Source organism: Crinia signifera, chromosome 4 (assembly GCF_055691185.1).
Source record: "Crinia signifera chromosome 4, ASM5569118v1, whole genome shotgun sequence".
In the NCBI taxonomy this organism is placed as follows: Eukaryota; Metazoa; Chordata; class Amphibia; order Anura; family Myobatrachidae; genus Crinia; species Crinia signifera.
Genome location: NC_139220.1, coordinates 283,367,442 through 283,511,319, shown reverse-complemented (window position 1 = coordinate 283,511,319; position 143,878 = coordinate 283,367,442). Strand labels below are relative to the sequence as shown.

General features: G+C 46.2%; 3 protein-coding genes, 1 long non-coding RNA gene and 13 other non-coding genes across 21 annotated transcripts; 14 read left to right on the top strand and 3 right to left on the bottom strand.

The window, feature by feature from the left end:
- Window positions 1–35,582: 35,582 nt before the first annotated feature.
- Window positions 35,583–76,889, top strand: SLC18A1 (solute carrier family 18 member A1). The gene is made up of 15 exons (XM_083184797.1): window positions 35,583–35,750; window positions 53,580–53,712; window positions 61,190–61,505; window positions 61,610–61,668; window positions 65,216–65,299; window positions 67,693–67,785; window positions 67,937–68,026; window positions 69,295–69,338; window positions 69,422–69,482; window positions 71,773–71,868; window positions 73,764–73,842; window positions 73,938–73,989; window positions 74,962–75,145; window positions 76,002–76,135; window positions 76,297–76,889. The coding sequence occupies exons 2-15, from the start codon at window positions 53,601–53,603 to the stop codon at window positions 76,435–76,437; spliced, it is 1,545 nt and encodes a 514-aa protein (XP_083040923.1). The 5' UTR covers window positions 35,583–35,750; window positions 53,580–53,600; the 3' UTR covers window positions 76,438–76,889.
- LOC146075502 (uncharacterized) lies at window positions 53,148–85,355 on the bottom strand. 5 transcript variants are annotated; one of them, XR_014473585.1, is made up of 7 exons: window positions 84,930–85,355; window positions 82,552–82,598; window positions 67,868–68,016; window positions 63,277–63,369; window positions 61,126–61,388; window positions 54,659–54,777; window positions 53,148–53,760 (listed from the first exon to the last, which is right to left on the bottom strand). It is a non-coding gene; the product is annotated as an uncharacterized LOC146075502 (long non-coding RNA). The 5 variants fall into 5 exon arrangements; XR_014473584.1 differs by lacking the exon at window positions 61,126–61,388 and having other exon boundaries at window positions 63,296–63,369; XR_014473583.1 differs by lacking the exon at window positions 61,126–61,388 and having other exon boundaries at window positions 67,873–68,016.
- On the top strand, window positions 84,905–101,466 carry TTI2 (TELO2 interacting protein 2). The gene is made up of 7 exons (XM_083184796.1): window positions 84,905–85,694; window positions 86,805–86,991; window positions 87,787–87,879; window positions 92,066–92,256; window positions 100,002–100,145; window positions 100,893–101,055; window positions 101,353–101,466. The coding sequence occupies exons 1-7, from the start codon at window positions 84,988–84,990 to the stop codon at window positions 101,431–101,433; spliced, it is 1,566 nt and encodes a 521-aa protein (XP_083040922.1). The 5' UTR covers window positions 84,905–84,987; the 3' UTR covers window positions 101,434–101,466.
- A 99-nt stretch (window positions 101,467–101,565) lies between these two features.
- On the bottom strand, window positions 101,566–111,221 carry MAK16 (MAK16 homolog). Its single transcript, XM_083184798.1, has 10 exons — window positions 111,073–111,221; window positions 109,366–109,415; window positions 106,130–106,239; window positions 105,973–106,037; window positions 105,743–105,894; window positions 104,458–104,512; window positions 103,140–103,214; window positions 102,922–103,035; window positions 102,773–102,832; window positions 101,566–102,134 (listed from the first exon to the last, which is right to left on the bottom strand). The coding sequence occupies exons 1-10, from the start codon at window positions 111,085–111,087 to the stop codon at window positions 101,925–101,927; spliced, it is 906 nt and encodes a 301-aa protein (XP_083040924.1). The 5' UTR covers window positions 111,088–111,221; the 3' UTR covers window positions 101,566–101,924.
- LOC146076856 (small nucleolar RNA SNORA50) lies at window positions 105,531–105,668 on the bottom strand. Its single transcript, XR_014474248.1, has one exon. It is a non-coding gene; the product is annotated as a small nucleolar RNA SNORA50 (small nucleolar RNA).
- Window positions 111,222–111,510: 289 nt separating the features above from the next.
- On the top strand, window positions 111,511–111,606 carry LOC146076886 (small nucleolar RNA U13). The gene has a single exon (XR_014474276.1). It is a non-coding gene; the product is annotated as a small nucleolar RNA U13 (small nucleolar RNA).
- Window positions 111,607–119,417: 7,811 nt separating this feature from the next.
- Window positions 119,418–119,514, top strand: LOC146076887 (small nucleolar RNA U13). Its single transcript, XR_014474277.1, has one exon. It is a non-coding gene; the product is annotated as a small nucleolar RNA U13 (small nucleolar RNA).
- Window positions 119,515–120,786: 1,272 nt separating this feature from the next.
- On the top strand, window positions 120,787–120,883 carry LOC146076885 (small nucleolar RNA U13). Its single transcript, XR_014474275.1, has one exon. It is a non-coding gene; the product is annotated as a small nucleolar RNA U13 (small nucleolar RNA).
- A 565-nt stretch (window positions 120,884–121,448) lies between these two features.
- Window positions 121,449–121,545, top strand: LOC146076877 (small nucleolar RNA U13). Its single transcript, XR_014474267.1, has one exon. It is a non-coding gene; the product is annotated as a small nucleolar RNA U13 (small nucleolar RNA).
- A 1,468-nt stretch (window positions 121,546–123,013) lies between these two features.
- On the top strand, window positions 123,014–123,110 carry LOC146076884 (small nucleolar RNA U13). Its single transcript, XR_014474274.1, has one exon. It is a non-coding gene; the product is annotated as a small nucleolar RNA U13 (small nucleolar RNA).
- A 478-nt stretch (window positions 123,111–123,588) lies between these two features.
- Window positions 123,589–123,685, top strand: LOC146076882 (small nucleolar RNA U13). The gene has a single exon (XR_014474272.1). It is a non-coding gene; the product is annotated as a small nucleolar RNA U13 (small nucleolar RNA).
- Window positions 123,686–125,011: 1,326 nt separating this feature from the next.
- On the top strand, window positions 125,012–125,108 carry LOC146076880 (small nucleolar RNA U13). The gene has a single exon (XR_014474270.1). It is a non-coding gene; the product is annotated as a small nucleolar RNA U13 (small nucleolar RNA).
- Window positions 125,109–126,888: 1,780 nt separating this feature from the next.
- LOC146076883 (small nucleolar RNA U13) lies at window positions 126,889–126,985 on the top strand. Its single transcript, XR_014474273.1, has one exon. It is a non-coding gene; the product is annotated as a small nucleolar RNA U13 (small nucleolar RNA).
- A 478-nt stretch (window positions 126,986–127,463) lies between these two features.
- Window positions 127,464–127,560, top strand: LOC146076879 (small nucleolar RNA U13). Its single transcript, XR_014474269.1, has one exon. It is a non-coding gene; the product is annotated as a small nucleolar RNA U13 (small nucleolar RNA).
- Window positions 127,561–128,886: 1,326 nt separating this feature from the next.
- LOC146076878 (small nucleolar RNA U13) lies at window positions 128,887–128,983 on the top strand. The gene has a single exon (XR_014474268.1). It is a non-coding gene; the product is annotated as a small nucleolar RNA U13 (small nucleolar RNA).
- Window positions 128,984–130,310: 1,327 nt separating this feature from the next.
- Window positions 130,311–130,405, top strand: LOC146076888 (small nucleolar RNA U13). The gene has a single exon (XR_014474278.1). It is a non-coding gene; the product is annotated as a small nucleolar RNA U13 (small nucleolar RNA).
- Window positions 130,406–130,938: 533 nt separating this feature from the next.
- Window positions 130,939–131,035, top strand: LOC146076876 (small nucleolar RNA U13). Its single transcript, XR_014474266.1, has one exon. It is a non-coding gene; the product is annotated as a small nucleolar RNA U13 (small nucleolar RNA).
- Window positions 131,036–143,878: the final 12,843 nt, after the last annotated feature.

Below are 143,878 nucleotides of genomic sequence, written 5' to 3'. Positions count from 1 at the left end.
AGCAGCAGGTGATTAAATTCCTACAGGATATGTCCAGTCGGTTGGACACCCTGCAACAGTCCCTGTCAACTTCTGTGTCAACCTCTCCCGTAGGTTCAGCAACACCAGCTCTACCTTCTCGTCTCCACCTGCCAGCACCCACCAAATACGATGGTGACCCCAAGACCTGCAGAGGGTTTATCAACCAGTGCCAAATTCAGTTCGAATTGATCCCTCATAACTTTCCTACGGCCAGAATCAAAATTGCATACATGGTGTCGTTATTGACTGGTTCTGCCCTGAAGTGGGTATCTCCCTTATGGGAAAGAGCAGATCCTCTGCTGGCAGACTATGACCAATTCATCCAGACCTTCCGCCGCATATTCGACTTGCCAGGTCGACCCGTGTCAGCAGCTACCGACATCCTCCAGATTAAGCAAGGGTCCCGCCCCATGGGGCAGTATGTAATCCACTTTCAAACTCTCGCGTCTGAATTACAGTGGAACAATGAAGCCCTGACAGCTGCCTTCTGGTTAGGAGTCTCTGACCGGATTAAAGATGAGTTGGCATCTCGCGATCTTCCTGACCAATTGGAAGATCTTATCTCTCTCTGTGTCAAGATTGATCTACGTCTTCGTGAGAGAGGACTAGAAAAACACAAGAAGTTAATTCCCAAAGTTTCCCCCAAGATTCGTTCTGAGTCGCCTACACGTGAAGAACCAATGCAAGTGGGTAGATCATGACTGACTCCCGAAGAACGTACCCGCAGGCAGCGCAATCGTCTGTGCATATATTGTGCTGCTCCTAGCCATTTCATTAACAATTGTCCCGAGCGTTCGGGAAACGACCGAGCCTAACCTGTAAGGGAGGAGTCAGGTTGGGTCAAGTGGCGAAATCTCCTCCAGAATATGACTTTGTTTTGCCCGTATCTTTGGATACCCCTGCCGGTGCCCATTCCAGCACCGCCTTGGCAGATTCCGGTTCAGCCGGGAACTTCATCTCTCAAGACCTGGTTACTAAACTGAGGATTCCAATGGAACCATTAGTTCCACATCTGGCTGTTACAGCAGTTGACGGCAGCAGAATCCCAGGCAGTGAGGTTCGTTTCTGTACCAGCCTCCTCACCCTTAGAGTCGGCATGCTGCATCAGGAGCAGATCAAATTTCTCGTCATTCCCAAATCTTCTTATGAAATCGTCCTCGGTCTTCCCTGGTTTCGTCTTCATAACCCCAACATCAATTGGAAGACGCTACAGATCGAGCAATGGAGTTCTCATTGCCAACAGCAATGTATCAAGTCAGTGGTACCCACTCGTTCAGCCAATGTAAAAATTCTTCCTGGGCTCCCTGAAGTCTACAGTGAATTCACTGATGTGTTCTGCGAGCAGTTTGCTGATACTCTTCCTCCTCATCGTAATTGGGACTGTAAAATTGATCTCCTCCCAGGGAAATTCCCTCCTAAAGGTCGAACTTATCCATTGTCCGTTCCTGAGACCCAAGCCATGTCCACATACATACAGGAGAATCTTCAGAAAGGCTTCATCCGGCGCTCAAGTTCCCCAGCAGGCGCAGGTTTCTTTTTCGTAAAGAAAAAAGATGGAGGCCTTCGCCCGTGCATCGATTACCGAGGGTTAAACAATATCACAGTCAAGAACAGTTACCCGCTTCCGTTGATTACCGAACTTTTTGACCGAGTGAGAGGTGCCCGAATCTTCACCAAATTGGATCTCCGTGGGGCATACAACTTGATAAGAATTCGTGAAGGTGACGAGTGGAAGACCGCATTTAACACCCGGGATGGTCATTACGAGTACCTGGTAATGCCTTTCGGCCTTTGTAATGCTCCAGCAGTATTCCAGCAATTTGTAAATGAGGTCTTCAGGGACATGCTCTACGTTTGTCTTGTGGTATACCTCGATGACATCCTCATTTTTTCAAAAGACTTATCCTCTCATCGAACTCAGGTCAAGGAAGTATTGTCTCGTCTTCGCCGAAACAAACTGTATGGCAAGATTTCCAAATGTACCTTCGAAGTTCCTTCCGTGCCCTTCCTGGGTTACATCATTTCTGGTTTTGACTTACGTATGGATCCAGAGAAGTTGGAGGCTATTAATGGGTGGTCACAACCCACTTCCCTCAAAGCAGTCCAACGCTTTATAGGGTTTTTCAACTATTACAGGAAATTCATTCAAGGCTTCTCCACGCTGATTGCACCCATCACCGCACTCACCAAGAAGGGGGCTAATCCAGCCAGCTGGCCTCCAGAAGCCATCGCAGCCTTCCAGTTTTTAAAACAAGCCTTTGTCACTGCTCCTATCCTGTCCCAACCTGACGTCGACAAACCCTTTTTTCTTGAGGTAGATGCCTCTCACATAGGAGTCGGTGCTGTACTATCCCAAAAGAACAGTGATGAAAAACTCCACCCCTGTGGGTTCTTCTCTCGCAAGTTTCTTCCAGCAGAAAGAAATTACTCCATTGGAGACCAAGAATTACTGGCCATCAAATTGTCCCTCGAAGAATGGAGATATCTTTTAGAAGGTGCCAAGTTCCCCGTGACGATCTTCACAGATCATAAAAACCTGTTATACCTCCAGTCTGCCCAGTGTATGAATCCTCGACAGGCTCGTTGGTCCTTGTTTTTCTCTCGTTTCTCTTTCAAGTTATTATACCGCCCAGGCACTCAGAATGTGAAAGATGATGCTTTATCTCGTTCCATGCAAGACGATTCTGACCTGCAGGAGAATCGGCCCATTCTGGACCCCATCGCCTTTGCTCCCACGCAAGTGTCGCCTGTGCCTCCTCCTGGTAAAATCTTCGTCCCCACTGAACTGCGTCAGAAGCTGCTCTCCTGGGCACACAAGTCGTTATTCTCTGGGCATCCTGGCGCCCAGGGGACATTAAAAATTCTTCAGAGATCCTATTGGTGGCCGCAGATTGGCAAGGAAGTGAAGGAGTTTGTGGCCTCATGTCCAGAGTGTGCGCAGCACAAAGTGTCCCGACAAGCCCCAGCCGGCCAGCTCCATCCTCTGTCCATTCCATCTCGTCCCTGGACTCACATTTCAATGGACTTTATCTGCGACTTACCCAAATCTCAAGAGTATAACACCATATGGGTAATAGTTGACAGATTTTCCAAGATGGCCCGATTCATCCCATTACCCGGGCTACCTTCCGCTCCCACTCTGGCTCAGCTGTTTGTACAACATATCTTCAAAAGTCATGGCTTGCCTAATGAAATTGTGTCCGATCGTGGGGTACAATTTGTAGCACGATTTTGGAGAGCCCTGTCTGATGCATTCCAAATTAAATTAAAGTTTTCCTCAGGCTATCATCCCCAGTCCAACGGTCAGACAGAAAGAGTGAACCAGGATCTGGAGACCTTCCTACGTCTTTATATATCATCCTCTCAAGATGACTGGTCGAGACTCCTCCCGTGGGCAGAATTTGCTCATAACTTCAGGTACCACACTACCAGTGGTCATTCCCCTTTCTTTATAGTCTATGGACAAAATCCCCGGGCCCCCAATTTTGAAGCTTTGCCTGCGATAGATGTACCTGCAGCCGCAGCAGCCGTTAACCATTTCTCTCAAATCTGGCGAGAGGTTCATTCCAACATCAAGAAAGCTTCAACAAGGTACAAAGTCTTTGCAGATCGCAAGAGAAGAGCTGTCCCTGAGTTGCGTCCAGGGGATAGAGTTTGGCTTTCTACGCGAAATCTCAGACTAAGAGTCCCCTCTATGAAATTTGCTCCCAGATTTATCGGTCCTTACACTGTTTTACAAAGGATCAACCCTGTGGCATATAAATTGAAGTTACCCAAATCTTTACGCATTCCCAACTCATTCCACATCTCTTTGTTACGTCCTCTCATCCTGAATCGCTTCCATACTTCCTCACCATCACTACCCAAAGTTCGAACCAGCAGGGGAGTTGAATTCGAGATAAATAAGATTGTTGATTCTCGTCGGAGGTATGGGCGTCTCCAGTATCTCATTGATTGGAGAGGATATGGTCCTGAGGAGAGGAGTTGGGCAGATGCAGAAGATGTGCATGCCCCCCGTTTACTCAAAGTGTTCCATGAAGAGAACCCGTCCAAGCCTAAAGGGTGTTCGGTGCCCACCCTAAAAGGGGGGGTACTGTCACAAACCGTGGGTCTCAGCCCCGTCTGAGACCACGTCCATTACCTTCCCGGTGGTCAGCGTTGAGAGTAAGGCCTCTGGTCGCTGTCAGTGTCTGGCGAGATGTCCCATGTTTGGCTGGTGCTGACCCGTGTAATCGGCATGCCGGCACGCTGGACTCCGCGCGTCATGGGCGCCGCCATGACACATGCGCTCAGCTGACCAGAGGGTCCAATCCCGCTGCTCAGCCAGGGTAACCTCTGACCCACACACCTGCATACCTCTCAGGTATGTTCACTCTTTCCCTGTACTGATTGGTGCTGCTGCAGCTAGCCAATCAGTACTCAGCGAGGGGGATATATTCCGGCCTCTAACTCTCAGTCATCGCCTTGAATATGTGTTCATCTGACCTCAGTACCTCCTGTGTTCAGCTGTTTCCAAAGGCTCCTGGTTATCCGGTCTCCCCGTGTACCTCTCGCAGTATCTACAGTTACTACCTGGTTTGTCATCTCCAGAAGACTCCTGCCATTCCACTCTGCAGTCGAGTAACTATTCCTGTTACCATTCTCACCTGGCATACCATCTCCAGAAGCCTCCTGCTAATTACCATCGTGCAGTTGAGTGATCCCATCGACCCTGCTGTCGACATCAGTGTTGACACTTGCCCACTGTGCCTCCCAGAGACTGTTTCACCTACCCGTGTCTCCAGTGACATTACTACTCTCAGCCTACGACCAGAGGGCCAGGGCAGAGGGCCGCGACCTGCCTGTCAGACGCAGCGAAGTCCATATCCCCTTGCGGGGGTCCCTGGTGAATACCGCTGGCAGGTTAGACTCCGCGCCTCTGTTTGTGGTCTCCGCCAACACTCTGGTACACAAGGCCTTGCTTCTGTGCATGTCATTCATCAGGCCTCCAGCCTTCCGATACACAGCGCCCTCCACTGGTCCACCACGGTCAGGGTCGGGAACACAACAGACCCCAGACCTGACAACACTTAAGTCATAACTTCAGCAACGTTTCGAGCCTGATGACGAGCAATAAATAGCTCAAAACTTGGTCCTACTTGACCTTTTCTGGGTCCCAACGGAATAAAGCCTACTCTCCCCTTCCCCAGCATGGCACATACAGAAGCCTCCTCCTCTCTTCCATATGGCATATACCCTTGGTAAGCAAACATAGATTTGGGCACCCCAAAACTGTGGCTATTATGGGTTGGGGAGGGGGTCTGGTTAATCAATTGGCAATTTGCCCACTCACATAAATCAAGACACATATACTAGAAAAAGGCATAATGTCGGAATAGGGACACCTGTGCTGCACCAATCAGGATTGTAAAAGTAATGGCAGCAGGAACAGGAGGGATAGGGTGAGTGAAATCCCAGCAGAGTCTATAGGCTCCTCTCCTACAGGCAGCTCTGCCTGTTAAGAGTTAATTGGTGAGCTGCAGCCTCTCTGCCAGCCATGCAGTGAGGGGAGGAGGGGACAAGTGGCCCATTAGCAGCCAGCACTCAGAGCCTGGAGGAGGTGACAGTGACACACAAGAGAGCAGCACCGCGAGGTTGGAGAGGAAGAGGGAAGTCTGCAGCCCAAGTCCTGCTAGCAATAAATCCCCTTACATTACACAGCCAAGCAGCCTGCTAAATGGACCACGCACCCCTCTAACCTCTACTTCCTGCCCTGGTCTGCTCCATCCTCACTGTCACACCTCCCTGGTTTTGGCCCCCAATGCTGGTTTCAGTTCCTCGTGCTCTGTCCTCACACCAGCCGCAGCGCTGTTCCCCTGCTGAGCAGCTGCTTCTGGTGTTGGCTCTAGCCATCTGTTGTTGAGGCACAGTGCAGGAGCCAGCTTACGCGGCTTCCGTGCACTCCTGCCTATGACTCTGCGGTGACAGGGATCCTTTCATTTTCGTGCCTAGCAGATGTATGAAGCGGACATAAGTCACGCTGTGTTTTCTCCACGGTCGCATCACAACTGAGGGGGAAACAGATCCCTCCGCCTTTGTCACACATATTAACACGGCGTGCACGCCGAAATGGCCGGGTCTCAGGGGACCCAGCCATTCATAATAAATGAGTCCCTGGTGCTCCAAAGTAGGTAAAATACTTGCTATAGTGAGTATTTGCGAACCCTGCTATCTATCTATCTATCTATCTATATCTATATATAGATATATATATATATAGTCCTCCAAATGAAAAGGCACTCCAATACCATTTAAAAGATGTCTTTAGTTATAAGTGGATATCACTGAATACATGCATTTTCGTGGTCAGCGCCCCTTTCTCAAGGTACAATCCACAACTGAAACAACAGTGTAACATATATATATATATAAATATATATATATATATATGGTACATGTGTAGTTTCACGTGCTACTTCCGGTTTTTACGCTCAGCAAACTATCTAAAATAAAGTAACTTAACTCCATGCCAACATAGATAGTTCATACCCCCACTATCCATGTTGGCATGGAGTTGATTTTAGATAGCGTGGCGAGCGTAGCGAGCCACCGAGCCCGCAGCGTGGGCGAGCGAAGCAAGCCTCGCAAGGGGACTCAGATGCACGGCGCCATGCTGGCGCCGTGAAACTACACAAGTACCATATATATATATATATATTCCTTTGTGTGTCATTTGTTTGATTTGCATTAACAATTGCCTAATAAGTGTGATTAATAATAGCAAGCACATTGTGCATTCCTTTACTGTTTACATATTAAACTGCTCTCTAACCATAACATACTGTAGATTGAACAAGATCAGCTCTGTGTATGTAAACAATATTTTAGTTATGCCTGGTAGATACTTGCAGCAGCATTGCACAAACACTGCATTTAGCAATGCTACTCACAATGGTGTACTTTATATACAGTAGTAATAATAGTTCCTAATTCAGTAGATTTGTTCATTTATCACCATACCTCCTGCGTCCCGGCCGGGGTCCGGCAGTGTCCCTCGGCTGGGGGGTGCAGTTGGTAATCCCCCCTGTCACTGCGAATAGACGCTGTGCGCATGCGCACTGTGTCTATTCATGCTGCCACAGTGCCGAAAATGGGCGTGACCTCGCGGGTGTATCGCAAGTATAGACACGTCCATTTTTCAGTAGGTCACGTCCCCAAAATTTTGGGTCGAAACTCCTCCTGAAAGTTGTTAGGTATGTAGGCTCTGATGATCTGAGTCGATCATCTGATCTCAGCCTAATTGAGCATGTGAGCATACAGTTCACTTGCTGAAGATGGACAGCAACTAAAATCTGCAAAGGAGGAACCCCGTCATTTGGCGACGTTGTCCATGGGTTCTAGACTTTAGGCAGTCATTGGCTGCAAAGGATTCTCGACAAAGTATTTGAAAATGTGCATTTTATCTATGATTATGTTAATTTGAGCTGTTACATTTGGGACCCTGAAAAAAAAGGACTGTATAAAAATGGTTGTAATTCCTCAATGTTTTATATAGGATTGTGCACCGGATACTTTTCAGTTTTTTCTGTTTTTGATCTGGATTTCCGTTCGCATTATGGATCTGAATTCATTTTGCCAAAACCACCCTTACTTATATGACAGACTTACATGGCAGCCCGGGCAGCGCTGCTGGACTTATACGGCCAACTTATATGGCAGCACAGGGCAGCACCGCTGTAATTAAAAGGCAGACCTGTACAGCAGCACAGGGCAGCACCACTGGACTTATATGGCACACCGGGTAGCATCCCTGGACTGCTACAGGACTATGGGTAGCACCCCTGGATGTATACAGCACACATGGCGGCACCCCTGAAATTATGCACGACACACGGGGGCACCCCAGGAATTATACAGCACACATGGCGGCACCCCTGGAATTATATAGCATACATGGCAGAACCTTTGAAATTAGACAGCACACATGGCGGCACCCCTGGTATATTACATAACACATGGCACCCCTGGAATTTTATGGCACCCCATGTGCCGAAACCCCTGGACTGATATGGCACACATGGTAGCACACCTGGAATTATACCACACACTTGGCAGCACCTCTGGTTTGATATGGGACATTTAGCAGCATCCTCTGAATTATTTGGCAGTAAAACAAAATATATATATATTTTTTATATATTTTTTATATATTTTCTTGGCCTTTTAGTAGTCGCACATAGAAGCTCCCTTAGTAGTCCCCAATAGTAATATCCCATAGTAGGTCCCCCGTAGTCAGGATAAAATATACAACATATATTGTCCTGGCGCTAAACCCTAAGATGTAGATGACATATTGAACATCATCTTTTGAACTGCTAAGCCTTGTATAACACCCACACTGGAGAAAACCCATCCCTAGACTATATACAGTATCGTGTTTACTTACAGCAGTACACTATGAAGTGCTTATTTATAGCATTTCAAAATATGCATAAGAAAGGGCTGCTGACAACGTCTCCGTATATTTCAAATGCTGTAAATAAACCTTTAACAGATACCGTTTGTTAGCGATACAGAAAACAATTACAGAGACTAATATTTGGTGTGCAGATACAGAGCTGGTTAGAAGACCAGAATAAAGAGGACATTTCCAGATGCCCAAATGCTGAAGTTGGACCAAGGTGGTTTCTGGTCCAGATTTGCAACCAGTCTTAAAGGTGACTTCTCCAGGTGACACATCCAATGTTTGATTTGGAAGAGTTTTCAAAACAAACTCTGCCGCCTTCTTTGTATGAGTGTAAGCAAAACATACAGTTGATTTTGATAAAAACATGATTGTGGTGGATATTACATAATATGCAAAACCATTTACAGTAATTGGACCATCTGCAGCCAGCTCCAAAAACGACTGCAAGCACTTTTGTCATTGTTTGGCATACCTACAGATTCCCCCTGGTTAGCCTGGGCCTTTCACTGAGGGCTGTTTTCCTGCCTGGCCTAGGGTCTGTCCTGGTATGTTTTGGTTTTAATTAAACATTTACCTTAGTGTTTCCTACTTTCTGGCTGCCCCCTCCGGGAGAGGGCAGCAATTTCAGTGAGGCAGGGGGGCTGCTGATGGGGTGAAAGAGGGGTGGCATAGGGGTGGGGCAGCCGGAGGATCATTCGGAGTGGGGGCAAAGTCAGCACGACTGCGTCCTCATGGCCACGTCCCCCAACATACCGGGAGGGGGGCCAGGAGGGGGACCAAAATCATACATTTATTACTTGGATACCTTTCAGAGAGGGACACTTTTATTTCTCAATGGAAGGGGTAGTCATTGATTTAATGAAGGATTTGCTATAGGAAAGCCACACAGATTTTTTACAGTACAACTTTTTGGGGTTTTCATTCACGGAACTTTTGTTCATTGTACGTCAGACCTTACTGACATAGCTAAAAGTGGTTGGCAATGACAGTGTTGGACTGGGGCATGAAGGGCCCATCGGGAAATTAAGTTACAGGGGCCCACTTTAGGGGTGTGACCAGCCTTCAGAGGGGGTGTGGCCAGTTGCCACAGAAGTTTGGCTAATTATTAGAGCGTAAATAGTAAATTATAGTAAATACTGCTAGCGCATGCATGATAATGTACCAGGTTAATAACAGCAATGCACTGTAGAAGATGCACCACAGTCATGTGCAGTATAATGTAACCTATTGTGACAAAGAATCACATACACTGGACACAGGTGCAGTCTACGGGGTAGATGTATGAAGCAGTGATAAGGGAGGAGAAGTGACCCACGGCAACCAATCATGCTCCTTGCCAGAGGTTTCTTGTTCATTGCCATGGGTAACATATTGCTACAAGGGGTTCTATGCTCCTTTCCAGGGGTTACATTCTATTTTTTGACAGGGGTTTCATGCCCATTGCCAGGGGTTTCATGCCCGTTGCCAGGGATTTCATGCTACTTGCCCAAGGGTTATATTCTCATTGCCAGAAGTTGCATGGCTTCTTGCCAGGGGTGATATGCTCATTGCCTGGGGATTACATGCTCATAGCCAGGGTGAAACCAGATTCTGTGCACCTGCGCCCCTGGAATCTGGCACTTCCAGGTAGCGCTGGACATAGACGCTGCACCCTTGCGGCACCGAAGCTTGAGCTGGTGGTATGGGGTACCAGCAACATATTTCTTAATGGTACGTAGTACCACCACATTTATACCACTTATAAGATCTACTGTACTTGTTGAAGAAATTACACTGATACGTGTCAAGGCTTATTCATGTATTGTGTTTTACAAGTGGTTCTACATAACTGCATACCTCCCAACTTTCTGATTACCCATTTTGGGACCTGCTACGCCAAAGGTGAGGCCGGCCTGAAAGGGGCAGAGCCATGGCACAGGTGGGTGTGTTCTTGGATAAAGGAGCATGGCCTCGCATCATAACATTTTTTTTTTGGGGGGGGGGGGGGTCCAGCACTCATCTAGCGACTGGGCAACCCCTGGCCCCCTCCGTGCCCTCTCACTGAAGAGGTCACCATGATCATCGCAATCACAGACATCACCACACCCCTTTTCCCTGAGGCCCCACCCCTTTTTTGGAGTCACGATTCTCTGGCCCTCGGGACAGTTGGGAGGCATGGGTTAATATTAATACCTAGAGACATGTGTGAGAGCATGGGTCTCTGTATGTATAGCAGTGGAATACCCATCAGTTTGTGTTTCTGTCTGTCGGGGTGCTCCCAGCTGTTTGCTTTCTTATCAGTGTAATCTGTGCAGTAATCTGATTTGGAGCTGTGTGACAGATCAGTAGCTAGCGGGAAGGAATCTGTGTTTGTTTTACAGCTAGTTATCACCTGCTGAACTGTTTACTTCCTTTGCAAGATCAAAACAGAGTTTGCATAATCTTGGCAGTAGGAAAATTCAGTAATACTCTATGGAGGTCATTCTGGTTCACACGCAAAACTGCAAAATTCTCAGCTTTGCATGCGTTTAAATGCCACCCGCCACCTGCACGAACGCCGCCTGCCCCTTGCACGCCGAGTTCTCCCGCACGCATATGAATTGATATTTAGCATAAACATCCATTCTCAGCTTGGGTGCGGGGAGGAAATCATTTGATGGTCGTCGACCATTATATGATTTCTAAGATGCATGGAAATCTAAGACACTCTCTAGGGTCTTAGATCTGCGGCTACCTTGTACTGGAAGAGGGCGGGCAGCTGAAATCCGGTGATGTCAGCTGCCCGCCCCTGGAACCCACATCATCCTTCAATTACCATGGGTATGCCCAACGTTTTCATGGGGATGCTCATGAAATGCTGAGCATTTTCATATGCAGAGCCCCGTGCCTCCAACCCACATCCCCCACTGGCACGGCTAGGTGTGAACGGGATGGTGAATAAACAATTTGCCGTGCCTGATCACACCAAGCAGCTGCACATGCGCATAAATGCTTATGCGCAGAAGCTAAACATCGCTCCCCTGCACCCATACATACTTACCTATAGGGGTCCACCATAGGCCTGTCCACTTCTCCTGTACAATCCATAGGGGTATCTGTGAAAATAAATTATACTCACCAGCTCCTCTGGTGTAGATTGCATCCTCTTCAGTCAAAAAGTAGTCATCCACGAGTGCAAAATAAACAAACAGAGTGTCCTGGCACCATACAAACTGAGAAGCCGCAAGTGATTGGCTGTTTGTGGCTCCATAGACGCCCATGTTAAAGATTAACATGGGTGTCTATGGGAGGTACGTACCGTAGACACCCTTGTTAAATTTTTTAAATGGGCATCTATGGTGGGATCCACCGATAGATGCCCATGTTAATCTTTAACATGGGCGTCTATGGATCCGCAAGCAGCTATTCAGCTGCGGAGCTCCCCCGGAGCCTGTTCCTGATTAGTGTAAACACACTTGTGGCTCCTCACTTGGTGTCGGGAAACTCTTTTTTTCTTCCCTTGTGGATGCCTACTTTGGACCGAAGAGCTTGCAGGTAGTATAATTTATTTTCCCAGGTACCCCTAAGGATTCTACAGGAGAATTGGACAGACAGAGGTGGATCCAGGAGAAAATGACAGGGGGGGGGGGGGGGGCACCATGATAGGAGAGGGTTTGGGAGGGGGAGGGGGGTGTTAGTGGTGCCAGTGTACATGCTAAGAGAGTGGTGAGAGAGAGGAGAGCAGAGAGAGGGCAGGAATGGGATTAAAAATAGGCCCTGGCGTTTAAAGTAAACAGGCCCACCTTGGCCACAAAAGTGAAGGATGTAGTTGTGAGCGCACCGAAGGCATGTTCTGCAAAAGAGGGTGTGGCCACTCAAAAGGGGGCATGTCCTTGAGTGAAGTGTACCACACCATATACAACTTCTACACATTATGCAACAAAATACTAGACCCCATTATACTTGCCCTTACACATGATGCCAAATGGAATGAGACAAAGATCACATAATGCCACATGTATTTGTCACACGCAGCCTCACCCTCACCTCAGTACTCACCCGTCCGCGCCCGCCGCCGGCTAGCGTGTTGCGGGCACCGGCTTCGGGGTAGCAGGCAGCGGCAGCCTAGGGTAGGGACGGCAGCAGGGGAGATCCGGCAACCGATGCTTCCGTCATTGGTGGCGCCGGGAGGCCATCGTCGCCATCTTGCTTTAGGGCAGGGAGCTGATTGGCCTAGATCTGAGGTCTCTGCCTATTCTGCGCTGACAGCCAATGGCAGCCGCCCCCTTGAGATATAGGGGATCTGCCTAGGCTGCTCAGCGTCAGTGCAATGAGTCTTCTGAGTCGTTCACAACTCCCGCTGACTCCCGAATCCTGACTCTTCTCTCTTGACTCTGGTGCCTTGCTCTCTGCGCCCGGCTTCTAGGGAAGTTACCCTCCTGACACCAATGCTACAAGTCCTACCTAGCTCCAGTACCTGCTCCTATCCCTGAGCTACCTGGCACAGCATTCCTCTGGTTCCCTTCATCCAGTGATTCACCTCCATCACCTTCAGTCTTCCGGATCCATTTCTTCTGTCACCAATATTAGCCTCTTTCCGGATCATTATCTTCTCCTATGTACTCTGGCCATTCAAGTGTACGTTCACAGAACTGCCTGCCCCTTTTCCAAGTACCGTGCTGGACTCTATTATGATTTACCCCTAGCTGCCACTTAAAGATGTATTTGAGTGAAGTTTATCATTTATGAAATCTGTTTTTAAACCTGCACTTTTCAACCCTTCTCCTTCTGGTCCGCCTCCGGCTCCTGTGCACCACACAACTTCATCCAGCCCATCAGCCGTGACAGTTTGCACTGACCTGATGGAATCGGGTGAAGCACAGGCTTCCATGACGGACGTTCTTCAAGGCATCATGGCTCGCTTGGAACAAGTAGAGGCTACCCAGCGTCAAGTGGCTCAATTCCTCCAGACCTTGTCACCACCTCAGGCAGCTCCTTCAGTTTCAGCTGCCCCACCAGGGCCAGTCATCATCTATAGCTGTCAACCCCCAGTAAATATGACGGGTCACCGAAGGGATGTCGTGGGTTCCTAAATCAATGTGACGTTCACTTTACCCTCCAGCCTTCCAACTTCCCTTCTCCCAAGGCTCGGGTGGTATATATTGTGTCTCTCCTGGCAGGCCCGGCCCTGGAGTGGGTATCGCCTCTTTGGGAGTGCGCAGATCCCATACTCAACAATTATGAAGAATTTGTTGCCTCCTTCCGTCGCATCTTCGACGAGCCTGGCAGAGTGTCCTCCGCAGCCACGGAGATCTTAAGGATTCGCCAGGGTAGTCGCCCAGTGGGACAATATGTCCTACAGTTCCAAACCCTGGCTTCTGAACTAAGATGGAATGAAGAGGCTCTTGTCTCCGCCTTCTGGAATGGCCTTGCTGGTCGCATCAAGGACGAATTAGTTACTCGTAACTCCCCTTCCACTCTGGCTGAACTTATTTCATTGTGTAACAAAGTCGATCTGCGGCTCCAAGAACGCCAACTTGAGAGGAACTGCTCTGATCGCCTTCGCCCTCGATTTGCCTCCAATGTCGCACCGGTCCCCAAGCCAAATCCGCCTTCTGCTGTGCCACTAGATGAACCCATGCAGATCAACCGCTCCCGGCTCTCCTTTGAAGAGAAGTCCCGAAGACGACGAGAGAATTTCTGCATGTACTGTGGCTCCTCAGCCCACTTACTATCTTCCTGCCCGCTGCGTCCGGGAAACGACCGCTCCTAATCTCCCCGAGGGAGGTCCGATTAGGAGTCTTGCTTCCATCTCCCTCCTCAACTGTTTCCACCATTCCGGTTACCCTTGTGTGTCCCCAAGGGAGAAGTAAAGTTCAGGCCCTATTGGACTCCGGAGCGGCGGGGAACTACCTTTCTTCTTCTTTTGTCACCCAACAAGCCCTGCCTGTGCAATCCTTGGATCATCCGCTGGTTCTCACCACAGTGGACGGGAGTCGAATCCATAGTGGGCAAATCACCCATCAAACCACCCCAGTGACCTTGCTCATAGGAGCTCTACATCAAGAGTCCATGGAATTCTTCGTTCTCCCGCAGTCCTCACACCAGATGGTTCTGGGTCTTCCTTGGCTCTCCAAACATAATCCTCACATCGATTGGACCAACATGGAGGTCAAGGCCTGGGGGGCGAATTGCCAATCTACTTGCATTCCCCAAATCCTTCCGGTCTACCAGACCAATCCACAAAGAGGAGGCACCAGTCCTCCGTCTCCTCTAGCTCCACCCTTGTCCATACCCGCACCATACCGCTCATTCTCAGACGTCTTCAGCAAGGGAGGTGCTGACACCGACCTTGGGACTGTCCGATAGAACTGGTGGCCGGGAAGTTTCCTCCTCGTGGCCGCATCTATCCTTTATCCCTACCCGAGACCGAGGCCATGTCCACGTATATACAAGAAAACCTAAGCAAGGGCTTCATTCGACCATCTCCGGCTGGGGCTGGGTTTTTCTTCGTGAAAAAAAAGGATGGAACTCTGCAGCCATGTATCGATTATAGGGGTCTGAATGACATTACTATTAAAAACCGCTACCCATTACCCCTTATCACTGAACTATTCGACAAGATCAGGTCAATCTTTACAAAATTGGACCTGCGGGGGGCTAACAATTTGATCCGGATCCGTCCCGGTGACGAGTGGAAGATGGCTTTTAACACGCGCGATGGTCACTATGAATACCTGGTGATGCCCTTCGGCCTTTGTAACGCCCCCGCCGTCTTTCAACAGTTTGTAAATGATATTTTCCGGGACTTGCTGTACCACTCCATCGTAGTTTATCTAGACGATATCCTCATCTTCTCCCCAGACCTTCGGCTTCACAGACAGACAGTGTCCGAAGTCCTACGACGTCTTCGCCAAAATCAGTTATTCTGCAAGTTAGAGAAGTGCGTCTTCGAGGTCACCTCTATCCCGTTCCTGGGTCACATCCTTTCCGCAACTGGGATAGAGATGGACCCAGAGAAGGTGAGAGCCATCCAAGACTGGTCAGCACCTACCACGCTCAAGGGAATCCAAAGATTTCTAGGCTTCTCAAACTATTACCGTCGATTTATCCGGAATTTCTCTACCATCGCTGCTCCTCTCACTGCTCTCACTCGCAAGGGGGCAGATCCAAGCCTATGGTCGCCAGAAGCGTCCTCTGCCTTCCAGCAATTGAAAGACGCTTTCGTTACTGCACCAATCCTCCTCCAACCGGATCTCGACAGACCCTTCATTCTCGAGGTGGACACATCCTCGGAGGGGATCGGTGCCATCTTGTCCCAAAGAGGTGAGGATCATGAATTACACCCTTGTGCCTTCCTTTCCAAAAAGTTTCTTCCAGCAGAGAAGAATTACCCCATAGGGGAGCAGGAGTTGCTAGCGGTCAAAACCGCTTTGGAGGAGTGGCGATACCTGCTGGAGGGGGCACGACATAAGATCACCATGTACTCAGACCATAAAAATCTGTCATTTCTCAAACATGTTCAGTGCCTCACTGCCCGCCAAGCCCGCTGGGCCATGTTTTTCGAACGCTTTACCTTTCAAATCAAATTCCGACCTGGAACCATGAATGCTAAGGCGGACGCCTTGTCCCGTTCCTTTGAAACTTCTTCAGATCTAGAGACACCTCCTCGCCCAATCCTCGACCCAGTGGTCTTTGCCCAGGTAACCTTACAGCCTTCTCCTCCTACAGGCAAGACTTTCGTTCCTCTCAAACTCCGCAAGAAGGTATTGTCCTGGGCACACTCTTCCCGCTTCGCAGGGCACGCTGGAGCACAAAATACCTTAATGTTCCTATTACGTTCCTACTGGTGGCCAACCATTCGACACGACGTAACCAGCTTCGTCGCCTCGTGTGTGAGGTGTGCTCAACATAAGACACCCAGAACGTCTCCCGCTGGCCCTCTCCGTCCTCTAGCCGTACCCACTGAACCATGGACCCATGTGTCAATGGATTTTATTTCCAAATTTCCTCCTTCAAAAGGCCATACAGTAATCTGGGTAGTGGTTGACCGGTTCTCTAAGATGGTTCATTTCTTCACACTGAAAAGTCTTCAATCTGCTCCAGTACTGGCTCAACTATTCATCTCGACTATCTTTAAACTTCACGGGCTGCCCAAAGAGATTGTATCCGACCGCGGAGTACAGTTCGTTGCAAAGTTCTGGAGAGCTCTCTGTGCCGCTTTTCACCCCCAGACCAACGGCCAGACAGAACGGGTCAACCAGGACTTGGAGGCCTTCATCCGACTGTTTGTCTGCTCTTCCCAAGATGACTGGGTGGATCTTCTGCCTTGGGCAGAATATGCTCATAACAACTCCTATCACTCCTCCTCCGGCACCACTCCTTTCTTTACTGTATTCGGCAGATCTCCAGATTTCTCAGACTTATCCTCTCCCGAAGTCCCTGCAGCAGCCTCTTCATTACAACGCTTTGCTAAAATCTGGTCGGATGTCCACACCTCTCTCCTTAAATCTTCCGCCCGATACAAAAGGATGGCGGACAGAAAAAGAAGGGCAGCTCCCAGTTTGAAAGTTGGAGACCGGGTATGGCTGTCCACTCGCCACATACGCCTTCGTTTGCCATCTATGAAGCTGGCCCCCGGTTCATTGGGCCATTCCCGATCACCCAAGTCATTAATCCGGTCGCTTATAGACTCCAAAAAATGGTGGAGGATTACTTTGGTGACAGCATCCAAGTAGACATGCCAGACAGTCCTTACCTGTGCTAGCAGGAAAAAAAGGCAGTTTGGAGGCCCTGTACAAATTGGCTCTATATTACCTGAGTTTTCCCCCCTCCAGTGTGTACTCCAAAAGAGTTTTTAGTGCAATGGGAACTTGGTCAGTGAGCGGCATAGGAGGTTACTTCCCCAAAAGGCAGAGAAGATGTTGTTTATCAAAATGAATGATCAATTCTTCAATGAAGCATTTGCCTCCAGAGACACAGAGGGACCTGTAATTGTGGAGTCCAGTGGGGATGAATTGATAATCTGTGAGGATGAAGAAGTACACACTGAAGGGGGCGAGGAATCAGAGGATGAAGATGACATCTTGCCTCTGTAGAGCCAGTTTGTACAAGGAGAGATGAGTTGCTTTTTTTGTGTGGGGGCCCAAACAAACCAATCATTTCAGCTACAGTCGTGTGGCAGACCCTGTCACTGAAATTATTGGTTTGTTAAACCATGCGTGTCCTGGTTACACAACATAAAGGTGAGTGGGAGGGCCCAAGGACAATTCCATCTTGCGCCTCTTTTTTTTGCATTATGTACTCTTTGGGGCCTAGTTTTTCAAACTGCCATCCTGTCTGCCACTGCAGTGCCACTCCTAGATGGGCCACGTGTTTGTGCCGCCCACCTGTGTTGCTTATCATTGTCATCCAGCTACCTCGGTGCAAACTTTTGGCCTAAAAAAAATATTGTGAGGTGTTCAATATAGACTGGAAATGAGTGGAGATAAATGCTATTGAGGTTAATAATAGCGTAGGAGCAAAAAAAAAAAAAAACCCACATTCTGCGGCTTTAGCAGTTTTTATGCTTTTTTTCCAAACAAATCAGGACCCAAAACCCGAAAAGTAACCGGTGCACATCCCTAATAGCAATACTGTATTCTGAACATTCTTACACTGTGAAGCAGAGGTTCCCAAACTAGGGGGGTTATTCAGACCTGCTCATTAGGCTGCACATATTTGCTGCCAAGCTAGCAGTTAAGGGGGAAATTTACTAATATGAATTCGTAAAAAATAGGTGTATTCGTAGGCAGAAATACACCTATTTTTTACATATTTGTATTTTCGGGATTTACTATCCCGAAAATACAGCAATTCGTATTCCTAATGATAACACATTCGTATTTGTATTTATGAAACAGCCACGAAAATACGGCAGGAAAATACACCTTGATTTCCCTGTCATATTTGCTTTAAGCCTGCACGGATCAGTCAGATCCGTGCAGGCTTTAGTGTAAAAAAAAATAGAAAAATAAATAATAATAAAAAAAAAACAGCGTGGGGTCCCCCGCAGCTGTAACCAGCACCAGGCTGACAGAGCCGGGGCCGGTAATTAAAAATCAGGGAACCCGACAAATAGGGGTTCCCCGATTTTTAACAACCAGCCCCAGGCTCCAGGTCCGGGGCTGGTTCCCAAAATACGGGGGACAAAATGACTAGGGGTTCCCCGTATTTTAAGAACCAGCCCCAGGCCAAACCAGCCAGCAGGGTAATGTCACAGCCGGGGGACATTTATTATATGAGGTCCCGCGGCCAAAACATCACTCTACTGACCAGTCAGCCTGGCCAGGGGCCCTGGGGGAGTGGGGACCCCCCCAATAAAGGGGTCCCCCCCTCCAGGACTTACCTGACCAGGCTGAAGCCTGGTGCTGTCCTCGATGCCCCTGGGCGGTGGGCATCGAGCTGATTGAAAATAGATGAAAAACTATTGTTTAAAACTCTGGAATTATGAGTTCCAGCAAGCCTCCCCCGCAAGCTGGGACTTGGAGAACCACAAGTCCCAGCTTGCGGGGCATTAAAGGTCCCACTGGCAATTGTAGTTCCACAGTAATAAAAATAGTACAATAAATACACACTGACACAATGAAAATAAAACTTTAATACATACATTACACACATACTGATACTTACCTATCTTAAGCCCGTAGGTAGCCCTCAGTCCTGGTGTCCTGGTCCTGTGTCGGCATCCGTGTCGCCCTCCAGGTCCATGTCGGTGGTCCGTGTCGTCGTTCAGGTCCATGGCGGTGTCCAGGTCCGAAGTAATCCATGGTGGAGCTGTGGAAGGAAATCCTACTCACCTGGTCCTGTGGTGAAGATGTCTTCTCTTGATGCACCGTAGTCCAGGTATTCTTCAGTTGATTCCGAAAATATAGCTGGTTGTTTAAAGATGGGGGGGGGGGGGGGGGTTTGTTTTCTCTCCCCCTTTTCCAAAAAGTTTCTTCCAGCAGAGAAGAATTACCCCATAGGGGAGCAGGAGTTGCTAGCGGTCAAAACCGCTTTGGAGGAGTGGCGATACCTGCTGGAGGGGGCACGACATAAGATCACCATGTACTCAGACCATAAAAATCTGTCATTTCTCAAACATGTTCAGTGCCTCACTGCCCGCCAAGCCCGCTGGGCCATGTTTTTCGAACGCTTTACCTTTCAAATCAAATTCCGACCTGGAACCATGAATGCTAAGGCGGACGCCTTGTCCCGTTCCTTTGAAACTTCTTCAGATCTAGAGACACCTCCTCGCCCAATCCTCGACCCAGTGGTCTTTGCCCAGGTAACCTTACAGCCTTCTCCTCCTACAGGCAAGACTTTCGTTCCTCTCAAACTCCGCAAGAAGGTATTGTCCTGGGCACACTCTTCTCGCTTCGCAGGGCACGCTGGAGCACAAAATACCTTAATGTTCCTATTACGTTCCTACTGGTGGCCAACCATTCGACACTACATAACCAGCTTCGTCGCCTCGTGTGTGAGGTGTGCTCAACATAAGACACCCAGAACGTCTCCCGCTGGCCCTCTCCGTCCTCTAGCCGTACCCACTGAACCATGGACCCATGTGTCAATGGATTTTATTTCCAAATTTCCTCCTTCAAAAGGCCATACAGTAATCTGGGTAGTGGTTGACCGGTTCTCTAAGATGGTTCATTTCTTCACACTGAAAAGTCTTCAATCTGCTCCAGTACTGGCTCAACTATTCATCTCGACTATCTTTAAACTTCACGGGCTGCCCAAAGAGATTGTATCCGACCGCGGAGTACAGTTCGTTGCAAAGTTCTGGAGAGCTCTCTGTGCCGCTTTTCACCCCCAGACCAACGGCCAGACAGAACGGGTCAACCAGGACTTGGAGGCCTTCATCCGACTGTTTGTCTGCTCTTCCCAAGATGACTGGGTGGATCTTCTGCCTTGGGCAGAATATGCTCATAACAACTCCTATCACTCCTCCTCCGGCACCACTCCTTTCTTTACTGTATTCGGCAGATCTCCAGATTTCTCAGACTTATCCTCTCCCGAAGTCCCTGCAGCAGCCTCTTCATTACAACGCTTTGCTAAAATCTGGTCGGATGTCCACACCTCTCTCCTTAAATCTTCCGCCCGATACAAAAGGATGGCGGACAGAAAAAGAAGGGCAGCTCCCAGTTTGAAAGTTGGAGACCGGGTATGGCTGTCCACTCGCCACATACGCCTTCGTTTGCCATCTATGAAGCTGGCCCCCGGTTCATTGGGCCATTCCCGATCACCCAAGTCATTAATCCGGTCGCTTATAGACTCCAAAAAATGGTGGAGGATTACTTTGGTGACAGCATCCAAGTAGACATGCCAGACAGTCCTTACCTGTGCTAGCAGGAAAAAAAAGGCAGTTTGGAGGCCCTGTACAAATTGGCTCTATATTACCTGAGTTTTCCCCCCTCCAGTGTGTACTCCAAAAGAGTTTTTAGTGCAATGGGAACTTGGTCAGTGAGCGGCATAGGAGGTTACTTCCCCAAAAGGCAGAGAAGATGTTGTTTATCAAAATGAATGATCAATTCTTCAATGAAGCATTTGCCTCCAGAGACACAGAGGGACCTGTAATTGTGGAGTCCAGTGGGGATGAATTGATAATCTGTGAGGATGAAGAAGTACACACTGAAGGGGGCGAGGAATCAGAGGATGAAGATGACATCTTGCCTCTGTAGAGCCAGTTTGTACAAGGAGAGATGAGTTGCTTTTTTTGTGTGGGGGCCCAAACAAACCAATCATTTCAGCTACAGTCGTGTGGCAGACCCTGTCACTGAAATTATTGGTTTGTTAAACCATGCGTGTCCTGGTTACACAACATAAAGGTGAGTGGGAGGGCCCAAGGACAATTCCATCTTGCGCCTCTTTTTTTTGCATTATGTACTCTTTGGGGCCTAGTTTTTCAAACTGCCATCCTGTCTGCCACTGCAGTGCCACTCCTAGATGGGCCACGTGTTTGTGCCGCCCACCTGTGTTGCTTATCATTGTCATCCAGCTACCTCGGTGCAAACTTTTGGCCTAAAAAAAATATTGTGAGGTGTTCAATATAGACTGGAAATGAGTGGAGATAAATGCTATTGAGGTTAATAATAGCGTAGGAGCAAAAAAAAAAAAAAAACCACATTCTGCGGCTTTAGCAGTTTTTATGCTTTTTTTCCAAACAAATCAGGACCCAAAACCCGAAAAGTAACCGGTGCACATCCCTAATAGCAATACTGTATTCTGAACATTCTTACACTGTGAAGCAGAGGTTCCCAAACTAGGGGGGTTATTCAGACCTGCTCATTAGGCTGCACATATTTGCTGCCAAGCTAGCAGTTAAGGGGGAAATTTACTAATATGAATTCGTAAAAAATAGGTGTATTCGTAGGCAGAAATACACCTATTTTTTACATATTTGTATTTTCGGGATTTACTATCCCGAAAATACAGCAATTCGTATTCCTAAAGATGGCACATTCGTATTTGTATTTATGAAACAGCCACGAAAATACGGCAGGAAAATACACCTTGATTTCCCTGTCATATTTGCTTTAAGCCTGCACGGATCAGTCAGATCCGTGCAGGCTTTAGTGTAAAAAAAAATAGAAAAATAAATAATAATAAAAAAAAAACAGCGTGGGGTCCCCCGCAGCTGTAACCAGCACCAGGCTGACAGAGCCGGGGCCGGTAATTAAAAATCAGGGAACCCGACAAATAGGGGTTCCCCGATTTTTAACAACCAGCCCCAGGCTCCAGGTCCGGGGCTGGTTCCCAAAATACGGGGGACAAAATGACTAGGGGTTCCCCGTATTTTAAGAACCAGCCCCAGGCCAAACCAGCCAGCAGGGTAATGTCACAGCCGGGGGACATTTATTATATGAGGTCCCGCGGCCAAAACATCACTCTACTGACCAGTCAGCCTGGCCAGGGGCCCTGGGGGAGTGGGGACCCCCCCAATAAAGGGGTCCCCCCCTCCAGGACTTTCCTGACCAGGCTGAAGCCTGGTGCTGTCCTCGATGCCCCTGGGCGGTGGGCATCGAGCTGATTGAAAATAGATGAAAAACTATTGTTTAAAACTCTGGAATTATGAGTTCCAGCAAGCCTCCCCCGCAAGCTGGGACTTGGAGAACCACAAGTCCCAGCTTGCGGGGCATTAAAGGTCCCACTGGCAATTGTAGTTCCACAGTAATAAAAATAGTACAATAAATACACACTGACACAATGAAAATAAAACTTTAATACATACATTACACACATACTGATACTTACCTATCTTAAGCCCGTAGGTAGCCCTCGGTCCTGGTGTCCTGGTCCTGTGTCGGCATCCGTGTCGCCCTCCAGGTCCATGTCGGTGGTCCGTGTCGTCGTTCAGGTCCATGGCGGTGTCCAGGTCCGAAGTAATCCATGGTGGAGCTGTGGAAGGAAATCCTACTCACCTGGTCCTGTGGTGAAGATGTCTTCTCTTGATGCACCGTAGTCCAGGTATTCTTCAGTTGATTCCGAAAATATAGCTGGTTGTTTAAAGATGGGGGGGGGGGGGGGGTTTGTTTTCTCTCCCCCTCAGACCAGAAAATGCAGGGACTAGGCTGGTGTTTAAGGGGCCAGCCCAGGAATGTCCCTGCATGATCCTGGGACCATATTCCTGGGTCAGTCCCTGCATTTTCTGGTGTGAAAGGGGTATTATTTCAAATATCCGGGACCTGCAGTGCTCTGAATACAGCCGGGCAGCCCCCTGCTCTCTGCCCAGCTGTCAATGGCTGTCATTTCTGCCCGGCGGTGGCTGTCCCCCTAGTTACCGCAAGCATGTATTCCCCCTTGGCAATGAGCATGTAATCCCACATGGCAATGAGCATGGAAACTCTGGCAATGAGCATGGAACCCCCTTGCAATAAGCATGTAGATAAGCAGCACTTATGTAGCATAATTTTTAATAGCCATTATGGTATTTGGCATAATACTTAATGGACATTATGGTGTGTGGCTTAACATGTAATGGGCATTATGGTGTAAATTTGTAATGTGCGCCTTTGCCGCGCAATGCCCCTGTTTATGAAGCGTATTGTGCATTATTGCTCAATCTGTGTGGCATAACGTGAATTTTGACTCAATCTGTGTGCCATAGTGTGAATTTTGGCTCAGTCGGTGTGAATTTTGGTTCATTCCATGTGGCATAATATGTAAGAGGCAAGTACAGTATAAGGGGGTTACTATTGTGTTACATGATTTGTATAAGGGTATATGTTGTGGTAAACTTACAGTAGGTGCTGAAATGTTGTCTACCAAGTTTCGGCTTTCAGTATTTTTTTTTTATGACTGGAGTGCCAACTCACCCCGCAAGTATCTTAGGACATCGGCATCCTGCGGGTGCACCTTTGGAGGGCACCCGCCAATATATTTCCCTGCATTTTTCCAATGCCAGCCCTCTGCCTTTTCCAGACATATATAATTAGTTGAAAGTATTTACACAAATAGAGACACACCCATGAGCAGACCACACAACCAGAACACTGGTCACGCCTCCCACATTATTAGGTGGTGGCCACAACCCTTATTATTGTGCATAATAGGCCCATGATCATTTTCAGCTCCAGGCCCATTTAAACCTTAATCTGGCACTGCCTGGGGCTGGTTCTTAAAATACGGGGGACCCCTAGTCATTTTGTCCCCCGTATTTTGGGAACCAGCCCCGGACCTGGAGCCTGGGGCTGTTTGTAAAAAATCGGGGAACCCCTATTTGTTGGGTTCCCTGATTTTTTATTACCAGCCCCGGCTCCTTCAGCCTGGTGCTGGTTACAGCTGTGGGGGGGACCCCACGCTGTTTTTTTATTTATTTATTCTATTTTTTTTTTTACACACTGTAGCCTGCACGGATCTGACTGATCCGTGCAGACTGCCTGAAAAATTTGTATTAGCGGCCGTAGATATGTGCCGCTAATACGAATTACTACGACATCGGAGGGTTACAAAGCAGTCGTATAGGACTGCTTTGTAAATTCCCCTCCGGAACACGACTTTGCATACGGCTGAAACAGTCGTATGCAATCGTAGGAAAAATACTAATACGAATTTCTAGGGAATTCATATTAGTAAATTTCCCCCTAAACGTCACCCTGCTGAACGCATGCCCCCCATCGAATGCGAGCAGGTTTGTACGCTCACCATCGAATGATTTTTTCCTCTGTTAGGTATGAAAAGTAAGCCTGGAATTACTTTTCATATGGCCACTATGCGCCTAATTGGGAGCAGGCAGGGGCACGCCTGTGTTAGCAGGGGTACGCCCAGCGTTTGTATGGGCGCACCCACCATAAAACGCTGGGCGGACCCCTGCGACCAGCCCCCTGCCTGTCCATCATTATATGAATGCCCTGGTGAGTGTGACACTTGCTGAAGGAGTTCGCTCTGGGGGTTTGCAAATGCGCGACTACATACATGAGTGACTATGAGCCCATCATCAGGGACAGGGCAGAATTTGGACCTGTGCGAACAGGCCTGAATTAGCCCCTAGAACATCATGGTACACTATCGGTCCAGGCTTTAAGTACGTCCATACTTGGGCCTGTTTGAGAGTACAATGCCGGTATGTATTGTATACATTGTTCCAGCAGTCTTAGGGGTAAATTTACTAATGCTTCTAAAAATGAAAAGAGGTGATGTTGCCTATAGCAACCAATCAGATTTTGCCTATAATTTTCTGGGATGCAATTCAAAAATTATAAGACAGAATGAGATTTGTTCCTATAGGCAACATCACCTCTTTTTTTAGAAGCTTTTGTACAGCTGGAGCTGCTCTCATCTGAGCGGCAAAAAACGAGAGTTACTGGTACATCAGGCGCTTTCCAGGATTAGACTTACGCTATTAGCTGTGCAAGTGTCCATAGAATAATATGGATTCCTTCAAAGATTCAACCGGTCCTACAGGTGTTTTCATATAGGTAACCAAGAATCTCCACAGGCTGTGAGATATGTTCAGTCTGAAGTTCAATGAAGGTACAACCAGGAGGTAATCCAAAGTTTATTTTCTGCAAGAGAGATCTTCTGACGTTTCGGTCCCCGCTGGTACCTTTATCAAGGCAGCCACTGTGTCAAATAGTCGCAACTTAAATCTGTAAGGAGCGGGGGCTGCGCAGCTGTGTGACCAGGAATGGCGCCAGGAGAGCCAGGCTCCTCCAAGTCCCCTACTGCTGCCACCTGCCAGAGGGAAGGGAAGTCCGCGGAGTCCTCCTGTGGTTGGCAGCTAGTGGGGGCAGCGTGGCGAGCGCAGCGAGCCCCGCGAGGGGACGCGGTCTCATAAGAAAAACGGGAGCCCAGATAATACATAAGTACCGACACTCGCGTGTCCACATCCACCAGATACTAATGGATGGTGCGCCGGCTCCATCTGTAAATTTGCCCCTTACTGCGCTTGCATTATGGTTTTTTTTTTAGCATTTGCAACGAGATCTTCATTAGCCAATTTATTTTAGCCTTCTTCAGAAAAGTCCTTTACACCAGGTTTGTAGCATCTGAAGGCTAGACCCAGTCCCCCGCCCCAGCCAGGCAACTGCATCCTGATGTTCCACCAGCTGTTTTGGACATTACCATTTTTTGGACTAGTTTTGGTACTTGCCTTTTAAATGTGTTGCTTGATTTAGTGCTAATGAACCACTATTGTACTAGAACACAGGTGTTGTATTCAGGGTGACCAGTAGAGGGCACTGCTGCTCTCTGTTCAACCTCTATTAGTAAAACAGTGAGTTCTAGTTACATACTTAAAAGTTATAACAGATGTGTCAATATTAAAAATAAATGTTGCAGTAATAATTACATCAGTGTAATTATTGCCTGAATACAGTATGGCACTGGCAAAGATTCCATTTTAGATCCTGCGTATGCTTCTCCTATAACCCATGGCTGCTATTCATACTGGCACTAGTAATTCAGTGGCAAGTGTATTCGTATAAGCAATAATTCATGGTAGCCTTTAGAATGGTCAATGAGGAAGTGTGCCCCTTACTAACATCCTTATACAAGCATGCCCCTTAGTGAAATCCCTATACAAATATGCCCCTTAGTATAATCCACTTTTAAGTGTACCCCCTAGTATGATCCATATATACGTGTGCCCCTTAGTATTATCCATATATACGTGTGCCCCTTAGTATAATCAACCATATATAAGTGTGCTGCTTACTATAATCAATAAATGATAGCGTTCCCATATATAAGTGTGCACCGCACTATAATCCATACATAAGTGTGCCCCTTACATTGGCTATACACTTCTGCGACTTCTCCCCTGAAGAAGTCACAGCCAATCCCCCCTTGAGGACCGACCCAGGGCGGGCAGCAGGATCGCATGGGATGTATCGCATTCGGTCCTATTGCACGTTATAAATAGCATGCGATCGCATTTCCCACTGCCGGAAAGTAGGTTGTGTAAAGTAGAGACCTGTACAGTGGTATTTGTTGTCTTCTTAAGGTGCCCATACACTAGTAAGATTTATCTTCAGATCTGGCTGGTTGGAACAAAAACATGGTTATGGATGAGTGACAGTTTGTCAGTTTTCCAGCATTTCCAAGCAAATGGTCAACTGTCATTTGCTCTCATCCATAACCAGGATTTTGTTCCAACCAGCCAGATCTGCAGATAAATCTGCGTGTGTATGGCCATACAGGGATCTTTGAGACCGAATGAGTCAGAAAGGCAAGAGGCAAGAAGTAACCTTGATGAACCCCTCTTTGTTTGTGTAGTTTGTTTTCTTGCTTGTTTCTGCACAATACTGGACCTGACACTCTTGTTTAAGGTTGTAGTGACATTCATCTAGTGCGCAGACACCCATACCCGAAACTTAAGATCGGAGGCCAAAAGCGCCATTGATGATATTCTTCCACTACACCTGAGGAGGGATTCCAATAAAGTGAGGTGTTTCCATGATACCAGCAGGGATCTCTTGTCACCCCGGCTTAGATGTCCACTTTCTGCTGCAGGAGTATTTCCTCTCAATTCCTAATGTTCTTGTCTGGCCTGCATGCCAGGACCATCTGTTACACACAGAGCCGTAACTAAACATTTTGGTGCCCTGGGTCAGAAAAAGCATCGGGGCCCTTCCTCTACCCAGAGTTTTCAAACCGGGACTTAAGGTGCGCCCTGTCGCTCAGTGAGAGCACTTTTCATGATGTCCCTACCCACATGATATATGTATATATATGATATATTATATTTGTTTCTGTGCGGGAAGTATAAGAGTACTGTATGTTAATGTCTGCCTTACATAACGGAGAGTGTGGCTGATGGTGCTAAAGGGAGGTGTGGGGGAAATGGGGGCTGTCCCCAGCCAAGGGGAGGGAGTCAAAGCCAAGGGAAGAAAAGGGAGTTGCAGCCTAAGGGAAGGAGTCACAGCTAAGGGGATGAGAGAGAGTCACAGCCAGAGTGAAAGAGTCATAGCCAAGGGGAGCACAATTAAGCGCAATGGAATATGCTGCGCTATATAAGAAACTGTAAATAAATAAATAAATAAATAATAAATAATTAAGGGGAAGGATTCGCAGCCAAGGGAAGGGAGTCTCAGCCAAGAGGAGGAGAGGGAGTCGTAGCCAAAAGGGCGGAGTCACACCCAAGGGGAGGAGTCACACCCAAGGGGAGGAGTCACACCCAAGGGGAGGAGAGGGAGTCGCAGCCAAGGGGAAGGAGTCGCAGCTAAGGGGATGGAGTAATATCTAAGATGAGGGAGTTGCAGCCAATGAGAGGGTTTGCAGCCAAGGGGAGGGAGTTGCAGTCAAGGGGAGGGAATCATAGCTAAGACGAGGGACTTGTAGCCAAGGGGAGGGAGTAATAGCCAAGGGAAGGGACTGTAGTCAAGTTGCAGCCAAGGAGAGGGAGTCATAGCTAAGTCTCGGGACTTGTAGCCAAGGGGAGAGAGCCATAGCTATGATGAGAGAGTTGTAGCCAAGGGGAGGGAGTCATAGCTAAGTCTCGGGACTTGTAGCCAAGGGGAGAGAGCCATAGCTATGATGAGAGAGTTGTAGCCAAGGGGAGGGAGTCACAGCCAAGGGAAGGGAGTCACAGCCAATTACAAATGCGTGTGACTGAATAGACGGTACTTGTGTAGTTTCACGGTGCCCGATCGATGTGATCCAAAGCGATTTTTGACCTGTTCATAACCCCACTATCCACTACGCATGGAGTTGATTTTATATAGTGTGGCGAGCGCAGCGAGGGGACGCGGATTACTGTGCTCGCCACACTATATAAAATCAACTCCATGCATAGTGGATAGTGGGGTTATGAACAGGTCAAAAATCGCTTCGGATTGCATCGATATATTGGCCGATATCGCATCCGATATATCGGGCGCAGTGAAACTACACAAGTACCGAATAGACTTTTAAAAGAACTTTACATTTCAGTTATATTTCAAGAATGGCTCTGATCAAGCCCCTGTGTTACAGCCAATGGGTTGTTGAGTAGTGATATGACTTCCCTGTGTCATGCTCGAGTCGATACAGACGCCAGGATTTCATGGTGACACAAACCTCTTATCACTACACTGTCTGTTTTCCAAATGATTCACCTTTTACTGGAGATTGAAGCGTATTCCAATTTCCTGTTCCAGTTTATTACTGTTTGCTGGTGTTATTACAATACTGAATCTCCTGATATCATCTGGCATTGTCAGGAATTTATCAGTTTTTAGAGATTATTATTATTATTATTATTAATAATAATAATAATTAATAAATGCCCCGTCTCTCTCCTTATATTCCTGTATTTTAAAGTTATTGTTATTAGAACTATACTGAGTATAGATTATATCAAATATAAAAAGTGTCAGAATCTTTAGCTGCAACAATTTCCTGTTCATTGATCTGAGCGCAGTACTCGGTGAGCCAACTGTCTCTGTCCACATTTTTCAGTTTCTCAATGGTTTGTTCAATTCATGCATATCTATATGACAACTGGCATCTGAATATAATGTATGTTACCTCAATATTGTGATAGTCCTGTGCTGTATTTATTAGATGTGGTTCTACTGCCATCGGCAGTGGGAAACACAGGATACCTAGAGGGGGGTTGTTAAATGCAGTACACAAATTACCGCTCTGTGAAACATTGAAGCAAGAGATGGAGTCTGGGGGGGAGGGGGGGTGCTAGAAGAACCTAATAACAACCCTGGACATTAATGTACACACTGGTCCTTTTATATACTGGATACTGAATGGAATACAGTATTAATATTTAACACTTTATATGTCTATACTATTATAGGCTGTGTCAAACTTTTAAATAATATGTTGTCAGGAAAAGGATAAACATACCATAATGATTAAATACATAAACATAATAGAACCAGTAATGCACTTTCAAAGCTCACATTATCCCACCTTAATGATAAGGCTCCTTTCTCTTCTTCCTGGTAGCTGCTCTCTGGTGCATTGATTGAGGATGCATATCCACACACACAGCAAACTTGGAAGAAGCTGCTACCACTGGGCATATGCAGCAGTTCCGCTCTGTCCCGTACACTGCATGATGTGGTGGAAACGCTAGTAATTGTATTACTATGTTTTTATATGCGGCGGCCATTTTCCCAGTGATAATTGGGCTGGGCCAATGGAGAGAAAAGAATAGTTATATGGGTACGTGGTGTGCAGTGTTTAGGCCTCCTGTACCCAGGGGCCCGTGTGCAACACACACCTTGCACCAAGTATCGATACCTGAGTATTTCTTACTTCCATGACATGTGGCAATATGTTGGGCAGCACAGACGGTGTAGTGGTTAGCATTACTGCCGCACAGTGCTGAGGTCATGGGTTTGATTCCCACCATGGCCCTAACTGTGTGCAGTTTGTATATTCTCCCTGTGCTTGTGTGGGTTTCCTCTGGGTACTCCAGTTTCCTCCCAAAAATATACTGGTAGGTTAATTGGTGCCCACTAAAATTAACCCTAGAATGTCTCTGTGTGCGTGTACATGTTGTAGGGAATGTAGATTGTAAGCTCCACTGGGGCAGGGTGTATTATTTACTGAAGTCATTTTTTTAATATTCTCTCGGTAAAGCGCTGCAGAATATGTGTGCGCTATATAAGTAACTGGTTATAAATAAATAATTAATTATCCAGGTTAAAATGCTAACATTCATAACTAGGCCCTAAGGAATAATTCACCTAGTGCTCTGATCTGTCCTTTATTCCTCACATTCTCATCAGTCTCTAAATCATGTTTCATTCATTTAAAAAACATATCTAAAATTCATCCGTACCTTACACAAGACACTGCAAAAACTCTAATCCATGCACTCATTATATCCCGCATTGATTTTTGCAATGGCCTCCTTAACGGTCTTCCTAAGAAAAGACTCTCACCACAACATCCTATCTATTATCTTCTAGAAGATGCTAAATAAATAAGCACTACCTACTGTGGGATTGTGATTGGTTGCTATGGGCGGGATGCAGTTACAATCCCGGCGGTCGGGATCCCGGCGTTCAGAATCCCGACCGCCGAAATGCCGACACATTCTCCCTCCGTGGGTATCCACGACACCCCTGGAGGGAGAATAAATTAGTGTGCCGAGCGTAGCGAGGCACCGGGCCCGCTGCGTGGCGAGCGCAGCGAGCCCGCAAGGGGGGGCGATCCACGTCCCCCCCTTGTCGGCATTTCGGCTGTCAGGATTCCGGCGTCGGGATTCTGAACGCCGGGATCCCGACCGCCGGGATTCAATACTGAATCCCTATGGGCAACATCCCATCCAGGGGCGCTGGAACGTTTTTAGGTTGGGGGGGGCAAGATATAATCTCATTTTGGCGCCCCCTAAATTGCTATATGTTACCCCCGGGCACTATACACACTGGCAGCGGCATATACACGTGGGCATTATACACCGGGCAGCGGCATATATGCATGGGCATTATACACAGGGCAGCGGCATATATGCATGGGCATTATACACAGGGCAGCGGCATATATGCGTGGGCATTATACACAAGGCAGCGGCATATATGCGTGGGCATTATACACAAGGCAGCGGCATTTACGCATGGGCATTATACACAGGGCAGCGGCATTTACGCATGGGCATTATACACAGGGCAGCGGCATATACACGTGGGCATTATACACCGGGCAGCGGCATATATGCATGGGCATTATACACAGGGCAGCGGCATATATGCATGGGCATTATACACAAGGCAGCGGCATATATGCGTGGGCATTATACACAGGGCAGCGGCATATATGCGTGGGCATTATACACAAGGCAGCGGCATTTACGCATGGTCATTATACACAGGGCAACGGCATTTACGCATGGGCATTATACACAGGGCAGCGGCATATACACGTGGGCATTATACACAAGGCAGCGGCATATATGCGTGGGCATTATACACAAGGCAGCCTAGCCTAGCCGCCTCTCAGTGCGTGGCCAGCGGTGCTAATACTCGGGGAGGTCAGCGGGGGTCACAGACCTCTCCGCGCTCCCTCTGTCACCTGGCTGCGGCAGTCCCCGGCACCGCGTCTCCTCTTGCTGCTGGAGGTCGGCGGGGGTCACGCTGACGTCCCCGCTCTGCCGCTCAGCCTCCCTCTCTCCGTCCCCGCTCTGCCATTAACCCCTTCTCTCCTGGGGCTTACATAGGCGGACGGGCGGGGGCTGGATCAAGATTAATCAGCCGCCCGCCCGCACAGCTGGTTTAGCGCCTCAGTAATTTTGGGGGGGGGGGGCAAGCTGCCCCCTCGCCCCCCCCCCCGTTCCGGCGCCACTGATCCCATCTTCATTAGAACTCCCGTCTTAGTACTTTTTTCCTCTAATAGTTAATGGCATGTAAAGATGGTGTTAGCTACTGGGGCCAATACAATTTCCAATATAGCAGCCATAGGCGAATCTAGGGGGTGGTCAGGGGGGTGCACCGGACCACCCATTAGACATACTGCAGAGTTGGTAGTGGTCAAGTTGACAGCGGGCAGCTGCAGTTTGGTGGGCCCTTAACAGCATCTGTCCTCTCTAGCCCACGGCGCTCTCATCACTCACAGGCCCTTATTCAGATCTGATCGCAGTACAAATTTGTTTGGAAAATGGGCAAAACCATGTGCACTGCAGGTGGGGCAGATGTAACATGTGCAGAGAGAGTTAAATTTGGGTGGGGTGTGTTGAAACTGAAATCTAAATTGCAGTGTAAAAATAATGCAGCCAGTATTTACCCTGCATAGAAACAAAATAACTCACACAAATCTAACTCTCTCTGCACATGTTACATCTGCCCCACCTGCAGTGCACGTGGGGGGGTGCCAGGCACCTCCTACTGATGCTCCCCTCGCTGCTGCCACCTCCTTCACTTTTAAAACGCTGGCCGGAAGCTATCCCCCGCTCTGCGCCTCCTTTCCCCCCCTCCTCCCGACACCTCCATCCCTCCTCCGCCAGGCTGGCAGCTTTTTTCTCCCTTCACCGGGCAGCAGGAGGGCCGCCTCCTTCCCCCCCTCAGCCCGGCACCTCCATCCCTCCTCCGCCAGTCCGTCACCGGCAGCTTTTTCCCCCCTTCGCTGGGCAGCAGGAGGGCCGTCCCCCTTCCACCCGGCGCCTCCTTCCCTCTTCTGCCTGACAGCGGCAGCTTAGTCCCCATGGCAGTGCTCTCCCCTCCCTCCGCAGGCTCAAGGCAGCTCTGACCCATATACACGCCACTGTGTATATGGGACAGAGCTGTGTATATAGCACTATGGGGGCATTACATTGCATGGCAATACAGGGGCATTATGTGTGTGCCATTACAGGGGGAATTATGCATGTGGCACTACAGGGGTATTATGTGTGTCAGTATGGGGTGCAGTATGACTATGGCACTATTGGGGCATTGTGTGTGACATGAAAGGATTAGCATTATGTGTGTGGCACTAGAGGGAGCATTATGTGTGTGGCACTACGGGGGGCATAATGCATGTGACACTATGGGTGGCATTATGCATGTGGCACTATGGAGGGCATTATGCGTGTGGCACTACGGGGGCATTATGTATATAGAACTAAGGGGGGCATTATATGTGGGCAATAAGCATGTAATCCCCCCAGGCAACGAGCATGTATTACCCCTGGGCAGCGACCATGTAATCCCTCCTGGCAATGAGCATGCAACTACCACTGGCAACGAGCATGTAGTCCCTGTGGCAATGAGCATGCAACCCCCCCCCCCCCACCACAGCCATGTCAAGGAGCATGTAAACTCTGCAAAGAAGAATTTAAACCCTGGCATCGAACATGTAATTCCTGACAACAAGCATGTAGGTAAGTGTACTTATATGGCATAATATGTAAGGGGCATTATGGTGTGTGGAATAATGTGTAATGAGCAATATGGTGTGTGATATAATATGTAATGTATACATGTATACACCATATACATATGGTATAATGTGTAATGGGTATTTTGGTGCATGGCATAATGTGTAATGGGCATTGCTGTGTGTGGAATAATGTGTAATGGGCATCACAGTATGTAGCATAATGTGTAATAGGTAATTCGGTGTGGGGCGTAATATGTAATTGGCATTACGGTGTGTGGCGTAATAGCTAAATGGCATTACGGTGTGGGGCGTAATAGGTAATTGGCATTACGGTGTGAGGCATAACGTGTAATGAGCATCACAATGTGAGGCGCAACATGTAATGGGCATTATGGTGTGTGGTATAACATGTAATGGGCATTAGAGCATGTGGTATACTACTGTATGTAATGGCTGTGTGACGTGTAATAGGCATTATGGTGTAAATTTTTGGCGAATGCCTTCGGCACGTACTGTCAATATTGTCCCTACTTTACCAAAAAATTGTCAAGCCCTGGCATAATGTGTAATGGGCATTTCAGTGTGTGGCATTATGTGAAATGGGCCTGTTTCTGGTATGTGTGGGTGGAAAAGCCCATGTACATAAATAAGTCACCTTCTATCTAGTTTGCATTTATGCCCAGTAGGCGGTGATGGACACGCCCAGTAGGCGGTAATGTACACGCCCAGTAGGCATGATGGACACGCCCCTCCAATGGTGCACCCCCTAAGAAAATGGGCTGCGCACGCCTATGACTGCGATCAGATCTGAATAAAGACCACTGTGAGCACAGCAGTGAAGTCCCTTCCTGCCTCTAAGAGTCCTAGAATGCCAGCGCTGGGGACATGGCATTATGGGAGCAGCTAGGAGAGGAAGCATAGAGAGGAGCAGCAGCAGAAGCCCACACCCGTGCGCTGCAGCCCGAGTCAGCCAGCCACTGATCCCTGCTGCTGGAGGGAGATGGGACAGTGAGTAGGAGGCACAGACATTACTTATGTGGAAATGGCCATTGCTATGTATAAAGGGGCGCTACTGTGTGTATAAAGTGAAATTACTGTGTGGCATACAGTATGTAAGGGGCATTTCTTTGTGTATAAAATGGCATTACTGTGTGCTGTGTGGCATATGTAATGGGCATTACTATGTGGCATATGTAATGGGCACTACTGTGTGGTATATGTACATTGCATTACTGTGTGGCATATGTAAGGGGCATTACTGTGTCTATAAAGGTGCATTAGTATGTGGCATATGCAAAGGACTACGCCCCCTTTTTGTGAGGCCACGCCTCCTTTTGGCACATGTGGTTTTGCCACGCGAGGGTCCCTACTACAGGGGCAGGTGAATCTGGGACCATCATTTTTCTAGATTCACCAGTGATAGCAGCCCCATAAGAAAAATGTGGGCGCTGTTATTGGATTCGGAAATGGAGCAAGTGCAGCAAATATCTGCAAAAGCCGCCATTACTGATCCCCATCCTACATCCAGGGATGCTCACATTTTATGGGAAATTCCCACAAAATCTGTTTAATAAATATGCCCCATAGTCCTTTTACTTTTTGTGTATTTTATTATATTATGTTTTTTTTTTTTTTTGTTCTTTCATTTTATTATTGTCCTTTAATATCTGGTATAAATACAATTGGTATCCTCTCGTTTACAGACACATAACTCACGTCTGTCCTTTTTTCCATATGGTGGCTTGTCCATGCCTTTTGTCACCCTCAGGCACAAAACAGCACTTCATCCTGACCTAGGAAATTATAAGGAAGAGCAAACAGGCTGCTCAGTGACTCACATCCCCAATCTCTCTCCTCTCTGTGGTGAGATGGATGTGATAACAGCTGACAGAAAGCAGGATGGACTCTCTTATTAACCCTCTCTTCCCATGACGCAGACAGTGGCTGCAGGGCAAAATCTGGGAGCTCAGCAATGAGGTGGTTGCTGGATGCTCTCTCTCTTCCGGACTGACAGACCTGTATCTCTCTCTAGCAGTAGGACATTTGCACAGGAGTCGCTCATCAGGTAAGATCAGGCTTCTCAACTGCAGTTTAAACTTGGGGAACATCTACAGATCTGATGGGTGCAGATGGGTGATGGCGCAACATGTGTGTGTGTGTGTGTGTGTGTGTGTATGTATATATATATGTGTGTATGTATGTATATATATATATATATATTTTTTTTTATTATTATTATTATTATTTATAAGTCACTTGTATGTATTTTATGCTTTTTCGAGAGTTCCAACATTCTTTGCTATGTACTGTATAATAAGTGGAGAACAAATACCCACAGTAGGGAGTGCTACAAGCGCTGTGTATATGTTGCCTTACACTCTTTAGTAGACTTCCTATGGCAATGATTTGAATGATACAATGTAATGCTCTGTCCTGCTAGTCACTTAGGTGCATTCATGTTGTTATCCTGAACCATTTTGTGTGTGGCTGCTGTGGACCGCACCTCGCTTGTATCTTTGCTGTAGAGCAAGGGGTATAGGTCATTGAGTCGACCTATATTAGGGTGATATGCATTGGGTCAACCGCCGAAGGTTGACATGGCTTAGGACAATACCTGAAATAGGTTGACACAGCTAAGGTAGACAGGGTTAGAAAGTTGACACAGGTATTAGGTCGACAATGGCAAGGTTGACAGTCAAAAGGTTGACATGTAGGATTTTGACAGCAGGATGGGTTCCAACATTCTGCTTGCCAGTAATGTATATAATAGTACAAGACAGTGCTGGAGCACTCCCACTATTGGTGCTGCCACAGACCATGTCTAATGGATGATATTCTATGGTGATATAGCTGTATAACCTGAAGTGTACCCTAAAGTTGTCTATAGCAAACTGTCAGATTCTATCTATCATTCTGTAGAATATAGTTATACCAATCATTACATACACAGCCTGTTCAGAAATCGCATACAATCTATTGCAAAGAATTGTTGGTGTAAGTGGTGGCACGGTTGGCACAGTGGTTAGCTTTCCTGCCGCAAGACTCTGAGGTTGTGAGTGCAGTTGCCAAAGGAATATTAGAGTTTGTATGTTCTCCATGTGCTTGTGTGGGTTTCCTCCAGGTACTCCGGATTTATACCTCATACAAGAAGAATACATTGTTCTAGGTTAATTGTAAAACACATTCTGGTAGGCTAATTGGCTTTTGACATAAAGTGAACTCTAATGCGTTTTTCTATAGAAGGCGATGATTTAAATTATATATATATATATATATATATATATATATATATATTCTCTACTGCATAATATGCTTGAGCTATAGAAATTACCTTTTTATAAAGAAATAATAGTCCAGTGCCCCAATTTGCCCCACAGCAGCATTGCTTCTAATTTAAACCATACTTGCCTACCCTCCCAAAATGGTCGGGAGGCTCCTGAAAACCAGGTCCCCCTCCCGGCTCCCCAGACAGGTGGGTAAGCCTCCCGCATGGGCTCAGAGCCCCCGCACACCCCCTGGAGCCGCTAATTCAAATGCCGAAATCACGTCTCTTCAGGGAGGAGGCGGGACTAAAATGGAGCGAATCCTCGTCGTCGTCCCAATCAAAGGTATGCATCCATGATTAAACAGAGTGGATTAAAGGCCACCTGTAACTTGTCCTTGCTTGCCTATCCTTGGAACAGTGGGGATGGGGTCATTAGGTCAACAATATCAAGGTCAACAGTCAAAATGAAAGGTCCAACTTGGTCAACAGTCAAAAGGTCAACACGAGCAAAAGGTTGACATGAAAATGTCAACATGAAAAAGGTTTTTCACAAAAAAGGACTTGCTCACACGTTACCATAACAGTGGACATGGAGGGGGAATATAATAGTGTGCCCGGAGCATGGAGAGCGCAGCGAGCTATGCGAGGGGACGCAGTACACTTATACGGTGTCAATTTCGATCTATGACACCCAAAAAATGAGAAAAAATGTATGTCAAATTTTTTTATGTCGACCTTTTCCATGTTGATCTTTTAGTGTCGACCTGTTGATCATGTTGACCAGATTTATGTCGACGTCGACCTTTTGACTGCCGACCAATCATGGTCGACCTATTGACTGTCGACCTTAATTGTGTTGACCCTATAACCCATACCCGAACAGTGAGTCTGACTACAGAGTGTTTGAGTGGGGGAGAGATGGTGGGTAACCATACCTCCTAACATGCATGTTGTGAGCATCAGGACTCCAGCGCGACAGAGATGTGAGTGCCCTAAAGCTTAGCACCACCTGAACTCATGTCCCCAGCGCGCCTCCAAAAATGACAAAAACAGAGGCTGTGGCTCTAGGCCCCATCTGCACAAGGCCACACCCACTCATCATGTAGCACCTGACCGGACACTCCTTTGGCGTGGCAGGTCCTGCGTTCAGGCTGTTAAATGTTGGGAGGTATGGCAATAGCAGTCTCTCTACCCAGCAAATGCTGCTGTGTGCTGGACTGCATTGGATCCAGAAAGGCCTGCTGCCTCAGTACAGCAGAAGTAATCCTTGTTGTACTTAATGCAGGTGGCGGTTGTGGATCTTCTAAGATACCACCACCACACTTCTTTCACTTAAGGGGCTGTAAAGTGGGTATCGGTGGCAATGTGGGTTTAGGGGGGGGGGGGGGGTCAAGAAGCCTTACCCCGGCCCTGCAAATGAGAATTAATTTGTCCTACATGTAGACTCAAAGCACTTAGCAGTGAGAGATGTCTGGTGTGAGTGAGCTGACAGCTGGCGGGGATTGCTGTCGCCACAGCCGTGGTGGGGGGTGGGGGGGTTGGCGGGGGTTGCTGTCGCCACAGCCAGGGTGGGGGGCTGTGGCGGCGGGGGTGTGGACACTACTCACCACAGCCTCCGTCGACATCCAGCGGCCGCAGCTGCTCACACAGTGCAGCAAATGCACATATTGCGGCGGCATATGTGCATTTAATATATGCATATATGCGGCGGCCATATTTGTTTTGGGCAATACTGCCGTTTGTGACCAGGCTGGGCTGCGGCCGCTTCTAACCAAGGTAAAATCTGGTCCGGCCCACCGGGAAACCGGGCCGTTTCCAATCCGCATGTTTGCTGTTTTAAAATGTAATTAATTTAAAAAAAAAACGTTTTATTTGTTTCCACATTATATAAGAGAATTGGAGGGCTCTTTATACTCCACCTGAGCTGATAAAGTGATGAGTTGAAAGAGAGAGGGTAGAAGCAATTCATTGAGCTGTGCAGTCTCCACCTAGACATTGTCAGTACAAAGAAAAGGGGGGGGGGGCACAGTGAACCGTATTCTGGCTTTTTGAACACAGTTAACGTTGAACAAGTGGAGTGTCTTAATGGGTATGAAGTAGAGGTGACCCAGATGAGGGGGCCTGCTCCAAATATGCTGTCCATCATTAATGGCCAGGCTTGTACTTATTTTTTTATTTATTTATTAACAGTTTCTTATATAGCGCAGCATATTCCGTTGTGCTTTACAATAGGAGACTGTGATACAACAAAGGGGCATTCACAGACAGTGAAAGCTATAAGCGCCCTACTCGCAAGCTTACCATCTATATGGAAATAGGCATTGATACACAAGGTAGATATTCTTTATTGCATTAATTCCACCAGAATGCAAAGGTTCCTGATGCTGTATGATACGGTGACCCAGCAGTTTGGCCAGGGGTCAGAGGGATGGAAAATTTGAAAACTAAAGAGAGTGAATATGTGTGGACTGTACAGTGGGGATGTGATTAGATAGGAACGGTATATGAAGAGTAAGTGCCTGGTTCTGGAATTTGATACGCTTGCCAGAAGAGGTGAGAGACAGCGGCGCCCAAGTGTTGAGTGGGTGTGGATTAATAGATCAACAATGTCTAGGTAGACAGTCAATAGGTCAACACCAAATGGTTGATATGTATTAGATCGACACTAGCAAAGGTCAACAGTGCTCAAGGTCAGCAGGTACAAAAGTATAACACATTCAAAAGGTTGACATGGAAATGTTTTTGGGTACTTATGTAGTATCTGGGCTGCCGATTTTTTGATTGTATGCCTTAAGTTAAGGCATACAATCAGATGCGATGCGATGCGATATCGCATCGCATCGCATCGCATCCGATATCGGATGCGATGACCCGATTTTTCCATAGGAATCAATGTTAAAATGATTCCTATGGAAAAATGGGTCCTTTTCATACCCCTACTATCCAAGTGGGCATGGAGTTGGATATAAACCTGTGGCGAGCGTAGCGAGCCACCGAGCCCGAAGCGTGGCGAGCGAAGCGAGCCCCGCGAGGGGACGGTATTCGTCCCCTCGCGGGGCTCGCTTCGCTCGCCACGCTTCGGGCTCGGTGGCTCGCTACGCTCGCCACAGGTTTATATCCAACTCCATGCCCACTTGGATAGTAGGGGTATGAAAAGGACCCATTTTTCCCATTGAATTCCATGTTAAAATGGACTCAGTCCATTTTAACATTGATTCCTATGGAAAAATCGGGTCATCGCATCGCATCGCATCGCATCGAATCGCATGGTCGCATGCGATGCGATGCGATCTCCCGATCCGACCCGATTTTGAAATCGGCAGCCCAGATACTACATAAGTACCTGTTTTTGTAATGCAATGTTTTTTTGTAATGTAGCCCAAATATTACCCTCCCCTCCCCCTAGTACATAACTCTAACCACTCCTCAAGTGGCATACCCTCCGATAGCTCAAGCCTGACAGTCCTTTTTTAATGAATAATCCTAGCTGACACTCTTCAGGAGCCTCACCCACCCCCTAGTGCCTAATCCTTAGCCTGACCCTAAAAATATTGAATAAACATAAAACACATCTGTTAACCATATTTGTGTCAAACATTTCCATGTTGACCTTTTGAACCTATTGACCTTAAGCATCGTCAACCATACATCTGTAGACCTTTTGTCACTGTTGCCCTAATGCATGTAGACCAGTGGTTCCCAAACTTTTTTGAATCACGGCACCCTAGAGCATCAAAATATTGTCAAGGCACCCCATGTCAAACATTTCTTTTTGAAAAATTATGAAACATATATTAAATTGAGTAACTTGTGTTTAAATGTCATCCTTATGGTCAGTTATATGGTGATGGACAAAATTTGCTTCAGTTTATACACATATTTTATAATTGCCAGCCACCAGCACTGGTTTTGTCTCTTACAATGACCATAAATAATTTGAATTGTTTCTGGACCACCAACCTGAGGCACCCCTGCAAGTGTCCTGAGGCACCCCAGGGTGCCACGGCACACAGTTTGGGAACCCCTGATGTAGACAATAGGTGTCAACCTTTTAATTGTTGACTAGACAACAATCGGATTCCAATTGGATACCAAATGGATACCAGGTTGATCTTGTTCAAATGGATGCCATGTTGATCATGAAGTTGTACTGAAGACATTTGCCACATGTGACTAATCAGGCCTTGATCAGGATTATCATCAAATATGTGCCAGTTACCATATGCAAGAATACGGACTTGTTCAAAATATTAGCCCAATGAGGTCATGAAGCCATGGGAGAACACTTTCCACAGACTTTCAATATACTGGGACATGGTGTGACATTTAAAGTCTGTGTATCGTCTTCTCCGTCTAACTTCATGGCACCACTGGGCTAGTATTTTTAACAAGTTAATGTATCAAAATAAATGAGCACGAAGAGGGGTGAAGAGAGAAAGTTCTACATCTGGAAATCTCCAAGCTCTGCTTAATAAGAAGGGCATTATCATTGTAGTAAAAGAGGCTCATGAAACCCTGGTTTCTCTTTACATAACTAATAGCTGGGACTAGCTCGGGGTGTGGAGTATTGCATTGAATTGACTGACAATACTTAATTTAAAGTAATATTCATAAGTATGGCTCCGACTGGCCTAGAAGATGCCAAGCAACCTCTGTGTATTCGGAAGTCAATGCTGACACCTCATCCATTTGTTGCCAGGGGGAAAAATTGTCATACCAGGATGTGCATTGATTGACTAACCAACTCTAAACAAGGACGGAACCAGAAATATACCCATTTTCAAGAATTGATGAGGTACTAGATTGTCTGCATGGTTCTCAGTGTTGGAGTTCCAGTCTATTGGGGGTAACTGAAATCATAATTCGCCAAGGAGATGGTGTAATGGTTAGCATTACTGCCTCACAGCACTGAGGTGATGGGTTCGATTCCCACCATGGCCCTGTGCGGAGTTTGTATATTCTCCCCGTACTTGCCTGGGTTTACTCCGGGTGCTCCGGTTTCCTCCCACATTCCAAAAATATACAGGTAGGCTAATTGGCTCTCAAAAAATGAACCCAAGAATGTCTGTGTGCGTGTACATGTGGTAGAGAATTTAGATCATAAGCTCCACTGGGGCATAAATAAATAAAAAAAAACAGCAACATTCCATCACTACACGGACAAAGCCATGTGTGATATGAATTTATTAGTTTAGGTGTACCCTGGTTATATAAGTGTTTGGGGTGTGGTTTAAAGGGTCAGCAGACAACAGGCCAACACCAAAAGGTTGACATGACCAGGTCAACATTGGCAAAAGGTCAACATAGAAAAAGTCAACTCATGAAAAGGTTGACACCTTTTCCTTTTTTGTGTGTCCATATTGACAAATGAGCATGTGGACCCCCCAATTAATGTAGCACACACCCCGCATAGATCACTTCACTCGCCATGCCTCGGGCCATTTTACCCTTCCCAATCCGAGTCCATGTGGATGTTAAAGTATGAAAAAATCCAAAAAATGTTAAAAAGCCATGAAAAACTATTGTCAATGTCAACCTTGTGCATATCGACCTATTGACTGTTGACCCATCATCCGGATACCAGTGTTTGGCCAAACCCTGAGAACACCCATTGAATATATTAGAGAACATGGATTGATGTTGTCTCTAGAACAGTGCTGTCAGTATAAGAACACTGTAGGGTGTGGTATACTGTTCTGACAGTCATTAGCCCGACGTCGGGATCCCGACTGGCCGGACTCAGACAGCGTGGCCAGTGCAACAAAGCCCCTTGCGGGCTCATCACGCTGCGATACGCTCGCCACCTATTCTATTCTCCCTCTATGGGGGATCCCGATGTCGGATTAATGACTGTCGGGATCCCGTCCGGCACCCAACACTGTACAGTATGATAGACATCTTGTTAGTAGGGATGGCATGACAACTGATTCATCAAAGTTGGAAGCTGGCGCCACTTGGCCCAGAACCAAGAAATATGGAAAGATTTAGTTCTTTATAGGCTTTTATGGGTAGTATCGGAGATTTGTGCTGCACTATGTACTCCAGGATAACCAAGCCATGGACAAAATCCTCTACACAGTTTAGCTGTTACTTGAAGGACTGAAGGAGGGCCTTTCTACAAAGTGAGCAATGTGGAGTGTTCCATCCTGTGAGGAAGCAATTTGAAGATTTGCTTGATCCAAGCTCTTGTGCCATCCTGTGCACACACTACACAGCCTTATGCACTGACATCTCATTTTAAGGCCCCCTTACACTTGTTCAACTTATTGTTCAACAAATTGGACCGGATTGACTTGAGATTTATCCTATGTGCAGGAAGATCAATCTCTTACAATCTCTTGGTTATACCCAATGGCACAGGATTGTGGATTGTGTCCTACACATCAGGCACATAAGATTTTGTCAGATAAATTGACACAATCCACCTGAATTGGGTCAAATCTCACAAAATCTCACAAGTGTAAAGGGGCCCATAAGAAGGAGTGCTGGTACTGCTTTCCTAGCACGGCGCCCATCTCATTGATTGTATGCCTTAAGTTTAAGGTACTTAAGGCATACAATCAACGCGATGGACCCGATTTTTTAATCTCATGGATCTTATGCATCAATAAGATGCATGAGATCCATGAGATCCATGAGATAAAAAATCGTGAGCCCCCAATAACCATTGTTAACGCCACCAGCACTATCAACGCCAACCCGAAGCATGGCGAGCGCAGCGAGCCCGTGAGGGGCGGTGGTACGCGTCCTCCGACCTTTTCATACCCCCACTATCCAAGTCGGCGTGGAGTTGATTTTATATAGTGTGGCGAGCGCAGCGAGCCACCGAGCCAGAAGCGTGGCGAGGGGACGCGGACTACTTTACATGTACTCCGTGTCCCCTCGCGGGGCTCGCTACGCACGCCACGCTTCGGGCTCGGTGGCTCGCTGCGCTCGCCACACTATATAAAATCAACTCCACACCGACGTGGATAGTGGGGGTATAAAAAGGTCGGAGGACGCGTACCGCCGCGTGGCGTCAATAGTGGGGTGGCGTTAACAATGGGGGGGCCATTTCACCCATGAGGGGGGGTTAGCAATTAAAATTGGGGTTTTGGGAACTTTTTACATTGATTCCAATGTAAAAATCTCGTTGATCGCGTCGATTGCATCATCTCATGCATCTTATGCCGCACAAACACATAAGATGCATGAGATGCTTGAGATATCAGCCCCACACATACAATCTAGATCGTGGGCGCCGTGCTAGGAAAGCAGTACCGGAGTGCTGTATAAAGATCAGTAAAAGAAGCTGCGACTGTCTAAATTTTGACCTGTACACACACAAATATATATATTTTAATTTGTGAACGTTTGTATTGTGAGAAATAAGGTTAGAATTGTATGTAAGATTGCAACTTGAGTTATAGGTGAAATGTGTTAAATAGAGAGCATATGATTTGGAAGGGGGTGTGTATTGTTTTGTTTTATTACAAAGCGGTTACAGAGTAAGATTTACATTGATAGTGTGGAGGGTACAGTGACATTTGTGGGTGTGGGGGGGGGGGGGTGTTCGTGCGTGTTGTTTAGGTGTGTGTGTGCAATAGTATAGTATGGTGTTTTTGAGTCAGTGGCTCCCCACTGGCGGAGGTCACGACACAGGAAAACAGGAGGCTGGGTAGTGATAGGGGTGTGTGGGCATAAGGGTTACTAAAGAGGAGGGTGGGGGACACTGTGCAGCTTCTGCCAGTGTGTGAGGGTCCAGCGTGGCAGCACAGTTGTACAGGACGGTGGCCCTGAGTCAGTGTCTCTTCCTACTGGGTGGGAGTTAGGGTGCATGAGAGCAGGAGGCTGGGCTATAAGGCATGATAGGGGCATGTGGGCAACACAGCGTCAGCGACTCCCCAGTGGTGGAAGTTACGGTTCAGGATAGCAGGAAGCTGGTAGTGATAGGGGTGTGTGGGCATACGGGGGACTAAAGAGGAGGGTGGGGGACACTGTACAGCTTCTGCCAGTGGGTGAGGGTCCAGCGTGGCAGCACAAGACGGTGCCCCTGAGTCAGTGTCTGCTCCTGCTGGGTGGGAGTTAGGGTGCATGAGAGCAGGAGGCTGGGTGGTAAAGCATGATAGGGGAATGTGGGCAACACAGGGTGAGCGGAAGTTACGGGGCAGGAGAACAGGAGGCAGGGCAGTGATAGAGGTGTGTGGGCATGAGGAGTAGTAAAGGTTTTTGGCTGTTGCTGAGTAGGGATAGGCATTGGTGCAGACGCCATCGATGGTTGGCATTGATGGCGATTTTGCACCCTGCCATCGATAGTAGTAACATATTACTTGGATAACCATCGATTGTTGTAGCTATCGATGGTCATCCATTATATCTGACTGAATAGGCCGTGGGTCAATCAGAACTTGGTGGCGGGACTTCTGGGTGTGGGGGGGCGGAGCTATGCTCCGTGTCCTGGCACCTTAAAAATTTTTGAAACTTGATCGGTTCTCCTTTGCCATCGATGTAGGGAAACCATCTGGTCCTCCCACATCGATGGCAAAAGTATTCAACATCGGCATAAACCATCGATTATTTGAAATCATTGATGGTCGATGGGCATCCCTAGAACTGGAGGAGGGTGGGGGACAGTATGCAGCTCCCGGCAGTGGGTGAGCATCTCCTCCCACTGGGAGGGAGTGAGCGTGCATGAGAGCAGGAGGCTGTATAATAGTGGTATGTGGGCAAGACATTGATAAAAGTTGTGGCGCTGGTGCAGAGGACCGTGGGGTCACTTCTGGCAGTGGGGGAACCTGCAGCGTGGCAGCCAGGGCCGGATTTCCCACCTAGGGGTGGCACCTGATTGTGGCGGTACAGGATCCTCCATTGTCACGGGGGTAAGTGAAATGCGGGAGCGGGGTCGCTGGGGTCCGAGGGGGGGTGGAATTGCCGGAAGGGGGTCAGGGGGTTCTGCAAATTGCGGGAGGGGGGATGGGTGCGGGGATCTGCGATTAGCGGAAGGGGGCGGGGGTCCGCAAATCGTATGAGGGGGCGCGGGGGGGCTTGAATTGCGGGAAGGGGGGTCCGCAAATTGCAGGAGGGGGGTTGTCAGGGTCAGTGAATTGTGGGAGGTGGGGTTGTGGAGGTCTGTGAATCGCGGGAGGGGCTGTGAATCAAGGGAGGGGGCATCAATCGCGGAAGGGGGTGTCGTGGGGGGCTGTGAATCGCAGGAGGGGGGGTGCGGGGGGGTTCCGTTTATTGCGTGAGGGGGGACGTGAATCGCGGGAAGGGGAATCCGCAAATCGTGGGAGGGGGTCTGCAAATTGTGGGAGGGGGCGCTGGATGGGGGGTGTGAATCGCGGGGGGTCCGCGTATCACGGGAGGTGCCGAGGGGGTCCGCAAATCGCGGGAGGGGGGCGCTATGGGGGGTTCCGTGAAACGCGGGAGGGGGTCCGCAAATCGCGTGGGGGGGGGCTAGAATTGCGGGAGGGGGGGTCGCAAATCGCAGGGGGGGTGCCATGAATTGCGGGAGGGGGTGGTGGTCCGCAAATCGCGGGAGGGGGGGGGGGGCGGGGCTCCCGTGAATCACGGGAGGGGGGGTCGCGGGGGTCACATGAATCGTGGGAGGGGGGGTCGCAGGGGTCCCGCAAATCGCGGGAGGGGGGGTCGCGGGGGTCCCGCAAATCGCGGGAGGGGTCGTGGGGGTCCCGTGAATCGCGGGAGTGGGGGTCGCGGGGGTCCCGCAAATCGTGGGAGGGGGACGGGTCGTGGGGGTCCCGTGAATCGCGGGAGGGGGGAGGTGATATCAAGGGGGTGGAATGTTATACACATGAAAACGTTATACACATAAAACACTGGTCTTTTCCCTGGGGGGGGGGGGGGGGTGGGTTTGTGTATGCCGCTGGGCGGGAACGTTAGCTACACAGGGGATTAGTGACAGATCTGGCTAAATATATAAGATATATATATATATATGGACACAAAAAGAAGGAATTCCCGCACCAGTTCTTTTATTTTTTTATTTTCGATTCTCCTCCCCCAGTTATTTCCAAAATTTTGGGAGATCAAATCTTCCCCAAAAATAGTCTGGGGGGTGCCACCCACTACTTAAAGTTATACCTAAACACCCACGAAGAAAAAGAAGTATCTTACAGGGTGCACTGAGAATCAATTGTCATAAAATGTAACCTTTAATTTTTCATTTTTAAAAAAGTCTCCTATTAGAATGAGACTATACGACCTTGTTTCAGAGTGAAATATTTAAAAGATAGATTGTGATAAAGAGTAGAAAAACTGTGTAGATTCAATTAAAATGAGAAGAGAAAGGGTGAAAGTGTGTGTGTCAGCTTATTTTTATATATCTTAGCTTCAAATAGCTTTTATTATAAGTTGTTGCTTGCTACTGCTAGTATGTTGCAGTTTAGCAAGTAATGATGTTGCCACTGGGATTTATAAGATTAGATGATTAGTATAGAGGTTTTCCACTGTAACTGGTTATTACAATCACAAATTGCTTTTATTTTGTATTTATTTGTCACAGTGTCACTACTCCTCTAATGTGCAGCGCTGTAATGTTCAGTTAGGTAAATATGTGCCTACAGACTGGATATAAACTTATAATAATAGTCTGCGCCAAGAAGTGAAATAAGGACCCTTATATGTACTGATTTAATAGTAGGAGATATGCCCTTATTGTGTATTATTTGCCCGGTCTGCGTGTGGCCCGTACCCGTATTTGAGCGGCTCACCCGCCGGGTCTGATGCAGTCAGGGCTCAGGGTAATTGTATTATTGGGCCTCTCCACTTTAATGGTATCAGCTTTTTTTATTTTATTTAATACAGCCTATCTTGTTGTTTATTCCCCAAAAATAAGCGATGTAATCGCTGGGGTTACACTGGCTGTGTTATCACATGTAAGTTTCTGAGAGGTTATGAGCTATCAAATAATGGTCCTCACGGGTCCTGATGCGGTTTATAATACCACTCTTATTCACTTAATACCCGGTAATAAGCGGTTTACCGCCGGGTAGCGCAATAATTTTAATGTAATAAGACAAGAAAAATAATTTATTATATATATCCAGTTACTGAATCTCTGTGCAGAGGTATCTTGGACAGAAGCACAGTAATCATAAATTTCATAAGCGTCCAAGCTTTTTATTAACTGAACAGAGGGTGCCTGTAACTGTCACACCGCAAATATATGTCTCCCTTTAGAGTGCGCTCACTGGTATGATTTATTAAATGGATTCAGTGTGCGGCACACAATAATGCTTTACTTAATCCCTGCTGTGAGGATCTGGGGATCTGTGTGTCTAAGCACACTGCTCCCTATTCCTCCGCAGGGCTAAAGGGATCGTGACAGTGTTAATGTGGATCACCAGGTAATGCGTTGTGCGCGTTACCGGTATCTCATGGTGATTATACAGTTATACAAATAGCATCTTGGAAATATTGATTTTTACACGCTGCCTATAGTGACCAGAGGATCTCCGTATAAATGCAGACAGAGTCCTCTTTCCCTCCCGGCTATCTGCCGGGGCTGTGGCAGTCGCGCTGCGGTCGCACTTAATGTTGTGCTGCCGCCTGTCTAAGCAGATTCCGGGTAACACAGTGTGCGTGTTCCCGGTGTCTGCTGCGCGCTCGTGTTACTGCCGGCTTGTATCACGGATATGCATACTAAACATTCGCCTGACAGGTACAATTATCAACAATGCTGCTCGCTAATCTAATCCCTATGTGGCACAACAGAGCTGACTATCTACACACAATCACCCTATTCTGGCTACCGACGATCGTTTCACTATCGCTTCCTCAAGGTATCAACCCGTCTATTCTACTGGAGGGGTTTAAATCCCCCGCCCTCGTTTCTAATTGGCTAAGCGTCACTGTTCATTCCCAGTGAGTATTTCCCCTGTTCGGACTGGTTTACATTTATATATGTATATATGGGCGCTATATATATATGTATATACGGGCGCTCTTCACACCGTCGTAAGGGGCTGCGCCCCCTTAATTTGTGAACGTTCGTGTATGAGAAATATGGTTAGAATTGTATGAAAGATGCCCTGTATTGCAACTTGGGTGTCCGCGAATCGCGGGGGGGGGGGGGGTTGCCGGGGGGGGGCACGAATTGCAGGAGGGGGGGTTGCGGGGGGGGGTGGTTGCTGGGAATCGCGGGAGGGGAGGGGTTGCAGAGAATAGCAGGAGGGAAGGTGGCGGGGGGGGTGGGTTGCCGCAAATCGCGGGGGGGGGGGGGTTTGCGGCGAATCGTGGGAGAGGGGGTCGCAGGGTGTGTGCCGCGGGAGGGGGGTCGCGGGGTGTGTGCCGCGAATCGCGGGAGGGGGGGTCACGGGGTGTGGTGCCGTGAATCGCGGGAGTGGGGGTTGCGGGGGGGGGGGGGGGTGATGCGAATCGCCACAAGAAAAAATCAACACAGAAAGGTCAACACATGTAAATGTTGACATAAGTGTGGCACTTCATTGGTGTCCATGTCGACACATGAGAATGAATATGAAAATATTGAAAAAATGAAAAATAAATCTTCAAAAACTCATGTCAACCTTTTCCATTGTCGACCATAGCCATGTCAGTGTTTTGCATGTGCCATTTAATCCTGGGGCTGCCGCGAATCGTGGGGGGGGGGGGGGTGCCGCGAATTGTGGGAGGGGGGGTGGGTGCCGCCAATCGCGGGAGGGTGGGGTTCACGGGGTTCCAGTGGGGGGTTGCCGCAAATTGTGGGAGGGGGGGATCGCGGGGGGGGGGCGCGAAACGCGAGAGGGGGGGTTGCGGGGGGTGTGACGCAAATCGCCACAAGAAAAAATCATCACAGAAAGGTCAACACATGTAAATGTTGACATAAGTGTGGCACTTCATTGGTGTCCATGTCGACACATGACAATGAATATGAAAACATAAAAAAAATTAAAAATAAATATTCAAAAACTCATGTCAACCTTTTTCATTGTCGACCATAGCCATGTCAGTGTTTTGCATGTGCCATTTAATCCTGGGGCTGCTGTAAATTGGGGGGGGGCGCCGCGAATTGCGGGAGGGGGGTCGCGGAGAGGATGCCACGAATCACGCAAGGGGGGGTCACGGGGGGTCTTTTTGCAGCGAATCGCGGGAGGTGGGGTCGCGGGGGGTTGTTTTTGCGGGGGGTAGCGGGGGAGTGTGGGGGGGGGTTTGCCGCGAATCGCGGGAGGGGGGGGCGTGGGGGGTTTCCGCGAATCGCGGGAGGTGGGTGCGGTGGGGGGCGCTCACCTGGTGGCTGTGGAGTAGCAGTGCTGGGGAACATGGGGAGGCAGAGGGTGTCTGGCACTGTCTGTGGGCTCACTGGGCTGGTTCTCTGTCATGTGAGTCAGAGGCTCCACCCAGCGTTATACACACACTCACACACTTTGAGTGACAGATGTAGCCAAATATATAAGATATATATATATATATATATAAGAAAAGGGGGGGGTTTGTGACCCTATCCTGCGCTGTTGGGTGAGCAGCACGACTCTAGAGACTCCGCCGCTAATGGGAGTCTGACATAAAGAATGAAGAAAAAAGGTGTAGAGGTGCGCTCAGAAGATAGTTTCACCAATCCACAATTGGAAAAATATAAAACATTTATTACATACAGTAAGACAATTAAAAATACTTTCTAAAAAGCTTCTTATTTGAAATCGATTATACAATTTCTTGGTGTGTCATTGTCATCCATTACAGCTTCTGAGCGCACCTCTACACCTTTTTTCTTCATATATATATATATATATATATATATATATATATATATATATATATATATATATATATATATATACTAGAGATGTGCAGGCTCTGATTTACTCTGATTTCAAAGCAGGATCTTATTGGCTATCAACTGTCAACAACTGTAATGTGATTTGGGATAGCCAATAAGATCCTGCTTTAAAATCAGAGTAAATCAGAACCTGCACATCTCTAATATATACACACACACCCACATGTGGAGGACAGTTGGGAGTCCCCCCATCCAAAAGGAATAGCTGCTGTGCGGATATCAATCCACCGGTATAAAATTATTGGAAAAAAACTATAGTAAATTTCCAACTGGTTTTACTGTGGACCAAAGTAATTAGTGACTACTTACCTTGGTCCGCAGTTAAAACCAGTTGGAAATTTACTATAGTTTTTTTCCATCATTTTATACCTGTGGATTGATATCCGGATATTTTTTATACATATCCGTTAAGACCCCATTTGAAAAGGAATCATTGAGTCAATTGTCTATCCTTGTCTATCCTTGTTGAGTTGTTTGCTCTGAGTCTTCCCCTGAAGAAGTCGTCAAGACGGTCACGAAACACATCGGGATTCCAAGCATAAAACTCCATTGAAGAGATTAGCTTATTTTATGTTGTTGTACCATAAATGTGCAAAAATTCCTAAATATGTATGAGGTGTTATCTTGGTAGGTGGTGGTATTAGTGTAAGCGCACTCCATTACTACTATTTCCACACACACATATACCAGAGGCAGAACTCTGGGAGACAATGGAGTCATCTGCCGCTGGGCTCCTGCACTGCACCTCAAGGGGGCATCTCTCCTGCCCTGCAAGTTTAAATCCATTAATTGAAAGCCAACAATATTGCTTCCGTGGCAGAGTTCTGAAGTATATGTGTTTTCTCTCTCTATATAGATATATAATTCATAACAGACATATACATATCTTATAAAAGGTTGTGTGTGCATGTGTGTGTGGGGGGGACCAATATACATCTTGCCTCCGGGCAACTAGGATGAACTTACGCCACTGACATATATATATATATATATATATATATATATATATATACACAAGAAGCACATGAGCACATGAATGCAATGAGATTCTGATCTTTGATATGACATTTTCCTGTCTGACAGCCGTGCACCTTTCCCTTTCAGCAACACAAGATATTTCCTACAGCCTTGTATTTATAGGGGAGCCCTAGAGGGACGTAGCTGATCAAATTGTTTTAGTGTCAGGAACTGAGATGTGCCCGGGTCACTGGGTAGGAGCATTGACTTTCTTTCTATGGATAAAGGTGCCGGCACTCAGAAATATATCTGTCCGACTCAGTATTCATCTAAACTTCCAAGTTGATCCAAGAATTGGGGGCCAATTTAACACCATCCGCACCTGAGGATAAGATGTTCTGTGATAACATCGGCCAAACTCTCAATGCAATAATTGAATGTATCGTACAGATGTATCAATTATTGTATGTAGGGACAGAGCTTGCGAGAATGCTGTCTCTGAGATGGGTAATTTCTAGGGATGGCCATCGACCATTATAAATCATCGATGGTTTATGGCCGATGTCAAATAGTTTTGCCATCGATGGGGGAGAACCAGATGTCAAGCTTAAACAAATAGTTTTAATCAAAGAAAATGGATGACCATCGATATATAAAAACATTGATGGTTGTCCATTGAATATTTATACACTATCGATGGTCAGTTGCACTTTTGCCATCGATGGCAAAGGCAACGATGGCCATCCCTAGTAATTTTCTGGAAGAAATATTCCGATGCTGTGACGCATATGCGTTGACATCACTGCTACAGCCGCCACTGGCACCTCCCTCCACATCGCGATGACAACCTCCGCCCCATAGCCAGACCCACCACCGCTGATCATACTCACCACCCAGGGAATGGCTCCCAACTTTCCTCCTTCTGTGACCCCCCGGTTTGTTCTTTTCTACACAGTGATCAGCATCAGACACACATAGCCGATCACACTGCCCTGCGCCTGCACTGCTTTCTCTGCCCGGTGTGGTTTGCGGCTCTTACAGTCGGGATTCCGACTGTCCTTATACACCAAAAGGGGGCGAGCGCGGAGAAGCCCCTTGTGGGCTCGCTGTACTTGCCACACTGCAGGCTCGGTGTGTCTCTGCGCTCACCACAGGTTCCATTCCCCTTCTACAGGGGGATTTTGATGTGGGTATACTGACAGTCGGAATCCCGACTGTCGGAGCATCACCTGGCACCTTTCTATGCCACAAAGCAGATAAAGCTGTGCAGAAGTCCCAGTTCGCATGTGAGCCCAGTGATTTGCCAGCTGAAGCTGGCGATATTATCACAGGACTCACTGCAATGTTGTTTTCACCATTTCCTTTATTAAATTTTCCCAGATCTCACTTCCCATTGTAAGTATGGAAAATGTAATTTGCTTACTAAAAAAATGCAAATGAAAGGGTTTGGAGAAGTTATTCATGAAAACTGTTGCAAAATACCTTTATTACATTATAGTGATAATAATATAATGCGAAAGGGATGTGAAAACACAATTTTCACATTATTTTAGTACAAATAATGGACCCCTTGCTGTATAGTATCTTCTGTGCTCTGGAAAAATGTTCAGATGCTTTTTTTTATTTTGATTGTTTCAAGAACTAGTTAAAATGGACACTTAAAAAAATAAAAGATGCGTAACCTATGTAGCCTGTGGGCGGGGCAATGTGTTCATTGAGGTCTGCCTCTACAGGAAGGTACATCCGGATGTTAGGATCGTACATTGTAATAGGATTATGGACGGTAAGATCCCGCCCTGATGGCATTGTACTGTATATGCGATAGTAAATAGGCCTCATAATCCAAATGCTGTGTTTGTGATGAATAACTTACTCCTGTTTGTTCTCCACCTCTGTAGGGTCTTCCATCAGTTGCTGTCATGGAGTGCAGCCTCTGTAAGTGGCTGAATGAGAAGAGGGGGTCCCGTCAGGTCGTCCTAGTGGTGGTCTCCGTAGCACTGCTCCTGGATAACATGCTTTTCACAGTCGTGGGTACGTTGATTTTGTTGACGCTACTCACAACACATTACTTTCATTAACCTAAAAATGAAACGTAGGATTAAAAAGTCTATAATCTATAGGATATTTTTAATGCAAAATTTCTCTTTCACATTTGCAAATGTACAGTATATAAATGTGACACAATGAGCAATAAATTTGAAGGTGAAATCTGAGTAATATTGGTTTAAAACTTTAAATAACTGTTTACATTTGGCAGCAAAAAAAACAAACATGTATATTATTGCTCCTGGCGCTGTGCTCGGCCACCCACATACAGGGTCCCCACATTCATAATGTCAAAAATATCGACATGCCACATGTTGCATTCATTAGGTCAGCAGTAAAGAATGTTAGAATGCGCCAAAGGAAGCAGTTGCTGAGATGATTTGTACAGATTGGGGACACATTAGCGTGCGCATGTGTGTGTGTGTGTGTGTGTGCAGTGACATAACTAGAAATTTACTCGCTTACATGCTCGCTGCTAGGAGCAATATATATATATATATATATATTGTTGAATATAAAAGACTTTTTTCCTGTTTGAAAGGAATTTGGATGTGCTGGCTTCTTTTTTTACCTTATTGATCATCATTATGTGGCTACAGCACTTGACCCATTGCTCTTAAAGGTGTGCATTAATGTTCTTTTGACCTATATATATATATATATATTCCAGGGGCAATATATATATATATATATATATATATATATACAGTGGGTTGGTGCCGGCACTCTGTTCCTGATTAGATTTCCGTGCCCGGTGCCTTCGCCAGCGGTGCTTGCTGAGCAAGCACCCTTGTACACAGTGCGGGGGGGACGCGGCACTCGGGACTCCAAAAGATAACTTTAACACGTAGCCATGTATATGGTTGACGTTTCAGTCTTTTATTAAGACTTTTTTCAAAACAGCTTACATAAACAAAATGTGTACACTCACCTCTATAAGTAGCGTGTGAATCACCGTTCAGTGCAGAGACAGCGGCCATTGTGAAACGCCTACTGTGGGCGTGTTGTGGTGACCTCACTGCCGGAGCTGTAGTTGCCTAGGCAACCTGTCTATTGTAGATACAAAAGTGCATGTCAATAAAGTTTGACTTGTGCTGAGAGATAAAAAACTGTGCTTTCGCTCATTTAAAATTCTGTGACTGAGGGATGCTATGCCGCTGTCACTACAAGAAACGTGAATCCAATACACACTGTACAATAAAAAAAACGTGCTTAAAACAAACATTATTAGCGGTAAGCATCCTAAAACTTAAGTGGATGTATTATAAGACATTAAAACACATTTACAAAAGCGCAATACCTATTACACATTACTAGGTCTACCTGAGTAGAGGTATTTTATTATTTCACTACTGCTTCTTCATGTTATTAAGGGGATGTCTCCCATCTTATTGGTGTTAAAGGGGTGATCAGGCAAATTGTGCAAATAGCAGTTTGTTAGGCACTTTGTCTCTTTTGTTTGGAACTATGGATATTTCTATGCATGTTTTCTATACGCTTTTTTTATACACTTTTTTTTATATTATTGTTATAAGAAGCAGTGGAGCCCCAACTGCTCATTTAATCCTTTGGGGGATAAAGTGTATAGTTTGAATATCCATCTAGTTTCTAGCTGTAAAAGCTTCTTGCCACGATCTCCTCCTCTTGTGAGTGGAGGGACGTGGTCTATGACCATGTATTTGACCGAAGCTAATGGGTGTTTGGCTATGGCGAAGTGTCGCGCCAGTGGTTGGTCGCTGGTGCCCTTCTTGATTGCAGCTCGTATTGCGGAGCGGTGGTTCGCCATCCGCTCTTTGAATTGGGTTTCAGTTTTCCCCACATACACCTTTGAGCACGGGCAAAAAATTGCGTACACTACAAATTGAGATGTGCACGTCAGGTAGTGTCTTATCGGGAATCTAGTTCCTGAATAAGGATGTGGTATGGAACTCCCCACCTGCATAAAGCCTCAGGTGGTACAATTGGGGCATTTGAAGCAACCTTTTCTGGTTTTGCTCAGAAAGGTCGAAACTTCTGGTTTTCCCAGCCCTGTTATGTCCCTTTTAACCAGGAAATCATTGAGATTCCTGCCCCTCTTAAAGGCAGGCATCAGTGTGGTCTCTTGCAGATTCAGGTCCGGATCGGATCTGATAATAGGCCACTGTTTTTTAACTTTTTTTATCCTGTCACCTGTCTCGTTGGTGTATTTGTCTACCCAGATTAATTTTTCAGTTTGTTTTTTCGGGTGTTGCCTTGGGCTTAAGAGCTCCTGTCTGCTTTTAAGTTCTGCTCTTTTGCGTTGTTTCAAAAGGGCTGCCCGATTGTATCCCCTCTCCACAAAATTGTTGGTCATGTGACTCAATTGTTCTTTCTCTTCCTTGGGGTCATTGACAATTCGTCGTACCCTCAGGAATTGGCTGTAAGGGAGTGAAGCTTTACTGTGTGGGGGGTGGGCACTGCTGGCTATCAATAAATTATTACGGTCTGTGGGTTTCCTAAAAAGACCTGTCTGTATCTTATTTGGTTGTTTAGTGATTTTAACATCCAAAAAGTTTATTGTTTCTAGATCTAACTGATAGGTGAATTTGATGGGACTTTCTGTTTGATTGTGTGTGTCCATCAGGTCTCTGAACTCTTGTTCTGTGCCTGTCCAAAAAATTAAAATATCATCTATAAATCTGAAATAGCGTAAAACTTTTTGTGCTATCAGGTCATTGCTAAAGAAGATATCCCTCTCTACCTCCAACATGAAGGCGTTGGCTAACGACGGGGCCACATTCGACCCCATTGCCACGCCCTCAGTTTGGAGGTAGTAGGCCCCATCACAGAAGAAATAATTGTTGCTTAATACCAGTTCCAATAGTTCCATGAAAAAGTCCAAGTCCGGGCCTTCGTACTTAACATGGTTAGTCAACAATCTCCTTACTGATTGTAATCCTGCCTGATGTGGTATGCAGGTATAAAGGCTGCAAACATCAACCGTGATAAGTAAGCATGTTGACGGTAGGTGTCCCAATTCCTCCAATGCTACTATCAATGCAGTGGTGTTCTTAAGGACGGTTGATGCAGCCTGTATGATAGGTTGTAAGAAGCCATCCAGGTAGACCGATATCGGCTGGAAGATGGATCCTCTTGCCGATATTATCGGTCTACCTGGTGGTCGCGTCGGGTGCTTATGTACCTTTGGGATGGTATATAAGATCGGCCTGATTGGAAAAGGTACCGTGAGGTGCTTCCTGCAATTTTTTGTGATTAATCCCTCCTGTACGCCCCTAGCTAGGGCATCGTCCAGTTGTTTCTTGAACTGTGTTGTGGGGTCTTTGGATAATTTGCGATAATATCGCTACCTGGAATCTGTAACATCTGGGTTGCAATGTACACTACCTCGTAAGACCTCAAGCATCTATCATCTGTTCAATAGGGCTACTAGCATCTGTCTCCTTTCAAGACCCATTGAAATCTGCAGACAACATGCGCCCCCACAGCACCGGCTCCCCCATGCCACTGCTTGGGCTGCAGTGCCATTGTTACGTCTCTATATGTGTGTGTGTTAATATCAGCCCCATTATATAATACCACTTGATATTTATAGTGTATATTACTGTACTATTAGATAATACTAAAGCTGGCCATACATCAGAAAGATCGATTGCGCTCATGATTGTGTACAATTTCCCTTAAAATCCCCGGCAGTCCTTGGTGGTTTTTGGACACACAATCTACACACAATCCATCATACAATCAGTCATACAATCCATCTGCTGCATGATTGTGTACACAAGATGTGCACACAATCTGCATACAATCCATCATACAATCATACAATCCATCTGCTGATTGATTGTATGATTGTGTACATAAGATGTGCGCACAATCTGCATACAATCCATTTTACAATCAATTGAGATTGTATGATTGGGTACAATATCTTTCTGATGTATGGCCACCTTTACAGGTGCTAGAGGAAATATGCCGGGCTCAATAGCATAGGCGAATCTAAGGGGTGGTCCGGGGGTGCACAGGACCACCCATTAGATTGCCTGGTGCCTGCAGCTTTAAATAGTATTTATGACCGGATTATCATACCACTGCCCGCAGGACCCGGGACGGGAGGGCTGCGCGCATGCCCAACTGCACGCAGCTCCTCCCATGGTCCTTTGCGGAGCTTGCACAGCCGCCACGTGACCTCCTCCTCCATCTGTCTCACAGCGTGACGCAGTGTCCTCCCTCTCCTGCACGTGCTGTGCTGCTGCGGTGGGTGCTAGCTGGCGCGCACGGTGTGGTTGTGTGGCGCAGCATCACAGCCAGCAGCCAGCACATGGGGGTCGCCTGAGTGACTGCCAGTGCTTAGTGGCTTCTATCTAGACTGATCCCCGGCCGGCTCCTGGTCCTGGGCACCTGACCTCGAGGCTCCACTCACTCTGGCACTAGTGCAGTGGGCGCTGGTAAGACAAATTTTTCTGTGTAAAATCATGCCCATCACCAATGTCTTTAATAAAAATAAAAAAGACTGTAATCTTTCTCAGTGCCCTGCCCAGTGGCACTGGGCAGGGCATTGGGAAAGATTACAGCTATTTTTTTTTTTTTAAATAAAAGCCATTGCTGGGCTAGTGGGCTGGGTGGCCTGGCACTGGGCAGGGGCCGTGCCCACAATGGCTTTTTTTAATAAAAGCCATTGTGGGCACGGCCCCTGCCCAGTGCCAGGCCAGCCCACTAGCCCAGCAATGGCTTTTATTTAAAAAAAAATAGCTGTAATCTTTCCCACTGCCCTGCCCAGTGCCACTGGGAAAGATTAAACTTTTTTTTTTTTTTAAAGCCATTGCTGGGCACTGGGCAGGCCAGTGGGAAAGATTACAGCCTTTTTTTAAATAAAAGCCATTGTGGGCATGGCCACTGCCCAGTTAATATTTCCCAGTGCAGCTGGGCAGGGCACTGAGAAAGATTACAGCTATTTTTTTAAATAAAAGCCATTGCTGGGCTGGCCTGGCACTGGGCAGGGGCCGTGCCCACAATGGCTTTTATTAAAAAAAGGCTGTAATCTTTCCCAGTGCCCAGCAATGGTTTTAAAAAAAAAGTTTAATCTTTCCCAGGTCCTTACTTTGCGGCAGTGACCGCTGTGTAGCGGTTCCTCGCTTGGCGGCAGGAGGTCAGAAAGTGACCTCATGACGCTCCACCGTTGCTTGGCAGCAGGAGGTCACTTGTTTGGATTAGGTGACGTCCCCGGCGCTAGAATTCGTGCCTTCTCCCTTGCCTCATGCCAGGCTCATTTATCGCCGCCACCGCCGCTCCTATTTAATGCCTGCATTCTGTAAACTTTATTTTTAAACTGTGCGCAGTAGGTAAATTAGCGGCCTGTGACTCTAGCCTGCATACTCTTTTCACTGATATATAATGGGCATCATGTGTGTGGCATATGTTTAATGAGTCATTAAACATATGCCACACACATGATGCCCATTATACATATGCCCCACACCTAAATGCTCATTAATAATGAGCTTCACGTTGTGGGGCATATGTATAATGGGCATCATGTGTGTGGCATATGTATACTGGAGCATCACGCTGTGGGGCATATGTATAATGGGTATTACGGTGTGTGGCATATGTATAATGGAGCATCACGGTGTGGGGCATATGTATAATGAGCATCAAGGTGTGTGGCATAGGTATAATGGTGCTTCACGTTGTGGTCATAGGTATAATGGGCATCACGGTGTGTGGCATATGATTAATGGAGCATCATGCTGAGGGGTTTTTGTATAATGGAGCATCACGTTGTGTGGCATATGTATAATGGAAATCATGTATGTGGCATATGTATAATGAGCATCACGCTGTGGGGCATATGTATAATGAGCATCACGCTGTGGGGCATATGTATAATGGAGCTTCACGTTGTGGGGCATATGTATAATGGAGCTTCACGTTGTGGGGCATATGTATAATGAGCATCACGCTGTGGGGCATATGTATAATGGAGCTTCACGTTGTGGGGCATATGTATAATGAGCATCACGCTGTGGGGCATATGTATAATGGAGCATCGCGGTGTGTGGCATATGTATAATGGAGCATCGCGGTGTGTGGCATATGTATAATGGAAATCATGTATGTGGCATATGTATAATGAGCATCACGCTGTGGGGCATATGTATAATGGAGCTTCACGTTGTGGGGCATATGTATAATGGGCATCATGTATGTGGCATATGTATAATGGAGCATCACGCTATGGGGCATTTGTATAATGGAGCTTCACATTTTCAAAGAAAGCGGCTACTAGAATGAACACAAATGTATGTAACAGTATAACATGTTACTTATACAGTAAAGATGAGCCCCCTTCAGTTCTGGGCCCCATAGCAGATGCACCCCTTGCACCTATGGTAGTTACTGGTAGTTACCAGGGACTGAGGAAGGTGATGAGGGACTGAGGAATGTGATGAGGGACTGAGGAAGGTGATGAGGGACTGAGGAAGGTGCTGAGGGACTGAGGAATGTGATGAAGGGCTGAGGAATGTGATGAAGGTGCTGAGGGCCTGAGGAAGGTGACAAGGGCTGGTGGTGGTGCAACTGTGGAGCATTTCATGTTTAATGCATAACCGTAATATTTTATATTGCTTCTTCCTTCATGCACCATAAACATGCACTTTTTGTCTCTTTCCTTGTTAATTTTTTGACAATGGTAGCACCTTACCTTTGAAAAATAGTTATATAATAATTGTTATTTATTTCAATACCTAAATATATCCTGGGGACAGAAGATCAATCCTGTTCTAAATGTAAAAAATGTATAGTAAGAATTAAAGAGTACAGATATTTATGGTTTAAAAATAAAACATATTGTGAAATGTTTATTCCGTTATATGCTATTTAACATATAAAAAAAAGTTTTGGATGTTCATAAAACTTTGTATGTGACATACAAAAATAAAAAACATTGAATTTAAAAATGTTGTCTGTTATGAATGAAATATCTTAAGTGCAAGGTTATTCATTATATTTAAAATGTTGTAATTGTAGTTATAGTTTTCCCAGTTCTAATGCAATTTAAAAAAGCTGGTCACAAAGCGCTGGGCATGCCCTCATAGCAGTTAGAAAATCCCGGAGTGACTTACCCCTATTAAGCCACACCCCCTTGAAATTAGGCCACGCCCCCGTTCAAAGCCACGCGCAAAATACATTCTTTATGTTCTAGGACCACCCATTAGCATTTTTCTAGATTCACCTATACTCAATAGATATTATAATCTAAAAGGCATGACAGTAAATAGGGTCTGGAAAATTGGTCCTTTGTGGGGGACAAAGTGGATTAAAGTATAGGTAGCATGAGCCAGGGTGAAAATCAGCTTGGTAACAAAACCCAAGAGACACAAGATGTATTCATGGATAAATTTTGGTGTTTTCTTAACATACTGTGCAGGGAAGATGCATGAATAAGGCATTGATGGATGTCTATCTCATCGTTTCCTCTCTCTAGTTCCTATCATCCCAACTTTCCTCTACGAGAAAGAACACAAGAATGGAAACACGACTGTAGACCATATGTCTTCTCCACCTGCCAACAACTCAACCTTCTTATATATCCACTCTCTCTATGACAAGTCCACAATCTCCAGTGAAGATTCGCATCTTCAAAGCCTCAAGATCAAGACCCCATTGCCTGTGAAGAACGACAGCTGCAACAAGGAAACAAGTGTCTTACAGGATGAGAACGTACAAGTTGGTCTATTGTTTGCATCCAAAGCTATTCTACAGCTCATGGTCAACCCTCTGGTGGGACTGATCACCAACAGGTAGCTCTGAGCATGGGGCCCAAGACTGTACCTATAACACAGGCTTCCAAGTGGCTGAATTCCTATAAGATGTCCTGTACTAACACTGTTCTTGTCACCCATAGGTTTGGATATGATATGCCAATGTTCTTTGGATTTATCATCTTGTTCCTCTCCACTATCAGTGAGTATACGTTTGTTACATCTCTCTGTGCACATTTAGGGACAGATGTATCAAGCTTTAAAAAGTGATAAAATGGAGAGTGATAATCAAGCAGCCAATCAGCTCCTACCTGTCGTTTTTGAAACCCAGCCTGTAACATGGTAACATGAGCTGATTGGCTGGTTGTTTATCAATCTCCATTGTATCACTTTTTTGAAGCTTGATATATCTGGGCCTTAATAACAAAAACAGATTACATTTGGGCGCAACCAATTTAATGGTGGCGGTCATTATACATAGTAATTGCAGCTCCCAAGTAGTACTCTGGTGTACCAGACAGAAAAAGCGATTATTAGGTATTAGAAAGTGCACTATATACAGTATATTTAATAACATTTTGTAAAAGTACAAACATGTAAAAAAAAAATCACAACAATATATAATACACACAGTCATAGAACGCTGCTATATATCCTCACAGAGTATGGTAATTTTTGATACTTTGCAGCGAGCCAGTATATTCCCATCTGTTCCTGTAAGTAGGTGCAAGTTTGCAGCTCCGCAGTCTGACAGTCGCTGTTAGCGTTGCACAAAGCAGACTCCTGACCTAGACTTTGCTATGTTCCAGCCGGGCTGCGGGGGAGGGGTCACACTGCGGGGTCAGGGTGCTTTAAAATGGTATCACCGATAATCCGGCTCAGTGCTGGAACCGACAATGCCGGATAATCTGTGTTCAACCTGTATGATATTGGGCCTGATTCCGAGCTGCTCGCTGGGCTGCAAGTGTTTGGAGCCCAGTAAGCAGGTAGCCGCCACCCCCTGCTCGGTGAAACTCCGCCTTATGTTCGTGTTTGGAGGGCTGCGAATGGGTGTCTATTGGTGCACATCTGTTCGCATGCGGCCGCTCAAAGGAAAAGTCATTAGATTTTTCCTCTTCTCATGGAGAGTGGTGCTCGCAACTGCCGTGTAGCCCAGGACTCAGTCGGCGGCTGCGAGCAAAACAGCCACTTCCAGGCGGGCACTGACGTCTCCCCCCCCCCCCACCCCCTAGCAGGCAAAAACATGCCTGCGTTTTGTCGGATACTCCCAGTGTTTCATTGGGCACGCCCACCGTTTTTGCAGGCACACCCATGAAATGCAGAGAACCACCCCCACATGCCCACCTCCTGTCAATCAAGTTGTGGGCTCCTTGAGAATTGAAAACTTTGCAGAAGCGCAATTTCAGTACAGCAACCATCGGCCAGGGTCCGAATTAGGCCCATGGAGCAGTACAGATATATGTAAACAGGGTCCTGTTTTTGCGCTAGTACTCACTCGTACCCAGTGTTGTAGCACTGGGTACATTAGATGTACTGGAATTAAAGTCTAGCATAAGAAAACTCCATTCAAACTAAGGGGTAGATTTATTAAGCTCGGTGAAGTGATAAAGTGTCTGTTTTTTTTTATCACCAGCCAATCAGCTCCTACATGACATTTTTCAAACCAAGCCTGTAACTGCACAGGTAGGAGCTGATTGGCCGGTGATAAAAACCAGACACTTTATCACTTCACCGAGCTTAATACATCTCCCTAAATTCTTCTAGAAATTTCTGCTGATTTAAGAAAAGTTCTACATGGAGATGTCCTTACCTGGATGTTTTATACTTACTGAATGCATCATTCTGACAAACAGCTGTCTCCTTTTCTAATGCTGTTACTAGCAGTGTAATTGGCTTTTTTTGCCTGCCAGAGAGAATCATTAAAACCCTGTCATCATTAACATCAGTTAAGCCACCAATGCAGGTTAATAGAGCAGGATATAAGGAGAAATTCAGAAGGATATTCAGTGTTTAGAGGTGTTAAATGTATTCAGCATAACTTCTCTGACCGCACCTCACATTAGAGGAGTGTCAGTCTGCAGCCATTAAGGAGCATTGAGGGAAAGCGTTGGAGATATGGGCATGTTGCCCACATTTTCTGGGGTGCCGGAGCCAGTGGCTGCATCCTCAGTTACAGTTTTACTGGCCCTGGTAGCGCTGTGTTTCCAGACATCTTGAGTTACCTGAGGGCTACTCAGATGACAGATGTTCAATGCGGGCCTGATGTTCCTGCAGGTGATCTGGTTCTATGTGGTTTTATGCAGCAAGCGGATGTGTGTGAATCCTCTTATGCAGACAGCAGAGCGAATCCTCTTATGAGAATCTGCTGCATCTAAAGTCGTAGCTCTGATCCACACTGCATGCAGCTGATTCCTGCCCATTATTCTTACAGTATATACCAGCTCGCTACACCCACTGCACCTGCCCATTGTCGTTATGCTATATATACCTCCTAGTTTTGATATTGGCCTTTGAATGGTACACTTGTGTCTAGGTACTCATTTGTGTCATAATAGTAATCAGTAATCATGTTAACGCTCATAGTGTTGACATCGGAATGCTACCATGTTTCAAACTGTCGACAAACACCAATTCCACATCTTCAAACTGTTGACAGGTTCACAATTTCGACTTTCTGATGCAGCTGGCAGGAGGATTAGGCCATGGTAAGAGGTCAGGATTATACTGTCGGGGGGTATTTGTTAGAGTTGGACACTAGAGGAAGAGTTAGGATTAGGAATTATGGTTGCCATGGGAGCATAGGAGGAACTCAGGGAGTGCTGCAGTGGTGTATGGGGCAGATGGAGTCCTTGGTGTTTGGGGCCCAATGCTGCAGCCTACTCAGCCTGCCCTTATATCTGGCCCAGCCAAGGTGCAGTACAACAAAGTCCCACATGTAAGACTTAGTATTACTGGGAATTAGTATGGGATCATCAGCGAAAGATAATGATGCATCAGGGGCAATCAGGCACAAAGGGGTATAACAAGGGCTACAATGGTTCTGTCATTTAATAGGTGATCCAGGTGAAGGGGGTAATGGAACTGGCACCTCTCTTCGGGTGCCGGATGGCTCCACCACAGTCAGGACTCCGACAGTCATTCCTCCGAAGACAGAATCCCGACTGCTCCCTCGTGTGGGTCCACGACCCCCATAGAGGGAGAATAAAATAGGTGGCATTGCGCTCCCCACGCTGTGCAGTCGTGATTCCGACGTCTGACTAATGACTGTCAGAATCCCAACTGTCGGGCTAATATACCACACCCCTCTCTTCTTCGGAGGGGAGCAGTCAGCAGTGAGCACTATCTAGCTCAGGGCTGGGCAACACCAGCCCTCCAGATGTTGATGAACTACACATCCCAGCATGCCTTGCATCAGTTTCAGCATGGTTACATAGCAAAACTAATGCAAAGCATTCTGGGATGTGTAGTTCATTAACATCTGGAGGGCCGGTGTTGCCCAGCCCTGATCTAGCTCAAAAATGACCAATTGCATCCATTCCATTCTCAGTGCCCATTATTCTCTGGTTTATAAGAGTTATGTCCCAGCATACAGTATGTGTTTGGCTGGGACAGATGGGCCTTGTGTTTTCCAATACTTGAAACAACTTTACAATTGAAATACTTTAAAATGTACCTTTGCAGATGATGCATGCAATTAATTCTACCCATCCTCCCACTAGTAACTAATCACACCTTTCTGTCTCCACCAGTGTTTGCCTTCTCTGGGTCTTATACACTTCTCTTCTTAGCAAGATCCCTGCAGGGAGTTGGATCTTCCTTCTCTACTGTTGCAGGTAAGAATGTATGGCATTCAGTGTTCCTGCTGTATGTCTGCACTTAGCTGATACAGTAACTATTGCATAGGTGCCCTGGAGTATACTACACATAATTCAGGACCTCAGGACCTCTAGCCTCTGTTATGGGAGTGCAGCATGTACAATGCTACCTGAAAGTGCCAGATTCTGATAGCACTGGCATGCTGTTAACACCTTACCCCCTTGCAACAAGCATGAAACCTCCTGGCAACAAGCATATAACCTCCTGGCAACAAGCATGTAAACCCTAGCAATCTGCATGTAACCCCTGGCAATGAGCAAAAAACCCTGGCAATGTGCATGTAACCCCTGGCAATGAGCATGTAACCCCCTGGTAACAAGATGTAACCCTTTTTAACTATCATATAACCCTTAGCAAACTGGAGATAGCAGTATCATCTCAGACGCCATGTTTTTGCACATACGAGCTTGCAGCCTTCAGGAGATACACGCCCCAAAAACATCCAAGACACGGCTGCATTTTACCAACCACTCCCTGTAACCACTCCACTAGGACCTCCATTCCTTTCAATCACTTTCCATAAAATCATCATTGCAAGTGAGATCACAGTGGACCCTTTGCACATTGTGATCCCGGCACATGTGCAGTCTGCCAATAATCGTCCTGTTTCATGATAATCAGCCATTGCATACATATATTAATTAGGCTTACTAATAACAATCACAAACAATGACTGTCATGCTGACAACATGCCCACATCACTCTGCAAGTTTCACAATCAGGTATACTGCCGAAAAATGTCCATTTCACTGAGATAACATGACATTCTTCATAAATAAAATAATTTAATATACTTAAGGGGGTGAGATAACATCAAAAGTAGTTTGCGATATGGTAGTGAATAGTAATGGCCAATAACTCATTCCAATAATCAATTGGGATTCGTTGTCTTAATTGCTGCAGTACCTCTTTGGCTATAACTAGGAAAAATGCAATTTCCTGTTTCAATATACTATACTTTAAACACGCAATAACATTTGCAAAACACATATATATAGTAGTAGCTACAGGGATTATCAATCAACAGATTTAGTAAAAAACTAAATTTATCAGTAATTCACTTTGAGGTGGACAGGTGAGCACTCTGTAGCTGGGCAGTCAGTGTCCTACATGTATGTATTTGTAATCTACATAAGACAAAAGTAATAGCATTTGCATCTAATGGTGGGTGGCTCTTCTTGTTTCCAGAGAAACAACAGATTTGCCCTTACAATCATAGTGAACACAGTTCCACTTATAACAGTACAAATATCTTCAGCACTTCACAGTATCAATAGCTGTTTCAAAGTTCTCTTTTTATCAGCTTATGATTCACACAAAAGAGCTTCCTCTATTTACACTGTTAAACTCAGTCACTGTTGCTACTGCTAGTAATTTATACAAGATATTTTTCAAAATGATCAGTGTAGTCAATACTCCCCTGGCCAAAACCGATGGCCGCAGGATAGTAGAGCAGCAGCACATAGGTAGTGAAAAGGCACTGCCTCTGCTCAGTGGCAGCAGTCTTTCTGGACAATTCACAGCACAGCACAAAGCAGTATCTGTTGAGGAGGGAGGCTGCTGTCTCCTATCTCTTCCTGCTGGATGTGCTGCCGCCGCTGTGCTGCTGTGCAGCAGCCACAACTAGTATGCAGAGATGCAACTAACTCAGGATCCTGTCAGGCCCCTTCAAATTTTACACCTCCCCTTATTCAGCGGTGCTTGTCACCTTGCACCACTTTAGCATTTATAACTTTGCTCTTCATTCCTGCAGACCTGCACATCTCGCACCGCTCTGCACTACGCTCATCAGCATCTCTCAATCTCAACTGCACATGCCCAAACAATAATGTATTGTTAGTTTGCTTTTGGGTGTATTGTTGCTCCACCTAGTGGCAGCCTCCTAGATTGCAACATCAGTTGGCTCCCGTGGAGCCAGTATTATCTCATCACATCTACTCTTTGTAGTGCATATTGTACCATCCTCCATTTGTATACAAGCGGGGGGGGGGGATTATCAGAGGTCTGACCCTTGTCTCATCTGCCCCCCCCCCCCCCCTCTTATGGCTGCCCCCTATTGTTTACTGCATTCTGTCCTTACACTTGTCCTCCTTATCACTTTTCTATCCACTGCATATTTGTCCCTGCCTACATACCTACATTCATACGTATATGTTCTAACATTTGCAAAAACATTGCACATGCCCATGCCCTCCACCAACCATCCAGCCGGTCCACACTATTCACAAGGCCCGGGCCACACATTTTATGACTATCCTAAGCTGTGAGTGTCTGGGTGAGCCGTTTTTGCCATGCCATAGCTCATGACTGTATTCTCTGCTTATATTTACTGGTGTACGTGTATCTTCAGGTCTAGGGATGCTGGCCAATGTATACACAGATGATTATGAGAGAGGACAGGCGATGGGGATAGCGCTGAGCGGTCTGGCATTGGGCGTGCTTAGTAAGTATCGCTAGAGTTTTTCTCACTATATTAGCATAGTATTGTGTTAGCTTATGTTATATGTTGCAGAGCGCTGCGTCACCTTACACAGTATGAGTGGCTGCAGGTCTTCTGTGGAGATTTCCTCCCTCTGATCTCTCTGTCTTTGCAGCGGGGGCCCCATTTGGTTCGCTCATGTACGAGTTTGTTGGTAAAGCATCTCCGTTCCTGGTGTTGGCGGTTCTGTCATTGCTGGATGGAGGTAAGATGTGTAACATACGTAAGGTATGATTTGTCTTTATGGCCACTATTACCTTATGCTACAGTATATCCTACTTTTGACATGCAGTACATATAACATACATTTAATACACAGTTTATACAAGTGGTGTATATATATATATATATATATATATATATATATATATATACAGGGCTATTTTTCAGTAGGCTCCAGCAGGAACTGAGGCCCTTATTCTAGTTCAATCTTTCTGACAAAATATTTCTTAAGGAGCCCATAGACGCTCCGTTGCGCCCGGCTCCGTTTTGTACTATGCGATGCGCGCTCCCGTGCATCACATAGTAGGTACAAAAAGTATGTGCTGCACATACTTTTTGTACTAGGTACACATCGTATCGGATCGCAGTGCATGCACACTGCATGCACTAGGGATGCGATCCGATGTGTACTTTAAAAGTACAGAACGGACCGAAAAAACGGACCGTGTATGGGGGGCATGAGATGGACAAAACCATGTGCACTGCAGGTGAGGCAGGTGTTACTTGTGCAGAGATAATTAGATTTGGGTGGGGTTTTACACCTGCAGTGCACATGGTTTTGTCCATCCAGGAAATATTTTGTCAGAAAGAGTGAACTAGAATAAAGGCCTCAGTTCCTGCTGGAGCCTACTGCAAAATAGCCCTGTATATATATATATATATATATATATATATATATATATATATCCTAACCTACAGCAGTATGAAGGTAAAGTGATGCTAAATCTTCTCAGACAGCAATTTGTGCAGTTACAGTATGCCACCAAAGTACATGAGGTTGCTGGACAAGATGGTGCCACTAGGGGAGATGCGAAAGCTTAAACCTTCCTATAGGAGAAGTGAGGGCAGCCCTTTCTAAGTATAGAGGGTGGTGGGAAGTGCAGAGGGTGATAGTAGGTGCAGTATCAGTATCCTTTACCCTTTGCACCCCTGTTTTTTTGGTGTAATCGTTTCAATAAATGTGCTGAGTAGACCATCTACCCAGTGGACTTATTTCCTGGGACTGGTGTAACCATTTCCTCAGATGTCCCAGTGGTTTATTACGAGAGGCACTTCATCCAAGTCTAAACACAGCATAGAAAAGAGCATTTCCTCTGGTCCAATCTATGTTATTATTTGTGTGATAGTATATATATATATGCAGATTATCTATGTGAAACCATTGCATTAATACTAGGTTCATGATTAAGGCCTGGAATCAGTTTAAATTAGATCTAGAATTAAGAACTACATTGTACTTTCTGTCCACAGCCCTCCAGCTCTTCTTTCTGCGACCAGCCAAGTTCTCTCCAGGGGTGAGTCAGCTTCCATGCGGGGAGGGGGAATGGAACATAGCCAGCTCTTGTTGCTAATAACATTGTGTAATTGTGTCCCATAGAGCGTTGCTCCAACGTCATATGCCACACTGCTAAAGGACCCCTACATCATAGTGGCTGCAGGTACGATACCGATGTATAATAATTACTCACCTGCAGTGGCTGATGGGAAATACAAGCAACTGATCGAGTGTAATGTGGAGTACAAAAGAATGAGTCTAAATGAGTAACGCAAAAAGCTGCAGTAACAAAAAGTACATAAATCTGACAAGGGTGACACATGTCCATGCAGCTGCGGTGTAGTCCGTTCATGGTAACACAAGAATTAAGGGTTGATATAACATTCCAGAACAACCGTACATTGGAACTTCATATTCTGATTTTAGAGTAATGTTGACATTGACATATTATATAACTAGTAGGAATCATTGACATATAGGTCATGACATAGGTCATGGGCTGTGCATAGATGGGAGTGTCAGTGGCAGCACATGTGAGGCAGATTCTTCATTGCATGGATCACTCTTTACGGGCACAGTTTGTGGATATACACATACAGGGCATGCACAGAAATGAGTATGCACAAATGAACATGTATATAACTTGGTTAGGTCTGTCATTCCAGGAAATAGGGGGCACTGGTATCACAAGGGGCCTGCGTGCCGCACCTGCGTGTCACCCTACCAAGGTGTGACACCAGACACTGTATCCTTCTCAGGAGCTGGCTGCTGCAGTATTACACCTGGCTCCTTTCAGCAGCTGACAGGGGCAGCCCGCACACCCCTAGTATGAGGGTATCGGAGGCTCCCCCGACTAAGACATGCTTACTTAGTAATGTTATCAGGGACTATTGCAAGACCACATCCCTTTTCCAGGAAGCCACGCCACCTATGGGCTTCTCTTCGCAGCGCTGTGTGAGGGATCTGTCACAGATCCCTCCCAGCATGCCCGTCGCTCGGCGCATGCGCAGAGGGACTCCCGGGTCTGAGACCGGGAATTCCAGGGACGGCGCTGCTAAAGCAGTTAGAGTATATTGTCGAAAATGGGCAACGCCATAATAAGGGTGTTCTATGTCCCTTGCTACTGTTAGGTCTTGAGAGAAAGGATTTCAGATCTGGGTCTGCTATATTTCTAATAATGCGCTGACAGTTTTGAAGTTAACACACCCACTATTGCTGCTGTCCTTGTTCTTTATTGTGCTGCAGTCTCTGAGAAATATGTTATGGTGCTGTCTCCAGGGAGTGTCTTGCACCCTGCTTGATGATAAATTGGACGTCTGTTTCACTCAACATGGGGCTGGTATAAGTCCAGACACTATAGGCCCATACACACTGGGCGACTTTGAGCTGGAAGCAGCAGTTTAATCGTTTGAGCTACTTTCAGCTCAAAAGCCGCCCAGTGTGTACGGGGCAGTGATGAGCGCTGGTACGCACTCCCGCATCATCACCGGCCACCGCTGCTCGTCTGCCGGTATAACCAGCAGATGAGTGGTGGGGTGAATGGATTTCCATACTGTCATGCTATGGTGGAAACCGTCCACCCCTGGGAAAATTAGATGGGCGAAAAATCGCTCAGTGTGTATGCACCTTAAGGTTCAACAGTGGCAGCCACAGAATATGATTGTACATGCAGCAGCACTTTTTTTTTTAGCATACAGAGGTGGATTGTAGCTGTTAGCAGGCTGCCAGAGCTGTATGGATTAAATCCTGGATCACGACCCTGCTTTTTTCCAGGGTCATTGACCTGGGATTTGTGACCTGGGTTAACCCCTTCACATTACACAAATAACCCGTGTGATTCAGCAAATTACCGGGATGACAGTTTTTAACCCAGTAATTTGCTGCTATGTGTGAAAGGGGGTCAGACTGCACCCGGCAAAATGATCCGGCACCCAAAATGCCGGGTAATTGCCGGATCACATGTCTGAAGGGGGTATTCGCGTCTGCAGATAGGCTGACTCAGGCAGTAAGGGGTTATTTTACTAAAGTTTCTAAAGCTGAAAAGAGGTGATGTTGCCCATAGCAACCAATCACATCTGTCTATTATTTCTCTATTGCATCCTAGAAAATGGTTGCTATGGGCAACATCACTTCTTTTAATTTTTTAGAACCCTTATGGCAAATTCACCCCAAAGTCTGGGAATGATATCCAGCCTTATGCTCATAAACCAAAATCATCCGCCCTCCCAGGAAGTACTACATGTGACGGCTGGTGCCACACAGGTGCTTTCATTGTGATTTGTCTGCTCGCAGATGGCAGTGAATGCTCCAAGTACCTGCACCAATAAGCATCGTGAAACCTGCTTGCAGCCTATACAGAGCACTATCAGTGCTTGTGTGACAGGAACTTGGCAGTAAATGGAAGCATTTGGTTTGCCAACAGCTGAAGTAATGTTGTTATGTTGTCCCCACAGGATCCCTGTGCATTGCTAACATGGCCGTTGGCGTTATGGAGCCCACTTTGCCCATATGGATGATGGAAACCATGTGCTCTCCCAGCTGGCAACTAGGTACATTGGTAAACATGATATGACATATTGGTGCAGATGTATTAAGCCTTAAAAAGAGATAAATGCAAGGGTTATATCGAGTAAAAAACAACCAGCCAATCAGCTCCTAACTGTCATGTTACAGGCTGTGTTTTAAAAATGGCAATCGGGAGCTGATTTGCTGGACATTTATCACTCTTGTAACTCTTGCGTTTATCTCTTTTAAAGGCTAAATGCATCCACCCCATTGTAGCTTGGCAACTGGGGATGAATCAAACCCATAGATTATACTGTATGTCCCATTCATGGATTCCTCCCACAGAAACGGGTGGCTACAGCCCTCCAGCTCGCCAATGTGCATCTTACTATTCCGTTCTGAACACCACTATTGGTAACATAAGGGGCCCACTGCCTCTCCCATGAATGGCAGAGACGGATTTTCCACAAGGCATCCTAGGTGCCTGCCTAGGGCCCAGTTGGTACCATGGGGCCCCATAAAGATATCCTGGCCATCCAAAACGTTCCCAGAGGAGCATTGCACAACCTCATGATGTCATCATGACATCACACGGACCTGCTCACACTCCCAAATTTGATGTTCTTTGATAGGATAAAAATTGTTTGGACACACAAAATGGGATTATACGCTGTATGTAGGCAGTCCGTTCACTTATAGGGCCATATGTATCAAGCTTAAAAAAGTGATAAAATGGAGAGTGATAAACAACCAGCCAATCAGCTGCCATGTCACAGGCTGGGTTTGAACAATGACAGGTAGGAGCTGATTGTCTGGTTGTTCATCACTCTCCATTTGATCTCTTTTGAAGCTTGATACATCTGGCCCTAAATGTGACACAGATCTTAATCCTTCCTCCAAAAGAAGAAGGGGTAAATTTACTAAGATTGGAGTTTTATTGATGATTGGATGTTTCCCATAGCAACCAATAAGATTCTACTTCTATTGGTTGGTGGGTTATCACTCTCCATTTTATCACTTATAAAGCTTAGTACATCTCACCCTGAGACTAGTCAGTTTTCTTTGGAACACAATGGTAACTACGGTCACTCAGCGACTGGGGCTGGGATGTACGTGTGGTCGCCAACCCTCCCTACTGCATGCGGTGATTGGGCAGCTCTTCAAAAGCTTCTGAGAACAAGCAGATATTGAGTGCATGACGGACGTGTCCGGGAGAGTGTTCTGTACAGCAGTGACTGCTCAGTGTCACATTAAGCTTGTCCTGGAAAATCAAACCACTTAATCAGCCTCCAGTCTGCAGAATCTCATTATAAGAACATTAACGACGTAAAGAGAATTCTCCTTAGGGTGTGCCTAGAATTATATCATGGACCCTGTAAAGTAGATGGATGGTTGGATAAGCTGATGTATTTAATCATTTCATCACAAAACGGGTTCCATTACCCAGAAAGTATTCACAACGGTTTTGGGGAAACGGATCCTCTTTTGTTTTTCCAAATGACATTGCAGTCGCTTCAGGTCCCAGATTTGGGTGGAGATGCAACCGAAGAGATCTGACTGGGATTTCCTGTGATTTAATGTGGGTAGAGCTATGCACTGGGGTAAATATGACAAATAACAGTCTAATATTCAGGTTCAACATTGTAATAATCAGAGTAGGGTTTGCATTTGATTTTGTGACACCCCAGTGAAGATAGTCTTTGGATCAATCCGAGCAGTATCCAAGGGCCCCCCCCCAAGTGACTTTCCGATGGGCTCCAATCCCTTTCCCGGCCCAAGAGTCATACTGGTAGGATCTATGCAGTAGTCAATGTTTACAAAAAGATTTGGCTGCTATTCATAAACTTTTGGGGGTCTGTACTTATAGATTATCATGCATTATCATTTCAGTGGTGGGACATGGCTGTTTCCTGATTTAGTATGTCTTCTATTTTCCCAGGCATGGCTTTCTTGCCTGCCAGCATCTCCTACCTGCTCTGTACGAACCTGTTTGGTACGCTGGCTCACAAGATGGGGAGGTGAGTTGGATCTGCAGCACTGTTGTTGAATGGACATGTAACATGTGATTAAGGGGGAGAACTTGTTGACGTGACTTTGGTTTCCTCTGCCGTAGGTGGCTGTGCTCTCTGCTAGGGATGCTTCTGGTGGGAGTTAGCCTCCTCTGTGTAAGTACAGATTGCTTATTACACAGCTGTCAGTGATGCCTTCATTATCCTCTAATATTACATATGCAACGTGTCACCTGACACATAGACACAAACGTAATACGCTTGCAGTAAAGTACATTTACAACCAATGGTATATATATAATTTTGTGATGTCATACATTTATTTGTTTGGACTTATGCCCAGTTTTATATGAAGAGGATGTACCTGTGCATCATGAAAAATAGAAGTTGGGTCCCAACAGTGGTGTAGGGTGCAGCCAGGGCACCCGGCACACGCCCATGTAACGCCGCCCCCCCCCCCTTCCTCGCCTGCCTCGATGCTCTTCCCACCTGTATGAGCTAAAGGGGTACTCTGGTATGTCTGGCAGCCTGCCGGGGGCGGTCCGCATGCTGTCAGATGGCGTCAGAAGTCACTGGTCTCTCCACAGCTCCGGAGGCTGTGTGCGGTGAGGATTATTTTTGGATGTGCAGCGTCCAGCAGGGCACTCTGTTACTCAGCGTGCACCTTGAGGACCGGGCCCGGCGCCCAGGAGGCGCCAGGTGGTGACGTCGCCAGGTACTGTCCACACTGCAGTGCTGAGCCATTGCTGGTGGCTATGTGTCCGCCGTTCGTGGGGACTGCTGCGTCTGGAGTCTCAGTGTGCAGCCGGGCTGCGGTGACCCGGTAAGCACACATAGGCTGGCAGTTGCATGCACCGCACAGGACACAGCAAGGGGGCGCCCTGCAAACCGTTGGCGCCCGGAGCACAAGCTCCGTCGGCGCCACCCTAGCTACGTCTCTGGGTCCCAATGGCAGTGACATCACTATTGTGGTGCAGGACACACCTAGGTGTCACTCTCAGAGGGGGGATAACAGTGATAACAGAACATAAGGCTCTTGCAGACCTACAGCTCACAGTCCATGTAAAACTTTATGCTTTATCCATCTTAGATATTGCACTTTACTGTATACTTCTTATTATGATTCAGGTACCACTTGCTGTCAATATCTATGGACTCATTGGTCCTAATGCTGGGATTGGCGTTGCCCTCGGAATGGTGGATGCCTCCATTATGCCCATCATGGCCCACTTAGTAGATTTACGTCACACGTCTGTCTATGGTGGGATATACGCCATCTCCGACATTGCTCTGTGCATGGGATATGCAGTGGGTAAGGAGCTTGTTTTTACCTTTTTTTTTTTTAAACTTATGTAACAGGATTCTTATCTTATCATAGGACATAGTGGCTGATTCTTCCCAGGATTCCGTCCGGATTTGGTTTCAATTTAATGGGCCTTTATATAGTGCAGCATATTCCGTTGGAGACAACAGTGATTAAACAAACTGGGTAGAAACAAACTGACATAGAGGTAGGAGGGCCCTGCTTGCAAGCTTACAATCTATATAGAACAGTGGTCAGGGAACTCGGTCCTCATTACCCAACGCAGTGCATGTTTTGCAGGTCTCCTCACAGAATCACAAGTGAAATAATTAACTCCACCTGCGGACCTTATAAAATGTGTCTGTGAGTAATTAGTGCACCTGTGCACCTGCTGGGTTACCAGCAAAACATGCACTGTGTGGGGTAATGAGGACCGAGTTCCCTGACCACTGATATGGAAACAAAGGCTCTCACAGGTGACTTTAAAATAAAACTTAATCTTAGGAAAGTACATTTTGGCCCAGAACAGGTTCATGAACCCAGTTCCTGATGATGTCATATTTAATTAGATGTTCAGGAACTGAGTTCCTGCCGGTTCCTGCTGAGAAATAGCACTGGGAGCAACCAATGATCTCCTTGGTGGTCCAAGTGCATGATGTAGTGCATCTCATGCAGGGCCGCCAATAGAGGCTGCAAGGGCAATGACATTTGCAGGGTCTTGCAGTTGGTCTGTGGGTTCCTGTGCAATAATGATGCACTTTGTAGGCCCTGTGGATATTTTTACTATCCTAGAAATTGATAAGATGATCTAATTATGTTTTAAAATAAAGACTCTATTGTACCGTTTATCTAATTCAATCTTCAGGGCCCTCTTGTGGTGGAGCCATTGCAAAGGCCATTGGGTTCCGCTGGCTAATGGTGATCGTTGGCGTGTTAAACATTATCTATGCACCGCTCTGCTTCCTACTGCGTAGCCCACCAGCCCAAGAGGAAAAGCTGGTGAGATATCAACTCTTTTATATCCTCGAAAAGACAGAGGGAACATGAAATATATAACAGTGTTTATATAGATGGCAATTTTATATTGTGTTTTTTTAAAACAAAATGTATCTCCAGCCCTGTCACTTACACGTACACTGTTACTTCTCTTATGTTTGTAGGCTATCCTAAATCAGGAATGTCCTATGGAGATCAAGACTTACATGGCACAGAATAATACAACGGACCTGCCGCTGTCTGACCACAGTAGTGATGAAGAGATCAGTGTTCCACAAGACAACTCTAAGCGATCCTACCACTGACCGGCTTAACACCGAGCTTGGTGTGGTGTTGGGAGAGTGCACACGAGCCTACAGACTGTTACCATGTTAATCAGTGCCCTTATTTGCCAGACATATATAGAAAAAATCAAACTAGTTGGACTGCATTATGTAACCTCTCCGCAAGGCATACAGATTCAATCATAGAGGCCTGACTAACCCTTTGAGTGCCAATATCTCTGTGAGAGATGTGGAAATTATCAGCTAAAAATGCCAGCGCCGCTCACATTTATTATATGAATTCAAATAAAAAATGTGGTGTAAAAAAAGATTATATTTCCTATATAAAGTAAACATTACAGGTCATTATGATGAATAAAGAGGTTTGCGTGGCAATTTTCACACCAATTTTTAAAAATTTACTTGACACTCAAAGGGTTACACAAGGGGAGTGTGTGTGTGTTTGTGTGTGTGTGTGGTGTGTGTGGGGGGGGGGGGGGGGGGGGTCAGAGTGCACTGATTTTACCCTCTTTGCCGGGGTTTTTTATAATCAGAAACCAATATATATGGGGAAAATTTCACACTGTAGCTGTCCAGTGGCGCACTCTAGAGTAATGGTTTAAGGCAAAAAATAGAGAGAGGAAAGTATGCTCTTTTTGTTGGGGCACTCTTCTATTGTTAAAACTTAACTTTTAATTGAATTCAATAATTGGATTCACAGACTCACAAACATGTAACAGATAATATAAGTACTGACAATGTACATATATATACCACAGTAAGAGAACACCACGGGTTGCCCAGTTTCATACAGTGCTGAGGTAAATAGATAAACCGAACATACTCTGTAGCATTATGCCTCTGACCTACAGTATAATTATCAAAAGATTGTGGGAATCAGTCTGTCAAAAAGGCTATATGTAAAACCCTGATGTTCTTTCACTGTGGTTTATTCATATACATTATCAGTACTTATATTATCTGTTACAAGTTTGTGTGTCTGTGAGTGCAATTATTGAATTCAAAGTTAAGTTTTAACAATAGACAATTGTCCCACCAAAAAGTGTATACTTTCCTCTCTGTATTTTTTGCTCTTTGTGACACCACTAAAAAAGCTGCCTGCAAACTATTCCCAGAATGCACTGCCTGAAATCTACACAAAGGGAAACTGTTAAAACACCGACGGCTGGGTTCCCGACGGCCATCGGCTATTTTCCCTTGTGGGGGTCCACAGAGGGAGAATAGAATAGGTGGCAAGCGTAGCCCGCCACCGCGCCCGCAGCGAGCCCGCAAGGGGCTTTGTTGCGCTGGCCACGCTGTCTGAGACCAGGCAGTCGGGATCCCGATGTCAGGATAATGACTGTCGGGATCCTGACTGTCAGTGAGTCATACCACACCCATAAGGAGTCAATGCACTCTACAGATTTAGGGGTATATTAATTAAGCTGCTTAGTTTACCTGATCCAGTTAGCGGGGATTCACCCGTGGGGGGAAAACCCATTAATTCAGCAGTTTACATGGAATCATTGAGTTTCCGTGCAGTTATCAATGATTTTTGACATGGTATAAAGGCTATTTCATTGAACACTCTTTCCCCACGATGCATGGAATTAGCTAACAATTAGCCAGTTGAATATTCCACTTACAAATGTATCAAACCTTGCAGAGAGATAAAGTAGCAACCAATCAGCTTGTCGCATTTTGCTAACACTGCCTACAACATGGCAGTTATTATCTCAGACCACTTTATTACTCTCCAATGTTTTATACATCTTCTCCTTCAATACTTAAGGCCCCCATACACTATGCGATATGGGACAGATTTCGGAGGATTGGGCCAAGAAATCGGGTGAAATAGGCATAAAATTGCTTAGTGTATGACATCCAATCTGATCCGATGCACGGTCCTGTGCGCATCGGATCAGATTCAGAGGGCGTATGGACAATGCGGCAGAGAATGAGGTCCTGGGAGTGGGGCCCTGGTGCGGCAGACGGGGACCGGAGAGCAGGGTAGTGGGGGGCAGGACCGGAGAGCAGGGTCCGGGGGAGTGGGGACCGGAGAGCATGGTCTGGGGTAGAGGGGTGTTTACTGGACAGCAGGGTCCGAGGTAGGGGCCGGAGGGCAGGAGAATATAAAAAATCCTGTTCAAAGGGCTGGGTGGCCGCTGATTGGCTGAGCTCTCAGCCAATCAGGGGCCGACCAGTCTTTTGAATAGAATTTTTTCTATTCTCCCGCCGGTCCCCACCCCCGCCTGTCACTACCTTAGACCCTGCTCTCCTGTCGCTACCCCGGACCCTGCTCTTCAATCCCCCCCCCCCCCCCCCCACGTCTGCCTGCAGCTCCCTGGGTTACATGTTATAAATCACATCCGATTTATCACATGTAAAAAAATAGCACATCAAGTGCCAAATCTTATTGAGCTCAGTTGCCGGGGGAGCTCAGGGGAAGTTGGTATGGTCAGTAAAAGCGTGTGAGACATTCTTTAACAAGACTTTTCCTGAGAATTAAAGTATAATGGACAATTAAACTTTAATTCATTTTCAGTGTCACTCTCCCTCCCCTGCATTGTAGATCTTCTTGGGTTGTGAAACCTGAAAACATTATCCTATGCAACCTATAAGTTTCAGTGTTCTCTAAATTCTTGATTCATAAAATATTTTTGGTATAATGTTATGTGTTAATAGGATATCGCCATGTATTTCTTGGCATGGAACAACTGTTGTAATGCAGTCCTCTACTGTGATCTGAGATAAAATGACTTAGGGGCATATTTATCACAATGCACGTGTTTAATGCTTTAATGCAAAGATGTGGCTACTGTACCACAATAACATAACTTATGGGGGTACGAACTCTGTGAGTGTGCATGCGTGGCCTTGAGGATGTGCATGCGCCAGTATGGGATGATGGGAAGGGATTCCACTCAAAAGGATCCCTCTCCAGTAAAAAATTGCAGAAATATTGCCCAACTGCTGTTATGAACCAAGGCCAAGCTCCAGAACGCGAAGGCAAATGTGACAATTTTACTGTATTTCTCAGCTATCTGCTGCGGAACCAGTGGTGGATCTTAACAATGGGCAGATCTGCATGCCCCCCCTAGGTAAAATATGCCACCAAGCTCAGTGCCAGTGGAGCCAGATGCAGTCTGCGACTGCACTAGGTTCATTGTACCTGTCAGTCACAGACACACTGGGAGTGTTCCCTCCCTCCCGGACTGTCAGTCTGGACTACAATTAGCAGAGAGCTTTCTATACTTCCTGCCTTATCGCACAGCCTATTCTGGCTTCTATGGGCTGCAGTTGGTGCAGTCAATAGAATCTAAAGTTTTGTGCATGCGCAGTTGCACAGCAACATCTGCACTGGTTCCGGCAGCTGTTGGATCCATTTCCCAGGTGCCGGGACTCGGGGGTGGCGGCTATCTCCTCTCCAGGCACGGAGGTGTTGGCAGCTCACCCTGGTTGTCACTGTGTGGAACCCCTTTCATGTATGCCCAGGATGCTTAAATTTATCAGGTATCCAATTTTTAAGTATTTTTCACAAAATGACTTTCATAAATATGCCCCTGAGAGACTTATTGTTGTTTTCTACTACGGATTAAAGAAACATTTGCAAGCTGGTAGCAGATCAAGGGATGTCTGAGTTCAGGTAGTTGGAGGCTAACCCAGGTTGTTACACTACTGAAAGTGAAGTACAGTATAATGCCATCTGTAAGAATGTTGTCTTTATTTATCTAATAAAATTGACCTTATATTGCCTTATCTATTTTCACGTGATTGGTTGGAACCTTACTATCCTGTAAGTAGGACTTTTTCTGACTTTTGCTTTCATTTATTGTTTTTCTGTTATGGCGGAAATATGCGCATCGGATCGGAATCAGATCTAGAAACATTCCAAAACATGCCCAATTTACATACAATCAGTTGAGATTGTATCGAAATTGGGGGAATTGAGGCCATAGTTGCAACATTGAAACTTGAGTGAGTACTATGGCAGATGCAGATTATCTGTCTGAATATGGAATCCTATGTGAGCGCAACTCAGATGTCTGATCACCCCACCCCCTGTTTCCTCCCAATCACCGCCCAGGAATGTACCATGCATCTAAAACTGTGCTGGATGTCAAAGACTCAGGCTGTGTACTGTATGAGTAACAGAGTGTGCTTGGAAGTGAGAGAGTTAATGCCCCTGGCTGTTTGCTTTCCTTTCTATTTAAACTCTACACTAAGCAGACAAATATTGGATTTAGAGCAGTGGGACAGATCAGCTGCTAGCAGGCAGTGCTCAGCCTCCCATCTATCACCTGCTGTTCTCCCCTGTAATCAGACAGGACCTCTCACCACTATATAGATCGGGCAGTGGGGTCATTCCTTGTCAAGTCACCCCATACAAATAATCTTAACACAGACCTCCCAACATGACCCATTCCAGAAGGAAAAAACACATCCATGCTCAGTGCTCGCCTAATTACACTCCAACCTGTATTTCATTTAAATGTGGGGATGTTTGTTCCAAAATATTGCAATCATTTAATGTCATTTAATGTCATGTTAATGTTTAAATAATTTAATGTCAAGGTCTTCCCTTCTGGCAAGCCCTTACTCTACCGCTGCATTATTTGCCACCAGGTGTCCCACGGATTTCATATGCAAACAATCCTTTTTTCATGGGTTTATGTCTGCTAGCTCCAGGGCTTAAATTGGTCCGATGTGGTGGAAGTCATGACACCAAACCCCCCCCCCCCCCCATGGAGCCTGTTCCTCTCTCTTAACGGCTCTTCTTCACTTCAGTGGCGATGACGGCATGACATCACATGCCCCATGCTAGAAAAGGAAGCCGCTGCAACAGGGTTTTCTGTTGGAATTACTGTGCAAGGCTGTGGAAGTGGAACCCAGTCCCCCTTACCATTACTCAGTTCCACCCCCTGTCTCCCCCCCCCCCCACACTTTAACCCCTGGCTAGCTCAGAAACATAACCTTACCCAAGCATATGAGCAATAGGCACCTCGGGAATTAGCAGATAAGAATTGGATTTCGTACGAGAACATGTTATTAGAAACAATAGTCTTGTGCTGGAGGTAAGTGAGCAGACCACTTATATGAAGAAATCACACATGCCCCACTTCCTCTTTGGCAGTCCCTGCCCACTCTCTGATTTACTCCTCCTCCCTTCTGTTGGTGCTCAGTATCAGTTACAATGCTGGGAAAATGATTTGATTAGAGAAACTCTGCATAGGGGGCGTGGCTAAATCTATTTATAATATATATATTGGTTTTGCAGCTTGAATGGTACCCGGTTTTCCAAAAGGAATTTGTATAGAATGCAGGTATCACCGGCACTCATCACAGGTCATGTAAATCAACGCGAAGTATTGGGCTTATTATTTCACATTGATTTACATGACCTGTGATGAGTGCCGGTGATACCTGCATTCTATATATATATATATATATATATAATATATTACAATTTCAGAAAAATTACATGTAATGTTATAATGGACTGGGACTGGGCGTACCCACGAAAATGCTTAGTGCACCTAGGAAAATGCTGGGGACCTCCCCAAGTGAACCCAGGCAGTGGCTGATGTTACAGGATTTTCTGTAATCACTGTGATTGCTATAGTTGCTCAGGAGTTCCTGCTGATGACTGCTGTAAAGCGAAAATACGATAAAAAACTGGGTTTTTACTGCATTTTCGCAAGCTCAAAACGTCTGCATGCCGGGTCAGCGATGCGGAGGGAATCGCCAGCTTTTGCTGGCAATACCATGTATGGGATTCTCTTTGCAGCACTGTGTGAGAGATCCATCATAGATCCCTCCCAGCATGACCCGCAGCCGACGCCGTCACTTAGCGCATGCGCAGAGGGACTCCCGGGTCTAGAACATCCTGCCCCTTGTGTGATCACACACAGGATCTCCTGTATCTGTGCTGGTGTGCAGTCATACATAGCGCGATGCTGCTGCTCGTATTGATTTTTCTTTAGTTAACACATTTGTTTAATTAGAGAATCTGGTCTCCATACTGATTTGAATAATGCTATATTGGTATGGAAAACAGTGCATCCAATAAATATAGATAGTGCCTGCAAGTTACAGACAGTCCAGTGTTCACAATGAAATAAAATGTAATACAAATCCAAATCAAAACATACTTACATGCTTAGGGATATATTCATGAAACGTCAAATTGCATTTACTGTATACTATGTGTGAGAAGAAAAAAAATAATCACAGTGAATATATAGTTGTAAATATGAAACCCCATATTACAGACGGCAATATATCAATACTTGCAAATTATTCAAAATATATTGTTACTAATGTTTTATAGAAATATCAGTGGCGTAACTAAGTTCTGGGCGCCCCCTCGCCGTTAGGGGGGGGCGCCCCCCCCGCCCCGCCAAGCACCCCCAATCCCCCGCCGCCCCGCCGCCCATGCAAACCCCCCCCCCCCCCAATCCCCCGCCGCCCATGCATAACCCCCCCCAATCCCCTGCAGCCTTACCTATCGCGCTGGTCCCGGCGGCTCCGTTCTTCTTCTGCTGAGGACCACCACAAAATGGCCGCCCCCATACAGCAGACAGTTTCAGAGAACTGTGTGCTATATGGGGGCAGCCATTTTGTGGTGGTCCTCAGCAGAAGAACGGAGCCGCGGGACCAGCGAGATAGGTAAGGTGCGGTGCTATAGTTACGCCGCTGAGAAATATATCACAGCCACAAGCATTTAAGCATGTGTTATTATAGACATGCTCTCCCCCCCACCCCCACCCCCGAGGCGCAGCGCATTATACTGTAATCTCCCTGATTTTAGTTTTCAAAATGGGACATACAATGGGTCAACCACTAAAGGTCGACATGGCTTGAGTTGACACCCGGAATAGGTTGACATACTTAAGGTCGACACAAGCATTAGGTCGACAATAGCTAGGTCCAGTGGCGTTTTTTACCTATGAATGCAGCCCCCCCAGGTAAAATCCTCCACTGTCTCTGCCTAAAGTGAAGCCTATTGGAAGTCCGACCTGCCAGTCACTCAAGGCATCCCATCGGGAGGTGTTCCCTCCCTCCGGGATGCCTCTCTCTGCGCAAATGTGCGGCAGCCCCCAAAACGGGTTCTGCGCATGTGCCGGAATCCAATCAAGCCTCCGGGGGCTGCTGCATAGGGCCAGCGCATGCACAGTATGTATGAAGTTACTGTGCATGCGCTGGCCCTGTGTAGGGGACCAGCGGCAGTGGAGCGCTGTGGCGGTGACAGCGGCAGTGGAGGGGACACATTGCGGAAACCCCCCTCCTCCGAAACAGTAAGAGCCGCTACTGGCTAGGTCGACAGTGAAAAGGTCAACATGGGGTTTTCATCTTATTTTGTTCCGAATGTCGACATCAGAATCAGCTTTATTGACCAGGTATACTTGCGCATACTAGTAATTAGATTTGCTGTGCAACAGCCAGGTAAGTAACAAGTAAACATTGACAGTACAGATATATATAGCATGTACAGTTATACACTAGATGCACCCTGAGGAGGGTGGAGCACAAGGATAGGGGAGACACGGGGAACAAATTTTGGCTGAACACAGCACCCAGGCAGCCATTTCAGTGGTGCCACTTGGTGGTTGCAACAGCCAGGCAGGTAACAAATAAACAGTGACAGTACATATATGTATAAGATGGGGAACATATCTGGCTAAGCGGCACAGCTCCTAGGCAGCCATCAGCTGTGCCATCTTGGTCATATCTACTTCCAGGGCATCAGCAGGGCCGAACAGTCATATAACATGCTGAATAAGAGAAATGGACTGAGTCCCGATCTTCTGGAAAGCTGAGTGTCCAGGGGCATTGTTTGTAGTGGCAGATGTTGGGTGAGCCAGTGTGAGAAGAGAGGTGAGGCCGGGGGCCTTCGCTGGGATGCGGGCACATATTGGCATACCACATCCCCTTTCATGGCTTGCTGCACTCGCCATGCTTCGGGCATGGTGCCACGCTATGGCTTTCCATACCCTAGTGGATAGTAGGCCATGAAATACCACCTGTCGGCACATGTCGGCTAAAAAAATTGTGAAAAACCCATGTCGACATCTGTCGACCTAGCCATGGTCAACCTAATAATTGTGTCAACTTTCCAACCATTTTGACCTGACCCATGTGGACCTTCAGTGGTCGACCCAATGTAAAGTCCTCTTAAGGACTTTAGTATTAATAGAAATGTATGCAGTTTTACCATTGTCCCCAGAATAAAAGAAATAAATGAAAAACAATATTACATGTCTGTGCTCACGAACATTCTCAAATTATCATTGCAGTTTACAGTGCTAGCCTAGACCCATAAACAGACACTGGTAATATCTATGTAACTGGAGATCAGATCATTGCCCACTGGTATAACGGGGTAAATTTGGCGGGCGTAAAAGTTATGCTACGTGCAGCCCATTCCCACTCCCTCCCCTTGTCAAATGAACTGCTGCTATAAAGCGTCCCTTTCTCTAAAGAAATAAAAAACCTGTTGCCCTCTTTGCCAGTAACCAAAATGGCGGCCTTACACTGTGCCAGCGGTGGAAGTGTCCGTTGTTTCCGGCTGTGATCGGTGATGTTCCCGGCATGGCAGCTCCAGAGAAGCTACTTGAGCAGGCTCTGACCGACTTGTCTGCCTGCCTCGGTCGCACTGCCGCGGTTCCCCGCACCCCCGCGAGCTGTGCAGAGTTGCTGCAGGAGGTGGTTGCCTGGGCAGCGCCCGGTCCGGACCACGGGAGTGAGCAGGGGACGCCTGGGAGAGCCGCCGCTGCCACCCGGGCTGCCCTCCAGCTGCTGGAAGCTGCGAGAATTTCGTCACATGACGAAGGTGGTGCAGGAGCTGCGCGGGGAGGCTCCACAGGGGCAGAGCTAACTGCAGCGGAGACGTCAAAAACCGCAGAGGCGTCTGGGAAGTCTACCTGTCCTCTTCTGCAGACAGAGAGTGGGTTGGAAGTTGCCGGGGTCCCTCAACCACCAGGGTTTGAAGATGAGGCTCCTCTCACTAAAGAAGCACAGAGGACTAACCCAGAAATCACTGGTGTGGGTCCAATGGATCCCTGGCATGTCCTGCACTGCTGTACAGCGCAACTTATTTTGCTGTGTGGGGCACACATTCAGGAACAGTCATGGACAGATTGCCATTCCCGGGCAATGGCTGAACAGCTTCTCGAAACCATTTTGGAAGTCTGGAACTTTAAATCTGTGGCCGATCTTCTCAAAGGAAATAGCAACCAGGATCTGCCCTTTAGTATATTTAGGGAGGCATTAGAACTTCTAGGACCCCAACTCCGCAAGTGAGAACTATGTGATGTGTATATGATGCTCTCTAACTGGCATGACAGCCAGATCCATAACACTTGGTTGCCTAGCTTCATGTTAAAATTTTGTGGGGGTGGTGGCACTGCTGGTCGATCTTCCCTTTCCAGAAAAAAACCAAGAGTGAATCTATGCACATGCTCCACCCCTATGGATTCTGAGTGGAGCAGAGCTGGGGCCTTAGGAGTAGATGGACCAGCATAGGAGGCTCCACCTGACTGCTATGAAATCAAAACATTCTTACCCCAGCAATAATAGTTTTACCAACTCTGCTAATTGACACTAATCCTACCATATAATGGTTTCCTAAGAAAGTAGATTTTGGAAATTTTGTAAATCCTAAAATCTCTTGCCTGTAATCCATTAATCTATTTGTCATCAGATATGTGTGGTTGTGCAGTATTGAGAATCCGGGGGTGTATTTACCAAACGAGAAAAGCTGAGGTGTATTGCAGATTCTAGTGTTCATTCTAGCACCCGTTATCTTTGAAAATACATGCAGTTCCTCTTCCCTGCCTGGGGTGTCGCTGTCTGCTGTAGTGCTTCTAGCACAGTGTGGGCTGTATATCAGCACTGATCTGCAAACCAGACCTGTGCTAGAAGCACTACAGCAGACAGCGACACCCCAGGCAGGGAAGAGGAACTGCATAGGTTTTCAAAGATAGCGGGTGCTAGAATGAACACTAGATTCCATGATAATGCAATAGTGGAGCCCATGGGAAAAAGTTACTAACCCACGGTTTATGAAAGCCTTCCTTATTTTGCAGACCTTAATGATGCCTCTGTGTATTGAGTGGATATGCTTTCTAGAAGAATATTTCTGGATGCAGTATGATGAAAATGTTTTAAAAGATGTCAAATAGGATTGACCATTGACGGATAAGCCATTGATGGTGGTTGATTTTAAATTAGAAACCATCACTGATTGAGGCATGCATGGCATTACACGTCAGGTCTCTGCCACTGATGGTAAAACTAAAGCTGCTATCAGACTATGGTTTACAATGATTGATGGCCAATCTTAGTCTTAAATCTGCAAAGAAAGGTGATCAGTGCTCAAAAATATGGTCTGTATATTTGTATTTTAGAGACAACTGGGAGTCCCACCCTGAGACAAAGGTGGTATTCTCCTGGATGCTGTACCAGGTGCCCCGGCCTTGGCTCTCTGACTTCCTCAGCAGAGTGATGCCACCGTCTCTGCTCTTCTCTGATGACTACAAGCCAGAGAACAAGGTGTTGGGTATAAGCTGCCTACATCACATCATCAGGAATGTGGTAAGAGTGTTATAAATTGGTTTGTTAGAAGAAATGTTGCTTCATTGAGATCTATGAAGGCATCAATTCTGAGGTCACCCTTTGGCTACCTTCTGATTTCCCCTGCTGTGGGACATTATCTTAGGGTATGAGGTGAGCTGACTTCCTAGGATTCTTGTAGAGAGCACAAGGCAAAGCTATTATTTTATTAGAAGATGCCATAATATCTTTCCTTCCTTTATAGAACCAGGCTGAGGCAGTGGGTGTCCTTTTTTGGGGCAGGAGGTAGGGATGGTCCTTGGAGAGTTACCCATCGATGGTCAGCATCAATGGTACCATTGATGGGTAACCTCGATGGGGAGAAACATCTACAAGGGAATCATGCATGATTTCACCCCTGCTTTACAATGCATTAGTCTGTGGGCCAATGAGAGCCCTGCGGTTAAGCTTTGCAGAAATGCCAGCTCCTTGTCACGTGACCTTGAAAAAAAAAATTGCTTGTATATCATCGATGGTGAGAAACCATCTAGTTCTCCCCATCGATGGGAAAGTATTCAACATTGGTCATAGACCATCGATTTTTGAATCATTGATGGATGATGGCCATCCCTAGCAGGATGATTAATACACAATTCCCTCTTGATATTTCACCCAAGGAAGACTGATGGGCAGCACTTAGGAGCAGTAGACATTTTCTAGGGTACAGAAGGGGATCTGTTATTGTAATCAAACACTGTAATCTGGGATCTTTCCCTAGACTTTAATTAATTATGTAGGGTATTAATGTGAATCTAATGCTCTTGTTTTCATTATTAGCCAGCAGCAGACCTGAGACAATATAATCGGGCAATGGTTGTATATCATGCTCTGCGTAACCACCTTTATACAACAGATGCTGAGGTTATAGAGGTAAGAGATTTGTATTGCTATTTGAAATGTACTGATATGTTTGTGTGTATGCATGTGTTTTTTATACATTAGTATTAACTTACTTAAGCCCCTGCCATGATGCATGTGTTGTGAGGTGTCTATGTAGCATCGTAACATAGTTTGTGAGGTGGAAAAAAGACATTAGTCCCTCAAGTTCAGCCTATAACTAATCTCCTGCGGTGATAAGTATCCGGATGAGGTTACCATCTATTCATGATAAACCAGAGACCCGGATAAACCAAAGTGTCTGTCCAATCTGAGTCCATTATAGTGCATTATAATTAATGATTATACCCCTGCATACTATTTTCTGCTAGACGTTTGTCTAACCCTTGTTTAAATGTATCCATTTAGTCAGCCATACCAACCTTCTCTGGCACAGTATTCCATAGCTTAACTGCTGTTAGCGTAAAGAAGCTTTAGGGAAAGAAACTTCCTCTCCTCTAACCTTAGGCGGTGACCGAGTGTCCTGTGTACAGTCCTCAAGGTAAACAGAGTACCTGATAGTTCTCTGTATTGACCCTGGATGTATTTGTATATATTAATCATATCTCCTCTTAGAGGCCTCTTCTCCAATGTAAACCTTCCAATATGTCCTTTTCATGGAGTGGTGACCAGAACTGTACACTGTATTCTAGATAAGATTGTATCAATGATTCATACAGTGGCATGATTGTACTATGGGGTAGATGTATGAAGCAGTGTTAAGGGAGGAGAAGTGAGACAGCGGAGAAGTGGTCCATGGCAACCAATCAGCACTGAAGTAACATCTGTAATTTGCATGCTATAAAAATATACAGCAGCTGATTTATTTATTTATTTATTTATTTACAGTTTCTTATATAGCACAGCATATTCCGTTGCGCTTTACAATTGGAAACAACAGTGATTAAACAAACTGGGTAGATAGAAACCGACATGGAGGTAGGAGGGCCCTGCTCGCAAGCTTACAATCTATAGGGATAATAGGAGGGATACATAAGGATAGTATTCCATATCATGGCAGTCCCCCCAGATTACAAGACAGTCCTGATGGGATGCAATTAGATATAAATGCTACTGGAAGTTGTGTGGAGGTACTGAATATGATAAGCTTGCCTGAAGAGGTGAGTTTTCAGGGAACGCTTGAAAGTTTGGAGGCTAGTGGAGAGTCAGTGTGCGTGGAAGGGCATTCCATAGGGTGTGTGCTACCTGACAAAAATCCTGCAAGTGTAAGTGGGAGCGAGTACTGAGTGTGGATGAGAGACGCAGATCTTGTGCAGAGCGGAGAGGTCGGGTGGGGATATATTTAGAGATATAGCGAAGAGATATAAGTCGGTGAAGTCAGAGTAATGGCTTTGTATGTAAGTAGAAGTATTTTATATTGAATGCAGTAGTATACAGGCAACCAATAGAGGGACTGACAGAGCGGATCAGCAGGCGTTGAACGTCTAGCCAGGAAGATCAGCCTCGCAGCTGCATTCAAAATAGATTGTAGCGGTGAGAGTCTTTTCTTAGGAAGACCGGTAAGGAGGCCATTGCAATTGTCAATGCGTGATATGAGTGCATGGATTAAAGTTTTTGCAGTGTCTTGTGTAAGGTATGGGCAAATTTTGGATATGTTTTTTAGATGCATTTAACATGATTTAGAGACAGATTGAATATGAGGAATGAAGGACAGTTCAGAGTCGAGGTTGACCCCTAGGCAGCGAGTTTGTGGAGTAGGATTAATTGTTGTGTTCTCAACAGTGATAGAGATATCAGGTTGGTTACTACTTTTGGCTGGTGGGAATATGATTAATTCTGTTTTAGAAATGTTGAGTTTGAGGTGGCGAGATGACATCCAAGATGAAATGGAAGAAAGACAATCAGAGACACGGAGCAATACTGATGGTGACAATTCCGGGGAGGATAGATAGATTTGAGTATCATCAGCTTACAGATGATACTGAAATCCCAAAGAGTTGATTAGTTTCCCAAGTGAGGAGGTCTAGATTGAGAAAAGCAGAGGACCTAAGACTGAGCCGTGTGGTACTCCAACGGACAGAGGTAGTGAGGAGGAGGTAGAATCAGAGAAGCGAACACTGAAAGAGCGATTAAATAGGTAGGAAGAGAACCAAGAAATGGCTGTGTTCTGAAGACCAGGGATTGTAGTGTTTGTATGAGAAGAGAGTGGTCGACCGTTTCGAAGGCAGCCAAGAGATCTAGAAGAATAAAAGTGAGAAATGGCCTTTAGATTTAGCAGTGGCCAGATCATTGACTACTTTAGTCAGTGCTGTCTCTGTGGAGTGTTGAGAGCGAAAGCCTGACTGAAGTGGGTCCAATAAGTAGTAGGAGTTAAGAAAGTGTGTGTGGTGAGTGTAGGCAGGTCTCTCAAGTAGCTTAGAGAGGCAAGGGAGCTGAGAGATAGGACGGTAGTTAGAGAGACCGTTTAGATCAGAATTGTGTTTTTTTAGAATGGGAGTTATAAGCGCATGCTTGTACAGAGAAGGAAAGATACCAGTAGAGAGAGGTTACAGATTTAAGTTAAGCTTGGGATAAGCACAGGAGACAGATCTTTACTGACTTGTAAGGATATAGGATAAAGAGGAGAGCTAGTGGAGTAGGAAGATGAGAAGAGTGTTGATACTTCATCCTCACTTGTGGGGTCAAATGAGGAGAAAGTGGCAATGGGCTGAGGAAAGGAATTAAGCAGGTCACTGGCTGAGGAAGAGCATGCCATTTCATCTTGGATTTTAGCTATCTTTTCCTTGAAGACAGAAGCAAGTTCTTGTGCACTGATAGTAGCTGGTGGGGAGGGTGAGGGAGGGTAAAGAAGTGATTTAAATGTATTAAAAAGTCGCTTGGGGTTAGTGGCATGAGAAGAGATGAGAGATTGAAAATATGTTTGTTTAGCAGTGTCCAGAGTATTAAGGTGCCCATACACTAGTAAGATTTATCTTCAGATCTGGCTGGTTGGAACAAAAATAAGGTTATGGATGAGAGACAGTTTGTCAGTTTTCCAGCATTTCCAAGCAAATGGTAAACTGTCATTTGCTCTCATCCATAACCATGTTTTTGTTCCAACCAGCCAGATCTGAAGATAAATCTGTGTGTGTATGGCCACCTTTATGATAGGAGTGGTAGGTAGTCTTAAATGTGACAAAGTCACTTGGATTTTGAGATTTACACCACTGACGTTCAAATCTACATGATAGTTTTTTGATTGGTTGGCACTTCTCCTCCCTTATCGCTGCTTCATACATCTACTCCCAAATTCCTTAGCCTCTTTCTCTTTTTATACATGCTAATACCTTATTTGCCTTTGCTGCTGCTGCTCCTTGACATTTGTCAGTGCCGCTAAGTGTTCCTTCAATGAGTACCCCCAAATCCTTCTCCAGTGACAATTACGCTATATTTTCCCCATGAATTTTAAGTCAATTAAAACAGCATTGGAGATTGTTCATAACAATGTTTTGTTTTTTTTATGTGTCATAGGAAAGGCAAAAAATAAGTAAAACGAGACACTACAAACATCAGAAAGCTGCGTGTTGTAGCCACACTCGGGCCCTGTAGTTTATGTAGCTGCAGCACATTTGGTGACCTTGGCTCATACAGTATTTGTGGGGAGACCTCTCCAGCCTCATACGTCCATTTACGGCGTCTGCATAAACCCATCATACAGTAGATAGTGTCACTTTGCTCCCCTTGGACGGTACATACTGTAGTGGGAACACCACATTCTCCATTCCTGTAATACTATAATATTCTTCCATTTCACGAGGGGGACCTCTGGTTCTGCAATATGAGACGTTAATAAATCAGTTCTGGTATAAATGGTAGACAATGTCTAGGACAGGTTGACCACTAATGGTTGACAATGAGTAGGTCGACATACAGTACTCTAGGTCAGGAATGGGCAACCTGTAGCTCTCCTGCTGGTGTGAAACTACAAGTCCCAGCATGCCTTGCCACAGTTTTGCTATTAGGGAATGCTAAAACAGTGACAATGCATGCTGGGATGTATTTTTAGGTGCTGACCTACTCACTGTCGACCATTAGTGGTTGACCTAGACCTTGTTGACCGGATACCAATAATTCCAGGTCATAGGTTGGAAATGAGTGAAGGTGGCTGTAATTGGTACAGGGTGGCTACAGTGTATACAAACATCAGCATCCATATTTATCCTAGCAATCTTTGTATCAGGTTGCCCTGCCCTGCTTGCTGGACCTGTTCCCTGTCCTCCAGAAGCCACCACCTGCAGTGGGCGCATATCAGAAAGAGGCTGAGAACCCGTCGGACCAGGTCCTGCAGCTGGTTCTCACTCACATGGAGATGGAGCACAAGATAGTGATGCGGAGATTGTATGCGCGTAACCTACCTGCACTCCAGGAAAGGTGAGTGTGTGCAATACACCTGGTTCATGTATTCCACTCTCCTCAGTGGCACGTTCACTACAGGCCACTTTTGGTCTGCGTTTTCCTAACATCGCTATTTCAATCTCTATAAAATGTTCCCATTACCTGGATATAGTGGCGACGGCCTGGACTGATCTAATAGCGATGACAATGCAGCTTGTTAGTCTACTGAGGTGGTGACCGCAATGCGGGATAAAGCATTGTCACTGGCTCCTAGTGGATTGTTAAGGTGCCCATACACAGGTCCCATTTGGCCTGATGGATTGGCCCGAAATATCAGATGAAACCAGGCCAAATTGACATCTGATTGGATCTGGTGCGCATTCCCCAGCGCATCGGATTCTGAAGATTTTATATGCAGCACATAAGATAAAAGAGGATTTTGGTCCTACCTGTAAAATCCTTTTTTCTGAATCCATGGTGGACACTGGGACAGTGGGGTGTGGGTGGAGCTTCAGCTACAGGCACCAAGTAGAATAGAGTTCTTCAAGTGCAGCCCAGGCTCCTCCTCCTCCACGCCCCTACAGGCTTCAGTTTGTTCAACAGCTTACCCGCAAGGTACAGGAAAAGGAAGAGAAATAGGAAAGAAACCAGCAACCCAAAGGAAGAATAAGTTTCAGGAAGGTGTAAGCCGACCCCCATTACTGTAGATCAGTGTGCGAGGGCGGGCGCCCAGTGTCCACCATGGATTCAGAAAAAAGGATTTTACAGGTAGGACCAAAATCCCCTTTTTTCATTCATGCCAATGGTGGTCACTGGGACAATGGGACGTCCCAAAGCTGTCCCTTTTACGGGAGGGAACGCACCTGAGCTGCACTGATGACGCGTTGCCCAAAAACAGAATCTGCCCTGGCGAACGTTTCAAAATGGTAAAATTTTAAAAAGGTGTGTGGAGAGGACCAAGTGGCCGCGCGACACAACTGTTCTGCTGAGGCTCCCTGATGAGCCGCCCAAGAGGCTGCTACCGAACGCGTGGAGTGGGCTCTGACAGAGGATGGAACTGGCTTATTAGAAGATACATAAGTCTGTTTTATAGTTAGCCGCAACCATCGAGCCAATGTCTGCTTCGTTGCCGGCCAACCTCTCTTGTTTGCATCATAGAGCACGAACAGGGCCTCTGTCTTGCGTAAGGATTGGGTCCTATTAACGTAAACTTTTAAAGCTCTTGTAACATCCAAAGAGCGTAACTCTGGGGAGTCCTCCAACTGGGAGAAGGCAGGGACAACAATATCCTGGTTTATGTGAAAACTGGAAATAACTTTGGGCAGGAACTCCTTTTTAGTTCTTAAGACTGCCCTGTCCGGGTGGAACACCAGATACGGAGATGCACTGGATAGTGCTGACAGGTCGGAAACTCTTCTGGCTGAAGAAATAGCCAGTAGGAACACCGTTTTCCATGTTAGCCACCTGAGCTCTGCAGATTCTAGGGGCTCAAACGGTGGTTTTTGCAGTGCTGAGAGTACCACTGTGAGGTCCCAAGGCTGGATTGGGGGCACAAAGGGAGGTTGTATGTGAAGGACGCCTTGTAAAAAGGTCTGTATAGCCATCCTCTTTGCTAATTTCCGCTGAAACAAAATAGAGAGAGCGGAAACTTGGACCTTTAAGGAGGACAACCTAAGGCCCAAATCCAGGCCCGCCTGCAAGAAGGCCAGGATCCTGGAAAGACGAAACTCCCTAGGCGGAAGGTTTTTCTTTGCACACCAGGCGAAAAAGGCATTCCAGATTCTATAGTAGATCCGGGAAGAAGCTGGTTTCCTTGCTGCTATCATGGTTTTTATGACCGGTAAAGAAAAACCTTTCTCTCTTAAAACTTCCGTTTCAAGAGCCACGCCGTCAAAGCTAGCCTGCCTAGATTCGGATGAAGGCATGGTCCTTGTACTAGCAAGTCCGGACGAGCTGGCAGCCTCCAAGGTGGCTGCAGAGACATCTCCCGAAGGTCCGAGTACCAGGCTCTGCGGGGCCAGTCTGGGGCTAGAAGGATTGCTGTGGTCCCTTCTTGTTTGAGGCGCCTGAGGACTCTTGGAAGCAGTGCTACTGGGGGAAAGATGTAGACCAGGGAGAATGGCCATGGAGCCGACAGGGCGTCCACCAGATATGCCTGTGGGTCCCTTGAGCGAGCCCCGTAGTGGGGTAACTTTTTGTTGACGCTTGAGGCCATTAGGTCTATTTGCGGGAGACCCCATTTGTTGACTAGTTCCTGGAACACGTCCTCGTGGAGCCCCCATTCGCCTGACTGTACCTCCTGGCGGCTCAGAAAGTCGGCCTCCCAGTTCTGAACCCCTGGGATGTGTACCGCTGACAAAGCTAACAGGTGATGTTCTGCCCACTGCAGAATGGATGTTACCTCCCTCATGGCAGCTAGGCTCCTGGTCCCCCCCTGGTGGTTGACGTATGCCACCGCAGTGGCATTGTCCGATTGTATTTTCACCGGTTTGGAGTGAATCAGAGGGCCTGCCGACTTGAGGGCTAGCAGGATGGCTCTTAGCTCCAGTATGTTTATTGGGAGCAGCGCCTCCTCCCTTGACCAACGGCCTTGGAAGGAGTGTTCTGCCAGAACAGCTCCCCACCCTCGGAGGCTGGCGTCCGTCGTTAACATCACCCACTGAGGAATGATAAACTGGCGCCCTTTTTGAAGGTTTAGAGGACTGAGCCACCATGTGAGCGACAGACGTGTCTGCCTGGACAGGACAAAGGTCTGTGACTTTAGGCCTGGTTGGGAACGGTTCCAGTGACCCAGCATTTCCCTCTGCAGTGGCCTGGAATGGAACTGCGCAAATTCCGCCATGTCGTAACAAGAGACCATCTTGCCTAGGACTTTCATGCACAAGTGCACCGAGACTCTGTGCTGCTTCAGGAAGAGCTTGATGAGGTCTCTGAGAAGTATCCACTTGTCCTCCGGTAGGTAAACCCTGAGGGTTTTGGTGTCTATCACGGCTCCGAGATGCACCATCCGCTGTGATGGGGTTGTTGAGGACTTTTTCCAATTTATGAGCCAGCCGTGGGTCTGCAGGAGGGAAACCGTTAGCTCCAGATGCCCCTGGAGTGTCTGTGCGGATTGAGCTAGTATCAAGAGGTCGTCCAGATATGGTAGTAGACGAACGCCCTGGGCCCTCAGGGCCGCTGCCATGGTGGCCATAATCTTTGTAAAGATTCGTGGCGCGGTTGACAGCCCGAAGGGGAGGGCCACAAACTGGTAGTGGTTGCTCTTGACCGCAAACCTGAGGTAGCACTGGCTGTCCGTCCGAATTGGCACATGGAGGTAGGCATCCTGGATGTCCAGGGATGCCATGAAGTCCCCCGGCTCCAGAGCTTGCAGGATAGACCTGAGGGACTCCATCCTGAACTTGGGAATGCAGAGGTGTTTGTTCAGGCCTTTCAAGTTGAGGATGGGTCGGAATGACCCGTCCGGCTTTGTCACCAGGAACAGGCTTGAGTAGAAACCTGCTCCTCGCTGAGAAAGCGGGACAGGCACTATGACCCCTGCTGCCAGCAGGGAGTGAATGGAGCTGGTCAGAGCAGCCGCTCTGTCCTTCTCCCGGGGCATGCTTGTTGTGAAAAACCGAGATGGCGGACGCCCCTGAAAGGAGAGGGAGTAACCCTGGGTCACTATGGTGTTTACCCACCTGTCGGTGGTAGTGGCCTGCCAAACCCCGGCAAATGACAACAGGCGACCGCCCACCTGATGTGGTTGGTGGGCCGCCTGATCCTCATGCTGAGGGCTTGTCGGCCTGTTTTGGGGCCTGACGGCGACCCGCCCAGGACTGTTTGGTCTTGGGAGCGGATGGACGCCTTGTGGCGGGCTGCGCCCTTGATGAAGGCTGACCCCTGGGTCTCCCCTGTGGACGGAAGGTCCGAAAGGACTGAGATCTAGGCCTAGCTGGTGCCGAAGGCAGAAAAGCTGTCTTGGACGTTGCAATGGTGGCTACAATCTTGTCCAGCTCAGAGCCGAACAGTACCTCCCCTGAAAATGGAAGGGCCTCTAATGCCTTCTTGGAATCAGAATCTGCGTTCCAAGTGCGCAGCCACAGTGCACGTCGGGCAGCAATTGAAGAGGCAGAAATTTTTGAGGAGAGGGCCGCTGCATCTATAGCTGCCTCTTCCAGGTATGTGGCCCCTTCCCTAATGAGGTCCACCGTTGATAACAATTCAGAGCGACGTGTACCTGAGGATATCTGCTCCTGTAGGGAGTCAGCCCAAGCTGCAATCGCCTTTGCCACCCAGGCTGAAGCCATAGCCGGTCTTGCTGACACGCCAGCATTGGAAAACACAGACTTTAGGCAGTGCTCAATCTTCCTATCAGTAGGATCTTTAAGAGAGGCCACTGTAGGAATGGGAAGGGTAGTAGCCTTAACTAGGCGGGCCACGTGAGCATCAACCTGTGGAGGCTCCTCCCATTTCTTACGGTCCGCTGGCGCGAACGGAAAGAAGGAAATCAGGCGTTTGGACACTAAAAACTTTTTGTTAGGGTGTTGCCACGCTTCAGATAAAACCTCATTTAAGTCTGAATTTGAGGGAAAAAGAGCCAACTCCTTTTTCTTTTTAAAAAGAAGTGTGTCAGGTGTTGTGGCCTGGGTGTCCTGAATATTGAGAGACATCCTAACAGCCTTGACTAAGGAGTCTACTCTGGACTGGGTCATCCTTTCCTCCTTGTCAGGTTCATCTATGTCGACATCATCTATGTCAGGATCATCGTCTGTGTCGACCCCCACCTGGTCGTCCAAGTCATCCCCAGCATCTGATTGATTAGAAGCTAAAGGGGCCTGTGCTTTGCGTTTAGGTGGAGCCCTCAATGCAGACTGCAGAGAAGCAGACACTTGGACTAAATCCTGAACAGAGGAGGATAAACCCTGTACCCAGGATGGCTCTGATGCAGCAACAGCAGGCTGAGCTGGCAATGGCTGCGCAGCAGACTCTCTGTTTGCAGCTAACTGAGATGCTAACTCCTTCATGGCTGCTGAGAGAGTGGAAGCCCAACTGGGTTCCCCATGTGTTGGGACTGAGGGGCCCCCCAGGGAGTCCTGTGCAGAACAGCGTTCACACAAACCAGCTTGCTCCTGTATGGAGGAATAATTCTCCTTACAGTTAGCGCATGTATAAGCATGCAGTTTAGGTGTATCCCTAGCTGGCTTTGCTTTGGGGTTTTTCTGTGACATGTTAACACAGACAGGCCCTGTGTGCACTGAGTAACAATAATACAGTGGACAGTAACACCCTCTGAAACTATAAAGGTATACAGATGGATGACAGTGAAAAAAGACACTATACTCTCTGACTCTCAGCTAAATACTGAGGTACAGAGGGCTGCTGAAAAACCTGTTCCTGTAGCGTGTAGAGGAGCAGGGATTCCGGTGCACTTCTCCCACAGCGAGTCCCGCGTAATGGCGTCTTCAGTACGCTGCTGGGGCGTGGGGAAGCTAAGCTCAGGCGGGAAACCAGCGTTATGCCGCTCTGAGCGTGGAGGCGGGGAGCTGTGGATCAAGGTCCCGCCTCCCCTGGAACCATCAGTGCCCTGCGCCATTAACAAAAATGGCGCTCCACAGTACGGCTCCCTGGTGGTCTAGTGGCCGCGCAGAAAGGACTGGGTGCCACTGCCAGGGTCACCCGGGCTGCACCCCGCCCGGTGACTCGACCGCTAGCGGTGCGCACTTAAAGGGTGCGCGCGTCACCTCCCATGGAGGGCCCGCTTACCTGTGGTGGAGCGCGGCGTCCTCCGTGTCATGAGGAGAGCGGCGGGTCTGGCTATGGAAGTCAGCGCGCCGCTGCCAGCCACAGGGGAGCAGCGTAACGCTGTCTCCGTGTAAAAATAGAAAAAAATAAAAAATAAAAATGAAGATATCAGACAGGGCACGGAGCCCTGTCCCATGGTACCTGTGCCTTGAGGCACCAAGAAACAACTGAAGCCTGTAGGGGCATGGAGGAGGAGGAGCCTGGGCTGCACTTGAAGAACTCTATTCTACTTGGTGCCTGTAGCTGAAGCTCCACCCACACCCCACTGTCCCAGTGACCACCATTGGCATGAATGAAAAATCGGAATTTGGCCATCAGCGGCACATCACATTTTAGCACACTCCCCCCCCCCCCCCCCCCATGTTAAGATGCATCAGCCAATGCCACAGATTACGGTCATCATTGCTAAACTAAAGTCATAGTGGGCGGGATGTACTAAGGAAAAAAAATGCAGTACTTTTGTGGGCTTTAACACATTTTCAAATGTATTAAGATCAGGCCGCCGCGTCTTTGCCGGGCAGGGTATTGCCACCTTTTTGGAAGCCTATGGGCTTCTATCGCCGCCCACCCCCCCTGGCATACCTTCCTATGCTCCAGGAAGCCTGGCCCTGGACTCTGAAGGTAAAATCCTCCTGCCCCTAGCAACGCAGCTGGAGGAGCCTTCTGGCTGCAGGGGGGAGGAAGAGTCGCTGGGGACAGCCGGCTGCAGCCAGAGATCCTTCCGTCTGCAGGGGGGAGGAGTCGTCGCTGGGGACAGCTGATTGCAGCCAGAGATCCTTTCGTCTGCAGGGGGGAGGAGGAGTCGCTAGGCACAGCCGTCTGCAGGGGGGAGGAGTCGTCGCTGGGGACAGCTGGCTGCAGCCAGAGATCCTTCCATCTGCAGGGGGGAGGAGGAGGCGCCGGGGACATCCTGCTTAGGCTTCCGGCCGTGGGGGGAGGAGGAGGATTCTGCGCCCAGGGATGTGACTGAGACCACCCGCACACCACATCACAGGTATTGCGGGGGGTCTCCTGTCACCGCATTGCGAGTCACATATGTAAGTACATATGCACTAGCATAGTTGCGGTGGGGCGGCAATGTATTTTAATACATCCTGTCCATTAACTGTACTCCTAAGGTATCTGTTCGAAATGTCATTTTCACCATCTGCATCAAAAGGGTTAGGTAGACTGCAGAATTACCTGCTTCACGGGGTCATAAGGTTGCAGAATCTGATACTCATTTTTTGCATATCATATTAATTTGTTATGTTTTATCGATCATACACATTAAAGTCGTGAAAAGAACCTGCTCACTATTTATTCCCAAGCAGGGAGAGGATCCTAATATGTGGAATGTGTATTCATCCAAACTCTCAGTCTGTCACCTGTGATTTATAAATGAGGCCATTCCTGCCTGAGGGGGGATTAGACCTTGTTTTATCAATGTTCGTAGTAAATTGATCTACTGTTACCATGACTACTGAATGGTCTACACTGGAGACAAACCAGTGTCCATCTGATTACTGTGGCGCTGATTCTTGGCTATTTACCATGTAGCATTGGAAAGGCTGTTCAGTTAGCCCAGCGGCTCTCAAACTTGGTCCTCAGGACCCGACACAGTTCACAGGTCCCCTGGCAGGTGCATAGGTGCATTCATCCCTGACACATTTGAAAAGATCCACAGGTGGACCAATTATTTCACTTGTGATTCTGTGAGGAGACCTGCAGAACATGCACCGTGTGGGCTCCTGAGGACCGACTTTGAGAACCCGTGAATTAGCCTATTCCCCGTGCCTGCAGCTAATTGAACGTTCACCTTTTATAAACTATTAACTGTGGTTAAAATAAGTGATATTACCACCCAAATTGTATTTTAATGGAATAATGACCAATCTGGTGTCATATGTAAAGATGGATGGTATGCCTTTCTTCATGCAGTTATAATTAGTGGGGAGAGCTTTCACACTGCAATCTATGCCCTAGTGTCCAGGCTAATGGCTTCCTTTCCCATGAAGGCTTGGCGTGAAGGTAGTCCGGCACATGAAGAGGCTGCTACGTGTCATAGTTTCATATCTGGAGGTTTATGATGGACCAGAAGAAACGGCCCGGCTCTGTATCCTGGACACGTTACAGGGGACCATCAAGTATGCGTGGCCTCGGTGAGTTTACCTCATTTGTGTGGTCAGTCTTATAAACCCAACCCCAACTCCCCAGGGATGTAAGTGCTTAGCTGTACATAGTTCTGCTGAATAACCAGGTTAGGAATATCCTAACTCCTTACCAAAGTAGCATACTTTTTGGATTATTATTTCACATTTATTTACAGTAATCCAGTCATCAGGTAACATAGTCACTCCAATTGCACTTGTATATTATTATTATCTAACTCAGGCATTCCCAACCACGGTTCTCAAGGCACACCAACAGTGCAGGTTTAACTGATATCCAGGCTTCAGCACAGATGGTTTAATCAGAATCTCACAGATACTAATTAAGTCACCTGTGCTCAAGCCTGGATATCTACAAAACCTGCACTGTTGGTGTGCCTTGGTCTAACTGCATATAAGGAAACAATTATCATATAAAAGTCCAACAGTCCTTGGTCTGACCGTCCAGGGTGCTGAATAGAACCCCTTTATGTTTTATATTTAATGATTTATTTATCTACAAAGCATACAGAATGTAAGTATAAGTAGCAACATTAGTATTCCATTCTACCATTAAGGCTCCTCATGCGCAGGTAGAACTCATTGTGTTTTGAGTATAAACTGTAGAATAAAGTCTATTGGTAACACGAGGCCCTTGTGCAGTGGCTCGCTGCTGTAGCTGAACCAGATTGCCCTGTGTGAGAGCTAGGCATCTCTCTGGTTCCATCGGCCTAATGCCCACCTGCTTCTGTGTTCCAGGATCCCCCCCAGGCTGCCTCTTCTACTAAAGGCTCTGCTAAAGCTTGTGTACGATGTGTCCTCTGATCCTAGTCAGCACTCTCAGCAGGTCCGGGAAGCGTTGCTCCATTCTGCCAGTGAGTGTCTGGTGCTGCTAGACCGCTGCTGCCAGGGACAAGTCAAGGTGAGCAGACTGTATAGAATATGGAGGGAACGTTTAGCGGTCTCTACTTCACCAGCAGTGGGATTTCTACTGGTCCTACCATCATACAGGCGCTTTCTGATGGGTAAAAAAATTATAAAATCCATTGCAAATGGAAAGATAAACATCACCTAATGTGACTGCCACTACTCAGCTTGTAACACGTTTATAAGAACTTCTCTTTGAACGTATCACATTAGATCTATTTTTTTGGATGGGATGAGACAGGGGACTACTCAGCCATACACAAGTGTTTATCGCAATGTTCTTGTGTTTCAGGTGGCCCTGGAAGGAATCCCCTCCATATGTAATGACCCTCTACTGGTGAAATGCATTAACAGAGTCCTACAGGATGCCTGAAAATATTAAACCAAATAAACACATAAGACAATGTTCCTGCTTTCTGTTATCACACCTGTGCAATTACCATTCCCTCCTACAGGGGTCACTACAATCTAGTAGTGACAAAGTTATGTGGTGCGAGAATATAACTTGGTTCCATCACTGAATCTTTATTTGTTGTAGATCTTCTCTTACAGAACACCACTATATAGATTAGATGACTTAGCAGCTGCTGATTGGCTGGTAGTGCTCATTAACTTTATAAAAAAAAACAGTTCGAGCTTGGGGAACATTCAGCGTAAATGTTTGTATGATCTCCTTAAGGGAAGCCAGGTCCCGTTTACCATTTATATACGTATTCATAGTCCTTATTGTGACTCTTCATACCAGATGAGATCCCTATGGCCGGGTACAGATGATCCTTGTAAGTAAATAGAGATCTGGGACAGGGATTTATTTATAAAAAATGTTAATATAACAGTTCTGTAGCAATATAACATCTGCCTCCATCAGGTAGCTTTAGCCTTCTGCTGTGGCTCAGTCTCTTGCTCATACTCTATCTCTACGTAAGCTCTCTTTTTCCGGAGTGGTCCCTTCAGGGGCGTCTTGCCCTTAGATTTTCCTTTGGTTGTCTTTGCCTTTTCCTCCACTTCATCTTCTGAGGACTCCTCTTCACTGGATTCTCTCTCATCCCCGCTGACGGCTAATTTCTCCATGTCCTGCAAAGGAACGCAGAGTTGTGATACCGTATACTGCTAATGCTGCTCTAACATGGGCTGGCGTACAAAGTGCTGCAAGGCCAATCTAAAGGTGCCCATGCACTAGTAAGATTTGGGCCGATTTCCCCCCGATCCTGATGGATTGGGTCGACAAAAAATTGGCCCAAATCAGATGTTTGATGTCCCCCTCAGGTCGAACACTCGGTTCCGTGCGCATCAGACCCGAGCCGGAGGACGGACCTGCTGCCCTTCCGACCTCCAACTCAGCCCCCCTCCTGGCGACGGGGATACATTGAATGCGATCCTACCACCTGGGAAGGTCAGATGACCCATACATTGCTGCAATACACATATGGGCACCTTAAGGGTTGCTACACGCACACGCGGGAAGACATCTTACATTGAAAAGTAAAGACTTTGCCTATCAACGGACTTCACTGAAGGAGAACAAAGCATCAGAACTAATAGCCAAACTGGTAAATAACAGAACATACAGCACCAAGACCAGTGTAGGCTGGGACTTGTAGTTCTACTACAGCCGAATGAGCAGTATATGTGATTAATGTGCCCCAGTTACTAATGCAGCCACTCCATCTCTGAACGGGGAGGAGTCCCTGCTCCTTATGCACCAAACTTACCTCAAAGTCACTCAGGTCGCTCTCGCCCTCATCTTCCACATATTCTCTCTTGCCGCTCTCCTGCAATACGGGACACAGCGTGAGACACACATGCACAGGAGCAATGGCCTATGTAAGCTGGAGAACCCATGTGCATCGCTCATACTTACTTCATCCTCATCTTCCTCCTCCTCTTGGTCAGAAGACTCTGATTCGCTCGCCCCCTCCTGCTGCTCCAAGGCTTTGTCAAAAGCTTGGATAGGGAAGTTATAAATGTCTCCATACTGTGATGAAATAAAAGCACGTGTCATAAAGCCCGACATCCGCCATTGTACAATGACATCTCATCCTATAAAGCTCGGCTCCTCTCCCCATCACCCCGTCTTACCGCTCCTTGCTTTAGACGCTCCAGTAGTTCTTTCTCTATGGCATTGTCCAGCTGAGCCGCCACCAAGGCTTTTTCCTGTGGTCACATTGAATTAGACATAATAATGGATTGATCCAATGTCACACATACACATTCAGCAGATTTTAAATAAAATGTTACACAGTTAATAGGAGAGGCGGATAAAACACACCAGGTTCTTATAGGGGGTACGGGTTGTTAGCTCAATAGTCAAAAGGTGGACATGGTCAAAAGCTCGCCACAAGCAAAATGTCAACAGTGAAAGGGTCGACGTGTTTAAAAAAATTGGTAGTATATGTCAACACAGGTGACTACCACTGCACTGCTGACGCGGGCTAGCACTGCACTGCTGACGCGGGCTAGCCCGGAAGAGTTCCAGGCTACACCACTATCTGACTCCCTGGGGACCGCAGTGCTGATCGCCGTGGCCTGGAATCCGCATAGTGCATTATATGCTTAAGTCCGCCTGCTACAGGCTTAACTGTATAATACATTATGCCAATTCCCAAGCACAGCCAGGAATAAACGGTAATGCTGGATATCCCCCCCTGGCAGTTAGTGCATGCGATAACCCCTGCACACATTTTTAAGGCACACCCCAGGGTTGTTGTTTTTTTTACGCCACTGAAGGGGTCCTATATTGGCCGTGTATAAGTTACAAAAGACAGGATCTTCAAAACATCAATATTTTCCTTTTAATTTCCAGAAATACAATTACAATAAGCAAAGTTATATTTGGACACATCTAGGGGGAAATTCATCAAATCTCGGAGAGGCTGTACTAGAAAATGACAGAAGCTGATTGGTTGTTTATTTTTGTTTCCAAGATTTCAACAAGAAAGTCCCCCGGTACTTATGTAATATCTGGACTCCCGTTTTTCTTATGAGACCGCGTCCGCTCGCCATGCTTCGGGCACGGTGGCTCGCTGCGCTCGCCACACTATATAAAATCAACTCCATGCGTAGTTGGATAGTAGGGGTATGAAAAAATGCGGTGCATTTAACATGGGAGCCCAGATAAAACATAAGTACCAGTCCCCCATTATCACAGTACACCAATCCTTTATACCAGTGGTCAGGGAACTCGGTCCTCATTACCCCACACCGTGCATGTTTTACTGGTAACCCAGCAGGTGCACAGGTGTACTAATTACTCACAGACACATTTTATAAGGTCCACAGGTGGTGTTAATTATTTCACTTGTGATTCTGTGAGGAGACCTGCAAAACATGCACTGCGTGGGGTAATGAGGACAGAGTTCCCTGACCACTGCTTTATACAGATAATAAAACTAAGTACCTCTCTTCTCTTTTCTCTTCGTTCCACCTTCCTGCTCAAAGGGACCAGCTTACGCCTGTGTGAGGAATAACAGGAAAAAAATCACTGACATGACTGTGGCTAAATATAGCAATCTATGGGATCTATAAGGACTTCATCAGTGTGTCTCCTGTCTCACATTAATATTCCCTGTCACTGCCCCTTCAGACAACATGGTAGCAGCCATGACAGTGTACAGTATCCCGGGGCTTGATGGAGGTTTTGATGGTGGTTTATTTACTACCATAAATAAGAACTACAATAATGATAGAGTTTAGTCATTGGTCACCGTAGGTTAGATCATGAACTAAGTACATAAGTCTATGATCCAACTTTACTTCAGACTAAAACATTCTACATAGTTGTTTTTGGTCTATTGGAAAGAAAAGCCCATCCAACTCCCTTCCCATTGTATCTACACATGCAGTCGGGAGGTGGAGGGTTACGGCGTCAGACATGATCTATGACCAAGTCACGTTTCGCAGGCTGCATGCCAGGGTCAGGAACAGCCGGGCAGTGTCTGAGTGGGTGCTCAGATGCTGCCTGGCATAAGATTGAAATCCCGGGATCCCGATCCCTGTAACTCCATCAGACCTTGGCTAAAGTATATTTGGATTGTTTGTATCCAACACATCTAAGTGTTAATATGGGTATACACTATACAATGTGTCTTGGACTAAAATATGGGGCACATTGTCTAGTGTGTACCCTGCATGCAGTGCCGATAGAAGACATTGCTAGCGAGGGCCATGGATGCACTTGCCGATGCTGGCTCCCCGCCAGGTCCATGTCCTCGTGTTCCTTTGAAGAATATTTGCCTCCCGGACCTTTTAAACCCTTAATATAGTCCTTTGCAGAAAATGGAACCATTGCACAGCTATCAACCTGGTACAACATACTACACCAAGCAACCAATATACAATGTGAAATTAATGAGAGATGAAGAACCTGGCAACCCTTATCTCAAGCAGCTAAGGAACCACATGTCTCAGCAGAACCCATTAAAACAAAAATGGAAAGATTCCACCTGAACTCATCAACTCAATACCTGCAGAACATGTCGCTGTGTTTTAAAGGCGCAACACAGGATGTGACCATGAAGCACCAGTTATAACCAGCTGCAATACTCTTGCACTGATGCTTGGCCAGTGACCCCACAGACTGGGCAAGACACAGGTTCAAAGACAGTGCTTCTATTAGTACAGATAGCTGAAATGTGGCCTGCTAGTGCGAGTACCCTCTGGTCACCAACAAACGTGTCACTTACTGCCGCTTGAGTGTGAGTTTGCGGATGCGAATCAAGTACTGGGTGATCTTGGTGAACCTCTGCTTGCACTTGTGTCTGATAAATCTTGGCCAGTAGATCAGGTTCTCATCGATCTGATCCAGTGCCCGCTCGTAGTTCTTACTCAGACGTACCTGCCGAGGACACTTTACATGAACAACAGGACCTAGATGCCACCTTACTTGCTTACATCGCCAGGGTTCCACACTTACCCGCTCCCACATCCTGGCCGGGAAGGCCGCCCGCTCAATCACCTTCATGTACAAGTAACAGATACCTATCAGTGAAGAGAATTAGAAATGATCACATCACACATTCAGTCATACGGCAGAACTGGTAATATCATGTGTGCCGACGATAGGTATTTACCCTTCTCTTCTTTTATGGTGGCATATTGGCTGTTTGCGAGCGGACATGCCGAGCGGTTACACTGGCCGGTTATGTTGAATTCATTCCGACAGAAGTTCTGAGTCTTTGTCCTGGAAAACAGCAACAATAAATTATTAACAAAGATAAGATTACGGACGGCAACCTGTAACGCTGGCTGTACACCAGACCAACTTTCCTCCAACCGACCATCTATCCAACGTATACACTGCCCTGATAACCTAACCAACTTTTTCTTCGGACCAGACAATTGTTTCAGGAAACCAGCCAACTTCTCTCTAGCTTGTGATATCAAAGAATAGGGGAACAGTGTTCGTCTACGTCTGCATGTTAAATATGGTCCATATTTATTTACAAGTGATGGCAACTGGTGGTTTCCTGTCACTGAAAATCGGGCTTGAAAGGCCAGAACAGTGTCCCCTCTTGCCAACGCATTTATCCACTTGACAGTCAGTCGACCGGCCTCTGACATATTCAGGTTCATCCAAGCGGTCTGTGTGCAGATTACCCTAATATCGCATCATTACCAGCTCCGTACTCCCTGATATGTGCGTACTTTTGCCTACCTGCTCCGCTATGTCCTCTCACTTCCATGTATCTTTATGCTACGCATGCGCGTGCATTTGAAATTGAGGATGGCATGCTGATGCGGTTTGTAAATAGAGTGACAATATAGCTATTCTAAATAAAAAAATAACTTGTTGGACTAATAAATAAAGCAGCTTGCCAACAAATGTGTTGTGTGGACTAATAAATAGCCAAGTAGAAACAGTCCACCCTCAGGGTGAAATTAAACCCAAAACTTTGAATACACTACTTCACAGTGATCATGGGTAGTGGGTGGCAATAGCGGGTACCAGCGAGGATGTGGGGAGTGCTAGAGGGCATAGTGATCATGAGCAGTGGCTATGGAAAGCGATTGCGGGTATTACATATCAGCAGGGAACACACTACTTCACAGTGATCATGGATAGCGGGAGATGGGTGGGACAATGGCAGGTACCAGCAGGGGAGGGTGGCATATTCAACGGGTGTTGGTAGGAGCAATTGCGAGGAGGGGGAGAGCAGCTGTGGTTCTCCACCCCCTTCACTGAGGATCAGGGGCAGCTGCCAGCAGTGCCGGTAACTGCCCTTAATCCTCCTCCAGGTCATACACCACTGCTGCCACTGATCCTGGGCTGTCAGCCCAGCAGTGGTGAATATGTGGATGCTGACAGAAGTAGGCAGGCTCTGCTGGCCAGTGTCCATCTACTTGTACCCCTTTCACACCACCTACCTGGCAATTACCAGGCATTTTTCCGGGTGAAGTCTGACCCCAATTCACACCATCAGCAAAATTCAGACTCACCGACTCTGGTAAAGAGCAAGGTCGGCAACCTGGAATTTAAGACCTGTGTTGACCCATTCATACCAAAGAAAACCCCAGGTTTTTCAGGAAAATCCAGGGTTGAACAGCTTTATCCCGGTAAATTGCTTATTGGTGTGAAAGGGGTATTATTATTAAGTTTGAGGAACAGTTTCCCAGCACATGAAAGACTTAGGGGGGATGCAATCCCAGATCACGGCTGTCGATCCCTCCCGACAGCCGTGATCCTGGCCCATTTGCGGTTTGCGCGACAGCAAATCCTCCGGCGGAATTCAATGTCCTGCCTGCCTATCGGTGAAAAGTGGGTGTGTCCGCAAAAACAGGCATGGATTGTCGAGCTACGCCCGGGACCACAACAGTCTACGGCCATTATTGGCAGAATGGGCCCAACAGCTTTTAAAGGTGGGCTTCTCCTACTGTGATCCCTCTTCAATGCCGTCGGTAAAGACAGCATTGAATAGGGCCCCGCCACTATTTCCCCCGTCGGAAATAGTGGCGGAGGATTGCATCCCCCTCTATGTGGGAAAAACAGCTGATTATACTTTGAGCCTACACACACTAGACAGATTATATTTCCAACCGGCCATCTAGCTGACCGGTTGGAAACATATTATTCTGTTATATGGCCAGCATTAGTATGTACCAGTATCCTTCCTCAGCAATGCGCCTATCTGTATCTGTTCAACCATACACCTGACAGATTGTAACTTCAACTGCTGGCTGCAAACACATAAGGGGCGTTATGCAGAGTTCAAAGGAAAATGTCTCTCAGAGGAAATGTTGAATGATTTACAGCCAATCAGAATGGCTAGCAAAATGTGCCTACAGAAATTGCAGAAAAGTGTATATAATAAATACCCATAGATCCTGCTAAAGGTAAATTGGGTACTTGTGTATTATCACGGCGCCCACGATGTGCATCGTAGGGCAGGTCATCGCATCGCATGCCTTATATCGGCATGCAATGTGATGTGTTTTTTAATTGTACGCACCCTGATGGGTGCTTACAATGTGAAATGCCCGCCCCCCCCCCCCCCCCATTGTCAACGCCACCCCCAGTATCAACGCCAACCAAAGCGTGGCGAGCCCGCGAGGGGTGGCGGTACGCGTCCTCCGACCTTTTCATACCCCCACTATCCACGTCGCGTGGAGTTGATATTAGATAGAGTGGCGAGGGTAGCGAGCCACCGAGCCAGAAGCGTGGCTAGCCCCGCGAGGGGACGCATATTATTTTACATGTATTCCGCGTCCCCTCGCCACGCTTCGGGCTCGGTGGCTCGCCACTCTATCTAAAATCAACTCCACGCGACGTGGACAGTGGGGGTATGAAAAGGTCGGAGGACGCGTACCGCCACCCCTCGCGGGCTCGCCACGCTTTGGGGTGGCGTTGACAATGGGGGGGGGGGCATTTCACATTGTAAGCACCCATCAGGGTGCTTGTACAATTAAAAAACACATCACATCGCATGCCGATATATGGCATGCAATGCGATGACCTGCCCTACGATGCACATCGTGGGCGCCGTGATAATACACAAGTACACAATTTACCTTTAGCAGGATCTATGGGTATTTATTATATATTTAACATTGTAAGGACCCATCACGGTGCTTGTACAATTAAAAATCGTATACCATGGCATACGATGTGATGCAATATTTTATTGTACAATATTGCGTCGCATCGCATACCATCGTATACCTTATTTAGTGTAATGGTATATGATGTGATGGGCGCCGTGATAATACACAAGTACCATAAATTGAACAAGATGCTGATATAATATCGTCATCTGGGGCCTACACAAGTAGCAACGTGTGCCAGCGAAATATGTCTGCAGGGGGAACTTACTTTATCTTGAAGGAACAAAACTGCTTGTTTCCCACAATATCCCAGATAACCTGAAAGAAAAAAGGTGGACAATGATAAATGGTGCAGTCACACTCATTATTGCTGTCATTAGCGATAAGACCCAGGGGTCCATGTACTAAATGCCTCCACTTATATGATATGGCCCTCTCACACAATTTCTAACCCATCGGGAAGAAAAATTACAAGAAAAGTGCAGTATCATATGTGTTTTACCTCAGATTCCGATGCACGTTCCCGGATCCAGAGATTGGCATGGCTGCCACACAGCTTTGCCAGATCCCGCGCCCATGACTGGGATCGCATACGGTACATCATATACAAAATGATGTATCCTATGTGATCCAGCAGCCGAGAAGCCCGGCGGATGGTTGGCGCGGTTCACATGTGATACCTCCCAGTAGTGTATGGGGGCCTCAAGCTTTGGAGAAAGATAAAGTCGATGAAGATAAAGTACCAACATGCTAGTTGGTTGGTACTTTGGGCCAGGTGATAAAATGGTTCCTAACTACCATGTTACAGGCTGGGTTTGAAAAAAATGAGATAGGAGCTGATTGGCTGGTTGTTTATCACTCTCCACTGTAGCTTGCTACAAGCTCGCCCTTTATCTCTCTCCAAAGCTTAGAACAAAGACTTCTTTGTTCTTTACTAAGAAAAGCATTGCATAAAAACACAGAAAAAGAATAGCAGCCCGTCAGCTGCTAGCTATCATTTATAAAGTACATTCTTTCAAATTAGTTAGAAGCTGATGAGTTGCTAGGGGTAAATATTCGGTACTTCCTCATCTTTGCAGCCACCGCTACACCAGTTACGGTAGCCGCTACTTAACCGATACGTAAGGATTTTAGGCGAGGGAAGTTACAAATCTGCTCTAGTATAGCAGTAACATTGTCCACTCGCCACGCTTCGGGCTCGGTACAACTTTACTACAGGTAATACATGGTGGCGTGGACCCAGGGTGGTGGTTCCGTAGCGTAAGCTGTGGCCGCAGTACATAAGTTTTGTAGCGTAAGCGGCTGCAAAGATAAGGAAGTACCAAATATTATTTAGGTATGATAAATCTCCTTATTAGAACTGTAATCCAGCCATGTGTCTGACTGTGAGAGAGCATTGCTGCCCAATCCAAGCTTCACTGGGCGATATTAAAATCTTGGTGCATCTCTGCAATCTCTATTGCAGGTGTAGATTGCCGGTCAGAGTATGGCCTCCACAATTAGGCGTCTTTGTGCACAACCACCAGCAGCGCATCTCTGAGCGTCAGACTAGACACCTCCAAGTCATTGCACAAGAACATTTCCAAGACATTTCTGACAATGTGCGTCTGTCGCAGCTGCGCCTTTGCGGTGTACATAATGTGACGCAGGCATGCGCCACAAGGGTTTATAGGGATTTTCACACAGGCGCAGATAAATTGCTGAAATGCGTGAGGTCAGCATTGACATGCAGCCCAGAATTAGGCCCAAACTGACCAGGAATCGCACTGGTGTCAACCACTAATAAAGAATACTGGAATTACAGGGAGAGCTAATGGTTATGGAACAGCCATTAGCCCCCCCCCATTGTTTATTTATTAACAGTTTCTTATATAGCAGCGCTTTACAGTCTCCGGCAGACCCGGGGTTACAGGTGTGTGATACCGTACAGGTAATGTCCTTCCCCCATCCATTTATACGTGACCCCAGCGCTTACATCATCGTGCTGCATCTTGGCGACTTCCCTGTTCCCGGCACCTCACACACCAGTCGCGTGTTACCCTCACCAGGCGGCCGCCATGTGCAGAGACTGGGTGCGATCGCGAGAAGCGGCGGAATAGACGTAACTTCCGGTACACCTTGCCCACGTCCAACATGGCCAATGGACAGTTTCCGGTCACATGACGTAGTTTGGTACGTCTTAATACTGTGATTGGTCGGTGTTTCTGAATATATTAACATGCATAAAATTGTGCATAAGGTGGAAGCGTTATGCTGTGTAACGTGTCTATGAGTACCACACAGTGAGCAGATGTCATGTGCTGACGGAGGCAGTGAGATATATGGGTGATAGACATGTATGTACAGGGAGTCGCCCTAATGTTACTGAGATGCAGGTTACATTGGGTATCTCTCTGCCGCTGTCATCTGTCCGATCCTTCTGGTTCAGAAACATGATGAGTGAGTTAGCACACGGCTGTGTGACATGTGCGATCCCATCGTTACGACTTTGCACAATACTCCTCTGATTCCTGACCAGAAGTTGCGGCAGCAGCTTAACTGTTGTGTTCTCAATATTTATTGTTATTGTCAAATGTAAGTTGAGTTGTGATGCCCATCTTTCTTTGCTTTTGACATTGATTAGGGATGGGTCAATGGGCCAACCAACATTGGTTACAAACCTTCATATTATATACCTAAACAATTTAGGGATGGGACATCGAAAGAAAACATTGATCAAATGATGTTTTTCAACATTGGTTGCAAAACATCATTTAGACCAGGGGTGGGGAACCTTTTTTGTGCCAAGGGCCATTTGTATGGGGAAAAAATCCTTTGGGGGCCATATGTAAAAAATTATCTTACAAATTGTCCTGCTGCAGCCGTCCAACCCTCCAGTGGCTGCCGCTGAATAGGACTGGCAGTCTCCGGCTATTGTTGATTATGGCGGGCGGGCGGGCGGGTGGGTGGGTGGGTGGGCCACTCAGACCGGCTACGGGGGCGGGCCTGAGGTTAGCCACCCCTGATTTAGACCTAAACATTGGTACTGTGAACCCGATGTTAACCGATGTTTCGATATTTTTTAAAATAAACTGGTTACCAAAGCATATAATACACTAATAAGCTTCTGAAATGATAAATAATCCCTCTATTAAATTTATCTTGTTGGAGGCTTACAGTTATACACACACAATGGATATATGATTCATGTTTTGTGGTAAATCAAATTTGTTACTGAAGGAAAAAAACATGAAGCGTTAATTATCAAACCTTTATTGCAACAACTCACAATCTGCTATTTTTACCTAGATTTTTAACTGTAGCAACAGGCTAATAACTTATGTTGATCATAGAAAATAACAAAAAAACTGTATACACGGTGCAACATAGAACATACTACATAGAACAATCACATAGTACATTGAAAAAAAAACTCTTTGTAGCAAAATAGGAATCTACTATTGAGGTACAAAAATTATGGGCCTCACAATACAGGTGGATAAATCAAAATAAAAACTGGGAGGGGAATAACAGAAATTGAGGAAGGGGAGACTTCAGTCCAGCATACTTTCAAACTGGCCCCCAAATTTTCCCAAAAGCTGCAGAGCCAGCCATCATAGCAACCAGTAACATAGCAACTCAGTAACAGCACCAGTTGCAGTGAGGCAGGGGTGAGGCTGTCCTGTGTGCTGCTGCTGCTGAATGGCTGGCCAGACTGTCTCTCACTGTCAGCTACCACCCACAGCAGCAGCACACAGCCACACACACACATATGAAAGCCCAGCCAGCAGTGATACTGTCATGTTTGTTAATGTTTTTTTTATCAGTCTCTTAAGTTTTTAATGAATATAAATCAAGGAGAGAGTGAGGTGGCTGCAAAGCATTGAAAGCAGCACACATTGACACACAAAAGAAAAAACATTGGAAGATTGAGAAAAACATCGGGGGGAGAAATCTTGTGATGGTGATGAAACATTGGATCCTCAACATTGCAGGGTTAAACATCGAACATTGGAACCATAAATCCGATGTTACCGATGAAACATCATATGATTACCCATCCCACATTGGTACTCTGAAGTAGGGATGGGACAGCGAAAGAAAATATCAGTTGAATGATGTTTTTCAACATTGGTTACAAAACATCATTTAGACCTAAAAACATTGGTAGTTGGTACTCTAAAACCGATGTTAACCAATGTTTACCGATGTGTCTATATATTTTTAATAAACTGTCTACTTAAGCATATAATACACTAATATACTTATGAAATGATAAATAAACCTATTAAGTTTATCTTGTTGGAGGTTTATAATGAAGCATTAACTAGCAAAACTTTATTGCAACAACTCACAACAGCTCATAATCTGCTATTTTAAAATATTTTTAAGGTACTTCCTCATCTTTGCAGCCTCCGCTTACGCCAGTTACGTTAGCTGCTATGTGAATCACGATGGTCCCCTCATGATTGCTCAGTGGCTCGCACTGCTACCAAATGCCCACACCGGGCATTTGGTTATCTTTAGTTAATCTTTTTCTCTATCTCTTCTCCTCTCTCAACTGAAGTCTGTATTATCACCACACCATTAATGTTTTGTATCTGTGTTTTTAAGTTGTCAATGAATATAAAACAAGGAGTGAGCTGGCTCCCCGAAGCAGTGACAGCACCACCCAGTGACACACAAACGAAAAAAAAACATTGGACAATTGAGAAAAACATCGGCGGAGAAATCTAGCGATGTTGAGGAAACATTGGATCCTCAACATTGCAGGGTTAAACATCGAACATTGGAACCATAAATTCAATGTAATTTATTTATTTATTAACAGTTTCTTATATAGCGCACACATATTCCGCAGGGCTTTGATCAGTCCCTGTCCCAGTGGAGCTTACAATCTATATTCACTACCACATGTACACACACATTCATTCTAGGGTTAATTTATTGGGAGCCAATTAACCTACCAGTATATTTTTGGACTGTGGGAGGAAACAGGAGTATCCAGAGGAAACACACGCAAGTACGGGGAGAATATACAAACTCTGCACAGTTAGGGCCATGGTGGGAATTAAACCTCAGCGCTGTGAGGCAGTAATGCTAACCATTACACCATCCGTACTGCCCCAATGTTACCAATGAAACATCATATGATTACCCATCCCTACCATCGATGGTTGATGGCCATCTTGTGACTGGGTGTTTTCTAGAGGTTGAAAAATTTAGATGGGTGTGAGATCTTTATCTTTTTGCCATCAATGCAACTAGTCATCCATAGGGTCATCCTATATGCAATGGGTGACCATCAATATTTTTACCTGTTGATGGTCATCCAATTTCTTTGACTGGTTGACCTGTGGGTAGGGATGGCCATCGACCATCGATGATTCGAAATCATCGATGGTTCATGGCCGATGTCAAATAATTTTGCCATCGATGGGGGAGAACCAAATGGTTTCCCTCCATCTATGGAATAGCAAAACAGGATTTTGCTTTTTTTTTTTTCAAAGTTCCGGGACACGGAGCATAGCTCCGCCCCCTGACACCCGCGACGCCCCATCCCCGTGTTTTGAGTGGCCCACAGGCCAATCAATCAAACACAATGGATGACCATCGATATGCAAAAATATCTATGGTCACCCATTGCAAAGTTAAGCACTATCGATGGCCAGTTGCAGAATTTCCATCAATGGCAACCATCGATGGCAATGGCAACGATGGCCATCCCTACTTGTGGGGCCACTCAAGACACACGGCAGGGCAGGAATTCATGGGTGTCTGGGCCCGGGGGTGGACCTATGCTCTGTGTCTCGGCCCCTGGGGTAAAAAAGAAAAACAAAACTATTCGTTTATGGCTGACATCGATGGAGGGAAACCATCTGGTTTTACCTCATCAATACCCAAACTATTATTTTGAATCATCGATGGTCGATGGCCAGCCCTAGTGCAGAGCTATTGGCAGGGGGCAGGAATGGATTGAGGACTAGGCCATGACAAGGGATGGCCATCGGTGCAGTCGCTATCGATGGTGATACTGCAAACAGCCATCAAAAGTGACAAACTATGGCCCTTATTCTGGTTGGTGCGGTCGAGCCGCATATGCGGCTCCGACCGCACCAGACGAATCCCCGCCTACAAGACGGATCGGCACGGCCGTCCGTACACGGACGGCTGCCGATCCGCATGAAAATGGCGGGGCGTACGCCTCCACCATGTTGGGAGCTGCCCCCTGCATTCGATGGTCGTCGACCATCGAAGGCAGGTCCGCACGCCCCGGCAGCTCCCGCAAGCTGAGACCACACGGACAATCGTCCGTGTGGTAGCTTGTATGGGGGCTGAAAGCTGACATCCGGCGACGTCAGCTTTTCGCCCCCATGAGTTGCGTCATGCCCTCATTACCATGCATACGCCCCGCGTTTGCATGGGAACGCCCATGAAACGCGGGGCGTACACATAGGGAAATGAGGGCATGAAGCCCCTCACGCCCCTATACGCCCCCTTTGCGGCGGACGAAATCCGTCTGCGGCGAAGGGGGCTGCACATGCGCAGATTGACCTCTGCGCATGTGCAGTGTCAAAACATCGGCGGTACGGCCGCACGCGGGCCGTACCGCATAGATTAGAATAAGGGCCAATGTGATGGATAACCAATCGATGGCAAAAGTATTCGACATCGGCCAACAACCATCAATGATTTCAACTCGTTGATGGCGATCCGTAGCCCTAACCAGGGATGGACATCAGAAGCCCATCATCAAATGATGGCTGGGCTTCCGTTATTGAATCTTTCGATGCAGTGGTAACTAGGGATGGCCATCTGTGCAGTCACCATCAATGGTTGCCATCGATGGCTATTTTGCAACCAACCATCGATAGTCACAAACTATGTGATGGATAACCATTGATAATTTTAGCAATTAATGGTCATCTATTTTCTGTGAGTGACTGGCCCTTGGGCCAATCAGAACGTGGGGACGGGGCTTCAGGGCTGTCAAAAGTGGAGCTATGCACCGTGTCCCGGCTCCTTAGCTATCAATGGTCATCCATTTTCTATGACTGACTGGCCCGTGGGCCAATCAGAACGTGGGGACGGGGCTTCAGGGCTGTCGAGGGTGGAGCTATGCTCCATGTCCAGGCTCCTTAGCTATCAATGGTCATCCATCTTCTGTGACTGACTGGCCCGTGGGCCAATCAGAACGTGGGGACGGGCTTCAGGGCTGTCGAGGGTGGAGCTATGCTCCGTGCCCCGCCTCCTTAGGAAAAAAACAAAATCATTGGTTCTGCTGTGCCATTGATGAAGGGAAACCATTTGGTTCTCCCCCATCGATGGCAAAAGTATTCAACATCGGCCATAAATCATCAATAATTTTGAATCATCGATGCTCGATGCCCATCCCTAATGGTAACTGACCATTGCATCAAAAGAATTCGATAGAATTGTTTTTATATGATTTGTGCATAAAAATAAAAATCCTTCTTTTGTGCATGCGCAAATAACTGCAGCGCAGCCATGCATGCGCAGAAGCACTGCAGCATGGCTGGCCAGGGGACCATCGAAACACCATCAAATGTTTACCATTGGATGGCGGCAAATATTGAAATGCCACCATCAAATGGTAAAAGTACTACCATCAAGCCCTGACACTGAGCAAGGACAACTATAACACATAGAGAATGGACTGAGGGCACTCTACATACTTACACAGCACAGCTGGGACTGGGGAGGCTGACGTGAGTCTAGTCACTGGGGTATGGGTCATAGGGTAGACTCAAAGAAGGTCGACATACATTAGGTCAGCCACTAAAGGGCTACAGGGCTTAGACTGACACCTGAAATAGGTTAAAATTTGACAGGGTCAGAAGGTCAACACAAGCATTAGGTCGGCAATGGGAAGTTCGACATGAGTTTTTCACATGTACTTGTCCTGAATGTCAAGTCGCTGCACTCGCCATGCTTCCAGGCATGGTGCCTCACTGTTATAGTCTCCCACCACGCTGCAGTGGATGGTAGGGTATGAAACACCGCCTGTCTGCACATGTCCGCTACACAAATGTGAAAATATCATCTCAACCTTTTGACTTTGATCTTCCCATTGTCGAGCTAATGCTTGTGTCGACCTTCCGACCCTGTCGGTTTTAGCCATGTCAACTTATTACAGGTGTAGGCCTAAGCCCTGTCCACCTTCAGTGGTCGTCCTAGTGACCGTCTTCCGTTCTAACTGTCGTCGGCTAATAAAAGTACAGGGAGTTTTCTGTTTGTCGTTAGAATATGTCTGACTCCCTCACTGCCTGTGTCCCTGTTACATAACCAAATATACACAGTTCAGAAGATAAAATGAATGGTTACGAGAAGCTTTAAACATTTTTAATGACTGACTATACGGATTCGGAATGAAATCCCGACGGTCAAAATCCCGACAGGGTTGAAATCCCGAATGGGTCATAATACCGACAAGGAAAAAATCCCGACAAGGACAAAATCCTGACATTTAAAATCCCGACAGGATCCCGACATGGACACAGTTGGAAGTGAACCGCAGCCCCTCGCATAGCTCGCTTCGCTCGCTATGCTTCGGGCGCGGTGCCTCGCTGAGATCGGCACACTATTTTATTCTCCCACCTCGCCCTAGTGGATGGTAGGGCATGAAATACCGCCTGTGGGCACATGTTGGGTCAAAAAACATTGAAACAAACCATGTCGACCTTGCGAATGAAAGTCATGTTGACTGTTTCACCTGTACATTCTATATGTCGGTATTTTGACCCTGTCGGGATTTTAAATGTCGGGATTTTGTCCTTGTCGGTATTATGACCCATTCGGGATTTTGACCGCATCCTGACTATACAGTGTGGCTGAAAAGTACATTGTGAGTTATTCTTTTGTGTCTCCCTAACTTGTTTCACTAGTCCATAAAGTCAGGTTCTAGCTATGGGCACCAGTCATTGATCCTTTTGGTTGTAGAACATGATGACTGAGTGATCACGTGATTGTGTAAAAGGTGTCTTCTAGGGATGGCCATCCTTGCAATTGCCCATCGATATTTTCACATATTGATGGTCAACCATTGTGTTTGATTGATTGGCCTGTGGGCCAATCAAAAACATGGGGGTGGGGCTATGCTCCGTGTCCCGGCCCTTTGAAAAAAAAAACAGCAAAACATTGTTTTGCTGATCCATCAATGGAGGGAAACCATCAATGATTTCAAATCATCGATGGTCGATGGCCATCCCTAGTGTCTTCCCCCTAGGGATGGTCATTGCCAGTGATAGTGCTAAACTATGCAATGATAGGGATGGCCATTGGTGCAGCCGCCATTGATAGTTTTAGCTGGTCAATGTCATCCATTATATTTGACTGAATGGCCTGTGGGCCAATCAGAACTCAGGGGTGGGACTTCTGGGTGTTGGGGGGGTGGGGGCGGAGCCATGCTCCGTGTCACAGCACCTTGTAAAAAAAATAGACGGAAACATCGGTTCTCCTTTGCCATCGATTTAGGGAAACCATCTGGTTCTCCCACATTGATGGCAAAAGTATTCGACATCGGCCTCTAGAATAGGCTGCATGTCCTTACCTCATCCTTTTGGATGGGGTAGGACAATTTTTCACACGCCAGCCCGGCCTTCTGGCTGGGGTCTCTTTATTTTATTTTATTTTATTTTTTTCTTCTCACATTTGTCACTATTCACGTTTTCTGTTTTTTGTAACTTTTTTTGGGTTGTGTGGTTGACCCTTATGGGCCATCCACTCCCCAATGTACCAAAGCTCTCATCCTTTTGGGGAGAGCTTCGGTCCCTCGATGGCGACCCCGAGCAACTAGGCGGAGGGAAGCCTACTGCGGGTCTCTCCAAACCTTCAGGTGCGGAGGACCCGAAGGTTTGGCCACTCCATGTGGGGGAAACAGAGGTCGAACTCCTGGCTCTGGGTACAGAGGAGGAAGATCCAGTGTACAGAGTAGTAAGTGCCTGGGGACCACAATTTCTTCTACCCCAGTGTGTGTGTGATACCCTGTACCTCTATGTAGAAGAGGGGACACTTTTGAGATTTTAGTATGGGGGCCACAAAGTTCTTACTGTTGGTCAGCTAATAAAAGTAGAGTGAGTTTTCTGTCAATAAAATATGTATGTCTGTTACATTAATCAAAAATATGCAGTTTAGAAGATAAAATGAATGGTTACAAAAAGATTTAAACATTTTAACTGAATGACCAGATGCTCCAGTTATGTCAGCGAAGATCCTCACTACACAGTGTGGCTGAAAAGTACATTAGGAGTTGTTTTAAGTCTCCCTAACTTGTTACACTGGTCCATAAAGTCAGGTTCTGGCTGTGGGCACCAATCACTGATCCTTCTGGTTCTAGAACATGATGAGTTGGTGGTCACATGGCTGTGTGAGATGTGTCTTCCCATCTGTTATGACCTGACACATGATCCTTCTGATCTAGAGTTTGAAAGTAGGAATGGCCCTTGTTGATGGAAAAAATATTTGATGGGTGACTATTGATAGTTTTACATATTGATGGCCATCCATTATGTGTGACTGATTGGCCTGTGGGACTATGCTCCGTCTCCCGACACTTTGAAAAAGAAACATAAGGAAAGCATCAGTTTTGCTGTGCCATCGATGGCAAAAGTATTCAATATCGGCCATGAACCATTGATGATTTTGAATCATCAATGGTTGATGGCCATCCTTTACTTGAAAGCTCTTTTAATATTGGAATCTGCTGGTTATTTATGTTGGGAGAATGAAGTGAGAAAAGTAATTTTTTATAGTTAGGAGATGAATTATAATCTTTAAATTAATGTATTATCTGTTTGTTGCTTTTGAAGCGTATGGAAGCTCCAATGCAGTACAATGCGGATGCATCTAGGAGTATGGTAGTGTATATTTACATGGCCATGTGTGATAGAAGCAAAGATGTGTATTACAGTATATACAGTAGGGTGGTTGCAGCAAGGTAACTACCGTGGATGTAATAGATGCAGTAGGGCCCAGTCTGCCTCTAGGACCTGCATCGCCTGCCCTACGTCACATTGAAAGTCCCCCAATATACATTGCCCTGCCCTGGGACCATACAGGGGGCAGGTCTGGTGGGCCATAGAGCTGGTCGCCCTCTGCTACTTATCCTGGAGCACTGTCCACTGTCAACATGAGATATGGAGAGAGAGCACATGTAGAGAAGAGATCTTTGCCGCCCTTCCCTCACTAGTTCAAGCATCCGCATCCTCCAGTATCCACTCCATGAGGTCAGCTTCTTGTTCCTGAGCACAGAGGAGGAAGCTCCAGTACACAGAGCAGTACGTGCCTGGGAACCTCTATTCCCCTCTACCCCAGTGTGTGTGGGACACCCGGTATCGCTCATCTCTGTAGAATGGGGAAAATGTTAAGATTTTAGTATGGGGCCCATACAGTTAGAACTGTTGGTTAGCTAATAAAAGTACAGTGAGTTTTCTGTTTGTCATTAAAATATGTCTGTCTGACTCCTTCACTGCCTGTGTCCTTGTTACAATAACCAAAAACGACACAGTTTTTAATGGTTTTAAAAAGCTTTATAAATTTTTAATGAATGACCAGAGGCTCCAGTTATGTCAGCAAAGATCCCCACTATACAATGTGGCTGAAAGTTACATTGTGAGTTATTATTTTGTGTCTCCCTAATTAGTTTCACCAGTCCATAGAGTCAGGTTCTAGCTGTGGACACCAATCATTGATCCTTCTGGTTCTAGAGCATGATGAGTGGGTGGTCACATGACTGTGTGAGATGTGTCTTCCCAGTTGTTACGACCTGACACATAATCCTTCTGATCTAGAAGTTGAAAGATTTTCATTTTTATGGTAATTTGTGTTGATAATATGAAGTAAGAGATTTATTTTGTACTTAGTTGATGGGTTATAATCATGTAGTAAAGTTTTATCTTTTTGTTGTTTTTGACAAAACCATAGGTGCTAAAATGCAGTACAATGTACGGATGTTCATCGTTGCACTTGTCATCGATGGTCACATACTATGCAATGGATATAATATTGATGGTTTTACCTTTTAATGATCATCCGTTTTGTTTGTCTGCATGGCCCATGAGCCAATCAGAACCTGGGGGTGGGGCTAGACAGGTATTGTGGGCAAAGCTATGCTTTATGTCCCAGCCCTTTGGGAGATTTTTTTTTTAATGATGCTGTGCCATTGATGGAGGGAAACCATGTGGTTCTTTCTCATCGATGGCAAAACTATTCTACATTGGCCATACACCATCAATGATTATGAATCACAGTGTGGCTGAAAAGTACATTCATTGTGAGTTATTATTTTGTGTCTCCCTAATTAGTATCACTGGTCCATAGAGTCAGGTTCTAGCTATGGTCACCAAATCATTGATCCTTCTGGTTCTAGTGCATGATGAGTGGGTGGTCACATGACTGTGTGAGATGTGTCTTCCTAGTTGTTATGACCTGACACATTACCCTTCTGATCTAGAACTTGATGTTAATAGTTTGTGTGTATGTTCTGCAGATTGCGGTATTAAGACATGGAATTTTTGTTTTGTAATTAGTTGATGGATTGTTATTGTTATAGCAATGTTTATTTTCTAGAAAGGGTGGGGAATGACTTATAGCAATAAAACAAATAAATATTCAGTTGCATAACACAACAGAAATGGAGCCTATGGTCATTATCACACAAAATACAAACAAAAGGTCTGAAGAACATACGGAGGTGAATGTTGGTATAGACCAGGGGTGGGGAACCTTTTTTGTGCCAAGGGCCGTTTGTATGGAGAAAAAAATCTGTCGGCGGCCATATGTAAAAATTTCTCTTACAAATTGTCCTGCTGCAGCCGTTTCACGCTGTGACTGCGGCCGCTGAATAGGTCTGACAGTCTCCGGCTGCTGTTAATTAAGAGGAATCTCGCAAGAACTACCAACTTCTCACGAGAATTCCCCTGTAATTGACTCCTGGCAAAGGGTGGGAGGACCACTCAAACCGGCTACATATGGCCCCCGGGCCTGAGGTTCCCCACCCCTGGTATAGGCAACAGCATAGTAACAGTAAAGGAAAGATAAAATTAAAGGACCCGAAGCAGAGCTTTTTGTTGCTTTTGACAAGTATAGAGAAGCTAAAATGCAATTCATGGCCATTGTATATAGTTAGATTGTAGTAATGTTTTTCTGCCCAATCTGATTCATGGGCAAATGGAGTAGCAGAGGCGTAACTTTGGGGTGCAATGGAGTTATCTGCCGCCGGGCTCCTGCTCCCAAGGGGGCACCTCTTCCCTACTGAAAATTTGAATCTGTTAATTCAAAGCCTTTGATATTGCTTCCTTGGCTGACTCCCCCTCCTAGAGGACCATAAATGTTATAATCTCTTTATTTTAAACATAATATCCATAACATACATATATTTATATAAGGTGGTGTGTGTGTGGGGGAGGGCACTAATTTTTATCTTGCCTCCGGGCAACTGGGACGAACTTACGCCACTGTGGAGTAGGGTTCTAACTGTGGTCTACATGCAGTAATCCCTGTGGTTCTAATAGACGATGAGCATTTGGGCAAGTGACTGTGGGAGCAATGAATTCTTAACTGTTTGATCTGGTTTTTCTGATCTAGAACCTTGTATTTGTGTTTACCATTCTACTGTTTATGTTTGTATAACTGATGACTGAATAGAAATACATTGCTTTTTTCCATTTATCATCAGGATGCATATGCCGGACTCCTTCAGCACAAGTGTCTTTGATACACTCATGAACACTATACAGTTCAGAAAAGCTTTAGAAATTGTTAATGAATGACCAAAGGCTCCAGTTATGTCAGCGAAGATCCTCACTATACAGTGCAGCTGAAAGTTGCATTGTGAGTTATTATTTTGAGTCTCCCTAATCTGTTACACGGGTCTATAGAGTCAGGTTTTAGCTATGGTCACCAAAAGAAAATCACTGATCCTTCTGGTTCTAGAGCGTGATGAGTGGGTGGTCACATGGCTGTGTGAGATGTGTCTTCCCATCTGTTACGACCTGATACATGACCCTTCTGATCTAGAGCTTGAAAATAGGGATGGCGCTTGTTTCCATTGGTGGAAAAAATATTTGATGGATGGCTATTGATAGTTTTACATATAATATGTATCATAAGTATTTATTTTGTATTATTTTATTATTTTGCTCATTAATGACAGGGGAGGCACTGTCTCCCCTGACTGCACGTCCCTGCCCATGAGCCAATCAGAACCTGGGGGCGGGGCTTCACGGGTATTGTGGGCAAAGATATGCTTTATATCCCAGCCCTTTGGTGTGTGGGGGGGAATTGTTTAATGATGCTGTGCCATCGATGGAGGGAAACCATGTGGTTCTCTCTCATCGATGGCAAAATTATTCTACATTGGCCATAAACCATCAATGCTTTTGAATCACAGTGTGGCTGAAAAGTACATTCATTGTGAGTTATTATTTTGTGTCTCCCTAATTTGTTTGACCGGTCCATAGAGTCAGTTGCTAGCTGTGGGCACCAATCATTGATCCTTCTGGTTCTAGAACATGATGAGTGGGTGATCACATGACTGTGTGAGATGTGTCTTCCCAGTTGTTACGACCTGACACATAACCCTTCTGATCTAGAGCTTGAAAGTAGGGATGGCCCTTGTTTCCATTGGTGGAAAAAATATTTGATGGATGGCTATTGATAGTTTAACATATTGATGGCTGTCCATTATGTGTGAATAATTGGACTGTGGGGCTATGCTCTGTGTTGTACCGGCACTTTGAAAAAGACACAAAAGCAAAACATTAGTTTTGCTGTGCCATCGATAGAGGGAAACCGTCTGGTTCTCCCCCATCGATGGCAAAAGTATTCAATATCGGCCATGAACCATTGATGATTTAGAATCATCAATGATCGATGGCCATCCGTACTTGAAAGGTTTTTTAATTTTGGAATCTGCTGGTTATTTATGTTGGGAGTATGAAGTGAGAAAAGTTATTTTTTATAGTTAGGAGATGAATTATAATCATCAAAGTAATGTATTATCTGTTTGTTGCTTTCGAAGCATATGGAAGCTCCAATGCAGTACAATGCGGATGCATCTAGGAGTATGGTAGTGTATATTTACACGGCCATGTGTGATAGAAGCAAAGATGTGTAGTACAGTATATACAGTAGGGTGGTTGCAGCGAGGTAACTACCGTGGATGTAATGGAATGCAGTTGGGCCCAGTCTGCCTCTAGGACCTGCATCGCCTGCCCTACGTCACATTGAAAGTCCCCCAATAAAAATTACCCTGCCCTGGGACCATACAGGGGGCAGGTCTGGTGGGCCAAAGAGCTGGTCGCCCTCTGCTACTTATCCTGGAGCACTGTCCACTGTCAACATGAGATATGGAGAGAGAGCACATGTAGAGGAGAGATCTTTGCTGCCCTTTGCTCACTAGTCCAAGCATCCGCATCCTCCAGTATCCACTCCATGAGGTCAGCTTCTTGTTCCTGAGCACAGAGGAGGAAGCTCCAGTACACAGAGCAGTACATGCATGGGAACCTCCATTCCCCTCTACCCCAGTGTGTGTGGGACACCCTGTATCTCTCATCTCTGTAGAACGGGGACAATTTCAAGATTTTAGTATGGGGCCCATACAGTTCTAACTGTTGGTCAGCTAATAAAAGTACAGTGAGTTTTCTGTTTGTCATTAAAATATGTACAGTATGTCTGACTTCTTCACTGCCTGTGTCCTTGTTACAATAACCAAAACTACAGTTCAGAAGATAAAATTAATGCTTTTGAAAAGCTTTACACATTTTTAATGAATGACCAAAGACTCTAGTTATGTCAGCAATGATTCCCACTATGCAGTGTGGCTGAAAGTTACATTGTGAGTTATTATTTTGTGTCTCCCTAATTTGTTTGACCGGTCCATAGAGTCAGTTGCTAGCTGTGGGCACCAATCATTGATCCTTCTGGTTCTAGAACATGATGAGTGGGTGATCACATGACTGTGTGAGATGTGTCTTCCCAGTTGTTACGACCTGACACATAACCCTTCTGATCTAGAGCTTGAAAGTAGGAATGGCCCTTGTTTCCATTGGTGGAAAAAATATTTGATGGATGGCTATTGATAGTTTAACATATTGATGGACGTCCATTATGTGTGAATAATTGGCCTGTGGGGCTATGCTCTGTGTTGTACCGGCACTTTGAAAAAGAAACAAAAGCAAAACATTAGTTTTGCTGTGCCATCGATAGAGGGAAACCGTCTGGTTCTCCCCCATTGATGGCAAAAGTATTCAATATCGGCCATGAACCATTGATGATTTTGAATCATCAATGATCGATGGCCATCCGTACTTGAAAGGTTTTTTAATTTTGGAATCTGCTGGTTATTTATGTTGGGAGTATGAAGTGAGAAAAGTAATTTTTTATAGTTAGGAGATGAATTATAATCATTAAAGTAATGTATTATCTGTTTGTTGCTTTCGAAGCATATGGAAGCTCCAATGCAGTACAATGCGGATGCATCTAGGAGTATGGTAGTGTATATTTACACGGCCATGTGTGATAGAAGCAAAACAAAATACAAACAAAAGGTCTGAAGAACATACGGAGGTGAATGTTGGTATAGACCAGGGGTGGGGAACCTTTTTTGTGCCAAGGGCCGTTTGTATGGAGAAAAAAATCTGTCGGCGGCCATATGTAAAAATTTCTCTTACAAATTGTCCTGCTGCAGCCGTTTCACGCTGTGACTGCGGCCGCTGAATAGGTCTGACAGTCTCCAGCTGCTGTTAATTAAGAGGAATCTCGCAAGAACTACCAACTTCTCACGAGAATTCCCCTGTAATTGACTCCTGGCAAAGGGTGGGAGGACCACTCAAACCGGCTACATATGGCCCCCGGGCCTGAGGTTCCCCACCCCTGGTATAGGCAACAGCATAGTAACAGTAAAGGAAAGATAAAATTAAAGGACCCGAAGCAGAGCTTTTTGTTGCTTTTGACAAGTATAGAGAAGCTAAAATGCAATTCATGGCCAATGTATATAGTTAGATTGTAGTAATGTTTTTCTGCCCAATCTGATTCATGGGCAAATGGAGTAGCAGAGGCGTAACTTTGGGGTGCAATGGAGTTATCTGCCGCCGGGCTCCTGCTCCCAAGGGGGCACCTCTTCCCTACTGAAAATTTGAATCTGTTAATTCAAAGCCTTTGATATTGCTTCCTTGGCTGACTCCCCCTCCTAGAGGACCATAAATGTTATAATCTCTTTATTTTAAACATAATATCCATAACATACATATATTTATATAAGGTGGTGTGTGTGTGGGGGAGGGCACTAATTTTTATCTTGCCTCCGGGCAACTGGGACGAACTTACGCCACTGTGGAGTAGGGTTCTAACTGTGGTCTACATGCAGTAATCCCTGTGGTTCTAATAGACGATGAGCATTTGGGCAAGTGACTGTGGGAGCAATGAATTCTTAACTGTTTGATCTGGTTTTTCTGATCTAGAACCTTGTATTTGTGTTTACCATTCTACTGTTTATGTTTGTATAACTGATGACTGAATAGAAATACATTGCTTTTTTCCATTTATCATCAGGATGCATATGCCGGACTCCTTCAGCACAAGTGTCTTTGATACACTCATGAACACTATACAGTTCAGAAAAGCTTTAGAAATTGTTAATGAATGACCAAAGGCTCCAGTTATGTCAGCGAAGATCCTCACTATACAGTGCAGCTGAAAGTTGCATTGTGAGTTATTATTTTGAGTCTCCCTAATCTGTTACACGGGTCTATAGAGTCAGGTTTTAGCTATGGTCACCAAAAGAAAATCACTGATCCTTCTGGTTCTAGAGCGTGATGAGTGGGTGGTCACATGGCTGTGTGAGATGTGTCTTCCCATCTGTTACGACCTGATACATGACCCTTCTGATCTAGAGCTTGAAAGTAGGGATGGCGCTTGTTTCCATTGGTGGAAAAAATATTTGATGGATGGCTATTGATAGTTTTACATATAATATGTATCATAAGTATTTATTTTGTATTATTTTATTATTTTGCTCATTAATGACAGGGGAGGCACTGTCTCCCCTGACTGCACGTCCCTGCCCATGAGCCAATCAGAACCTGGGGGCGGGGCTTCACGGGTATTGTGGGCAAAGATATGCTTTATATCCCAGCCCTTTGGTGTGTGGGGGGGAATTGTTTAATGATGCTGTGCCATCGATGGAGGGAAACCATGTGGTTCTCTCTCATCGATGGCAAAATTATTCTACATTGGCCATAAACCATCAATGCTTTTGAATCACAGTGTGGCTGAAAAGTACATTCATTGTGAGTTATTATTTTGTGTCTCCCTAATTTGTTTGACCGGTCCATAGAGTCAGTTGCTAGCTGTGGGCACCAATCATTGATCCTTCTGGTTCTAGAACATGATGAGTGGGTGATCACATGACTGTGTGAGATGTGTCTTCCCAGTTGTTACGACCTGACACATAACCCTTCTGATCTAGAGCTTGAAAGTAGGGATGGCCCTTGTTTCCATTGGTGGAAAAAATATTTGATGGATGGCTATTGATAGTTTAACATATTGATGGCTGTCCATTATGTGTGAATAATTGGACTGTGGGGCTATGCTCTGTGTTGTACCGGCACTTTGAAAAAGAAACAAAAGCAAAACATTAGTTTTGCTGTGCCATCGATAGAGGGAAACCGTCTGGTTCTCCCCCATCGATGGCAAAAGTATTCAATATCGGCCATGAACCATTGATGATTTAGAATCATCAATGATCGATGGCCATCCGTACTTGAAAGGTTTTTTAATTTTGGAATCTGCTGGTTATTTATGTTGGGAGTATGAAGTGAGAAAAGTTATTTTTTATAGTTAGGAGATGAATTATAATCATCAAAGTAATGTATTATCTGTTTGTTGCTTTCGAAGCATATGGAAGCTCCAATGCAGTACAATGCGGATGCATCTAGGAGTATGGTAGTGTATATTTACACGGCCATGTGTGATAGAAGCAAAGATGTGTAGTACAGTATATACAGTAGGGTGGTTGCAGCGAGGTAACTACCGTGGATGTAATGGAATGCAGTTGGGCCCAGTCTGCCTCTAGGACCTGCATCGCCTGCCCTACGTCACATTGAAAGTCCCCCAATAAAAATTACCCTGCCCTGGGACCATACAGGGGGCAGGTCTGGTGGGCCAAAGAGCTGGTCGCCCTCTGCTACTTATCCTGGAGCACTGTCCACTGTCAACATGAGATATGGAGAGAGAGCACATGTAGAGGAGAGATCTTTGCTGCCCTTTGCTCACTAGTCCAAGCATCCGCATCCTCCAGTATCCACTCCATGAGGTCAGCTTCTTGTTCCTGAGCACAGAGGAGGAAGCTCCAGTACACAGAGCAGTACATGCATGGGAACCTCCATTCCCCTCTACCCCAGTGTGTGTGGGACACCCTGTATCTCTCATCTCTGTAGAACGGGGACAATTTCAAGATTTTAGTATGGGGCCCATACAGTTCTAACTGTTGGTCAGCTAATAAAAGTACAGTGAGTTTTCTGTTTGTCATTAAAATATGTACAGTATGTCTGACTTCTTCACTGCCTGTGTCCTTGTTACAATAACCAAAACTACAGTTCAGAAGATAAAATTAATGCTTTTGAAAAGCTTTACACATTTTTAATGAATGACCAAAGACTCTAGTTATGTCAGCAATGATTCCCACTATGCAGTGTGGCTGAAAGTTACATTGTGAGTTATTATTTTGTGTCTCCCTAATTTGTTTGACCGGTCCATAGAGTCAGTTGCTAGCTGTGGGCACCAATCATTGATCCTTCTGGTTCTAGAACATGATGAGTGGGTGATCACATGACTGTGTGAGATGTGTCTTCCCAGTTGTTACGACCTGACACATAACCCTTCTGATCTAGAGCTTGAAAGTAGGAATGGCCCTTGTTTCCATTGGTGGAAAAAATATTTGATGGATGGCTATTGATAGTTTAACATATTGATGGACGTCCATTATGTGTGAATAATTGGCCTGTGGGGCTATGCTCTGTGTTGTACCGGCACTTTGAAAAAGAAACAAAAGCAAAACATTAGTTTTGCTGTGCCATCGATAGAGGGAAACCGTCTGGTTCTCCCCCATTGATGGCAAAAGTATTCAATATCGGCCATGAACCATTGATGATTTTGAATCATCAATGATCGATGGCCATCCGTACTTGAAAGGTTTTTTAATTTTGGAATCTGCTGGTTATTTATGTTGGGAGTATGAAGTGAGAAAAGTAATTTTTTATAGTTAGGAGATGAATTATAATCATTAAAGTAATGTATTATCTGTTTGTTGCTTTCGAAGCATATGGAAGCTCCAATGCAGTACAATGCGGATGCATCTAGGAGTATGGTAGTGTATATTTACACGGCCATGTGTGATAGAAGCAAAGATGTGTATTACAGCATATACAGTAGGGTGGTTGCAGCGAGGTAACTACCGTGGATGTAATGGAATGCCGTTGGGCCCAGTCTGCCTCTAGGACCTGCATCGCCTGCCCTACGTCACATTGAAAGTCCCCCAATAGAAATTACCCTGCCCTGGGACCATACAGGGGGCAGGTCTGGTGGGCCATAGAGCTGGTCGCCCTCTGCTACTTACCCTGGAGCACTGTCCACTGTCAACATGAGATATGGAGAGAGAGCACATGTAGAGGAGAGATCTTTGCTGCCCTTCGCTCACTAGTCCAAGCATCCGCATCCTCCAGTATCCACTCCATGAGGTCAGCTTCTTGTTCCTGAGCACAGAGGAGGAAGCTCCAGTACACAGAGCAGTACATGCATGGGAACCTCCATTCCCCTCTACCCCAGTGTGTGTGGGACACCCTGTATCTCTCATCTCTGTAGAACGGGGACAATTTCAAGATTTTAGTATGGGGCCCATACAGTTCTAACTGTTGGTCAGCTAATAAAAGTACAGTGAGTTTTCTGTTTGTCATTAAAATATGTACAGTATGTCTGACTTCTTCACTGCCTGTGTCCTTGTTACAATAACCAAAAACTACAGTTCAGAAGATAAAATTAATGCTTTTGAAAAGCTTTACAAATTTTTAATGAATGACCAGAGGCTCCAGTTATGTCAGCAATGATTCCCACTATGCAGTGTGGCTGAAAGTTACATTGTGAGTTATTATTTTGTGTCTCCCTAATTTGTTTCACTGGTCCATAGAGTCAGGTTCTAGCTGTGGTGACCAAACATTGATCCTTTTTGTTCTGGAGCATAATGAGTGGGTGGTTGTGTGACTGTGAGATGGGTCTTCCCAATTGTTATGACCTGACACATGATCCTTCTGATCTAGAGTTTGAAAGGTTTTCATATTTTCTGGTTATTTGTGATGAAGTGAGAGATGTGATTTGTTATTAGTTTATGGATTATAATCACGTAGTAATGTTTTATCTTTTTGTTGTTTTTGACAAAACCATAGAGGCTAAAATGCAGTACAATGTAGGGATAGTCGCATACTATGCAGTGGATGACTATGAATGGTTTTGCCTTTTAATGAGCATCTGTTTTCTTTGTCTGCATGGCCCATGAGCCAATCAGAACCTGGGGGTTGGGGCTTCACGGGTATTGTGGGCAAAGCTATGCTTTATGTCTCAGCCCTTTAGGGGGAAAACTTGTTTAATTATGCTGTGCCATCGATGGAGGGAAACCATGTGGTTGCCTCTCATCGATGGCAAAACTATTCTACATTGGCCATAAACCATCAATGATTATGAATCACAGTGTGGCTGAAAAGTACATTCATTGTGAGTTATTATTTTGTGTCTCCCTAATTTGTTTCACCGGTCCATAGAGTTAGGTTCTAGCTATGGGCACCAATCATTGATCCTTCTGGTTCTAGAGCATGATGAGTGGGTGGTCACATGACTGTGTGAGATGTGTCTTCCCAGTTGTTACGATCTGACACATTACCCTTCTGATCCAGAACTTGAAAGTTTTTTGGTACTTGTGTATTTTGGCGGCGCCCGTCGTGGGCTTTGTGTGCCTTAACTTTAAGGCGATGGACGCGATTTCTCCATAGGTTTCAATGTTAAAATATTTTTAACATTGAACCCGATGGAGAAATCGGGTCCGTCGCGTCGCGTCGTGTGCCTTAAAGTTAAGGCGACCGACACGATTTCTCCATAGGCTTCAATGTTAAAATATTTTTAACATTAAAATACTGTCGGTCGCGTCGGACTTGTTCCATTATAATGGCAAAAGATCAAATGTAGTTGATAAAGTCCATCTAACATAGAAAACAATGGGAAATGGGCCAATATGGCCCATTTCTCATTGTATATGGCCCCGTCATGTCCAAATATAAATGCCCCCCATTGTCAGCGGCACCCCAGTATTGACGCCAACCCGAAGCGTGGCGAGCGTAGCGAGCCCGCGAGGGGCGGCGGTACGCGTCCTACGACCTTTTCATACCCCTACTATCCACGTCGGCGTGGAGTTGAGAATAGAATAGTGTGGCGAGCGCAGCGATCCACCGAGCCCGAAGCGTGGCGAGCGCAGCGAGCCCCGCGAGGGGACGTGGATACCTTCACAGGTATCCGCGTCCCCACGCGGGCTTCACAGGTGTCCGCGTCCCCTCGCGGGGCTCGCTGCGCTCGCCACGCTTCGGGCTCGGTGGCTCGCTGCGCTCGCCACACTATTCTATTCTCAACTCCACGCCGACGTGGATAGTAGGGGTATGAAAAGGTCGGAGGACGCGCACCGCCGCCCCTCGCGGGCTCGCTGCGCTCGCCACGCTTCGGGTTGACGTCAATACTGGGGTGCCGCTCACAATGGGGGGTCAGTTATATTTGGACATGACGGGGACATATACAATGAAAAATGGGCCATATTGGCCCATTTCCCATTTTATTACATGTAAAATGGACTTTATCAAGTCCATCTTATCTTGTGCCATTATAATGGCACAAGACCGACGCGACCGACACGATTTCAATGTTAAAATATTTTAACATTGAAGCCTATGGAGAAATCGCGTCCATCGCGTCGGTCGCGTCGTGTGCCATGTTAATGCACACGACGCGACGCGATGGACGCGATGGACCCGATTTTTCACACACGATGGACGCGATCCTCATCGTGGGCGCCGCCAAAATACACAAGTACCAGTTTTTCTTTAATGTTGTGTTTTGACGGTTATTTGTGTTGGTAGTATGATGTAAGAAAAATAACTTTTCATTAATTATGAATGATGTAGGTCTTCTTTGTTGCTATTAAACAGTCTAGAAGCTAATATGCGGTACAATATGGATCTATCTAGGAATATGTTATTGTATATTCACACGGCAATGTGCGATAGAAGCAAAGGTGTATTTAATTATTATTACTACCAGTTATTTATGTAGCGCACACATTTTCTTCAGTGTTTTACAGAGAATATTTGAACACTCACATCAGTCCCTGCCCCAGTGGAGCTTACAATCTATATTCCCTACCACATGTACATGCACACACATTCATTCTAGGGTTCATTTTGTTGGGAGCCAATGAACCTACCAGTATATTGTTGGATTGTGTGAGCAAATCAGCGCATGCAGAGGAAACCCACACAAGCATGGGGGAATAACTAGGGAGATTTGCATTGTATAGGATGGTTGCAGTGAGGTAACTACCATGGATGCATACCTCCCAGCAGTCCCGATTTTATCGGGACAGTCCCGATTGTCAGGGCCGGTCCCGCTGTCCCACCCGCGGGCGGCAGTGTCCCGCGGTGTGGGGGGGCTGTTGGGAGTCCCCCCCATCAGCTGCTAAGCAGCGGGGAATAAACGCTGTGCGCATGCGCACAGCGTCTATTCCCGCAGCCAGGGGGCTGGGGGCATGGCTAGAGGCTCACAGAGCCTCTGGGTCATGCCCCCATAGCGGCAAAATGGGGGCGTGGCCTCGCGGTGGAGCCGCAAGTATAGGCCACGCCCCCAAATTTTCTGCACGCCTCCGACGCGCAGCAGGAGCGTCCCGCCTGCTAAACTACAAAAGTTGGGAGGTATGTGGATGTAAGGGATGCAGCTATGTGGCCCGGACTGCCTCTAGGACCAGCATCTCCTGCACTCAGTCACATTGTGCATGTTCCCCCAATACAGAAAGCCCTGCCCTGGGACCATACAGGGGCAGGTCTGATGGGCCAAGGAACTGATCAACCCCTGCTACATCTCCAGGAGAACTGTACACAGGAGAAACTCTATCTGAGGGTAGAGCATGGGATTCTGGGCATCTGTGCAGCCCTGTCCTCGCTCACCCCAGCATCCCCATCCTCTAACATCCACTCCATGAGGGGGAAACATTACATTACATTATGGACACGGAGATGGTGAACCGAAACAAAGCGCTAGGAGTTCTGCAGGTGGGTATGGAATGCGTGTGGTAAACCCCGTACCACAAGAATAGAGTTCAGAAGGTGATGTGTACAAGACACATTTATTGCATTCCAAAAATCCTCCTGCGAACTTTTGTTTGAATATGTGAGTGAAAAGGTACGTTCCTGTTTCAAAAGGAGCGCTCCTCTTCTCCGCTTTTAAGATAAAAAAATGTAGGGATAATTTTTCACAATGGGTATGTGAATAGAGAGGGACGTCCCTGTGTCATAAGGATCGCTCCTCTTCTCCGCCTCAAAGCAAATGGATATATGGGCTAAATTTCACAGTAGATGTAGGGATAGAGAGTAACGTCCCTGTATATCAAGGAACGTTCCTCTTCTCCGCCTCAGGAAAGTTTGAACGAATGCAGAATAGTTCACCGTGTGTTCTTATCTCATGCAATATCAAACCGAAAATGTGCACCCCTGCACCTCACTTTTTAGGAGTAGAAGAGATACCGTACGTCCCTTATATGGGATTACACGTCTCCTCTTCTCCGAAGTGATCTAGCTTTTCATACACTTGTCCGCATAGATACCCTTTTTTCTCCCATGTGTATGGTTATGGATCGGGATACCATATGAAAATGAGATATGATCGGATATAGTGTAACACAATTTTATTTTAAACACACAAAAATGGTTAAAAACAAATCAAGAGGTTCTGTGATAAAGATATTAAAAAAAAACAGTCGTTTGGAGAGAATCGAACAATTACCGGAAAGGGTGGAGAACTTGGGTGGAAAAGTTCTCAAACAAGCGTGGAGAAAGAAGGAGTCCCGGAAACTCCCTTACTTCAAGCAGGTGATACACTCCGTTTTTCCGGCAATTGGTCCCCAAAGCGGTGGTTAAAGGATCCGACGCGTTTCAACCGCCTGCTGCGGCCTTTTTCAAGGATGTCATCCTTGAAAAAGACCGCAGCAGGCGGTTGAAACGCGTCGGATCCTTTAACCACCGCTTTGGGGACCAATTGCCGGAAAAACGGAGTGTATCACCTGCTTGAAGTAAGGGAGTTTCCGGGACTCCTTCTTTCTCCACGCTTGTTTGAGAACTTTTCCACCCAAGTTCTCCACCCTTTCCGGTAATTGTTCGATTCTCTCCAAACGACTGTTTTTTTTTAATATCTTTATCACAGAACCTCTTGATTTGTTTTTAACCATTTTTGTGTGTTTAAAATAAAATTGTGTTACACTATATCCGATCATATCTCATTTTCATATGGTATCCCGATCCATAACCATACACATGGGAGAAAAAAGGGTATCTATGCGGACAAGTGTATGAAAAGCTAGATCACTTCGGAGAAGAGGAGACGTGTAATCCCATATAAGGGACGTACGGTATCTCTTCTACTCCTAAAAAGTGAGGTGCAGGGGTGCACATTTTCGGTTTGATATTGCATGAGATAAGAACACACGGTGAACTATTCTGCATTCGTTCAAACTTTCCTGAGGCGGAGAAGAGGAACGTTCCTTGATATACAGGGACGTTACTCTCTATCCCTACATCTACTGTGAAATTTAGCCCATATATCCATTTGCTTTGAGGCGGAGAAGAGGAGCGATCCTTATGACACAGGGACGTCCCTCTCTATTCACATACCCATTGTGAAAAATTATCCCTACATTTTTTTATCTTAAAAGCGGAGAAGAGGAGCGCTCCTTTTGAAACAGGAACGTACCTTTTCACTCACATATTCAAACAAAAGTTCGCAGGAGGATTTTTGGAATGCAATAAATGTGTCTTGTACACATCACCTTCTGAATTACATTACATTAACCAAAACTAACAGTTCAGAAGATAAAATGAATGGTTATGAAAATCTTTTAACATTTTTATTGTCTGACCCAAGGCTCCAGTTATGTCAGCTAAGATCCTCACACTGTACAGTTCTTCTGAAAGTGCACAACTCTACCTCTGTGTGTGATACCCTGTGTTTATCCTCTCTACGACTGCACCCAGTCACACTGCACATCCTCAAAACTAGAAATGGTCCTGTCCAGGAACGATATACGAGCAGGTATGATAGGACAAAGAGCTGATGACTCCCTGCTGCTTATCCTGGAGCACTGTCCACTTGTAACATTGACATATGTATCATCTTCCCCTAATCAGTCCCGGCACTGCACTCCTCCAGCAGCCCCCCATGAGGGGGAAACCGATGTTGGAAAAAAGTTTATAAGCCTAACCAACTAGATGGCTATGCTTATGTAGGGCGCTTAGAGAGATGAGTGTAGCTTTCCGAGCTGCTCACACCTGGGGGTGGTAAGGCCCCTATATAATAGGAATATGGAAAAAGAAAACGGTTGGTGGAGCGCTAACTAATAAATGGATAATTGACCAATTGGGTATTACATTTAGCAAATAATCAATTTAATATATTTAGACATGAATAAATGAATACAAATAAAACACAAATATAAAACACAGTATTAAAAATTTGCGAAAGTGACATTATTCACCCCTATATGGACCTTGGAATAAAGTGCAGTATCATGTGGATATATCTCACTTGTTCCTGATGATGCTCTCGTATTGAGGTTGGATATATTGGAATTGTCGGGGGTCCATAAACCTGATTTTGGAGCCGGATGTAATGTTCTCCCCTCGTGAGAAAAGATGTTACACGTCTCATGGAATGGAGGGCCTCACAGAAATTAACAGGTGGTGGTGTCCCTTGTATAAGGAGTCCAGTGTCCTCTTTGAATGTGTAAGAGCTGGTCCAAGATGAGACAAATAATTGTAATCCACAGGGTCCAGTTGGGGGTGTGACACTGATGCGTTTCGTCATCCACAGATGATAAAGTCATCTGTGGATGACGAAACGCGTCAGCCAACTTTTGAGATTTTAGTATGGGGCCCACAAAGTTCTAACTGTTGGCCAGCTAATAAAAGCACAGTGAGTCTTCTGTTTGTCAATAAAATATGTCTGTCTGACTCTTTCACTGCCTGTGCCCTTGTTACATTAACCAAATCTACACAGTTGAGGTGTTATGAAAAGCTGTAAACATTTCTAATGAATGACCAGAGGCTCCAGTTATGTCAGCTTAGTTCCTCACTATACAGTGTGGCTGAAAAGTACATTGTGAGCTATTTTGTGTCTCCCTAGTTTGTTTCATTGGTCCATAGAGTCTGGTTTTAGCTGTGGGCACCAATCATTGATCCTTCTGGTTCTAGAGCATGATAAGTTGTATCTTCCTAGTTGTTATCACTTCTCAGCCTTTTGGCTGCGATCCAGGTTCATAGCCTGGCGTGGCCTGAGGTCTGAGTGCGGGAGTCCTTCTGTGGGACTCCTGGGAGGGGAAAGAAGGGATCAACGCTAATTGGAGAAGGAGGAGAGAGAAAAGGAGGATGCAATGTCGTTTGTTAAGAATACCATAAGGTTTTTCCTGGATCGTGCTGTACAAACCATTAGGCTTTTGTACTTGGTGGTGTTTTTTTGAAAGTTCTTCCTCACCTTCAGAAAAGGGACATTTTCTGCCTATAAGAGGTTCCTAAAGCTGGGTACACATATATACAATTGTCGGGCCGTTCTTCCGTTCTGGGTCGGACAGCCGTTCAATTGTATATGTGTGTACACTGTCCCGTACGAGCGATAAACGGCAAAAAACTGTCTTGTCCGTCCATACTCGGTCGGTCGATGGTTCTTTGAAGTTTAATTTTCATCCGACAGGACGGCCTCATATCGGAACAAAAGTGCAGTGTGTACGCACGTTCGATCGATATGCTGCCGTCCTTGCGACTATACTGCCAAAGCTGGAACGCCCATGTGGGCGTTCCATAGCTACATGATCTCTCCTACAGATATAGTTACACTATAATAAGTACATTGCATTCAGAACGCACACATGAATAAATCATGTGTGGAGGTGACAGGGTTAATGTAGTTCACGGAGCCGCGGCTCCGCTGCTCATGATATATCAGGCTGTCACAACATAAAAGAATTTGAGAGGCACAAGCAGACCGACAATAGCCCTTAAAATGAAGGATAATACAAGGCACAGTTGCTAATATTTCAATATGCATTACATAATGTGACATACACGGAGCACCAAACTTCTATAAAGCCGGGTATGCGACTAGTCAGTTTCCAGTAGTCACCCTGCCAAACTTCTATAAAGCCGGGTATGCGAGTATAGTCAGTTTGCGGTAGTCACCATGTAGTCGCAAACTGCTATAAAGCCGGGTATGCGAGTATAGTCAGTTTGCGGTAGTCACCCTGTAGTCGCAAACTGCTATAAAGCCGGGTATGCGAGTATAGTCAGTTTGCGGTAGTCACCCTGTAGTCGCAAACTGCTATAAAGCCGGGTATGCGAGTATAGTCAGTTTGCGGTAGTCACCCTGTAGTCGCAAACTGCTATAAAGCCGGGTATGCGAGTATAGTCAGTTTGCGGTAGTCACCCTGTAGTCGCATACCCGGCTTTATAGCAGTTTGGCAGGGTGACTACCGCAAACTGACTAGTCGCATACCGGCTTTATAGAAATAATGAAATACAATAGTTACACTATAATAAGTACATAGATTGCATTCATGAAGTTGTAATGGCTGGACGAACATGCATATTAGATGTAAATGTGTAGCAGCAAATGATATCAGAAATAAAAAGGGGAGATTTATGAGGTGAATATACTGAACACAGTTTATTTAATCAGTAATAGTGCAATGTTACAATGTTGTCAAAACAAGTCTAGATGGTAACAATTGGAAGCAACACATGTAACAATGTTAGATAAAAGGGTATGTGCACATATAATGTCTGAAAATGGTGAATGTTAATGTGGCTATTACAAAACAATATGCATTACATAATGTGACACACACGGAGCACCAAACTGCTATAAAGCCGGGTATGCGACTACAGGGTGACTACCGCAAACTGACTATACTCGCATACCCGGCTTTATAGCAGTTTGGTGCTCCGTGTGTGTCACATTATGTAATGCATATTGAAATATTAGCAACTGTGCCTTGTATTATCCTTGGCCATTTTAAGGGCTATTGTCTGTCTGCTTGTGCCTCTCAAATTTAACTGCGGGACCAGACCGGCATTTCTATACTGAAGTTTAGTAGACGCGTACCCCGTCACTTTTGTTTAGGTTCTGTACTCACGCCTCTTTGTTTTGGTATGCCCTTAACCCAGCCCATTATGATAATTTTGTTCATATATATCGTGTCAAAAGCCCAAATCGAGAGAGTGTGTACGGTGGTACAATCTTTTTCTTGCGACTGTTTGGACGGGAGTACATCGGACGTCGCAAGTAAAATTGTACAGGTGTGTACGCGCGTGATCGGCTGTTGTTTGTGGACGGTCCGACGGGAGTACAGTCGGCCAAACGGTTGGATTGTATATATGTGTACCCAGCTTAAGACTGGTTTCTTTGAAGTTACTTTTGTGGAACACGGTGTATATCGGGAAGTGTTAAGAATAACTGAGCTGGAAAAGAAGAATCCAGTGTTTTTGGTATAAAAATTCCTCCCAGTCTTGGGGGAGGAGATCCCATTAACTGTTCACATGTTTGACCCATTTATGAAGGTGGAGAGGATTTTTGCCTTCCTGAGGCAATATTGTTCCTCCATCAAATGAGGGTTAATGCAGAAAAACATTTGTGGCATTTTCAGTGGTGCCTGGAGATTTTGTGTGCATTTAAAGAGGATAAAACCACCCCGGATATGAGAATGTACCCTTTCAGGGGGATTTCAGGGGGTATCTTCATTACCCAGGGCAAACAGATTTCTGCAGGCTGTGCAGACAGGAAGGAGACTGCAAAATAGAGACCTTCTGCAGAAATTGCAGGAAGAAGGAAAATGAGGCTCAGGAGTGCTCAGAACCCAGGAAATACACGTTTTGCGGGGGAACCTGGGCACATGGCTGGACAATGTCCAAAGGCAGTTTTTGAAAGCGCTAGTGGGAAAGAATCACATGAATATACTCAGCAGAATTCTGAGGCGTTTGAAAGGAGGAAAAATGAAAGGAGGGAGGAGGAAAAAGTTGAGACAAAAGAAGGGCTGAACCCGACACTCCACCAAGTAGAGCAAAAAAGGGGAGGAGTCTAGGGGGATGCCGCCAACACCAACGGCTTCCCTGTTTGCTTCGGAACTGAGTGGCGAAGCGCAAGTGTTTTATAGCCATTGCAGTGGTGACGTGAGCCCTGCAAGACGAGTACAGCGGGGACAATGGAGTCAGAGGATGGAAGCAGAGGGCAGGGTGCAGACCCACTTCAGAAGGAGAAAACCCGGAGACGGGCTACATGTCAACGCCGGCTGTCTTCCGTAAGGAGGGACAGCAGCTACGAAGCCACGTATGGAGGAGATTCCAATGCCGCAAGCAGTGGCGTAACTATATTCTATGTGCTCCCCCACCGATATTTTGGCAGCGCCCACAGCCGCCAATGCCCCCTCCCCCCCCCCGTGCCTTACCTCTACGTGCAGCAGGGACCTGCAGAACTTTTCATCGGTGCAGTCCCGGCTCCCCTCCTGGCTTCTGCAATGAAAACGGACCATCACAAAATGTCCGCCCCCATACAGCAGACAGTTTCAGAGAACAGTCTGCTATATGGGAGCGGACATTTTATGATGGTCCGTCTCTATAGCATCAGAACAAGCCAGGAGGGGAGCCAGGACTGCAGTGGACGGGAGCCGGGACAGCAACGAATACAATTAAATCTGCCGGTCTGTGGTGGGGCCGGGTTTACAATAGCCCCACACCCCCCTGTTGACCACACTAAAAGGGGTGTACACACGGAGCAAATTTGTGCTTACTTTCTAAGCAATCTGACTAGATTGCTTAGAAAGTAAGCACAGATCTCTCCGTGTGTATGCTCCGAGAGATTAAATATCTCTTGCTAACTTATTCAGTGCATGTAGTCAAAATCTAGTCAGATTGCTTAGCAAATGACTGCAAATCTCTGAGAGAGAGACGCAGAACTGTAGGGAGAGGATAGAGAGAGATGCAGAACTGTAGGGAGAGGATAGAGATAGAGAGACGCAGAAATGTAGGGAGAGGATAGAGTGAGAAGCAGAACTGTAGGGAGAGGATAGAGAGAGATGCAGAACTGTAGGGAGAGGATAGAGATAGAGAGACGCAGAAATGTAGGGAGAGGATAGAGTGAGAAGCAGAACTGTAGGGAGAGGATAGAGAGAGACGCAGAACTGTAGGGAGAGGATAGAGACGCAGAACTGTAGGGAGAGGATAGAGACGCAGAACTGTAGGGAGAGGATAGAGAGAGACGCAGAACTGTAGGGAGAGGATAGAGAGAGACGCAGAACTGTAGGGAGAGGAGAGAGAGAGAGATGCAGAACTGTAGGGAGAGGAGAGAGAGACGCAGAACTGTAGGGAGAGGATATACATCCCTCCCTTAGTGAGGAAATAAGATACCGGGCGACAGGGATTTGAGAGATGCAGGGCTGCAGGGAGGGAATAGAGAGATGTGGGAGGTAGGGAAGGGAAACACCACAGCACATTTGAATAAAATGCAGTGACAGTGGAAAAAGGCATATATATATATTAAACATCAGCCTGTTTCTGACTCTACAGCAATTGGCAACAATGACATCCAAAAACTTCTAAAGAACTCTCTCTGATAACTGATCTGCTGACAGGCAGGTACAGAGGCACCAATGTGGCTGTGTCCAAGCTATGGGCACAATGTGGTTCCACACCTGCTGGTTTCCCTGCATGCAGCAAATACAGTATATCCATCCATAAATCCATTGCCTCATACATGTACATACATTTTTGTCACGGTGACAAAAAGTCTAATAAGAGAATTGAAACGTTGAGTACACCTTTGTGTGTCTGTCGTTTTCATTACTTACCGTGAGTGCCGCCAACCTGTCGACATATATATATATATATAATACTACTTTAGCAGTCGCCTCATCCTTTGCACCTGCTCCGGCTGGACCCATCCCCTCTCTGCTAGCCCCCCCCTCCCTTCTGCCATAGCAGTTCTAAAACATCTCCCATTGCAGCTGCATCTCAACCACCCCATCCATGGTTCAGTTCCTCGCATCTTTGTTCCCGTCCTAAATCCAGCATCTGGACTTCCTCTAGTAAGGCTGTCCCACATTTGGAGGCTTGCTTATAAAACTGCTTCAAAAGCCCTTAAATGCCTTCAGGTAAGACCAAAATAATGAAAAAGGTGTCAAAACACCAAAACTATTTTAATAAATTCTTGGCTAAGTGTGTGACATAAGATGTAGCCCAACATTTCTAAGAATATTTGTTTTTGTCCCAAGGCTCTACAATCCCCCAGTCCTGAGATATAGCATAAATGCCTACAAACATTAAAATTACTGTCATGAAGTAAAGCTAGCTGCTATTTCATCAACTTCATCTGGATTTACCCAGGGGCAAAAGAGTTATGCTGCTTTCAGACCGCATAACTGGCTTTGACCCTGTATTTGAAAACGTTTCCAAAAACGGGTCTGCCAGATAAAACCCCTTTCACACCGCAGCTCTTAAACGGTATATTACCGTTTAAGTGCCGATTTTTTGACACTGGCAGACCCGTTTTTGGAAACTTTCCAAATACAGGGTCACAGCCAGTGCAGCCTTCAGCCTTCAGCCCTCCCCTCCCCTCCCCTCCCCTCCGTGCAGCTCCCCACCCCCGCGCGCGTGTCGACACCCCCCTCGCATGTCGACGCCCCCCCCCCCCCCCGTGTCGACCTACCCCCGTGCAGCCGGTACCTCCGTTGTGGATCCCGGCACTGCAGTTCTGTATGGTCGGAAGCACTTATGAAAAAAAGTGTCTTTCAGAAAATGGCTGCCCCATAGGAAAACCTGTTTACGAAAGACAGTTTTTTTAAACAGGTTTTCCTATGGGGCAGCCATTTTCTGAAAGACACTTTTTTTCATAAGTGCTTCCGACCATACAGAACTGCAGTGCCGGGATCCACAACGGAGGTACCGGCTGCACGGGGGTAGGTTGGCACGGGGGGGGGGGGAGGTCGACGCACGCGCGGGGGGGTGTCGACACACACGCGGGGGGGGGGGGCGGCTCCAGTACTGTGAATATTTAATGAGCGCTCATTAAATATTCACTGTGCTAAATACCGTTTCAGAACCCAATTTTGAGCCTAAAATACCGGTTCTGAAACGGGTAGGACCCTGCATTTTAACCGGTTAGAAAAAACGGTATTTTCTAACCGGTTAAGTGGTCCTGCACCTTTCAGACCGCACAGATTACCGTTTTAAAACGGTAAAAAAATGGCAATATACCGTTTACAAAGTGCGGTCTGAAAGGGGCATTAGAAACATTGTAACTAATGGTGGGGATGTAAGGAGACGCATCAGTACTGGACATGAACAGATGTGTGTGTTCCTATTGCTGCCTCAGATGCCGAAGGACAATGCTCACATTGCTGGGATCACTGACCCCTTGGGTGAGATTTAATAGGATGAGAGATTCAAAAAGTGAGAGATTTGGTTAGAAATCTCCAGGGTTTTTTTAAGCGGCAATCATTTACACTGCAAAACCAGTTTGATTTTGAAGTATAAATGATTGCCACTTTAAAAAAACTGGAGATTTCTCACCAAATCTCTCACTTTCTGAATCTCTCATCCTATTAAATCTCACCCCTTATTTCTCAGTTGGTTTCTTCGTGACTGCATCTCTTCACAGTTTAAGGTTCCGTTAGTGCACATTTGTTATGGTATTTGTTACATGGAGAACTTACACTATGTATAGACCCTGTGTGGCAGGATTCCAGCTGGTGGTAATGTCATCGGTCGGGATCTTGGGGAGGTCGGCATCCTGACAGCCAGGATTCCGACTGTCGGCATACTACATCCTGCAGGGATATTTATTTACAGTTTCTTATATAGCGCAGCAGATTCCGTTGCGCTTTACAATTGTAGACAGTGATAAAACAAACTGGGTAACAACAGACAGACTTGGAGGTAGGAGGGCCCTGCTGCAAGCTTACAATCTATAGATAGTAGTGGATTGGCTGTAAAGTGGGAGAGGCAATTCAAATCTGGATAGCAGACGTCACAGCCTTGTGTACTGATCGTGAGAACACTGTCAGGTTTGGCAGCTGCAAACCCTTTTGTCACCAGGGGCCCCAATGCAACAACTAATTAATCTAAGTAAAAGAGAGTCAGCATGCAGCGCCCCCCAGTGGCCAGTGCCCATAGACAGCCCAGTGTCGCCCAGACATAAGGGATAGGGTGTGCAATGCTCATGATAGCTTACAAGATAATGGGCCTTATTCTAATCCACTCTTTCTGACAAAATCCTTCTTAGATGGGCAAAACCATGTGCACTGCAGGTGGGGCAGATGTAACTTGTGCAGAGAGAATTAGATTTGGGTGGGGTTTTACTTCAAAGTGAGATCTATAGTGCAGTGTAAAAATAAAGCAGCCAGTATTTTCCCTGCACAGAAACAACATAACTCACCCAAATCTAATTCT

Excerpts from the sequence above, each read along its gene's own strand:
- SLC18A1 (XM_083184797.1), top strand. The coding sequence starts at position 53,601 with ATGGAGTGCAGCCTCTGTAAGTGGCTGAATGAGAAGAGGGGGTCCCGT. Across the intron at positions 69,339-69,421 it reads CAGCCAAGTTCTCTCCAGGG|AGCGTTGCTCCAACGTCATA; the intron begins GTGAGTCAGCTT and ends TGTGTCCCATAG. Across the intron at positions 76,136-76,296 it reads CAGCCCAAGAGGAAAAGCTG|GCTATCCTAAATCAGGAATG; the intron begins GTGAGATATCAA and ends TTATGTTTGTAG.
- MAK16 (XM_083184798.1), bottom strand. Across the intron at positions 103,215-104,457 it reads GAAGAGAAAAGAGAAGAGAG|GAAAAAGCCTTGGTGGCGGC; the intron begins GTACTTAGTTTT and ends ATGTGACCACAG. Across the intron at positions 103,036-103,139 it reads AGCGTCTAAAGCAAGGAGCG|TATGGAGACATTTATAACTT; the intron begins GTAAGACGGGGT and ends ATTTCATCACAG.
- TTI2 (XM_083184796.1), top strand. The coding sequence starts at position 84,988 with ATGGCAGCTCCAGAGAAGCTACTTGAGCAGGCTCTGACCGACTTGTCT. Across the intron at positions 87,880-92,065 it reads CAGATGCTGAGGTTATAGAG|GTTGCCCTGCCCTGCTTGCT; the intron begins GTAAGAGATTTG and ends TCTTTGTATCAG. Across the intron at positions 101,056-101,352 it reads GCTGCCAGGGACAAGTCAAG|GTGGCCCTGGAAGGAATCCC; the intron begins GTGAGCAGACTG and ends CTTGTGTTTCAG.